This window comes from Geotrypetes seraphini, chromosome 6, assembly GCF_902459505.1.
Source record: "Geotrypetes seraphini chromosome 6, aGeoSer1.1, whole genome shotgun sequence".
NCBI lineage: Eukaryota > Metazoa > Chordata > Amphibia > Gymnophiona > Dermophiidae > Geotrypetes > Geotrypetes seraphini.
The window spans coordinates 49,523,463-49,667,641 of NC_047089.1; the positions used below are offsets into that span (position 1 = coordinate 49,523,463).

The following is a 144,179-nucleotide window of genomic DNA, read 5'->3' on the forward strand; positions in this document are numbered from 1 at the left end:
CGCCATAGAAACCGGAGCAAACAGGCTCCACCCGACACCATGAAAGCCTACACACCCCAACACGGTGCTGACCATAGCGTTCTGGTGGAACTCAGTTTGAATCTTTATTGATTTTCAAACTTTGATAGTGCAATACAATTGGTAAATCATAAATACTGCATAGAACGCACTAATAACTATACAATTATTACATTAAACAGTCATTTACTCCCATCCTCATCTTAATTATTAATACAATAATACATATGATATGATTTCAATATTATAATTTAATAATTTAACTCCATAAAGTACATTTACCTCCACCCACTCACCCTCCCTGGATGTATAAAGAAATCTAATGAAAAGGGAAGAAACATGACCCTTACTGTAATGCAACAAAAGTAGTCAATGGACTCCATACATCATTAAAGGTGGAACTCTTTTACTTGATATACAAAAGTATGAGGCAATAGCAGCAGAGTGTGTGGGCTGTTTTTAGAACTCCTGTGCTAGCAGAAGCATTATAGGGGAATTTTGGACTAGTTTGGGTCCACTTTTGCTATGCTGAGGGGTGGGGGGGGGAGGGTTGTGTCATCTAGCAATGTTATGTGAAGGTTTGCTGTGCAGTTGTGTGTATTAGTAAGTATAATAAAGTTGTGAACTTAAAAAAAGTACCCCTCTGTCCATTTACTGCTGATATACAGTAGGTGTTGCTCCCATAGCAAGGATTTTAAGTGACCCCACCCCAATTTAACCCCCCAAAAAGCTGAGTTACCAACTACCTGTGGTTATTCATTTTGCAGTCTGAATATCACTGTTAACTGCCGTCTCTGCCCTAGCACTATCCAGAAAATACCAAAAAGAAAAGTGCAGTGAGCCATAGATGGAAAACAAAGAATTTGAGGAAGCAAATATTATTGAAGGATCTGACATGGCCTGTGTGTCGGTGTGGTGCCTGCATCAGGTGTCACATCAGTCTCAAAGATGCAGAGCTTCCCATGGTAATTCCTCAATGAGACTATTGTAGGACAAAGTAGCTTCCAGTCACGTGCTGACTAGGGACCTTCAGAGCATCAGACTGCAGCAACAACAGTAAAGAAGAAGACCTCGAAGTCCCAATTCAGCATGTGACTGGAAGCTGTGGACTGTGAAAAACTGCAGGAAGACCTTAGGAAATTGGAAGCCTGGGCATCCAAATGGCAGATGAAATTTAATGTGGACAAATGCACGCACATTGGAAAGAATAAGCCAAATCGTAGTTACCGGATGCTAGGATCCACCTTGGGGGTCAGTGCTCAAGAAAAAGATCTGTGTGTCATCATCCTCTATAATAAAACCCTAAGCATGCATGCGCACTTAGGGTTTTGTGATCCATGCCTCCGTGCTGAATACGATTTCCGGAATGTGGGGCGGCTTGCGATGGCAGTGGCGGTTTGACTCCTGCGCTGCCGCTGCTGGGACACCTCTTTTCACCCCCGGACCAGCAAACGCAGCAGCCGTGGGGCATTTGCTAGGCCGGCCCACTTCGATAATGCAAGGTGGGCCGGCCTAGCAAAAGCCCCGAGGTTGCCCAAGCTAGCGGATGCTGGACAGGGTGAGCAGGGAAAGGAGAAGGCCTACTGCTGGACAGGGAGATCAGGTAAGAGGTGCTACTGGACAGGGGGGAGGTAAAAGGAAGGGAGAAGGCCTACTGCTGGACAGGGGGAGCAGTGAAGGTGCTGGACAGGGGGAGTTAAAACGAAGGGAGAAGGGCTGCTGCTGGACAGGGGGAGCAGGCAAGGGGTGGTGGTGGACAGCCGAGGAAAGAGAGAAACAGAAAGAAAGACAGAAAGCGGCGAGAGAGAGAGAAAGAGAGAGAGAGAGAGAGAGAGAGAAAGAGAGAAAGAAAGAGAGAGAGAAAGAAAGAGAGAAAGAAAGAGAGAGAGAAAGAGAGAAAGAAAGAGAAAAAGAAAGAAAGATAGAAAGAAAGAAAGAGAGAGAGAAAGAAAGAGAGAGAGAGAGAGAGAAAGAAAGAGAGAGAGAGAGAGAGAAAAAGAAAGAAAGAAAGAAAGAAAAAAACAAACAAACAAACATCTATTCTAGCACCCGTTAATGTAACGGGCTTAAAGACTAGTAGACAATATGCTGAAATCTTCCACCCAATGTGCAGTGTGGCCAAAAAAGCAAACAAGATGCTAGGAATTATTAGTAAAGGGATGGTAAACAAGACTATGAATGTTATAATGGCTTTGTATTGCTCAATGCTGCGACCTCACCTTGAGTATTGCGTTCAGTTCTGGTCTCAAAAAAGATATAGCAGCACTAGAAAAGGTTCAAAGAAGAGCGACCAAGATGATAAAGGGGATGGACCTCCTCTCGTATGAGGAAAGGCTAAAGAGGTTAGGGCTCTTCAGCTTGGAAAGAGACGGCTAAGGAGGGGTATGATTGAAGTCTACAAAATTTTGAGTGGTGTAGAACAGATGCAAATGGATTGATTTTTTACTGCATCAAGATTTACAAAGATTAGGGTACACTAGTTGAAGTTACAGAGTAATACTTTAAAACCAATAGGAGGAAATATTTTTTCATTCAGAGAATAGTTAAGCTCTGGAATTCGGTTAATGTAGCTGGTTTTAAAAAAAGGTTTGGACAAGTTCCTGGAGGAAAAGTCCATATAGTCTGCTGTTCAGACAGACATGAAGGAAGCCACTACTTGCCCTGGATCAGTGGCATGTAATGCTGCTACTCTTTGGGTTTTTTCCAGGTACTTGTGACTTGGATTGGCCTCTATGAAGACAGGATACTGGGCTAGATGGACAATTGGTCTGACCTAGTAAGGCTATTATGTCTTATGCCCTAAGGCAGGGGTAGGCAATTCTGGTCTCCGAGAGCCGGAGCCAGGTCAAGTTTTCAGGATATCCACAATGAATATGTATGAGATGGATTTGCATGCACTGCCTCCTTGAGATGCAAATCTATCTCATGCATATTTATTGTGGATATCCTGAAAACCTGACCTGGCTCTGGCTCTCAAGGACCGGAATTGCCTACCCCTGCCCTAGAATATGCTCAATGATGAATTACCACGGGAAGCTATGCATCTTTGAGACTATCATGTGACCCCAGAAGCAGGCATCACACCGAAACACAGGCTAATAAAATTTATAATAAAATTTGCTTCCTCCAATCCTAGGCTCCATCTGTGGCCCACTGCACTTTCAATTTTGTTTCCGTTTGATTTGTATTCTTGTTTCCCTCTACTCTCTGCTTGCTTCATTATCCAGAAAGTGCCAGGGTGCTTTGGTGACGCTTTTCAATAGAACTCTCTGGACAATGCTGCTGAAATTTATTGAATAGCCCCAGCCAGCAGCATTTCTCTGGATATCAGCTCCTACTATCCAGATTGCTATTTCTGAATATTGACCTGAGAGAGTTGATATGTCAGTGAGAGCTGGTGCAATTTTTCCTCATACAGTACTGGTTGGTGTAGTCTCTGCAAAGAATTTATTTTTCATATTTGAACAAGTTGATTGGTGGAGAACGTATCATTGTTCTTGCGCCACTTGAATTAATTGGTGTAAAGAATGTGTTGTTGTTGTTTTCACATTTGAACACATTAAGTTTCTGTTGCTTAGCAATTCTTTCTCCTAGCCTAGCTTGGTATACAACTAATAATTGGACAGGCTTATTCTATACAATGATTTTCACGAAACAAAGGTCAGTGGTATAGAGGGAGATGAAATGAAAAGTGTTGAATACCAATTGGACACAGTATAACCGAAACCATAGCAACTCTGGTGAGGATTTATAAATAAAACAAAGGTGATGAGAGGGTCCCTGACATAACCATCACCACCAACTTTGAGACAGACGTGAATGCTCCAGTTCAAATTAAAACAGCATCTGCAGAAGTCTATATTAAAGAAGGGTAACAGAGTATGTAAAAAAAAAAAGTGTACAAAGCAGGAATATGGAAATCTTCATTGGTTACCACAGAGTTGTAAATTACTCAATTTTTGGAGAAAGATCTTAAGTCCTTGCTTTTTGAAAAACCTCAAAATTCCTTCTGGTGGGGGGCGCTGCTGAGCCCGCGACAAATGGCAGCCTGATCTCAGAGCTCCTGCCCCAGCTTCCTGAATCATAGCCACCGCGTCTTTAATAGCGCTCGAATAGTCGCCAAATCGATCGCAGCCGACTTATTAAATATTCCTGATTCCATATATCAGGCGATTTAACCAATCTGACCACATGGCTGATAAAAAAAATTGGTAAGCGGCACAAGCCAGACCCGCCATCACCATTGAAGGTCCCACTTCCTGTTTCGGACGGAGATAACAACGCAAAAGAAATTCTGGCTGAATTAAAGGTACTAAAGGAAATAGTACCTGACACAAAAACCACTACGGATGAAATTAATGATAAACTCACAACTTTATCGGCTGATTTCTCCATACTGCAAACACGTGTTACCACGCTCGAGGAGAAAATGGCTACGACCTCCGTTTCAGTGTCTGAGCTGCGTAAACAAACGGCCAGAATCTCTGCTCTTGAGAAGGACCTGGAGGATAGTGGGAATCGCTCACGAAGATGTAACATACGCATTTTAGGCCTAATGGAAGGGCCACATGAACGTGACTTAGCCAAATACTTAGAAGATCTCATCCCTAAGTTACTGGACATCACGTTCACCCGCGACTTCGAAATTGAAAGGGCACATCGGGTACCCTCTTACCGCAATGCCAATGATCGCGTTCCCAGGCCTATAGTATTCAAATCCCTCCGGTACCAACATGTGCTAGAAATAATGCAACGTGCAAAAATTTGCTCTCCGGTGAAACATGAAGGCACTACCCTGCTGTTTGTTCCTGATCTGAACAAGTCTACTGCACTTCGCCGTAAGCAATTGCTCTCCTACAGGCCGCAGCTTAAACAACTATCAGCTAAGTTCGGCATGATGTATCCTGTCCGTATGAGAGTCACACTGCACAATCAAACTAAGGATTTCACCTTGCCTGAGGAGCTTGCAGCTTTCATTGAGCAGCAATCACCTACTCCAATCCACCAGGTCTGACTGAGTATCTTCTACTGATGTACCTCTATGAAAGTGGTGACCTGCTCTCATCTGCCTGGCTGGGCTCGAGGACTCTGGCTTGCCCTGACTGTGAGCTGTTGATTGATATTATATTAATGTTATGTTAGAATGGTGGCTAATTTCATGATTGGACTTTGTCCACATTTAGTCTTGTTTATTAAGGGGTCTCTGTTTTTTCTTTCCTGCTGTTTTAGCCTCTCTGCTGCTCTCATAGGTTTTCTATTGGCTTTCTTGCCTGATTCTTCTATGCTTGTTCATGAGTTCATGTATATCTCTTCCATCATGATGCTTTCTCACATGACATGTATTTGTTTAACTCTGAAAATCTACAGGAATGTACTTCTCTTCTCCTTAATAAGGTGCTGTACTACTTCCAGACATGCAATCACGGTATTTTCTCTCACTTACATAAATGTCATTTAACATCATATCGCTGAACGCAAAGGGCCTCAACAATCAGATTAAATTAAAAAAGATTTTGACACATCTCGATCATAACAACCCGGATGTCATAATGATACAAGAAACTCATTTAAACCAGTCTGCCTCCAGCAAAATACGTTTACCATGGTCTATGCCTGCTTACTTTTCAGCTGCCCCAGATAAAAAAGGTGGAGTACTTACCTTGATCAGAAAAAAAACAGGTCTGTTGATAACATCTTCCACTTCTGACCTCAATGGTAGGTGGGTTAAGGTTATATTGCAGTATGCGGGTCAAACTATTACCATACTCAACATATATGGCCCTAATTCTGACTGCCCTGACTTCTTTCGCTCCCTGGCTTCTACTGTGCTTTCAGATCCTAATTCCCAACTCATATTGGGAGGTGACTTCAACATGATACTAAACCCTACAATAGACAGGAAATCACAATGCACATACAAGAAATCCAGATCATGGTTTGCACTACAAGACCTCATTCGAATATTGCACCTCTCTGACATCTGGCGATGCATGCATAATACTGAAGAAGCATTCACTTTTTTCTCCAATCCCCACCTTACATACTCTCGCATAGACTTCTTTTTATTGAGTAATTCATTATGCACTTCGGTCATTGAGTCCACCATATCTCCAATCACGGTCTCTGATCATGCCTCGATAGCATTAAAACTCGCTTTTCCACAGCAGCCCCCTCAACAAAAATACTGGCGCTTTAACTCTAATTTACTTCAGGACTCTAAGTTTAAGGTCACCATCAGAGAAGCTATTAGAGAATACTTTGTACTTAATACTCCGGAGCAAACATCCTGGCCCAACTGCTGGGACGCATTTAAGGCATCAATAAGAGGCACAATAATATCTTATACAGCTCATCAACACAAGCTACAAAGAGAAAAATTACAACAATATGAGTCCGAAATTAGTGTTATGGAGTCTAAACATCAACAGGATCCAACCAACATCGATAATCTTCTCCAACTAAATAAACTTAGGTTTCTTTATAATTCAGTTCTCCGTAAGCAAGCTTCCCAAGCTGTGTTTAAACAATCTACTACCTACTTCTCGGAAAACAACAAAGGTGGACACCTTCTGGCTACTTACTTAAAAAAACGTGCTGACAAGTCCAATATCACTAATATCGTACTAGATGATGGTGCCTCAATAACTGACACTACAGAAATCGCTCAGGCCTTCAAAGACTTTTATGATTCCTTATACACCTCTGAGTTGCCTCCCTCTTGTTCTAGTTCTACATCTAAGTTCTTGGATGCACTCACACATCCCAGCCTGGGAGATGATGACAATTCATCCCTGGCCACACCTATCTCAACCTCTGAGATTTCCATGATCATCAACTCCATGTCGCTCCGCAAGGCTCCAGGTCCAGATGGCCTGACTGTAGAATTTTACAAGGAATTCCAAGATGTTCTCCTATCACCATATCTACAGTTCATTGAACATCTCATCTCTACGGGACGAGCCTCAGGCACCTTCACTGAAGCTCACATCATCGTCCTTCCTAATCCGGACAAAGACCCCAGACACATCTCTAATTATAGGCCTTTATCATTGATAAATGTTGATGCGAAAGTATACGCAAAACTTCTGGCTAATCGTTTACAATCTGTGATCACAAAACTAATCACTCCCGATCAATGTGGCTTCATCTCAGGTAGATACTCCAATGATAATACTCGTACCTTCTCGCATATCATCAATCAGGCTCAACACTGTAAACAAGACCTCTTAGCTGTGGGGCTAGATGCTGAGAAGGCTTTTGATCGAGTGGAGTGGCCTTTTATGTTTTCTGTTTTGCGTTGGTTTGGAATTTCTCAGGCCTTCATTGATAAAGTTCGTATTCTCTACTCCTCCCCTTCAACCAGGACACTCATAAACGGCTCATTTTCATCATCTTTCCAACCATCCAGGGGAACCAGACAGGGTTGCCCCCTGTCACCTTTGCTCTTTGATTTGGCCCTCGAACCATTGCTCATAGCCATCCGCTCGTCCCCTAATATTGATGGATTCAAGTATCGTGACTTAGAAATCAAAACATCTGCATATGCAGATGATATTTTACTATATATGACTCCTTCCTCATTACCCTCACTTTTTCAATTAATCAACGACTATTCTTTGGAATCTGGATACAAACTCAATACAAGCAAGACGGAGGTAATGCCACTCAATTGTCCTTCTATGGAATCAGAAGTGAAATCCCTAGGTGTCACCTGGTCGAGCTCAAAAATGAAATATCTGGGTGTTATGTTCGGTCCCTCGTTGGATGAGACGACTCAACTCAATATTGAATACCTACTCAATATTGCTAAATCTACCACGAGCAAATGGTCACCGTTGCACTTATCTTGGTGGGGCAGGTTAGAGACCATTCGTATGATGATCTCGCCTAAGCTTAATTACGTGCTGAGCATGCTTCCATTTTTTCTTCCATCTTCATTTTACAAAAGCATTGAATCCATTTTATCTAATTTTTTGTGGAACAAAAAACAACCACGGATAGCATTACTTAAACTAAAGGCGGACAGATCTTGTGGAGGGGTCAATTTCCCCGATTTTTTCCACTATCATTGTGCATTTCTGATCCGCCAATGGTCCCAACATTATCCGACACTACAATCATCTGAGATACCATCCTGGCTTCTCCTGGAAAACCTCAAATATGGCGAGACACGCATGATGATGCTGATGGGAACTCAGCTATCATGACTGGACAAAGCAGACCCAGTTCTCACTTCTTACTGGTCTGCCCTATGTAAGGTTGACTCGCACCTCGATGTTAGTTGGGACAAATCTAATCTCATCCCCATCTGGAACAACGCCAGATTTCAAATACAAGGCTCTCCAGTCTCCTGGCGGCAATGGCAACAATGTGGTATTCACACAATCCAGGACCTGATGCAGGGGGACAGTTGGATGTCTTTTCAAGACCTTTCTCGGAAGTGGAAACTACCCAATAGCCAACAATTTCAATGGATCCAATTAACACACTGTATCAGGAAAGTGATACCGGACCCCCATACTTTAATCTCTCGTCCAAGTCTGGAATCTCTACTATCCAAGTTCTCAGTATGGCACCATAAAGCATCTCTCTGGTACAAATGGCTGCAAAAAACTTACTTCAGCATTCCTAAGTACTCAGCTCTTAAATGGAATGAGGATTTGAACCTACCATCGGATGCTATAGATTGGTCTGTCATTTGGCAACAACTGTTTAAATCCATCAAATCAGCATCTCTATTACAATCAATGTATTATGTATTACATAGAGCACTATGGACCCCCATACTGGCCAATAAGATAGACTCGACAAAATCCACTGACTGTTGGACTTGTTTAGCCCATACTGGCTCTCTGAAGCACCTTCTATTTTCATGTAAACACCTGACACTGTATTGGGAGAAAGTATGGAACATTATATGTTCAGTGTTACATATACAAGAGCCACTCATTTTTAACATTGTCATTTTGAATTCAAATGGTATTTCCTCCTCCCTTGACTCATCTGAATGTAAATTATTGACCATAATGATGTCTCTAGCTATTCAAAATGTTCTTTGCTGCTGGAAAGATCTGTCAAAGATTGATTATCATACCTGGTGGAATAATCTTTGCCTGATTAGCAAATATGAAAAAGCTCTGGCGGAACGAACTACATCCCTTTGCAAATACATTAATACTTGGTCACCTTTAATTGCATATTGCTCTGAGTCTAATAATGCACCTTAAATGCAGGTGAATCGCTCCTTATCACCTTATCTTTTATGATATTGCATTCCTATTTATTTGATTATGTCTACCAACAATCATACATCAGTTGAAGCTGTATCATATCTATATTGTTTTTCTCATGAACAAACTGTCAAAATTGTTATCTTTTGTCTTCTGCTGTTATTTTCACTTCAACCTTAATAAAAATATTTGAACTAAAAAAAAAAAAAAATTCCTTCTGGTACAAAATAGGAGACTCCAGATACCACAGTGCCTCAGGATAGAAGTTCAGATACCAGAAATGACAAACATCTATCATCCCTGGGAACTTGGGACACTTGGAAATTCTGTCACCGACTGCAAAATCATACATAATCGCTAATCTACAGGTATTTCTCGGCACCTGAAGATTTTGTTCTATTGTTGATGTCATACTGGGTTTTGTTTCTGGTAGTAATTTCCATTCTACAGTACAGATATCTAGCAACTGTGTTGGTCCTAGAAAAGACCGGATTACTTGGCAGTAATAAGCAATATAGGAAAGCAACTAACTGGCTCTAAATGTTCACAGGGGCAATCAGAATTAAAATGAGAGAGCATTAATTTCTTGTTATTTGATATAGTTTCAAGTTTAATAAAAATTTGATATACCTGCTTGCTTTTTTCTTCTGCGATGCCGAAGCGATGGGGTAGGAGCTCTGCTTCAGCCTCGCAGCGCTCCGGGAACCCCCGCTCGCCACAATCGAGCACTTTTTGCAGCATTTGCAGAGGGAGCCAGCGATTTCGGGGAGTCGCCTGCAGGACCCGGCAGTGCGGAGTGACGCTGACCCAGAAGTCCAAGGGCTGGAAACTACACTGAGCCCCAATTGTAGGAATCCACCTCCCCTGCTGCTGAGTGCTAGCTCACCATGCGAAGGGAGTGAGCCAGGAGTGGCAGCACCCCCCACCCACCCCCACCCCCGACTGGGAGGCTGGAATATCTGGGAGCCAGCTAAGAGAGATCTCAATGGATTTTTCAAGTCCTGAGACAACACCAGCGGACAGAAGATCAATGGGAGAAGAAAACCAGGAGCAGCAGACAGAAGGCAGTCAAAGTGAGCTGACTTCAATTTTACATGAGCTTTCCTTTCAACCTGAAAAACTAGCTGAAGTGACTGTTGACTCAATATGGGTCTTGGTTTCCAAACTGGGAGACTCACTAACTAAACAGATTAAAGAAGGAGAAAAGAATTTAAGAACTCAAAAACAATCAATAGAAGAAAATAAACAAGAAATTTCCAACGTGAAAGTAAAAGTAGAGGAAATTGAAAAAGAAGTGATAACGATCAAGCAAGTTCAATCTACAATAATAAAAGATAATCAGAGTATTAGAAGAAAATTTGAGATAATGGAAAATAGTTATCAAGCCAATAACCTGTGCTTGCTGAATTTTCCAAATTTTAAATATTCCTGAGGATTCAATACCTCCCCTTATTCGGGCTTATTCGGGAACAGCAAGCGGAGGATCTGAAAGAGACTGAACAGGAACCTCAACTAGATTTAACAGCAATTTTGAAAATATCTGATAAAGATTTGGCTAAACCAACAACTCTTCTATTATCTGTGGCATTATTGCCAGATAAAGAATGGATACTAAAAATGTTTTTTAAAAAAATAAACATAAGGAGTTCCTAGGTTTGAAAATTCAAGTTTTCCCAGATGTTAGTAAAGAAACTCAAAATCGTAGAAGACAATTTCTTTTATTGAAACCAGGAGTTACACAGTTGGGTGGTATTTTCTTCTTGCGTTTTCCATGTAAATGCATAGTAAGGTATCGTGATAACAAATATTTGTTTTTTGAACCAGTTCAACTTACAATTTTCTTGACGCTGAAACGCCTGGAAAAGGAAAGAACAATGGACTAGAAATAAAGCTCCTTGATCCACTCACTCGATACCTTTACTTGGTATAGGACTTATTTTTTTGAATTTCCTAAATGTTCACTCATAAACTCTTGGATCTATTATGAGGACTTGAGATTGTTTGAATAGAGAACTTATTGAAGAATTTTTCTTTTATAAAAAAAAATATGCATAGTCAGACAATCTTTTTGTACAAAATGTTTGATTTTGTTAAAATGTAAAATTGATAAATAAAAAAAATAAAAAAAATTTGATATACCACCTATCAGTCTTCTAAGCGGTTTGTACATAATAAAAAGAGTAAAATAGGGTAACATACATTAAAATATACAGAACCTACTGGAACGATAGGATTAAGGTAAAGAATTACATTATAAAATAGGAAAGAGAGCCATATAGCGGAAATACAAAAGGAAGGTGGATCCCGTCTGATAACCAAAGCATAAATGAAGATAATGTTTCATAAGTTAAGTGCATTAGAGGTTAAACGCATCTATAAAAAGAAACATTTTTAGTTTTCCTTTGAAACGATCTAATCGTGGAAAATGACAGATGGTGCCACACTGAAACACAGAAGGGAAATTTTCAGACTCCATGTGAGGCTCCTTTTACAAAGGTGCGCTAGCGGTTTTAGCGCACGGTTAGCGCACACTAAAATGCCACACGCACTAGCTGCTACCGCCTCCTTTTAAGCAGGCGGTAATTTTTCAGCTAGCGCGCGCTATCGCACGCGCTAATCTTGTGCGTGCGCTAAAAACCCTAGCGCACCTTTGTAAGAGGAGCCCTTGGTGCTTGCAGGTCTGTGGGTTTTTTTGTACCAAAGGATCTGCACGGAGAGGTGAGGAGTAGCCTAGTGATGGAGCTGCTGCCTCAGGACCCCAAGGTTGCGGGATCAAATCCCAGTGCTTCTCCTTGTGACCCTGGGCAAGTCACTTAATCCTCCTTTGCCCCTGGTACAAAATAAGTACCTGCATATTTGTAAACCGCTTTGAATGTATAACCACAAAAAAAAATAAAAATAAAAAAAAAATGGTATACAGGTCCCATTCCCTTTCTCTAATTATTAAAGGGAAAATCCCCATAGATTTTCCTTTTGAAAAATAGGGCCAGTGGGGTCCCTGAGTATAAAAGTGTCTGTGGACTTTTGCACCTGCTTTAGAAAATGTGCAGAGTACATGCGTTAGAATAATGGTCAGGATTTCAAACTGAAAATCCCTTGTATTTTTTTTTCTCCTGGCTGTAACCCTGCCCTCACATATTAGCACTGAATATATGTAGCCCTTATATAGATATCTTATCTCTACAAATTTATATGGCTCTCTCCCTGACTGAAAAGAAACAAAGAGTACATGGCAACACTCTTAGTGACTGAAAATTTACCTCAGTCTAAGATCACCTTAATCTTGTCAAAGGAAAGAAAAATAATATAAGGAGAATAGGTTCTATGATCTGAAATTCTCATGAAAATTACTGAATATCTGCAGACAAAAAAAATTATACTGCTGTGACTTATTGGTGTATCAACCAGTTCCTAGGATAAATAATAAACCATGACTATGAGTGTGTTAAAATAAATTTTACTTTGTACTGATTGTACGTAAGATGTAAGGGCAAAGCCAAGCGTCTTAGATTTTCCTAGAACATGTTGTGAAATTAATTTTAGCCCAGATCTAGGAGTGTCTTTGCTATACAATACCTAAAACAAAAAAGTTCTGTAGAACAGCAATCTCCAAAGTACTATTTATAATTCACAAGTTTTCAAATTTATTTTAAATTTGATGGATCGCTTAAATCTTAATACAAAGCGATGAACAGAGAGCTAAAAGCAATAAAAATTGCAACATTTAGGGAAACAATACAAATGACGTGGACAAAACGCACAGTACGAACAGAGCCAGGAGGAAGGAAAGGGGAAGAAATACAATAGTTAATAGGAAATGAGATGGCTGTTCTGGGGGGGGGGGGGGTAGGGGGGTTGTGTCCAGCAGGAGGGATTTGGCACCCTCCTACCGGGGAAAATTTTGGGGATCGCAGCAGGAGAGATTAGGCATCTCTCCTGCTGGGGAAGATTCGGGAGGGGGGAGGTCGCAGGGGATCGCAGCAGGAGAGATCATTACAGGTGCGGGGGGACAGGTTGCCTGGGCCGCTGAGCTGATCGCAGCAGCCGCGATCAGTTCAGCGGCCTAATTCAGAACTTATATCTGTTTTGACTTGGTCTAAGTCAAAACGTTAAGTTCTGTCTGGCAACCTGTCATACTTTTTTGATTATGGCTTCCAGACGACTAAGTCTAGGTTGGCCCCCCCTCCCACCTTATCCACTCCGGGCGTACAGAGACAGTGAAAAGGCCTAAGCTGGTTTTAGATATGTGTAAAACCAGTTTTGATTATCGGTACTTGGATGATCTGTATTTTGGATCGTCCAAGTACCAACTTGGGCCGCTTTTTGGACATTTATTTTTTTAATTTTTATTATGACCCATCTCCAGCACTGATATCAGCCCATTGGCTGCCCATAACCAAACATATTTTCAAAGGCCTTGTGTCGGCATATCTACAACATAACATCCAAATGCTTCTCAAACTGCCTACAGGACGTGCCTCTCATGGCGAGAGGAAGTCAGCTGGCACAGATGATTCTCCTCCTGGCCAGCGTCTCTCCTCCTTTCCCCATACCTCCTGGATCCCTCCACCGAAGCGGGTCATGGCCAGATGGGCCTCCGCACATGCACGGGCGTCAATGCGATAATGTCACACATGCGTAAGACATCATTGCGTCGGTGTCCTTGCACTTCTGGGTGCCTTCAGGCTGGAGCACTGGATTTAGTGTGCCACTGGCTGGAAAGTTTGTGAGACACTGCTTTACCAGATGGGAACACCCAAAAGTAGTGATGGATATACAGCCTTATTCTCTGTTACATTATTTCAAACACACCTCACAAGTTAGGAGTAAACTCCAGAATTTTCCTCTTTGGAAAATATAGCAGGAAAATTTATGAGCCCTGCTACATAACTGGGGTGGGTTTTCATTTGAAATTAATGTCTGTGATAATTCCTATCTTGTTTCATTTTCTTTTTTTAATGAAATGATAGGACGGGTTTTCCCGTGTCCCTAATAGTGCACACTACCACTCTCTTTGTATGTAAAATCATATATAAAAATGCTCCACTGTAAACTCAAACTTTAATTGAAAAGACAAGAGTTTGAAACACAGAGCACGGTGTTTTTATTTTGTTTAATATTTTACTGGCTTTTAGTATGAATATATTTAGCTGTCTCTTTCAAACTTAAGTTGTGTTAGTGCTGTACATTAGCTGATGGTTTTTCAAGGTCTTGTCTTTATGCGCAGAGCCATTTAATCTGCAGATATATTGTACTCATAAAAATAAAAATTTAAAGTAAATACAGGGAGAAAGAAAAGGATGAAAGAGAAACTCACATTAAGGCAGTACTAGTGTATTAGCTGCCTTAAGAGAACTTTTAGCCTTGCACATCCTCAGTTGACTCTGGTCCTCTTCCCCTGAACTTATAATTCAATTCAACAATTACACTGGTCAACAAGCATTTTGCTACTGGAGTTTTGCCACCTGTACCTTAACAAGGGCCACATGCTGACTCTAAATCTGAAAACAGTTTTCATCTATCACATCCTGTTTTTAAGTTATGCGTCAGTTTGTGTTTATATCATTTTCATCGATAACGCTACCATGAAGTGTCGGTATTTTACTGTAACATAATATTGCATTTTAGGAATCACATATACCAGTAATTTGAAAGTTTATACTAAAAAGTGATTGTGCTGCTTTTTCTACATGTGAATTTTTATATTTTGTTTGTTTTTGTCTTAGATATTGTAATTATTAACAGACAAGGTTGTGTTAACCATCCTGAAAATTTCTGTTAATTTCTGTTATGTCTGCAGACAATTTACTGCACAAGATCAGGAAAAGAATCTGTCCAGCAGACTTCAAAGTGCAAAAAAAGCATTATTTTGGCGGGCCGCAAATCTAAATGCACTATTTGATTAATATGATCAAACAATAATGGACAAGCTATCATTAGCATGGTCAAACCAGTTAAATAACTTTATGCAAACTATTAATAGAACACTGTTGGATGAAGAGGACCCCATGTGGATTAAGGGTACTTACAGAATCAAAATGATACATTAAAAATCAAGAGGTTTCTATTACGACAGAACTCCACAGTTAATAAATCCTCATTGAATTTAATAATATAACCATTTACGATATACAAGTAGTGCTAATGCAATGGAGACTGAAGGTGATCAGAAAATATCTTTGATCAAGGAAAAAACAGCTTCAGATGTATTTGAGGTTGAAATGAATTATTCTTAAAAATATGGATAATTTCTGCAGTGAGATCAAACAAGTAAAACTAGATAAATTTAAGCAAAATAAAATGATGGCTTAAAATATTCTATGGGGATCATTAAAACAAAAAGTCCAAATAATGGGGAGATTGATGCACATGTGGCTGCAAAACATGCATAGCATCTAATCAAAATACAAAGAAAGCAACTCAGAGTACTGAAATCAAGATGTGTTCAAAGTGGGCGTTCTGTGGGCATGACATGGGCAGCACCAGGGTATGTGCATCCTGGTGCAATAATTGATAGCAAAAGGATTAATTTAGGTGTCCTGAAACATACCCAGATTTAGATCCGCTTTAAAAGTGGATAAGGTGAAGAACAAATTGTCTTTTGACCCAATAGCAATTTGGTTGTGTTGGAGACTGGAAAGCAAAATGCAAGTGTTTTTCTGAATTACTGGAGAGTTGCTGAGTGCTGTATTTCCTGTCTGTGTCTCTGTCTGAACCCTCACCAAACAAGCCCTACTCCTCTGCCTGCCACCTCCTTCAACCCATACCCAGACCCCAATCACTACTTATCTCCCTCCTACCTGCTTTTTGTCTCTCACCCATGGCTCCATTCTTTGTTCATGCCCAGTCAGTCACCGTACTTTGTGTTGCTGCCTTGTCTTTGTGTGTGTTTGCACTGTGTCCTGGGAGCTGGAGAGCGAGTGCTTTAGCTGTGTGTGGGGGAGAGGAGGGGGGAAAGAGACTGAATGAGTGCTGCTGATGGTGTGTATCAAAAGTACTGCGTGCCAGGAGTGGGAGAGTGATTACCTGGCTGTTGTCTGTCTGGGGAGGGGTTATTTGTTGCAAGTGTAGGTGGTGTTTGTGGAGATAGTGGGGCCAATCTGTGTTGCTGCATGTTGGATGTATTTAATGCACTGGTGGTGGAGGAAGCTATGCTGCAGGTTGAAGAGATTGCTGAGGGAGGGCAGCGCAGGAGATACTCCTAAGTGAGAGTGTTCAGGGCTCGCCAGTAATACATAGATATTGCTTCGACAGGACTGCCACACAGGACTGAGTAGCTCAAACCTCTCCTCCGAGCCCCTACCTACAGGAATCCCCATCCACCTCAAGGCTCACCGTCTCCCTTGCATTCCTGGTCACTAGGAACTTCCAGTTTGTCCTAGCAGCCAACACATGCATCACCCAGCCCACTATCTCCAACTGCCTCACCCAGTACAAAGCCTTCCTCATCCACACCCTAGACTACATCACCTTCCCCAACACCCCCACATAACATGGCACCATAGTCCGCCTTCCTCTCAGTCAAAGGCACACTGACTGCACATACACATATACATTCCTTTCAGACCCCTCCGACACCACCTCCCCCCCCCCCCCCCCCCCCGGCAGACGAGGTCACCTACCGCAACAGGAAAGCATATCATTCTCTGAACATACAGGTTGTGTGTGATGCCTAGGGAGAGATCATGAACATGTGAGCCCTATACCAAGGTTTCACTTATGATGCCTACATCTTCCAGCACTTCGGAATCTACAAGAGATTGGACCAAGGGGAGATCACCAGCGGTTGGCTGCTAGGTAAGCATCACAGGAATGCACAAATCCCAGACCCATGTACTCCCTACCACACTTCCTCCCTCCTTCCCCAAAGTAAGCAAACCTGACAACAATTCCCTATCTCCCATTCTGCTTCCCCCCACAGGTGTCAGAGGCTATCCCCAATGAACCTGGCTCACGATCCCTGTTGTGCACCCACCACCACCACAAAATGATGCAGGAAAGGACTACAACTGCAGACACAGGAGCACCAAAGCTATTATTAAGCACACTTTTGGTCAGCTCAAGAACAGATGTCGCTGTCTGGACCATTCCAGGGAGAGCTCCTCTACAGATCTGAGAAGGTGGCCAAGATCTTCATGATGTGCTGCATGCTACACAACCTGGCAGATTTCCAACATATTGTCTATAATGATACCTAGATCTTTTTCTTGATTGATGAATCCTAATGTGGAACCTATCATCAAGTAGCTATGATATGGCATTACTTTGCATTTGTCCACATTAAACTTATCTGCCATTTTGATGCACTTCCAATCTCCTAAGATCTCACAGTGCCCATAAAATTTAATTACTTTAAACAGTTTGTGTCATCTGCTAATTTAATTACCTTTCCGGTCTTTCCAATTTCCAAATCATTTATAAATATGTTAAAAAGCACCAGTCCCAATATAGATCCCTAGGGCACTGCATTATTCATCCATTGAAAAAATAGACCAAATTAGTCACTAAATCTACCAGGTCAGACATTTCAGCTCAGAAGAGATGAATAAGTCAAAGGAATCTTTCAGCTGCTGTGTTGGCCACTTTGAGGTCCCAAGATATAGCAAGAGGTTTAATGGGAAGAGAAGTAAGACCCACATGAATCAAACAATTAAACACTAGAAAGAGAGTTTACCTTCTATATGGTTTGCTGTTCAAACTATACAAATTAACCTTTTTACACAATAAGAGACTTTTCCCACAGCACAGTTTATTATAAAGTACAGAATATGTTTACAAAAAATTTGACATTTGAACAACTTGTTTAATTACATTTTTAACTCTTTCATTTCTCCACAATTGTTCAGAGGGGTATAAAAACTGGCAAAATCTTACATTTCAGAAAACTTTCAGTGCCTTTTACCAGGCAAAATAAATAATATTTTAACATCTTTTGATCTTTATAAGCTTGGCTTATCTGTCATCTCTTGATGTTAGAACTACTCAGCTTTGCCCTGAGATTCATACTTCAAGGGAGAGAAAAAATGAAACCACCTTTACAAAAAGGTTCTAATGGGAAAAGTATTGTTGAAGCCCAGTTCAAATGTAAACTGTTTAAAATAAGGAGAGAATTTTTTTTAAGCATAAGACTTTTTCACACAAAGTGAGAGGAGCTAAAATGTTTCCAAAGGCTGTGGTACTGTATAATTACTTGATTTTCTGAATATGATTTGCAAATTGATAATTCATTTTAATGAGAAATTTTTAATTAGATTTCTCTTGTCATTGTATTTCTTGTTAATATTCAAATATGTCTGATTCTGAACTATATCCAAATATATCCAAAGATTGCAAAGAAGGAGATATGCATACTTTGAAAGCTCCCAGCTGCCTTGACCTTTCGTCTTACAAGAACACACAATAGAAATGTTCTTATAAGCAAAGTATTCTTTCAAAAAGGAGATTTTGTGACTTGAATCCATTGTAATCTGGTTTTCTATGCTTTACAAATAAATATAATGGTAGAAACAATTATAAGAAAGAAAAAAGTCATGAAAAATTAGGCAGAGCCAAACTCAGTCATCCATTTTTCATACTTCTCTAAATCTGTAGCTGAAACAGACTTGGAGATTTTTTTTAATGCCAGCTCAAAGTCTATCATAGTAACAGGCATTTGTAGTTCTTCTTTAGACAAAGCACGAATTTCTTCCGGACTTAAACCCTGGATCCGCCGCCGCATTGCCATCATTGAGGCATCTCTGGAAACACACAATTGCATAAGTTCTAACAACAAGAGCATCCTGCTATATAAATTACACACTTCAGGGGTATTTCATTAAATTTCATGAGCAAATAATTATGGTTACCATATTTGTGGATATGTACAAATAAAAGACAGAAACAAGTTTTAGGCGATATCTTTTCATGGGTTTTCTTGAGCCTATGCAATAAACTCAAACTAAAAAGTTTTAGCACATATCTCAAATGTTTTTCCACATATGAAAATGGATAACATGCTGTGCAATAAATTTTAACCTAGAGTATGCTAAAACTTTCATAACAGCTGCTGTAAAACCCTTCATTTCTCCCAACCTGAAGTGAAAGGGCCAATAAGCAGAGAGGATTTCATTCTCCCAGCCCTACTCTATAAAGAATGTGCCAACTTCTCCCATCCCTGGCAACTCACAGTCCCTTCAAAGGCACTTTCCTCCCAATCCCCTCTTCCCCCCCAACAATAATGATGCAGCTTCCTCCTCAAGACTCTCCAGAGTTCACCCATGTCTCAAGTCTCAATTTAAGTCAGGAGGCTAAACATTCTGGTACAGCAACCACCAGAAGCTACTGTAATCTACTGTATATACCCTGAGTCATATGGATGCTTTGTGGGAGTGGAGGACTGATATGATGGAGCTGGAATACAGAGAACTGGGGCACAGGGAGAGCTCTTTTAATTCTGGGCATTTTTATCCTGAGTTAAGCAAACTCCATTCTAGATCCAGAGCACTGGAGGTAGACAAGGCAACACTGAAGTCTTAAAAGATTAAACCTCTACTTATTACACTGTACAATTCCCGTGATATTTATCCTACTATTTCTGTTTAGATTTAGATAAAGCAGAATTAGAAAAGGTAGAGAAGGCCGACAAAAAATGACAAAGGGGGTGGGACAACTTCTCTATGAAAGGCTAAACTGGCTAGGGCTCTTCAGCCTGGAGAAGACGGCCCAGGGAAGATATGATAGAGGAATATAAAATACTGAGTAGAACAGATGTGAATCATTTGTTTACTCTTTCCATAAATACTAGGACTAGGGGGCATGAAAATTGGAGAAAATATTTCTTCACTTAATGTGTAATTAAACTCTAGAATTTGTTGCCAAATTATGTGGTAAAATCAGTTAGTTTAGCAGGGTTTTAAAAAGGTTTGGACAATTTCCTAAAAGAGATGTCCATAGGCGATTATGGAAATGGCTTGGGGAAATTCACTATTTATTCCTAGGATAAGCAGCATATCTGTTTTACTGCTTGGGATCTAGCTTGCTACTTGTTATCTTGGTTGGCCACTGTTGGAAACAGGATACTGAGCTTGATGGACTTTCAGTCTGTCCCAGTATGGCAACTCTTATATTCTTATACCAAATCCCAACCCTTTTCTTTTTCTTTCTTTCTTACTTTGACGTGTCTAAGAAAAATTGCAACTAGGATGGGGAAACAGCAAGTTAAAAAGCATAAACATCAGAAACAAAATGAATATTTTTTATACTGTTATTACAGCTTAATATAGAATGTTTTTCTTTTCTAATAATCAGTCTGAGGTTAAGTTTTTCCTGGATAGCTTTTCACTGAAGACAATTTAAATCACATTAGTTCCTATAGAAAGCTATTTAAATTCAGCTATAAAATAAGTCTTGGTTAATTAGCAAATTTTCATCCAAATATGGTTTAAAATGAAAAGCAGCCTCACACTTTGAGGGTACCCTGCTTTGATTTACTCATCTTGAGAAGGAAAAAGAACCAGCAAACCAATTTCAGATTAAAAAGCAAAAGATGTTTTTCAAAAATACTTAGTTAAGATTAGATTCCAGTTCTCCTGGGGAATATAAGAGGCCAGTGATGCGTCAAGCAGAGCAGCGTTTGATATTCTGGAACTCTAAGCCTAGGAGCTTCTCTGGTGTCCATACACTAAAGCCTGGGACCCCTCACTGTAAAAAAACTTTTGCTTGGAAAATATAAGGGATTTTTCCTCATGGCAATATAGCTTACTTCATGTCATAGATGGTCTCAAACATTGATTATCTATAACTAAAAATTCACTGTTCTCATATTTACGAATGGAGGAGTAGCCTAACAGTTAATGCAGTGAGCTAGGAACCTGGGGAAATGGGTTTGATTCCCTCTGTCGCTTAACACTGTTGCCCCAAGTGCAAAAATCTTAACATCGTGAGCCCCTAGAGAAAGTACCTGCATATATGTAAATTAATATAGCATAATTAATGAAAATACCTGCAAACATTAGTGATGTCAGCACCAGAATAGCCATCAATTTTTTCAGCAATAACTTCCAGGTCAATATCAGGCTCCAAGTCAACTTCTCGAAGATTAATCTTTAGCAATTCTGCTCTGCCTTTAGCTACAACAAACACACAAACTTATAATGTAGTTCAACTAGAAATGTACCTTTGCAAAAAAATATAAAGCTTAGAAGAACCTCTCAGGAAAACTTAATAAAGCTCTTTCTAATATCATAGTTCAGTAAAATCTCTATTTATTTATTTATTTACTTAAGTGTCTTATATCTCGCTTAGAACCTAAGCGGGTTACAATAATACATACATAAAATCAATTTTAAAACAATCATAAACATAATATAAAATCAAACATCTTTCATCTGCTATTAATTATTAAATGGTACCTCATATCTATTTTAAAAGAAAGCTTCCGCAAATAGGGATGTTTTCAGAAGTTTTTTTAAAATACTGAACGTTATCCATCAACCTTAATTGTCCAATCAAGTTATTCCAGAGATTAGCCCAAGTTACTGAAATTTGCTTTTTTTCTGGTATCAGCATATTTTACCTGTTGTAATCCATCTATTGACAACTGCTTTTGTTTTTTGGATCTCAATGAACGCTGTGGGTGATGCTATGTAATAGACTGTGATAAATACCAAGGCATTCCATTATGAACCACATGAAAAATCAGAACTAATGTAGAATATTCTATCCAAATTACTATGAAGGAGGGCTAAGAGACCTTGATGTAGCATGGTCTGATGGGAACTGAAAACAGACTGTTTTGGAGGAGTGTCTGAAGGTGTTTGTTGGAGACCAATCGATTCTAAGCATAATAAGATGAGGTTTGAGTTTATAATGGACCAACATTGATAAAAATGAATGCGGCGACTGCCAATGGGTAGGGTATGAGGTAGAGATTGAATGGTAGCTAAGCTCTCTACCAGAAAGTCAAAAAGACTGCTGAGTCTTTTGCTGTGTCTGTGTTTGAGACTTTTGAGGTCTTTGAAGTTTAGATTGCCTCTGAGTAGATGGTCTAGAGCAGTGGTTGCCAACCCTGTCCCAGAGGACCACCAGCCAGTCAGGTTTTCAGGATAGCTCTAATGAATATGCATGGAGCAGATCTGCATGCTAAACGTTCTGCTAGCTAAACGTTCTTGCACATTAGCATCTAGATCGGATGTCTGTCTCCTCATAGCAACTGACAAAGCAGATGTTCTGGATTAACAATGAAAGCATCAAAAACAGATCTGGTCATGTCTCAAGAAGATTATGAGCAATATGTTGGTAACCATCCAATTTGGTTTGTGGAATATATTGGTCATAATGTGATAATTGCAGAGCTAGCTGTTTCATATAAAATGTCATATAAAAGGTATAACTCAGGTTTTCCCTTGAACATATACCTCCACTCAACAGAATTTACTATTTGCCGAAAAAGAAAATTGAAGGAACCGACCCAGGTGTAGAGGAACGTTTGACAATAGACGCTATAAATGTTACTGAATTATTAGAAACTACACTTTCCAAATCTACAGAGAGAGCCACAATGTTTGTATCTTTTGTTTTCGAACAAGATATGAATGCAATTATGCGTTTATATTTCCGAAATCCTCAACAAATGTTTCTAGGAAAGAAAGTATGGATTTTTCCAGACGTCACGAGAACAACGCAGGAGCGAAGAAAATTATTCTTAGCAATGAGAGTAGAGACTTTGACCCTTGGAGCGACATTCTTATTAGCATATCCATGCAAATGTTTAATTAAATACCAAGGTGTTAAATATGTCTACTATGCACCAGAACAGCTACGCACCTTTTTAGATTTAAAGAATCTTGCTGCCCGGAATGTTTAAGAGTAGGAAGAAAAGAGGGGGTTAAAGACTGTTAAGCCTTTCAAGAATACAATTATTACTTATGTTTGTTATCTCTTCAATATATTCATCTCCTCTCCTTCCAGAGTTAGTGGTCTAAGAAAGAATGAAATTTTCCTGATAGTAGAAATTGTGACTTTATTTAATTTGTTTCTTTTCTGTTTTACTTGTACAAGAGGAATATTCTTGTGAATTATGTAAAATTTCAATAAATAAATAATAATTAAAAAAAAAAAAAACAAAACTCAGAATTCCACTAGTTAGCAAAGACATTTTGGAAGAGCCTGCGGCTAAACTTGTTGAGAGTTCTCCCTTCTCTCCCTGAGGGTGTGCTGGCATACATTCTTGTGCTACTGGTTCTCTTTAATGCAGATTCTACCAGGAGGGACTGATGCTGAAGTTGTGGTTTATTAAAAAACAGGCAAGATTGTACATGGAGTCCAATTTATGAGGGGATACAAGTACTAATAGGGGAGCTTTCCAGTTTTTAAATATTGCTTCCTTCATGAGCTTGTGAAAAGGAAGCTTAAGACACTCTGGAGGAACTTGGTCAAAATCGAGAGCATCTAAGAGCTCTGCCTTAGGTTTGGTCTCTTTCTCCATCTTGATGGAGAGAGCCTGCCCCAATTGTCTGATGAATCTTGAGAATGAGAGACTCTCAGATGGCAATGCCTTGCAGTGTGGCAAAGGAGACCGGTCTGAGGAGATGCCTTATGATTCATCCACTGACAGATCTAGATACTCTTAAGAGGAATGTAAGGAAAGATCAGAATCATAGTCTTCGATGCCTGGCATGGGAGCATGATGGCATCAGAACCGGTGTTGAGATGAATTCTGAGTAGAAGAAGTGCATCAAGGAGAATATCAAGAAGTTTTAGAATCTCTGAGTCTTCGAGGTGCTGAGTACGAAGAAGGGCTTCAACGCCTCGATGATAGTGACTTCCTCCACATCGAGCGTCAATGCTAGGGCAGAGTCCAAGACCTGGGCTTAGATGGTCGCTTAGTGCTCAGATCGGACTGGGTTGGTATTAGTTGTGCTATTGGCAGGGTTTGTACTGCCTGAACTTGCAACATTTCAGCCAATTATTTTTGCATCACTTCTTGTATTTGGTCCTGAAGAGAAAGTACCACTACTATGGATGTCATCAGTTCAGAAGGTGCAGGTGGTATAGGGTGTTGAGATGTTGGTAACCTCGATGTCAAGGCATGCCTATGATAAGACACCAGCTGCAAGGATGGCGATCTAGCCTCCTGGGGTCGACAATTGCAGTGCATCGATGATGTAGATGCCTGGGAGGATGCCAATGCATGCCTAGGTATCGAGGCATGTTTCAGAGGGAACGTATGCCAATGTGTCTTAGCTTTCTTATTGTATATCCCCGATGTCTGGAATGATGGCAATTCTGATGCCATGAGAAGTCAATGTCGGTGCCGTCTTCGATAGTACTACAGATTCCTGTATATCAGCGTCAGAAGTGGCAGACATCCTCAATGCTCCAGACCCAAAATATTTTTCAGCTTGAAATTGCCTTTAGTGACTTCTTCTGAAGTTGAGAGCAGTGTTTGCAAAAAAACTCACCCAGTATCAAGACACTGAAGACACCAATTATGTGGATTAGTGACTGACATGGTCTTGTTGCACAGAGTACACCCCTTGAAGCCACTGAAAGCTCCGACATCAAGGAAAAAACAGCTGACATAAGATTGAAGAACTCTATTGTACGAGAAGGTCGAGTAACCCAGCACCCGAAAAAGAGTCAATGCCCCCAGTCTGAAAATAGGCTTCAAAGGGCGAAAAGACCCAAAAATGAAAAAAATCTTTAGGAAAAACAAAAAAGGAATGAAATAAATAGGAAAACTAAAAAAATTAAAAGTGGAAAGGTACAAAAAAACAAATTTGATGCGCTTTTGGAAAAGATTCAAAAGAATACAACTGCTCAGTTCCAAGGAAAACTGAGAAATAATGGTCCCACAAGCCACTCTCAAAAAACCCACCCTTGATCCTAATGAACCCGGCAACTATCGCCTAGTCTCTAACCTCCCATTTGTCTCCAAACTCCTTGAATGAATTGTGCTCCACCGACTACACCCTTTCATTGAAGAACAAGCTGCTCTATCCCCTGCCCAGTCCGGCTTCCGAAAAGGCCACAGCACAGAGTCAGTACTCCTTGATATCATTGATGACAGCTGGGCAATACTCGACAAAGGCAGTGATGTCCTACTTGACCTCAGCGCTGCCTTTAACACAGTCGACCACCACCTCCTCACATTCAGACTCTATGACTTCGGAATCAAGGACACAGCCCTCCAATGGATCACCTCCTTCCTCCATCAAAGGACCCAAACTGTCCTACTAGGGACACACAAATCTCACCCCAAGCCTATCAAATATGGTGTTCCTCAAGGCGCCCTTCTAGCCCCCCTCCTATTCAACCTCTACATCAGGCCTGTCATTGATATAGCACAGAAATATAGCATTAAAATCCACTCTTATGCAGATGACATCCAGCTGCTCCTCCCACTAGGCGAGAACCGGTCATCCCAAATTGCTAACCTACAACACTGCCTATCTGACATGAAAACTTGGATGTCAAACAACAAACTTCAACTTAACGCCTCTAAAACCGAACTCTTATGGATCAGGAAAAAAAGCCCCAAATACACACGTCCTACACTAGCATGGGACTCCACTCTACTAACGGCAACAGATCAGGTACGCAGCCTAGGAGTAACCTTAGACGGACACCTATCCCTATCTGCCCACATATCCCAAGTAATCTCCACCTCCTTCTACTACCTCCGCCAACTGAAAAGGATCAAACCCTACATCTCCACACCTGACCTCGCCCAAGTCCTCTACGCATATGTCCTCTCCAGAATGGATTACTGTAACTCCCTATTTAATGGACTAACCAAAAATAATCTCAAACGCCTCCAACGGGTCCAAAATGCAGCTATCCGCCTCCTACACAACCTCAACTACCATGATCCCGTCTCCCCAGCACTCCGCGCTGAACACTGGCTCCCAATTAGCCAGCGCTGTGCTTTCAAGGCACTAGCAATAGCCCACAAGAGAATTTATACCACCACCCCCTCCTACATAAAATCCAAGCTTCCCATCTATACCCCCACTCGCACCCTCCGCTCAAAATCGGAAATACGCCTATGCATTCCCCCTGGAAGGTCCCTCCTCTCAGAAACTGCCCGCAAACGATCCTACAGCCACTTCATTCCACATCTCTGGAACCAACTCCCCCCTCAACTCAGACAACAGAACTCATTATTGACATTCCGTAAAATGGTAAAGACCCTCCTCTTCAACTAAAGGTCACCCTCAGTCTACACCCCCTCTTAAACCTCTCTCTTCCCTCCCCTGTCTAACTTCTTCCTAAATTTCAGTATAGTCCTCTCTTAGTCTGTACTCGGATAAATTGTATCTAAACTCAAATAACTTGTACTAAACTAAAGTACTCATACTAAACTAAACGACTTATACTAAACTAAACTACTTATACTTAAACTCTACTCTTAATTTGCTGTATACTCCCTGTATTTAACTACTGCACAGTCCTGTATGTCCAAACATTTAACCTATTGTACATCTTATTTGTCTAATTACTCTCCATTGTGTATGTTTATTTGTAGACCGTTCTGAGCTACTGGGAGGACGGGATAAAAATCTAAATAAATAAATAAATTGGGCAGGAAGACACCAGTGCATGCATGGTACAAGCAATCTCAAGACTTTAAAATTTTTTAAAGTGACAGTATACTTTAACACTGTCCATACCGTACATGTGAGAATATGCTGCCTGCTTGTCCTGGGATGTGTAATTTTCCTTCTCCAACTTAAACACATCCTGGGAATGTTTCCTTTCAATGCAGCTACCTTTATCCATACTGAAGCTACACAACTTTCAAAAAGGTAAAGTCATGTAGAAGAAAATACCCTCTTAAATTTATTTGAAAACTGTCTTCACCATTGGCCTGCATTATATATGCCATAGGAACAATTTAATAGGTGCTCATTAAATGCTGATCAAACCAAAGCACTATAAATGAATGAATATAGGTGCTTACTTCATATATCAATGTAGTAGCTAGGAAATAATTTTTTCCTGCTAAACAAGCAACCATATTAGATTTTTACTGACCCTCAGTGGCACCACTCAGGACTCAAACCTTTCATTGTCCTGAGCTTTACGTGTCTGCTCGTCACTGGGTCTAATAATCTTTTTCTTAGAGCTAAATGTTTTTTAGACTTTTTAACTTTTTATATTTATATTTTTATACTTATCTTAAAGCTGTGGCTAAGTCCTCTTGGCTCGAGATGTCAGCGTTTATAAGGGATGTCAAAGCCGACATGTTTCGCCTAAATAGTTTTTTCAAGGCTTCATCCCTTACACCGTTTTACGGTGTAAAGAATTGGCGGTTACAGTGGTAGTTGGTGGTGAAGAGGGATGAAGCCTTGAAAAAGCTATTTAGGCGAAACATGTCGGCTTTGACATCCCTTATAAACGCTGACATCTCGAGCCAAGAGGACTTAGCCACAGCTTTAAGCTAAGTATAAAAATATAAATATAAATATAAAAAGTTAAAAAGTCTAAAAAACATTTAGCTCTAAGAAAAAGATTATTAGACCCAGTGACGAGCAGACACGTAAAGCTCAGGACAATGAAAGGTTTGAGTCCTGAGTGGTGCCACTGAGGGTCAGTAAAAATCTAATATGGTTGCTTGTTTAGCAGGAAAGAAATTATTTCCTAGCTACTTCATTAAATGCTGATAACATAATTCTAAATTAATTTATTGTAAAATTCTCAAATTACTACAACTGGATACCAGGAAATACTGTAATTATGAATAACTGCTTTAAAAAAATGTAAGGTAATTTGGTTTTCCTATTTCAATTGTTACTAAAAAGTTTTGGTGAATTTCATACAGGCATCAATAATGATATTACTGAAAAACTAAAGCCTGTATATTTATCTATTGAGCAGGTTTAACACCTCCACACATAGTCCTAATAACTCTGCTCTGAAAAAGCTACCGCATGGGTAAGAGGGCAGATTAGTTGCACACATAGTTGATTCTTGGCACCTTCTCAGATCCTGACTGCCAGAATGTACACTAATGGCATCAGACTACAAAACCAATTTCTAATATTAAATGCATAAAATAATGACCTTCACTCACCACTGGTTGAAGGCACATTATAACTGTAATGTAGATACGAGCTGATTTATATCCTGGAACTAAGCCTCTTGGCTAAAAAGCATAATTTGCATTATCCACACTTCGTTAGATATTGTATATCTTTCCCTGTATAAACTGAAACAATATTAAGCCTAATTTTTTATTTAAAGTCTTCTAGTGTTCCACACTTGTTAAAATCTATTTTGCTTCATTTAAGAGGAGGGAAATTGACAGTAATTTTAGAAATTATTTTCTATAAACATTTATTAAACTTTATTGTACAAATTACAGTAGGATAATACAGGCCATGTCTATAACTTTTAAAACTACCATTTCTATAGGTTTCATGGTAGCATAAGAGAACATAAGAACATAAGAAGTTGCCTCCGCTGAGGCAGACCAGAGGTCCATCTTGCCCAGCGGTCCGCTCCCGCGGCGGCCCATCAGGCCTAATTGCCTGAACAGTGTCCCTGACTAATTTTGTAACTGCCTCTAATCCTCTAATCTTATCCCTATAACCTACCTCTACTCCTATCTGTACCCCTCAATCCCTTTGTCTTCCAGGTACCTATCCAAACCTTCTTTGAAGCCCTGTAGCGTGCTCCTGCTTATTACATCCTCCGGTATCCACCACCCTCTGGGTGAAAAAGAACTTCCTGGCGTTTGTTCTAAACCTTCCCCCTTTCAATTTCTCTGAGTGCCCCCTTGTACTTGTGGTTCCCCATAATTTGAAAAATCTGTCCCTGTCTACTCTTTCTATGCCCTTCATGATCTTGAAGGTTTCTATCATGTCTCCTCTAAGTCTCCGCTTCTCCAGGGAGAAAAGTCCCAGCTTTTTCAGTCTATCAGTATATGAGAGGTCCTCCATACCCTTTATTAGCTTAGTTGTCTTTTTCCTCATAGTAACATAGTAGATGGCGGCAGATAAAGACCCGAATGGTCCATCCAGTCTGCCCAACCTGATTCAATCTAAAAATTTGTTGTTGGGGTTTTTTTTCTTCTTCTTCGCTATTTCTTGACACGAATCCAAAGCTCTGCCCGGTATTGTTCTTAGGTTCCATCTACTGAAGTCTCCGTCAAAGCTCACTGCAGCCCATCTACACCCTCCCAGCCATCGAAGCCCTCCCCAGCCCATCCTCAACCAAAAGGCTCTATACAGACACAGATCGTGCAAGTCTGCCTTGATACACTGGTGCTGTTGGTTGGAAAGGCAAACATACTGCATTACTGTCATGATTTTTTTACTACAGGTACAAGAACTTTTATCCCAAATTCTGAAAACTGAAAAACTCCAAAAAAACAAAATTTGTCACAAACTCAATTTCCCCAATGTGACACATGCAGAAACCAACACAGGTTTCAAGTTTCAAGTTTTATTAATTTTGATATACCAACCATCAAGTTAATATCTGGCAGGTTAACAATATGTTTAAAAGAAAGAGAAACTAATCAGAACTAAAAATAAAAAATAAAAAAAGAGGCATTGTGTATATACATATAACATCACAAGACGAACTAGACCGTGAGGATAAGAGGGAAGGAAGGGTGAAGTTACATATTTGAGAAGAAAATGGAGATAGTGGGGTAAGGATAAAACATAATGGAGAGGGGCGCTTTAAAGAAAGCGGTTATTGTTGGTAAATAGAGAAGATGGCTCTAAGTGAAAGCAAAGGCATCGCGAAATAAAAACGTTTTTAAATCTATCTTAAATTTATCAAGTCGTGATTCGTCACGAAGTTGCTGTGGCAAGGAATTCCAGAGGGTAGGGGCAGTTACTGCAAAATTTACTTTACGTGTATTGTAGAAGTCTTTGATAGTGGGGATAAATAGAAGTTTTTGATCGGTTGATCTTAGAGTGCGTGAAGAGCAGTAGGGAATGAGAAGTTTATCAAGGAATGAGGGCAAATGAGAGAGCTTTATTTTGAAGGATAGTAAGATAATTTTAAAGGTGATGCGGTGAGTAATAGGGAGCCAGTGTGCTTCTTTTAGAAGAGGGGTAACATGGTCGTATCTGCCTACTTTATGGATAAGTTTTATTGCAGTATTTTGTATTAGTTGTAAACGACGAATTTCTTTTTGGGGAAGGCCATTTAGAAGAGAGTTACAGTAATCGAGATGAGAAATTACTAATGAATGTATCAGGATAGTGATTGAATTAGTTTCAAGGATGGAAGAAAGGGATCGGATGATGCGTAATTTATAAAAACAGATTTTAACCACTGAACTTATATGATCATGAAAGGTAAGATCTCTATCAATGATTACCCCTAAAAGTTTTATCTTCGTGTCCATTTGGATTGGTGTAGATTTAATAGAGATGTTGTCCAGGTGCATGTGTTTCTCCTGTTCTCTGCGCAATTCAGGTTGGAGGGCTGCAAAATGACACCGAGAGATGCAGATTCCACTCAAGCAGAAAAGGTTGGAGGGCTGGAATATGGCACAGAAAGCTCCTTTTACAAAGGTGTGCTAGGGCCTAAACGTGCGCAATAGTGCGCATTAAATTCCCAAGGGCGCTAGTCACTACCGCCTCCTTTTTAGGAGGTGGTAGATTTTCGGCTACTGCACGCTAAAAACCCGGGTCACAATAAAATACATACACAAACAGAATCACATACAATACAACAAATAAACATCAATATAACTTGAACATAAGAACATAAGAATTGCCACTGCTGGGTCAGACTAGTGGTCCATCGTGCCCAGCCTCCTATAATTACAAAGAGGCTACCAGCGTCTCGCATCAAAAAACTATAAATCAAGTCCCATATTTCATCTTACAGAAGAGATATTTCTTCAACATTTTAAAACTACTCAAACTAGGATTGCTGTCGTAAATATCCCTGAAGTTTATTCCACTCGCGAGGACCCACACACGAAAATATGCTAGCTCTACACTGCTAGCTGCAGCTGTTTCACTATCGGAATATGTAGGTCATCGTGAGTCACCGAGCGCAACATATGGCAGAATGCTATCCATCAAATGTTTCAGAGCCTTATTGTGTATACAAAAATGCACCATGACCAGTAATTTATAAAGGATTTGATGTTCTAATTTTAACCAATACAAAGATATATGGCATTCTGTCATATGATCACTCTTTCTTAATCGAAACAAAGTTCGAACAATCGCATTCTTGACTATAGCGCACCCAGTACCGATGCAGGTAAACCCAGAAGCACCAAATTGCAGGATAAGCAGGATAATACCACACTCTGCAAGACAGTCCTAAACATAAAGGCAGACAAGTATGAGCGCAAACTGTTCAACAGACACAATTTAAAAAATACCTTTTTTTTTACTACTGCACATACATGCCCCCTGGACATCAGACAAGAATCTAGTAGAACCCCTAAATATTTTACCTCCGTGGATATTGCAACAGTAGTGTCTAATAAGTCAGGAAGAGCATATCCCAATGAACAAAGCATATAACCTTCATTTTCTGGACACTCAGTTTCAAACTGTTACAATTCATCCAACTATTAATCTTTGCCATCACCCTCTGCAGCTGTTGAACTGCCTTTCCAAAGTCCCCATCAATAGGGAGCATAAACTGAACATCATCCGCATAAAGCCGATATGAGACCTGTGCGGACCACAATAGGCTACAGGAGGGGGGAGGGTGAGATAGAGATTAAACCAAACAAATGACAGGACTGAGCTCTGCGGAACCCACTTTCCACCTGTGAGACAATATACCATCCACTAAGACTTCTTGCTGCCTATTCCGCAAGAAGGCAGCAAACCATTTTAAAACTACTCAGTCAATTCCACAACTTTTCAGTCTATCAAGTAAATTATCATCCTCCTTGGATTCCTCCTTGGTCCAGATTGTGCCTAAAGATTGCATGAATATGCTAAACAATGAAGGAGAGAGTGGGGAACATTGCGGTACTCCACTCAAACGACACCAACTATTTGAGAATTTGTCACTGTTTTTCACTGCATAATGCCGTTTAGTCAGAAAACCCTGGAACTGTGTAAAAATGGCATAGGGAAGTGCAGATTCTACTCAGAAAGATAAGTTGTTGAAGTTTTACAAGGAGAGTGATGACCAGAAATTAATGAAAACCAGAAAAATATTGCATAGGGCAAAAAATGAACATTTAGAATGATCTTATACTGATTGAGTGGGTTTGGCAAAGAAGGCGTGAAAGCATGCCATTGACTGGTTTGATGGTAATGAAGCAAGCCAAAAAATACCATCAAGAACTGAACACTGATGCTGTGTTAATATTCAGAAGGTTGGCTGCAGAAATTTAAGAAGCGCCATAATGTTAAATATCTCAGAATCTGTGGTGAAAAATCTGCTGATTATAAGCCAGATGACCGTAAGCATATGTACCCTGTTGATTTGAGTTCCTTTTGAGCTTTTTTACGAGCATCGCATATGCTTATAGTCTTTTTAAAGATTGTTTTACAGTTTTTTATTCCCAACATTGGAGCAACACCTAGTGGACCAATAGACACACCCCTGAGGCAGGCCTCCAACCTGGAGGCCGAAAAATGGATCGTGTCGGGCCATCAACTGGATCCTTTCAATATCAGAACATCACATTCATAGGACTTTTTGTACATGTGTTTTTATTTATGTGTTCCTGTATTTTTCTTGAATTTATAGAAATAAAAGATTGTTTATCTCAAGGTTGACGTGTTCTATCCCACTCCCCACTTGTTCTCTTTGTTGGATTTTATATAGGCTTTCTATTCCTTTTATTTTGTTCTATATTTGCTGTTCTGAATACAGGGCTCCAGGAAGGTCTGGACTGGACTCTGCCACATATGTATCATAGGACTTTATTTACATGCTAAAATTAAATGCTCTGTTTCTAGAGCAATTTTCATACTGCTTATGAAGGTGCAAAATTTCTGGATAACTTTTCTTTGAAAATTGCATAAAGAAAAGAACCTGCAGATATTTGTACCTTCTTTTTCTGTAGGTATTTTCCCAACTAAAAGAATGCACATATTTTTGAAACACAAAAATATATACATGGTTTCCATTCCTTGTGCAGGAATGCCCCCACCAAGGAAGAGATTCTATTACTAGGCACCTATATTTCAGTACCACTTGCCCATGTGAGGGTACAGAATACCAGAATGCTTGTGAATGAGTGTACACTTATGCATGTACTGTAAATGGCAGAATAACAGTTAAGTGCTATTCCGTAAGGTCATCCATAAAAGCAAGCTTCACGTGGGAGGGACATGGGTGATGCTGCCATTTACATGTGCTACTTTAAAAATACTGCATGTTACTCTCACCCTTGCCATCTTTAGGCACCTGCAGTTTGGTTAACATTTGAAGAAAAGATTACAGCACATTCAGTGTTGTTCCAATATGAGCATTCTGAAGAATTTGGAATTTTTTGCCTTATGAAACCTTGATATTTTTAATATACTGGATGTATTTAAGGGACACACTATTGTACAGATCCCTAACACAGGCTTTTGTTCGAAACATGAGCTGTGTTGAGTCATTCAAATAAAGAATACTTTGGTACCAGTTCTTCAGGCTATTGTGCTTTTTGTTTGTACGGCACCTACAGTTATACCAGGTCTATGGCTAGTGTAACTGTGGGTACCTGGATTTTAGGCATTCCAGTATCAGGTCACATTAGTAATCTGCAATGACAAAATGGCACCCAGGAGCCAATATAGAATAGGCTCTCACCACATGGCGTTGGGGTGCTTAAAAGGAGGTACCCACATATATAATTACCTCCTATATGCTTGGGAAGAGTAATTTTCAAAAAGCCCATTTCCATGGGTAAAACAATGTTTTTACCTGCAGAAATGGTGATGAAAATTGCCCTCCGCGTAATAATATTTTTAAAAGCGATACATTTGAATACATGACAGCTCTCTAGCAATAACAAACACTTTCAGCCTCAGACTCCACTATGCAGAATATTGCCCCTCCCCCACCTCACGCAATCCCCAAAAAATGTATATAACTATACATATAACAGCTGTACCTGTAGGTAGGGGGATATAGATTCTCTTTTCTAATCTTCTTCGTAAAGCTTCATCAATGTCCCAGGGGAAATTTGTGGCTGCCAACACCATGACCATTTTTGTGGGATCATCATTTTCTAAAGCACCTCCAACACCTGAAATATTTATGAATATATGTTATCAAGCCTAAAGTCAGGAAAATTGTTCTCAATAGGAGAACAGAAAAATAGGAAAAGACCTGCTTAAGATCTTAAAAGCCATTTTTCAAAACAGCCTGCTTAAGTGGTTAGCCTGTGGATACTTTGTACAAACTTCAAAAGGGACAGTCTAAATATACATTCCCTTTGAAAAATGTCTGTAGACTTTACATCTGGCATTTTTTTTCCCTGTGGGCTAAGCTTGGCTTGTGAAGTACAACTACCTTTGAAAATGCAACATACACATGCTATTCTTTAATCCTGCCCAAGGCGAGTCAAAGGGGAATGCCTCCACTTTAACCCAGTAAGGGTGCCTATCTTATAAATTACCGATCTTATAAAGTAGATTTTGAAATATTTTCCTAAGTATAATATTTTGGATTTTCATTCTTCATTTACATATCCTCTTTTTCTCCTGATAGCTTTTCTTCTGTCTCCTATTTTCTTCTCATACTACAGTCCTCATCCCCAGCCCTTTCAGATTTGCTCTATCCTTGTTCCCTTCCTTAGCATTTCCCTTCCAAATGTTTTTCCCTTCCTCCTCTCCCCCCAGCTTCATATCCTTTTCATTCACAGTTCCAAACCTTTTTTCCTTTTCTCTGCTCCCTACTGTTTCTGAAACACTGTGGGGCAGTGGCGTACTAAGGGGGGGGCGGGAGGGGCGGTCCGCCCCGGGTGCCAGCCATGAGGGGGTGTTCCCGGCCTTGCCGTTCATTCCCCCCCCCCACCACCCCCGAAGGACCGCTCGCCCCACTGACCTTCCTGCACCACCTGTGAAGCAGCCCGCAGCAGGATCGCGACTTCAGCGATACCTGAGCTGCTTGGGCGCTGCTTCCTGCGCCACGGTCCCGCCCCTCCTCTGACGTCACAGGAGGGGCGGGAACGCGGCGCAGGAAGCAGCGCAGAGATCGCTGACGTCGGGATCCTGCTGCGGCTGCTTCATAGGTGGTGCAGGAAGGTCAGTGGGGCGAGCGGTCCTTCGGGGGGGGTGGGGGACTGAACGGCAAGGCCGGGAGCATAGGTAGTGCTGCTTCATAGTGGTGCGGGGAGGCCAGGGGCGAGCGGTCCTTCGGGGTGGGGCGGGCGGGCAGGCAGGCAGGCTTTCAAGGAGGAGGGGGGTGACAGACAGGCAGGAAGGCCTTCAAGGGGGGACAGGCCTTCAAGGGGGGGGGACAGGCAGGCCTTCAAGGGGGGGGGACAGGCCTTTGGGGGTGTGTGCAGACCTTCAAGGGGGAGGGACAGGCCTTCAAGGGGGGGCAGGCAGGCCTTCAATGGGGGGACAGGTCTACAAGGGGGTGGGACAAGCCTACAAGGGGGGAACAGGCCTTGGGGGGGTGCAGGCCTTCGGGGGGGGGGTGCAGGCCTTCAAGGGTGGGACAGGCCTTCAAGGGGGGAACAGGCCTTGGGGGGGTGCAGGCCTTCGGGGGGGGGTGCAGGCCTTCAAGGGTGGGACAGGCCTTCAAGGGGGGGTGCAGACCTTCAAGGGGGTGCCGGCCTTCAAGGGGGGACAGGCCTTCAGGGGGGTGCAGGCCTTCGGGGGGGGTGCAGACCTTCAAGGGGGGGGACAGGCCTTCAAGGGGGGGACAGGAAGGCAGGCCTACAAGGGGGGACAGGCCTACAAGGGGGGGAGGACAGGCCTTCAGGGGGGTGCAGACCTTCAAGGGAGGGGACAGGCCTTCAAGGGGGGGACAGGCAGGCAGGCCTTCAAGGGGGGGACAGGCCTACAAGGGGGGGAGGACAGGCCTTCGGGGGGGGGGTGCAGGCCTTCAAGGGGGGGGCAGGCAGGCAGGCCTTCAAGGGGGGGGACAGGCCTTCAAGGAGGTGGGACAGGCCTTCAAGGGGTTGCAGGCCTTCAAGGGGGGACAGGCAGACCTTTAAGGGGGGACAGGCCTTTGGGGGGGACCCTGGTTTAGAAGTACACGGAGGGAAGGGGGTGTTCAAAGAGACGTGCATATGCCAAACTTTGGGGGGGAGGAAGAAATAATGGGTCTGAAAATAGAGGAGAGGGAGAGAGATGATGGACCATGGGATTTAGGGAGGGAAGGAACAGAAAGGGAGAGAAATTGGACACAAGGGATGGTGTGGAGGAGGGATAGAGATACTGGATAGGAGGGTAATTGGGAAAAGAAAGGGAGAGATGGTGGACTCGGGTGGTGGGAAGGAGGGAGAGATGCCGGATGAAAGGGTAGTTAAGAAAAGGTGGATCTGTGGAGGGAGATGAAAAAAAGGAAAGATATCAGACTTCCTGGGGAGGGAAGGGAAATGGAAAGGGAGGACAGAGTTGGCAGATGGATGGTTAGCATGCAGAAAGAAGAAAGAAGGAGACCCAAAGTTATCAGAAGAAAACCAGAGCCTTGGACCAACAAGATTTGAAATATAACCAGACAACAAAAGGTAGAAAAATTAATTTTATTTTCTGTTTTGTGATTATAATATGTCAGATTTGAAATGTGTATCCTGCCAGAGCTGGTGTTGGACTGCAAACATGAGCTAGGATTTAACAGAGAGAGGAAAAGTCCTTTTTGTTTCTTTATTTTATTTACACCACAGCGCCAGTGTGATTAGGAGAAGCCAAAGGGGGTGAAAAAGCTATAAAACCCACCAGGAGTTTTGAAAAAAATCACCCAACTGGGCAGGAAAATCGAATTGAAAAACCAATTCAATAGGCTGAATCGAATCAAAATTTTTTTTCCTGAATCTGGCAGCATTAGTTTGCGCTACTGTCTTAGACTTTAGGACCTGGGATTGGGGAGAGATGGCATCCTCAGTACTTTATAATGCAAGTGAAACGAGGATTTGGTCAGACTTTTGAAGGGTCTGCAGAAAAAAAATATTGTATAGGCCGGGGACATGAGACAGCAGGAAATGGGAACTTTTCTTCCTTCTATTTTTGTGAATGGAAAGGCTGAGGATGTCAGAGAGTTCAGTTAAAATATGTGCTTTATAAGAAAATATAATAATGTGTTTTATAAAGTTTATAGCATAGCTGGCCTACCCAGTGAGGTGTTTCTAGTGGTGGTGGTGGCAGCGTGTCAATGTGTTGAGAGGAAGAGGTGGTCTGGGAAATTCTGCTGAGCAAACTCTGGGCCCATTTCCACCCCCCAGTTAGTCCACTCCACTCAATTGGTTCACACACTGAGTGGGTCTTTGGGTGTTGTGTTGGGATCTCTTCCAGTGGTTTATCAGTATCTCCTTCTGGTCCAAGGAAGGAAACTTTGTTATCCTTAGCATTGACCTACAGAATATGTTTGTAACAGCGCTGCTTGTGTGGCATTAGGCTATGTAGTGATCGAAAGAAAAAAACAGACCTTTGCACATTTTTGCACTATATGGTGGGTGTATGAGGAGATTCACATTTCCTGCACAGCTAAGTCCATGTGAAGTTACCTTGTGCTGTATTTGACATCTAGCAAGGTCTCTGTTTGAAAGGAAAGATCTAAACTTAAAAATGAAGTGGCCAGAAGTTATGGTAAAAGCAGATAGTGTAGCTGGTTTTAAGAAAGATTTGGACAAATTCCTGGAGGAAAAGTCCATAATCTGTTATTAAGACATGGGGGAAGTGTCTGCTTGCCCTGGATCGGTAGCATGGAATGTTGCTACTCTTTGGGTTTTGACCAGGTATTAGTGTCCTGGATTGGCTACCATGAGAATGGGCTACTGGGCATGATGGACCATTGGTCTGACCCAGTTAGGCTATTCTTATGTTATGGTCTCATCTGTAGGGGCCTTTGTTTTCACTTCTTATTTTAATGTATTTTTTTTCTGGGAACTTATCAGTGTTTTTTATAATGGGAACAAAAATGGAAGAGAATTAATGTGTGTGGGATGAGGGGGTAACTAATTTCTTCAGCTAAATAATTCAATCCACTTCAAACAGACATAGGAGAACTCACGCACCATTCACACAACCTCCAACCAAAAACGTCAAAAGAAAAAAACTGTTCGACAACCTCCTAGCCATTCGAGCTGCAACACTCGACCCCCAACTCTACAACCAATTGACATCGACCACAGACTGCAAAACCTTCAAAAAGAAATAAAAACCCTTCTATTCAAAAAACACATAAAACCGAACTAACACAATCAGAACTGTCCCAAGCATCACCTGCAACTACTCCATATGTACTTCTGATGTCATGACAATTCAGACATAATTTATGTTATGTTATGTTTGGAATATAAGAAAATTTTCACTGCCTGATTCTATTCTGACCATTTATTCCGTTTCATGGTCATTACAAAAAAATATTTTTTTACATGGGGGGGGTGTCAAAAAATGATGGGCCCCGGGTGCCACATACCCTAGGTACGCCACTGCTTTGGGGTTCTGCTTAAGGAGAGCCATATGGCAGGAGAAAAGCAGTAAGTGCCAATGGATCCAGTCTAATCAACATCATAAAAAAGCACAGGACTAGGGAGGATCTGGTCAACTGAAGGAGCCCTAGTACCAATCACAAACAGCCCCAGCAGCTACAGAAGGAAAGTCATGATGCTGATGCTCTTGGGGAAAGTGGAAGGACAGCTTGCTATGCTTATACAATCAGCAGGAATCCCAAATTCTACAATAATTTTTGTAATTATACCATCACTGTGAACTAGGTGCTTTGGTGCCTTATAATCACAAATGATCCCTGCCATGAACATACTGAGCAGTCAGGTTTGCTCATGGGTGGGTAAAATGAATTGCACATGACGTAAAAGGTTCCAAAATATTATTTTTTATTAATTATTCATATTAATTCTCAAAAGGTTATTATGTCACCGGGAAATCTTTACAGATGCCAAAACGCTGGCCTTCCTCACAAAGATCTCAACTCGATAATTCATTGCTCCCTAATATGTACCTTTTGTCCTACATGACATCATTACTTGTCAGCCAATCCATTAACAGAGGCTGTCCTTAAATTTGGACAAAGAACTTCCTTTTAACATGAAATAAAAGTTTCAGAAATCATTTTCGTTTACATTAATTTCTGAATATGCAAAAACATTTTATAACATAGCCAAAGAAAACTTTACATCTAAACCTGCTTATCTGTTCAAAGAAAGCCTGCATTTGTTAAAAAGTGCTGAGAAGTTCTTGTCTCTCCCTGTCAGCACCATAGAAAGGAGGAGGGATATTCCCCCTCCTGCTCTGAGCTTTGCAAAAACTGACAGTTTCAAATTTCACTAACATATACTCAGAAAAAAGAGATCCCTTCCTATGCTAGAGACTAGTACAGTGTCTCTGATTCTAACTTAACTATTTCCAGATGTTGCCTCAGGATTTCTCCTTAGAGTTTCTTGCATCTTTAAAATATATAAAATATTGGAAATTAAGTACACACCATTCTTTCCCATACACTGACAAAATGCACCTTGATAGTAAACCACTTGTATTGTAACCCACTTGCATCCCATGTACTGACAAAATATATCTTTACTGTAACCCACTTGTATCCCATGTACTGACAAAATGAATCTTTAATGTAAACCACTTGCATCCCATGTACTGACTAAACGTATCTTTATTGTAAACCGTTTCTATCCCATGTACTGTCAAATGTATCTTTATTGTAAACCGCTTCGAACTTCACGGTAAAGCGGTATATAAGAAATAAATTATTATTATTATTATTATTATTATATCTTTCATATATCATTCATTCATTCGGGGCCCCTTTCACACACAACACAATATATTTCATTCATATTTAATACATGTTTCTAACCGGCCTAAGCACATCTGTTATCAATTAGACCCACGAGGGTCAAGGCGGGAAGCTGAACAAAGACACAGGAAGGACAAAGACAGACAGAAAGATAGAACACAAGATGGAGTTCTTAATCTCTTTCTATGCATCATGTATATCCTGATTTCCTTTATGGTCTGGCTTAATAGCAAAGTACATAAAAATAATATTTTTATGCTTTTCCTTAATATTAATCTGTAGTTTGTTTTTCTGGCCTTGGCTATATCCATATTCAGATTTTTATTCACCAACTTTTAATACGCTTCTATTGGGCGTGGCCTTAACTAACACATATGCTTGTATCTAACTAGAGTTACCCAGAACCATACGAAAAACAGGCGTTTTTGTAGAAAAACTCCACAAAATACTCCACAAACACATCTTATTCATTATCCATTCCATAGCACCCCCTAGAGTGCCACTTCAATACAGGAAACTCATACAATGTAAATAAAAACAGAGCTGGCCTAAGACTTAAAAATCTGAATTCCTGACTATAATGCTAAGTTGCTTATCTCTTATAGGTGTTCTTATAAGACAACACACAAGCGGCTCACATGACTACATTCAGTGCCAGAGAAACATGCATCTTTATTATATTTTCCAAAAAACACAAAAGTTTCACTGCATCTACTCATGGACAACAAAACAATGTGGGCCACAGCCTCAGCACCAGGGAGATGAGGGGGTAGGGACAAAGCTTGGTTTGCATGGCATACCCAAACACAAAGATGTCCTGCTGCCCCTCTATATTTGATAATTCATGCACTGCAGCAAACACATAAGGTTTCAGGTTTATTTAAAAATTTGATATACCATCTTATTAAAATTCAAAGCGGTTTTACATAATATAAAAACAAAGTATAATAAGAATGTACATTAGAAACAAATAACAAACAATGCTATAAACAATCAAACGCACTGACAAACATTAACTTATCGATACAGGATGGAAATGGGCAGAAATACAATTTATATAAAAAGAAAGAGAGGGGAAGAGGGACCAAAACAAAAGGAAGGGGAACAAAATATAAATAGTCAAGAATAATGTAAAATAAGCTAAAGTCATTAAAAAAGGCAAGGAACAGATTTCCTTAGAAGGACTATTATACAACATATGCGTCTTTAACCCCTATTTCTCCCATGACTGGGAGAAGAATAACTTCCAAGGAGCAATGGGTGGGTTTGTTTTATAAGTGAACTACTGCTTTTAAAGAATACCTGTTATAAGTAAGCAAGTTTACTTTATGTATCTAAAAATAGTCAGTTCAATGAGTTACAGAGTCAACTTCTTAACTAACAGTAGTCCACAATAAAAGAGAAAATAGCAACAAGAAAGGTCAAAGGATCAGATACTTTGTTGGTAAAAATTCCATTTTGGTTAAGCAAAGCAGGTAATGGTTCTGTACTAAATTATTGATCCAGAATCTTTCTTATTGTCAGTAGCCTACAGAGTGAGGCGGTGTCAACAGACTATGGAAGAAGGAATTAAGGTTAATGAATGCCTTTGAAAATTGCCTTCCTAGAGTATTACGTTTGTGGACAGAGGAATGCTGGGTATACACTAAGCAGGAAATCTTGCATGCTGAATGAATACAGAGGAAGAAAAAGGCAAAATAGTCCTGGAAAAGGTGTGATGTCATCAGCAATCCTGGTCTATGGCTGGAAGCTGGGATACGCCCTTAGCACTGTGAGCAGAAATAACTGGAAGAGACTGGTTGGTCTATTTTTTGCTGTCACATAGGAGGCAACTCCGACAAAGTGCATATGAGTCAAGTCTGCAGCTACTTTATACCCACAGACTTTCTACCAATGATCAAAGAGAGAAAGTTTCCTTTGAAAACTGGCAGATGTATGGTGCGCAAATCTGCAGCTACTAACTGTGCAGGTATTTTTTTGAGAAAACTTATAAAGGGATATTTCTGGAAATCTAAAAGCAGACATTATTAACTATGCTATTTGCTCCAACCCTGCACCTAGGAAAGCATGCCTGATCTATGCATATACACATGGCATATTCGCTACATGTATATTGAGCAATTTCCAAAAGCTTCAATTTTGCCATAAAACCTTGTTTTATGCTTGGAAATACCTTTGAAAACTATCCTCTATATTATTAATGTATGTTGTTGATTGTGTACCATGTATTTTCTTCCCCCTTCTCCCCAACAACCTATTATGAAACTATGCTCATTACTATTAACTCCCAAAACCCCAAGAAAAAGAACTAGATAAGGAGGAGAAACAACCCAAAATATATCTGCACTATCACACAAGCAACTTAATAAAGAAATTTAGAGGGATTGAGAGAGCCCTCAGTCACACAGCCACCACAGGGAAATCCCCCGAAGTATTGGCTGTCACTGGCTTACACCCAGAAAGGGTGTTAACTGTGAAACATCCCCGGGCTCTCTCAGTGAAAATTTTGTGATAAATCTACACACAAATAGTGCTGAAAGTTCAAAAAATAATCAAACACACACTCAACGGCTAATAGATGAAGTTGTCTCTACCCTTTATCCAGGGGGCCAAAAAAAGTGTAAACGTCCAAATCCAACTATGCAAAAGCCAACTGGAAGTACTTAGCTTCTCTATGGATAACACAGCCATCAGATAACAAGTTCATCCTACGGGACTCCGTTTCGGGGGTGAACACCCCCTTCTTCAGGAACCAGCTGGGCTGTGCTGTAACCCCCAAATCTTCGGGCTACAATGATTGGCAAAGGAGAAAATGGCGCTTGCCCGGGATGGACGCCTCCATTTAAAACTGCATACGCAAGAAACGTCACAAAATTGACGTATCACATGGCTGAATAAACTGCGGGGAAGAGAACTTGCCTCCCCATCCTTAATTCCGAGTAGAAGATAAAGCATTAGAACAGAAACAGGGCTGAGGACCCCTGCTGGTGAAAAAGAACAGTTAAATAGTATGCTGCCATTCAATATATTCATTATGTCCAGTTGGAAATAAAGACTGTAGTTCAAAAATCCAATATTGTTTACAACTCCTATAACAGCGTATTTCCATAACCAACATACATTTCACTGTAATCTGAGTATGATCTGACTGTATTATTCACCAATTAGCCATGCGCATGAAGGGAAATATACTCTCATCTAAAGAAATAAAATCTACATAATTAATTCTTGTATACCATATATACTTGAATATAAGCTGAGATTTTGGGGCCAAAAAAAATAGGGGTCTCAGCTTATATTCAGGCCATCGCCTACCTGCCCCCTTTCTGGACCTATTGCAGGCCTCCACAGGGCCTGCAGGACCCGTCTCCCATCCTGGCCGAATCTAAAAACCCCCGCCTCCTCCGTGCACCCCCGACTCCTCGGCGGCCTCCAATCAGCCAGCAGCCTCGAACGGAGTGGGCGAGCAGGAAGATCGCTCCTGCTCCATGCACCAGCTGACTACCAGGGACCCGAAAAGAACGCGGGAAAGGTGGAATCAGCCAGTGGCCTCAAATGGAACAGGAAGGCAGGAAGATCTCTCCTGCTCTGTACACTGGCTGGCCATATGGGACCTGAAAGGTACATGGGGGAGGTGGGAGGGAGGTATGGATGTCCAATTTCGGCAGGCACAGGAGACAGAAGGGATTCCTCCTTTTTTTAAATTCTTTATTCATTTTTACAACTTTCAATAAGTGCAACTTAAGATATAATCACTTTACACTTTAACAACACCTAATATTCCATCAAAAACTAATATACATCAAATATGACCCCCCTTGTACCATGAATTGACTTTCAGATAAGAAACATAACATATCCCTCCCCCCCACCCTGGATGTGTATAAATAAAGGGGGGGAAAAACCCCAAAAAACCCAATATTCATTCTGTACAATATTTTGTTAATGGATTCCAAACATCCTTAAACTTCTTAAAATGCCCCCGTTGTATGGCAATTACTCGTTCCATTTTAAAGATGTGGCACAACGAATTCCACCCAAAATTATAGCTCAACCTATCCCAGTTTTTCCAATTTGTCGTAATTTGTTGTATGGCAACCCCTGTCAAAATAAGCAAAAGTTTGTTATTATTAGAAGATATTTGGCTTTTAGCTCTCATTGATGTACCTTTTGGGGGGCAAAAATGGGGGTCTCAACTTATATTCGAGTATATACAGTATTATTATATATCTGTATTTATAATTATATCTATATATTCATTTTTTTACTTTTTATGCCACTATTAGATCAAGCTTAAAGATCTCCAATCTTACTGAACTAAAACTATACCCCAAAATGAAAGTGATAGAAATGATGAAATGAAAAAAATATTTGCAAAATCATTCTCTTGAAAATATATTTAAAATGATATAATAAAATGAAAGAGCTGCATAAACATAAAACAACGTTAGTACTAATTACCATCCATTTGAACGAGGAGCTCTGACTTTACTCTCCGACTTGCCTCATGTTCATCTGAAGTGCCCCGGCGGCTGCATATAGAGTCAATCTCATCCATAAAGATAGTAGTTGGTGCATAAAACCTAGCCTGGGTCAAAATGAACAGATTATTATTTCAGATGTAGACACAATAGTAACTGTATAAGCAATGAACTTGACTTCTATTAATTTTTCAGGCACTTAAGTTATAGAAAGAGTCCTAATAACTAAACAGTTTTCTTAGCAGGCTGTTACACTGAATCGGGAAGTTCAGTGATTACATGAAGATTACATAATACACAAAGATGTACGGTAAATGGGATTCCATGACACATCCATTCCTTCTTCAGATTTTTTTAAAAAATTTTTTTCATTAAATAATTTATTTAAATTAAAAAAGAAAATTTTTTATAAAAATACAACATATCAAATCAAATGAAAAATACAAACAGAAAACCATAAAACAGAAAAAATCATAGGGTACAATAACATAATATGAATCCAAATTAAGATTAATACATTAATCATTAAGTTCCAATAAACATTCCCATACATTTCTAAATTTCTCTGAATTACCACATTTAATTGCATAAATCTTCTCAGGCATACATAAAGGCATAACATATTCCACCACGTATTGTATTCTAATTTAGAAAAATCCTTCCAATTAACAAAAATAATTTTACAGACTTTTGTGCCCTCAAAAGCTTATTTGCATTATATCAGTCAACTAAAAAGGTATCAAAACTTGCAAATATTCTAGAATCATCAGAAATATACATAAAGATAAAGCAGAGTAGATTTTTGCTTTAATGCTTGGAAAATGTCATCATAAGAAATTTCCACTCACTGCTGTGCTGGCAGATTCCAGCTTTGGAAAAAAAATATACTAGAATAATCCTACTAGAATAATCCTATAATAAATAATCAATCATTATGAAAGATACAAAGGGGCTGACGCCGGTCTTGGTGGCTGCCTAAGAAGCGGCTGAGAATCGTGTACCAGCTTCCTAAACAGAATCACATCTACCCTGACAGACACTTCACCTCCCGATTCTCTAACTAGTGCTCATGTCACAGGTACTGGTTAGAGAATCGTGCCTTAGCCTGATCACAAAGATAGGCAGTTCAGCTGCCTATCTTTGCTGAGGGATCCCCTGCCATCAGCTGATCGCGGCAAGGGAATCCCCTATCAACTGAGCCAGCAGGACTTCTTGAAACTGTACTTCAGAAAGTTCTGTCAGTTCAGCTGATCGGGGGGAAAATACCCCTGCCATAATCAGCTGAGCCAGCTGCAGTAGAGGACCCCCCCACCCCGACACATGCCCTCAATGCTCACTCCCTCCTGCCTTTGACCCTCCCTGACCCTTCCCAAACGAAAACTGGCAGGAGGGATGCCCACTCCCTCCTGTCACCAGCCCCTTCAATCCCACGAACCCCCCACTGAAGACTGGCAGGAGGGATGCTCGCTCCCTCCTGCTGACACCCTCCCCAAACCCCTAACAACCCCCCCAACTGCCAACACTCCCTGAACCTCAACACTCCCCCCCCCCGACACCCTTAAGCCCCCCACCCCTGTACCTTTTTGAAGAAAGTCCAGCTAGAGGGATGCCTACTCCATCCAACCGGCAGGCCTGCCTCGTCAAAACGGCAGGCCTTTCCCTTCCCAGGGCATTCTGGGATGCACCAGGGAGAGGCCTAATGCCCTGATTGGATCAGATGCCTAAGGCCCTGGCCGCTTGCCAGTCTTCGTTTAGGGGAAGGTCGGGGGTCAGCAGCAGAGGGAGAGCTACAATTGGAGGTTGTCGGGGGATTAGGAGGGTCGGCAGCAGAATGGAGTGGCCATCCCTCCTACTGATTTTAGGGGTATGTGTCGGGTGTCCTCTGCTGTGGCCAGCTCAGCTGATCGCAGCAGGGGTATTTTCCCCCACAATAAGCTGAGTAGGCAGGACTCTCTGAAGCACGGCTTCAAGAAGTCCTGCCGGCTCAGCTGATCAGGGATTCACTTGTTGCGATCAGCTCAGCTGGCCGCTTCTACTTTTAACTTTTGAAATGTAGGCCAGCCTACATTTCAGGTGTCTGTTGCAGCCCTAGGGAGATGTCTAGGGCCACTTAAACTCACCCAAGGCCACTTCTGGGTGAAACCACACCCACACCCAGCTTGGGCAAGCTTAGGTGTCCCTACCGTCTCCTTAGATATACAACAAATACCTACAGTGTGGGCATTGTGCCTTGAGGAATTTTTCTAAAAACATGGGTCCCAATTGGCTCCCAGATGGTTGTAGAATGCCCACCGATACCTACATTCAGGACACCCGTTTATAGAATTAGCCCCAAAGGGAGTAATTTAAGAACTAAGCCAAAATACGACAAAACTGTACAATATACCAAGATGCGAGTGTTTGCACCAGTTTTCTTTTTAACTTTTTAAAATTTAGTGCCCCTGACAAGAATTACCTCTATAGGTGATATATAGAAATAAAACAAAGGAAATAAGGTAATACCTTTTTTATTAGATTAACTCAATGCATTTTATGATGAGCTTTCGAAGGTAACTCTTTTTCTTCAGATCAGAAATAAACAAATGTTGACAAATATCAGTACATATAAGGAAAACATGAATGTCAGAAAGAGATCAGGATCGAGACTAGAGTGGGCTTGGAGAACTGCTCCAGTAGTTGGGAAGTAGGACTAGTGCAGGGAAGACTTTTACGGTTTGTGCTCCAAAATTGGCAGGGAGAGACAGAGTTTACTGAGGAAGTGGAACCTGTGCAGAGTGCCAGATTCAACTCTGGTCACCTTGTAGGGCACACTGAATGGACCTTACAGGTCTTTTACCTGTCCATATTTATTATATTATTATACTGTATAGATGAGAGTGGCAAGCAAGGTTTCTGTATTGCACTGAGACCAGAAACCATATTGAACTTTCTCCAGCAGATCAAATTTTGCAATATGTTGTTGTAACAAGTGCCTCAGATATTTTTGATATGATTGGAATCTGAGCTACTGGCCGGTAATCCGAATAAGAATTAAAATCCCCATCCGGGGATTTCCTTAAAGATGTCACTAAAATTTTACCAAACGCTACCAAATAACATCCTTTTTTTAAGTTTACCAGGGCAGTAAACCAGAATAAGTTTCTCTGGGAGATTATTCTAGAAATTCCTGGACACCAGTTCAGTGTATACCGTAGTTTCCCTTTCCAAACTTTTAAGAAAATTTGGATACTTGTATAATCTGAAAGTATCCCATAAGCAATTAACCAGAATCGATTGTAATACTTGTTCCTCACATGCATGCAAGGCAGCTCATTCTCTATAATAAAACCCTAAGCATGCATGTGCACTTAGGAGGCCGTGATCCCTGCCGCCGTGATGTGTGCTTCCGTGGCCGCATTCCATTTGTGGCGCATGCACCAGTTTGGGGTGGCTTGTGGCACGTGCGCCGGTTTGGGGCATGTGCAGTGGATTGAGCGGAGGTTTGTCTCGGCAACGACTGCGAGGTGTCCCATGCTGGTAAGAAGTAGAAGGAGACAGGGGGCTGCTTTGGGGGGAGGGGTGTGCTGGAGGCTGCCCGGGCTAGCGGATGCTGGACAGAGGGAGCAGGGAAAGGAGAAGGGGTACTACTGGACAGGGGAAGCAGGGAAGGGGTGCTGCTGGACGGGGGAGGAGGTAAAAGGAAGGGAGAAGGGCTGCTGCTGGATAGAGGGAGTAGTGAAGGGGTGCTGCTGGACAGGAATTGATGGAAGGGGGGGCAGGGAAGAGGAGCTGCTGGACAAGGGGGAGATAAAACGAAGGGAGAAGGGCTGCTACTGGACAGGGGGGAGCAATGAAGGGGTGCTGCTGGACAGGTATTGATGGATAGGGGGAGCAGGGAAGAGGTGCTGCTGGACATGGGGGAGGTAAAACAAAGGGAGAAGGGCTACTGCTGGACAGGGGGAGCAGGCAAGGTATGGTGGTAGACAGCTGAGGAAAGAGAGAGACAGACAGACAGACAGAAAGAAAGACAGACAGCGGCCAAGGAGAAAGAGAGAAAGAAAGACAGACACACACATCTATTCTAGCACCCATTAATGTTTATTTATTTATTTATTTATTTATTTAGATTTTTATCGCGTCCTCCCAGTAGCTCAGAACAGTCTACAAGTGAACATACACAATGGAGAGTAATTAAACAAATAAGATGTACAATAGGTTTAAATGTTTGGACATACAAGACTGTGCAGTAGTTTAGTGTAACAGGCTTAAAGACTAGTTACTTTATAAATACTACACCTTGCGGTGTACACCAGGTGCCCATCTCAAATTAAGTTATAGCATGTAAAATAACTCCAGCTAAATGATGGGTTTCATTTATTGCCTGGGAGCACTGGGCCACCAAGTCACGATCCAATGCTTCTGGACCATCACTTAAAAAGGCCAGAAATTAGTAAACCTTTAGTTCCCCAAAAGAAAGCCCCCACTCAAAGAGACCCTCAAGCCAGAAGTCCTGCTCCTGTCAGTTATGCTACCCCCCATGATACCTGCTTCCCCATTGGTACCTTAACAAATCTCTGGATTCTCGAAGGCAGGCAGGCACAATCCCCAGTCACTTCTACCCTCTCTGGTGGTGGGATCCAAAATGTGGCTTGGTAAAGTGATTCACCTACACCAGTGGACTAATATTTCTTGCAAGGTGCCTCATAAGCATTGTTAGTCCTTTATCAGGACAGTTAGAAACCTGCAGCATTGATATACCACAAGTTGGCGATTCCTATGGTAGATCAAGGTGTGGTATTTATTTATTTAATTAATTATTTAGCCCGTCCTTCCAAAGAAGCCCAGAACTGGTTACAAGAGTAGACTCACAGTATAAGCGGAACAAACTTTTGTGAGAATACAGAGATTGGCAAACGTAGTTAGGGCACTGGTCTTTGACCGAAAGGACTGCTGGGCACGATGGACCATTGGTCTGACCCAGCAGCGGCAATTCTTATGTTCTTATGTTATGTAGGGGGTTTAGATTACAATATTTACAGTATAGATGCAACGTGCAGACTAAAAGTATAGACTTAGTGGACATAGGACACAATGTTTACAGTATAGACATAACATAGATTTAAATACAGACATAGTTAGAATTGCAGCATTTTCTGTATAGATAGGCATAACAGAGGTAAAAAGGTTTCTTTTCAGGTGGGTGTATGGTTGTTGTTGGAGGATGTGGTAAAAGCCTTGATAACTTCCCCCTAAGTCTAAAATATTAAGCTGACCAATTTTTTAAGAGGCCAGCAATACTCTTTGAACTTTTATTAGCCTGTAGGTGTTAAGGCTGTGCAATGGGCAGAAGCTGGGCCTGGGAACAAAACCCATAAATACTTCCTACACAGCACTGCTGCCTCTCAGCCACAAGGTTGATCTAGATTTTCCTTTTTACAGAAATCTAAGAACATTATTAATTTTCAAAGGCACTGAGGCCCTGATTCTATAAAGTCTGCCTAAAGTTAGACACTGATATTGGCACTGATTCTATAAAGCTTAAGCGTCCATTATGGAATCATGCTTGGCATCGCCTAAGCATGCTTAGGTGGTGTTCAGTGTCCTAACATTTAGTCATATTTATGCCAGGGTTTTCTTCAAATAAAGGCACCTAATTCACCAAGAGGCACCTAACTCAAAAACACGCCCATGATCTGCCCCTAACTGTGTTAGCTTTGGGTTAGGCGCCTTTGTATAGAATCAAGTTTTTGAGTTAGGTGCCTAACTTTCAATTAAGTACAATTAAAACTGATTGTGAGATGTTGAGTGTCAATATTGGCACCGACTAATCGATTAATTTAGGCGCCAATATCAGCACCTAACTTTAGGTGAACTTTATAGAATCAGGGACTAAGTTTATAAAATCATGAAATCTAAAAATACTGGTTGTTTTAAAAATTACTTACCATTTCAAACAATAGGCGAACTAACTTCTCAGATTCACCCCTGTATTTAGACGTCAGGGTAGAAGAAGAAACATTGAAGAATGTTGTTCCACATTCAGTGGCTACAGCCTTAGCTAGCATAGTTTTGCCAGTACCAGGAGGTCCAACCATCAGTACACCCTAAATTTAACAAAAATTATTAAACAAAGAGTTGAAATGTCATGGTTTTGCTTGTTCATGATCTGCACATTTGCCATGTACTCATGTTATAAAACTAAACTGGAGCTTTCCAAACTTTAGGTTCCGACACCAAATGGGAATGCAAAATCTGCATTTGGGATTGTGACCAGAGCAGACTGCCCATAGTATGGGCTGATGACATTTCTTCTGGGGATCGTGGACACAAAGTTTGGTAAACACTACCGTAAACTTTCTCTACTTATTTCTTTATTTCAAAGGCTTTCATATGCAGTCTTTCAAACTAAAATCAAAATGGCTTACATTGTTACACCAAATATAGAAAACTAGAAAGACAGTTCCTTACTCATATTCAAGTGAATGTTAACCCTTTCAGGACCAAGGGACATATTTGTCCCATAACTTTAAAATCCTATAAATTTTGATTGGGATAGTCTACAGTTCTAAATTTGATATGTACGGATTCCATATGATACTGCCTTTATGTAAACAAACTGGTTCCGACATTCATTCATTAGCGTCGTTGCCAGATTGACGAGAAGATTCACTTGCCACACTGTCCATAAGCCAGAAGTGTGATTTTTTTAAATAAAAATAATGATATTTCACCAAAAAAATCAATTTTTTGGCATCTGCAAGCCCTTTTTACCATAAAAATGTCATCAAAACCACAAAAATTGGCCTACGATCCTTATGGTCCTGAAAGGGTTAACAATTTTTTGTTGTTGTTTGAAAGAGAAGGTATCAGTGATTGAACATGCCAGCCAGGCACCAGAATGGAGACAAATACGAGTCTAAAAAGACTCTGTTATCATTCACAAGTCACATCATATCGCTCCTCCAAATAATAAGTGAAACAAAATACTAAGAAATACTCTAGTGAACTGTGCAAATAAAGAGAACTATGTCCCCTAGTGATAAACTGCTTCATACATGCCGGGACCCATTTAAAAATATCTTAATTGCTAATGAATGCCATGATTAATCTGCACAAAATATGAGAACTTATCTTAAACAAACTCCGGCGTAGATAAACACCTCCGACAAGGACCCCGTTTCACTTCTTACTTCAGGGAGCTATCGCGTCTGAATTCCGAAACATAATCTTGTTGCAAAAATTGAAGGCGTTGCAAGCAACTTTCAATTACTGATGCCTACTCTTTTAGACAAAATTTTTTTTTACCATTCACTTGATTGATTATATGAGTAAGGAACTGTCTCCCTAGTGATTCTCTGCAATTGGAAGTTTTCTATAATTGATGTTCATTTATCCTTCCCCGTTTCTCTTTTTTTGTGGATTGTTAACACAGCAACTTCTCTTTCCTGGAGATAAGACAGCTCATGCAACTTTATCACTTTGATATCACAATGCTGATACTACAGGCATTCTTAATAAAAGAAAAAGTTCAAAACAAAAAGACAAAGCCATAGGTTGTGTAGGGAAGCTGCTGCTGATTATCTGTTCCATGTTAGCAGGTCTCATATATGTTTTCAAAATTCAATGGCTAAATGGCATATTTTGTTAAACATTTGTGCAGTACAGCTGCAGCTTGATGGACAGGCCATCTCAGCAACACTTGTCAACAATTTGGTGAACTGAAATACAGTACAATCCCAGTTAACTGGCACTCTCAAACAACAGGCAAAAACAATTCCCCCCCCCCCCCGAAATCACCTTTGCTGCTACCTTCCATGCCAAACCCTCCCCCTGAGGCCACTGACGCTACTACCCTCCAATCCAAATCCCACCTCCCTGGGGCCACAAACTAATACAGTCGTAACTTCACCATTTGGGCTAAAGTAACATAGCCGGTTTGATCAATTTGTTCGTTCTTCTGGAAGTCCATGGCACGCAAAAAATCATTCTCCAACACCAAAGCTCAAATGAGTCAATCTTCTTTCTGGCATGTTTCCATAGTGTCCAGCTTTCGCATCCATACTTGACCACTGAGAAAATGAGTGCATGGACAAGTCTGATCTTCATTTGGAGAGTTATTTTCTTGCCTTTGAATTCTTTGTTGAGAGCCTTCATTGAAGAGCAACCAAGTGCTATTCTGCTCCTGCTAGTTGCTTCTTTGTTTACAAAACAGCCCAGGAGATAGAATAGAAGTTTTAAAGGATTTCAGTCACCTTCAAGATCAAATTCTTCATCATTTTCCATGTTCATGTTCTTTGTCTTGTTTATGTTCACTTCTAATCTCATGTTATAACTTTTGGCCTTGATTTTTCTCTTGCTGATGGTGATGAGCATTGTATCATCTGCATAGTGCACGTTGTTAATATTTCAGTTACCAACTTTGAAACCAACACTCTCTTCTTCCAAATTTGCTTTTCTGAAGATGGCTTTGCCATAAATGTTGAACAAATAAGGTGACAAGATGCATCCTTGCCTGATGCCATGCTTTATTGGAAACCAGGGATTCAAGACAAAGTTAGACAAGTTCCTGCTGAACCGGAACGTACGCAGGTAGGGCTGGTCTTAGTTAGGGTACTAGTCTTTGACCTAGGGGCCACTGCGGGAGCGGCCTACTGGGCACGATGGACCACTGGTCTGTCCCAGCAGTGGCAATTCTTATGTTCTTACTAGTCTTTAAGCCCGTTACATTAACGGGTGCTAGAATATATGTATGTCTGTCTTTCTTTCTTTCTGTCTCACTCCCTGCCCTTGTGTCTTTCTTCTTTTCTTTCTGTCTCCCTCCCTCCTATTATTTGTCTTTCTTTCTATTTGTCTCTCTTTCTGCCCCCTATGCAGCATTTATCTCCCCTTGTCTACTTTCCTGTACAGTAGCCATATCAGCATTCCCTCCTCCTCCATTTCCTTGTGCATAAGCATTTCCCCCCTCCCTACTTCCCTGTGCAGCATTTTCCTTCCTTGGGTGCTAGAATATATGTGTGTGTCTGTCTTTATTTCTTTCTCTCTCTGTCTCCTTAGCCACTTTTTCCTGTTCATTCTCCCTTCTTTTTACCTCCCCTGTGTCCACCACCACCCCTTCACTGCTCCCCTTATCCAGCAGCAGCCCTTCTCCCTTTGTTTTACCTCCCCCCTGTCCATCATCACCTCTTCCTGCTCCCTCTGTCCAGCAGTAGGTCTCCCTTCATTTCCACCACCACCCACCCACCCCACCCCCATCCATCAGCATCTCTTCCTGCTCCCCCTGTCCAGCAGTAGGCCTCCCTTCATTTTTTCCCCCTGTCCATCAGCACCTCTTCCTGCTCCCCCTGTCCAGCATTAGGCCTCCCTTTATTTCCCCCCCTGTCCACCACCACCCATTTAAGCTCCCCTTATCCAGCAGCAGTCCTTCTCCCTTTGTTTTACCTCCCCCCTGTCCATCAGCACCTCTTCCTGCTCCCTCTGTCCAGCAGTAGGCCTCCCTTCATTTCCCCCCCCCTGTCCATCAGCACCTCTTCCTGCTCCCCCTGTCCAACAGTAGGCCTCCCTTCCTTTTTCTCCCCCTGTCCATCATCACCTCTTCCTGCTCCCATTCAAGCAGCCTGTGCAGCAGTCTTCACACGCTGCTTCGGGTTCTTCTACTGCCCTGATTTACTCTGGCACGTCCCTGATGACATCATCAGAGACGCGGCAGAGCAAATCAGGGCAGTAGAAGTGCCTGAAGCAGCTTGTGAAGACTGCTGCTTAAATCGCCGGGTAGGTAGTCGGGTCAGCGGCAAGGGAAGGGTGGTGAGCGGCAAAGGACTCTCTGAGAGGGGGGGGGGCAAATGCGCTGTGTTGGGGGGAAGGGTAGGCAGACGCGGGGACCGGGTTGCGCGTTTTCACAGCTTCTGTGGTGCCTGAGCTGCAGGAGAGGGAGCGGGTTGTACGTGGCGGGGGAGGCCCCGACTTCTCGAGCTGCAGCTTCTTCGTCGTTGAAAGTCGCCGCCGCCGCAGCTCCTGTCTCGCAGCTGTGTAATTTTTTTTATTTTTATTTGAAAGCCGCCGCTGGGGCCGCGCGCGGTCCGGCCTGTGGAGGCGATTGGCTGGTGACGTGCAACCCGCGCATGCGCACTAAAAAAAACGGGACATCTCAGGGAACACGATTTTTTTAGTGCGCATGCGCGTCTACCATTTTATTATATTAGATGTTCAATCAGTGTTGCAATATTCTGTTCTTACTGCAGCTTCTTGATTTTTGTAGAGGCTCTTTATCAGCTGAGTTATGTGTTTGGGTATTTCCATTTTTGCTAGAGTTCTCCATAGTTTATCATGATCCATCCACATAGTCAAAAGCTTTGCTGTAGTCAATGAAGCCAAAGTATATGGGGCTTTTGGTATTCTTTGCTCTTCTCCAATATCCATCTAACATTGGCAATGATCCATCCACATATTCAAAAGCTTTGCTGTAGTCAATGAAGCCAAAGTATATGGGGCTTTTGGTATTCTTTGCTCTTCTCCAATATCCATTTAACATTGGCAATAATGTCTCTTGTTCCTTGACCTTTTCTGAAACCAACCTGAACTTTAGGTAGTTCTTGCTCAATGTATGATTGTAGCCTTTTGTTGTATTATTTTCAGCAACGTTTTGCTGGTGTGTGGAATTAATGCAATCATTCTATAGTTGTTAAAATCCTTGGCATCACCTTTCTTCGGTATAGGTATTAACAGTGATTTTCTCCAATCAGTTGACCATGTTTTTTCCTTCCAAATCTGTTGACACAGTAGAGTGAGGGCCATGATAGCACATTCTGAGCCTTTGATTAATTCAGTTGGAATACTGTTGATACCAGGTGACTTGTTTTTTGATAAAACTTTAATTGCTGACATGACTTCTTTTAAAATATCTGGTTCTTCTTCGGCGTCAGTTTCCTGTTCTGCTTATATACCGCAGGACCGTGAAGCTCTATGCGGTTTACAAAAGAGAAAGTTGTTACAATTGAATAGAATAACTTAGTTTCCTATATACTTGGTGAACAAATATATTTTCAAATGCCTCCTGAAATCTAAATAAGTGCTGGAAGTCATGATTAAGAAATTTAAGTTTTGTCCCAGGAAGCTGCCTGATAGGATAAGAGACATTGGTGGAATTTTTTTCTTTTTTATTTATTTATAACTTTTCATTATTACATACCAAGTAAAACACTTGTACAGAAAGTAAAGTAGTAAGAATACAACTTCATAAAGTGTAAAACACATTACACCTTAATACAGTTATATAAAAAGAGAAAAAAAAAATAAGAAAACCATTTTATTAACTAATTCACTCAAGTCCTCAACCTGTGATTCCAAGATTACACATAGGCGAAAAAAAAGGAACAATATAGCAAGATAAGCTACAGATAATACTGAGGTAGGAGCGGCTTTATTAACTATTGAGCACTTGATTTTCCTTCATCCAGTCGGGACATTGCCAAAAAAGCACTTAACGTTTGAGGTTCAAAGAAAACATATTTAACTGAGCGGTGCAAGGATGTCTTAAGTAAAATGTTGCCCCCAGTGAAGTGACCCCTGGTCTCAGAAGAAGAAATTCTCTATGACGCTTTTGAGTTTCTCTTGAAAGATCAGGAAACATTTGAATTTTACAACCAAGAAACTCTTTCTGCTTGTTTTTAAAGAAAAGCCTCAACAACCAGATTTTATCAATTGAAAGAGCTACTGTTATTATCATCATAGATGGTACAGCAATATCTCTATCTGACGTTTCCAAAATTTCTGATACCTTTAATGGTGCTTGATCAGTCATTTTTTTCTGTTGTTGACTCCCTTCTTTATTAGGCAAATAATACACTTGAGAGAAAGGTGGCAAATTTTCATCTGGAACTTACAGAATTTCAACCAGGTATCTCCTAAGCATTTCCCTAGGAGTTACCATTTCTAATCTTGGAAAATTAATTAATCTCAAGTTATTATTCCGTGCGTTATTCTCAAGTGATTCTAGCTTCTTCCTAAGACTCACATTATCCTTAACTAGGGAGGATTGCACTTGTTTGATGGATGATAAATCCTGATCAAGCTTTTGAACTAAAGATTTTGAAACAGTCAGGTCTTCTTTTAAAGCCTTAAGCTCCTTAGTATGTTGAATCAATTTAGCTTCAACATACTGGAAATTGGGGCTAATAGTTTTTGTAAAATTTGTAATTAAGTCCCATAGAGACTCCAGAGTCACTTGTGCTGGCTTATCCAAAATTAAAAGTTTTTGCTGAGTGTAGAAATGCTCACCCTCAGAGGAATCAAGATCTTGACTTTGCTCCAGCTAGATGTCTTCACTTCCCGTAGCTGAATCTATCCCGGTTACTTCTACAGAGACACCCTGAACCGGGGGCTCTGTCTCCAAGCTCTCCACTGGTGATCTTCTTGACTCAGGGAAAAGTTCCTCCCCCATCTCCGGGGTTTCTACTTCCCCTGGAGAACTGGTGACTCAGGGTTGCGGGGGTGGAGCTCTCACGTCGGGGCTGAGCGTAGTATCTGGCCCAGGAGAAGCGATTCTGGTCTCGCCATATCCAGGCGCTCTCAGCAGGCCATCCTCCGGTGTCACGACTGCAGCTCCCTGCATCCGCCACAACATCTCATCTATGCTGCCAAAGGTTGGCACTTCGGGGCGCCACGAGGCATTAGTGGCACTCCTGCCTCTCCTCTTAGTTGAGGTAAGGCTGGCGTTCAATAGTGGAGGAAAAGAATTCTGAGTGGAGCAGCTCAGATACATTCCTCTCAGCGTTTCTGTATCGCGGCCATCTTGGAATCGTGGAATTTTTTTAATTTACATCCTTTTATTGATGGAAAAATGAAATGGCATGTGAATGTCTAGTATGTTTACTAGTTGCAAGTGAAAATGAATTCATGATGGCAAAAATATTTTAAAAAATAAGAAAAAGAAAGCACAGCAGATCAGTACACACCTTCTGAGTTCGTTTGCAGAAGGAAAAACTGAAGAGAGAGCTGTTTTCCACTGCATAAGGGGAAGAATTTAGAGTTTTTGAGTGACACTTTTCTCCCGATTCATGAGCAACATCTGTAGTACAGAATCCTATGCCTTTGATACAGAATAAGCATTCTCTTTCATGTCTCTATTTTATATAACTACAGCAACAGTATTTGATAATTCACCTTACATCGAATATAGCAGCTCAAATCACAGCACTTTCAATTATATGCTTCTGACCAACTTTGAAGAGGATGTCATGGTAACTGATTTCACTGCTAGAAAACTGCACAACAGCATTTGACATAATGAGAAGAACATTATAAATTAGAGATTTCAAGCAGCAGAAATGTAGCAAAACCACACAGAGAATCAGAGGCAGAGCCCAAACTGCAAGAGGTAGTTCCCAAGAATTCTCCTGATTTAGACTCCTCTGCATGAACAACTAGGATGTCATTCTTGCAACTAATTCAAGGTCACTCCAGTATGCTTCTCACTCCTCTCAGGGTGGTTTAAAGGTACAACAGGGAGGTTATTTAATTTTAGCTGGATGAATCAATAATAAAACGCTAGAGCGCGCATGCACTCTCAAAAATTTGTGCGGTATGGCGCCGTGAGGTGTGCTTCTGTGGCAACATTCTAACCTCACGGTGCATGTGGGGGCAGAAGGCGCGCAACTGTGGAGCGTCATTTAGCGCGGTCGTCTTCGGCCGCATTTGGCGGTTTGTCGACCGGGAGGAGAGTGGCTGTGGCGGTTACAGAGTGGCAATGCCGGCATTTTCTCTCCTGTTAGTGGAGAGTGTCGGTTCCGTGTGCAGCCGCTGTTACAAGGTAAAAAAACCCCAACAACAAAAAAACACCAAACGGCTCAGGGAAGTGATGGGGAAGAGGGAAAGGGGCTACTTTGGAGGGAGGGGTGTGTTGGGAGGCCGACAGAAAGAAGGGGGCCAGAAGAGACAGAGAAATACAGGCAGGGGGCCAAGGACAGAGACAGGGGGCCAGGCAGAAAGAAAGACAGCCATCCATACAAGGAAAGAGAGAGAGACAGAAATAAAGGTAGGGGTCAGGCAGAAAGACAGAGAGAAAGAAAAACAGGGGGCCAAGCAGAGAGACAGAGAGAAAGAAAAACAGGGAGCCAGGCAGAAAGACAGAGAGACAGACAAACAAAAACTGGGGGCCAGGGAGAGAGACAGGGGGCCAGGCAGAGAGACAGCCAGAAAGATAAACAGGGGGCCAGGCAGAAAGACAGACAGACAGAAAGAAAGACAGCCATCCACACAGCGGCCAAGGAAAGAGAGAGAGAAAGAAAGAAAGAATGACAGACAATGGGCCAGAAAGACAGACAGACAGCCAGCAGCCAAGGACAGAGAGAGAAAGAAAAAAACCAGACAGATAGACAGCGGCCAAGGAGACAGAGAGAAAGAAAGAATGACAGACAGACAGAGGGCCAGAGAGACAGACAGAAAGGGAGAAAGACAGACAGAAGGAAAGACAAACAGACAAGGGGCCAGATAGACACATAGAAAGAAAGACAGACACATAGAAAGAAAGACAGACAGCCATCCAGACAGCGGCCATGGAGAAAGAGAGAATGAAACAATGCCAGACAGACAGGGTGCCAGAAAGACAGACAGACAGACAGACAGAAAACCAGACAGCCAGAAGCCAAGGAGAGAGAGAGAAAGAAAAAAAAAATACAGCGAGACAGACAGTGGCCAAAGAGAGAGAGAAAAAAAAATACATACAGACGGCCAGCGGCAAAGGAGAAAGAGAAAATGAAATAAAGACAGACAGATAGCCAGAAGCCAAGAAAAGAAACAAACAAACAAACAAAAAAAAAAAAAGACAGACAGTGGTCAAGGGAGAGAGATAGAAAGAAAAGGGCCAGGGAGAGAGAAAGAAAGACATACATCAATAATAATAAAACGCTAGAGCGCGCATGCGCTCTCGAAAATTTGTGAGGTGTGCTTCTGTGGCAACATTCTAACCTCACGGCGCATGCGGGGGCTGAAGGCGCGCGACTGTGCTCTCTCTCTGTCCTCGGCGCATCACCGCCCGCCCTCACTCGCCGCTGCCTCTCACTTGCTTCCTGCCCGCGTCCTCGCCGTGTCACCTCACTCGCCACCGCCGCCACTAATCCTCCTCTTCAGAGCAGCCTGCGATCATGGCCGGCTTTAAAGAACCTCGCAGGCCGCTCTCCAACCTCAGTAGCACGCTCCCTCTTGACGCACGGGATCGCATCAGAGGGAACGTGCTACCGAGTTGGAGAGCGGCCTGCTAGGTTTGCTAAAGCCGGCCACTAAGATCGCAGGCTGCTTTGAAGAGGAGCAGGCCAGAAGACGCCGGGATGGAGGAGAGGGTAAGAAGGAGATCAATACCGGGAGCCAGGGGGAGAGGGAAAAGGAAAGGGGGCTGCTTTGGGGGGGAGGAGTGTGCTGGGGGGAGACAGAAGGGACCATGGAGAGGGAGAGGGAAAGGGGGCTGCTTTGGGAGGGAGGTGTGCTGGGGCCAGCTTTGCTCTGGGATGAGACAAAAGGGGCCATGGAGAGATAGGGAGAGGGAAAGGGGGCTACTTTGGGGGGGAGGTATGCTGGGGAAAGACAGCTTTGCTCTGGGGGGGAAGACAGAAGGGGCCATGGAGAGACAGGGAGAGGGAAAGGGGGCTGCTTTGGGGGGAGGGGTGTGCTGGGGGGAGACAGAAGGGGCCATGGAGAGATAGGGAGAGGTGTGCTGGGGACAGACAGCTTTGCTCGGGGGGGGAAGACAGAAGAGGGCCATGGAGAGACAGTTAGGGAGAGGGAAAGGGGGCTGCTTTGGGGGGGAGGTGTGTCCTGGGGGCAGACAGCTGTGCTCGGGGGGGGGGGGAGACAGAAGGATACAGACAGCGGCCAAAGAGAGAAAGATAAAGAAACACAGACAGACAGACAGACACATCTATTCTAGCACCCGTTAATGTAACGGGCTTAAAGACTAGTTGTCTGAATAATATTAAAACAGAACCCAAGGAAATACATTCAAATTCAATGATTATCTGGTTGTCTCCTAAAGTTAACAGAAAAAAATCCTTTGGCTATCCACTCATTATGACATTGTGCAGATCTTAACACATGTAACATAACTTTAACCCTTTATTTAGCAATGTTACTCAGAAGCAACATTTGACTTCTACGGCTCTTAAGTGAGATCTGCATCTCAAAATGCCTGTTTACTTGGCACGGTTGCTCTCGTTCAACATCAAATTATGTAAAGCAGCCATTTCACCATCTGCCAATTAAAGGGTTAAAATCAACATACTTTAGTGCACAGGCCTGTGTGATGTCCAAAAAGGTGCTTATTTTATAAAGACAACATGGGCACCTATGTGTCTTATAAAATAGGCTTCCAGATCCATCCCTAATACTGCACAAATCTTGAAGGTTTAAGACGTAAAAGTGGGCGCATACATGTCTATTTTATAAAATATGATCATTCACTGTAACTCCCACTCTGCCTATACCTATACAGAGAAGGCTTAAAAGTTGATGCACACTTACCATGTGTGTACTTCTTATATACATCCAATTCTATGGCAGCTTTACATGCAGAAAAGTTTTATAAAATTACTTTGTGCGTTACGTTAGTGGCACTCGCAGCCCTAACTGCCCAACAATATGAACATTGATCATGAACAATACTAATATTACATTACATTAGAGATTTCTATTCCGCCATTGCCTTGCGGTTCAAGGCGGATTACAAAAGAATTACAAAAAACATATTACAAGAAGAAGATATCTGGTAATTTCTAGAGGAGATAAAAAGTGGATGAGGTTGCTTTGGGGAATTGGGAAGGTATTGGGAAGTGGGAAGGAGCTAGCGGTATTAAGTCGTTTGCAGGAATTTCTTGAAAAGTAGAGTCTTTATTTCTTTTCTGTATGTTTTGTAGTTCTGTATAAACATATAAATATCTACATTCTTATAGAGTTTTGAAAATGTTTGAGTCTCAATATCACACAGCATGCAGTTTTGAATTCTTACCTTCCATGGTCTCCGGATCCCTTTGAAGAAATCAGGCATCCACATTGGAAGAACAACAGCTTCTCTTAGCAACCTCTTTGCTTCCTCCAAGTCTGCTATGTCCACCCTGTACAAAAACAAAATTTTATAAAGCTAAATGCAGGTTGTCTTTTCTATGCAATTACTACCACAATAATCTCCTCCTGTTGAAGACATATAATAAAACAGCTTTTTAAAGTGGTTTCTCCCAGAGAAGAATTAATTGAAAATAAAATCATTCAATAAAAATAATTTAAAAAAAAAAGATTAAATCTAGAAAAGTGTGTATTCATTTTCAGTTAACAGGCAAATATACAGTAGTTCAAAAGGAGATACTAACCCCCTCTTTTACAAAGTGCGCTATGCTTTTTAGCGCGCGATAAATATTAGCGCACGCTAATCACACGCTAAACGCTAACGCATGCATGTTATAATATGGACATGTTAGCGCATGCGTTGATGTGCTAAAACGCTTAGCGCACCTTTGTAAAAGAGGGCCTATGTCTTAAAGAATTTGAAAAAGAAGTTTGTACCAAAACATATCACTAGGTTTTTGTGCATGGTTAAAATCTAAAAGATTTTCAATTTCCTTTTTTTTCCTCTTTGCTTTAGGATAGGAGTTCTCAGGACACACGGAGCCAGTCAGGTTTTCAGAAAATCCAGTGAATGAATTGTAAGCAAATCTATCTCATGCATATTTATTGCGAGTATCCTGAAAACTTCCCTGAGTAGATGTGTCCCAAAGATTGGGTTGAGAATCCCTGCTTTAGGGTAAAGATTGCAGTGAAGAGAAGTCTTCATACCAGTGAACACTGGGATTCCTGGATACTATGTCCCTCTCCAGCGCTTCAACCAGATCTTTGTCATATCCCACTCCATCAAACTTCTTTATCTCTCCATCACCAGCACCATCCTGTGCATTCTTCCTACCCTACACACATATAACAAAGCAAAAAAAAGTAAACACTGAAATATGTTTTCTTCATTAACACACACACAATAGGGATAATATCTGAACATAATTACTCCCTAAAAGGTACTTAACATAAAATTATGCAATTTTAAAAGAAAAAACTTTACACATCAATAATAATAAAACGCTAGAGCGCACATGCGCTCTCGAAAATTCGTGAGTCCTGGCGCCCTGAGGTGTGCTTCTGTGGCAACATTCTAACCTCACGGCGCATGCAGGGGCTGAAGGCGCGCGACTGTTCTCTCTCCCTGTCCTCGGCGCGTCACCACCCGCCCTCACTCGCCACTACGCCGTGAGGTAGCAACATTGTAATTGACACCTCACGGCGCTTGCAGGGGCTGGAGGCGCATGCCACGACTGTGCTCTCTATATACCTCCCGGCTCCAACGGACTAGGCAGCACCAGTGGCAGCAATGGTGGACAGCAGCCCCGCTCCGGCCGTTGACCCTCCACAGACCTCGGGGCTCCAGCGGCGTAGGCAGCACTATAAACACGCTGCTTCGCGCCCTTCTCTGCCGATTTCCTCTGCCGCATCTCTGATGACATCATCGGAGACAGATGCAGCAGAGGAAATCGGCAGTAGAAGGACACATAGCAGCTTGTTTAAAGTGCTGCCTACGCCGCTGAAGCCCCGAGGTTTGTCGGCAGTGAGAAGGTTAGGAGAAGGCCAGATCGAGCAGGACAATGGCAGTAAAAGAAGGGGGAGGGGCCGAACGGAGCAGGGAAGAGAAGATAAGAGAAGGGAAAAGGGGGTGGGGGAAAATGCTGCTACTGCTTCTGCAGAGGAAAGGGGGGGCTAGGAGGGAAATGCTGTTGCTGCTGCATAGGGAAGTGGGATGGAAATGCTGCTGCACAGGGAAATGGGGAAAAATGACAGACAGAGACAGCGGAGGGAGGGAGACAGAAAGAAAGAAAGGCACAGGGGCAGGGAGAGGGACAGAAAGACAGACAGAGAAAGGGGGCCAGAGAGAGAGTCAGCGGGAGAGGGAAAGGGGGCTGCTTTGGGGGGAGGGGTGTGCTTGGGGCAAACAGCTTTGCTCTGGGGGGAAGATAGAAGGGGCCATGGAGAGACAGGGAGAGGGAAAGGGGGCTGCTTTGGGGGGAGGGGTGTGCTGGGGAGACAGAAGGGGCCATGGAGAGATAGGGAAAGGGGGCTGCTTTGGGGGGAGGTGTGCTGGGGACAGACAGCTTTGCTCTGGGGAGGAAGACAGAAGAGGGCCATGGAGAGACATTTGGGGGGGAGGTGGGTGCTGGGGGCAGACAGCTTTGCTCGGGGGGGGGGGAGGGGAAGACAGAAGGATACAGACAGCGGCCAAGGAGAGAGAGATAAAGAAACACAGACAGACAGACACATCTATTCTAGCACCCGTTAATGTAACGGGCTTAAAGACTAGTTGTTACATATACTGTTGCAATCGCTTAAAAAAATACTTGTAAATGTGATTATTTTACAGATATAATTGTACTAAAGCCTGTAAAATATTTTATCTAATATCTCACTAAAAAAATACAGCTGGATAGAGATGACCTTTCCATGTTGTTTTTTAAGTTCCATCAAGTTAGTGTGGACTCATGGCAATCTTGTGGATAGTTGCCTTTAACTGTGTTGGGTCTTAGTCAGGAAGCTAATCACTGATAAGAGTTGTATCCAATCCACTGCCATTGCTAGTTTTCCTCATTTGGGCTGAAACTCAACAATGCCAAGCACAATATCTTTTTCTAAAGATCTTTCCCTTTTCATGATGTGTCCAAACCATTAAAGTTGAAATCTTGTCATTTGAGCTTCCAAAGGTTAGGTTTGATCTCTTCCAATACTGATTGAATTATTATGTGGATAGACCATAGTACATGCAACATTCTTCTCCAGCACCATAATTCAAAGGTATTGACTTTCTTTCTGTCTTGCTTCTTCATTGTGCAACTTTAGTATCCATATGACATTACTGAAAATACCAGACTTTGGATAAGTTGGATCTTTGTATACAAAGAATCAGTTCTGCATGTGAAGATAATAATAATAACTTTATTCTTGTATACCGCAATACCATGGAAGTTCAATGCGGTTAACAATAGAAGAGACTGTACATTTACAGCGAAGTTACATATTACAGCGTTGTTACATTTACAGCGATTTTACATATATGGCATATATGTCTAAGTCCTTCACAGCTATTCTATCAAGAGCAATACATTGCTAGACTATTTATTATTTCATTATTGACCCAAGCACTTTGTTTTTTTTTCCATTATTTTTTATTTTCAAATTTTACATAAAGTGTACATAATATTTAAAATACAATTGATAATTGCATAGTATCACTTTTATATCTAGTACATTATATATCTAAATTTGATTTTTCCCCTCACCCTCCCCCCACCCTTTTATTACTTAAATATAATATTTCAGAATTTTATCAAAATTATACAACATATTAGAATACAATTGATGAATATTCAATAACATTTTAAATATCTAATATAATATGTTCTACATCAATTTTATCTCTTTTCCCTCCCCCCACCCTTTTATTAGTTTTCATTCATATATTACATTTTATATAATATATTATAATATATTATGTATAAATTATTTTCCTTACCCCCCCTTTATGTGTGTCATAAAAAAAAAATAAAAAATCTTTAAAAGAAGAAAAGAAGAAGAAATATTCTATTTTTTTATTCATTACAGTATTTTGTCAATGGCCCCCATATTTTTGTAAATTTAGTATATGTCCCCCTTTGTATTGCTATTGTTCTTTCCATTTTAAATATGTGACATGTTGTATTCCACCAAAATGTATAATTTAGGTTTTTGTAATTCTTCCAGTTGTTAGTTATATGTTGAATGGCAACCCCTGTCATAATTAATAAAAGCTTGTTATTTTCTGGTGAAATTTGACTTTTTTTTCTCATCATTGTTCCAAATAAAATTGTATCATATGATATTGCAATACAATTTTCCATCAATTTATTAATTTGTGGCCAAATTGAATTCCAAAAAATTTTTATATAGGGACAATGATATAATAAATGATCTAATGTCCCTGGTTTTAGATTACAGTGCCAGCATTTATTGGATTTAGAACTGTCTAATTTTTGCAAACGTGTAGGGGTCCAAAATGCTCTATGCAATAAAAAAAACCAAGTTTGTCTCATAGATGCTGACACTGTACATCCCATTCTCCAAGACCAAATTAGTGGCCATTGAGATGCATTAATCTGATGTCCAATCTCAATGCTCCAAATGTCTCTTAGTCCATTTTTTGGTTTTTTATTCAAATATCCAGATATTAATTTATACCACAATGCGGCTTGATGTCCTAGGAAGTCTGCTTTAAAGCATAAGAACTTTAAACTATATTGATTGTTCAATGTTTTCCATTCAGGGAACCCAACCTGAATGGCCTGCTTCAATTGCAACCATTTAAAACTTTGTGTTTTATTAAGACCAAATCTATGTTGCAATTGTGAAAAATCCAGCAGTTTACCTTCTGAAATAACATCGTCTAGAGATCTAATGCCTGCAATAATCCAGTTCTTCCAAAGGATTTGAGTTCCGCCTATTTTGATCTTGGAGTTTATCCATATAGATTGATTAGTTGATTTGTATATTGGGATAGGTGTTAATTTATCTATAAATCTTAACGTTTTCCAAGTATCCATTATTATTTTATTTTCTCTGTATCTTCTGGGTATATTAGTACTTGGCAGATGAACTAAATTTAGGGGAAACATAAGGCGCCATTCCAAATATAACCAATCTGGTGCATTATCTATAAGTTCTGGGAGGATCCAATACATACCCTGACGTAGAATATAGGCTTGATGGTACCTATAGAAATTTGGAAAATTTACCCCTCCCTCTTTAATTGATTTTTGTAAAGTTACTAAAGCTATTCTAGGTATTTTACCAAGCCAAAGAAATTTTGTTAAAATTCTATTAAGTTTTTTATAAAAGGACCCCTGAAAATAAATAGGTATCATACTCATTTGGTAACAAACCACAGGCAATATCATCATTTTAATAGTTTGAACTCTTCCCCACCAAGAAATATGTAATGGGTTCCATTGTTCACATAACTCCGTAATTTTTTTTAATACATATTTTTCATTCTCTATTACAGTATCTTCAATTGTATTTTTAACTTGAATGCCAAGATATTTAAATCCTTCTTCTTTCCATATGAATGGAAAATTATCAAATAATCCTTTTACACAATGAACATTCAAGGGTATAATTTCTGATTTATTCCAATTAATTTTATAACCTGAAAATTTACCAAACTTATCAATTAATTCCAATAAAGAAGATAAGGTTGACTCTGGATTTCTCAAATAAAGCAAAATATCATCAGCATAAGCCGAAATTTTATATTCCATATCTGAATATGGAATACCTTGTATCTCTCTCGTTTGCTGTATTGCTAACAATAAGGGTTCTAATACAACATCAAATAACAAAGGAGATAACGGACAGCCTTGTCTAACTCCCCTCTGCAATTGAAAACCATCAGATATCTTATTATTAATATTTAATCTTGCAATTGGGAAGCTATACAAAGTTTTTACCATTTGTATAAATCCAGAACCTATACCAAACCATTCTAAAGCCTGATACATAAAATTCCATTCTACTCTATCAAATGCTTTTTCAGCATCTAATGAAACTGTAAAAGCCGGTTCATCCATTTTTTTTGATAAGTTTAGCATGTGAAATAATAGTCTAGAGTTATTGGAGGAATGTCTTTTAGCAACGAAACCCGTTTGATGCATATCTATAATATGTGGGAGAGCTTTGGCTAATCTCAAAGCCATAATTTTCGCCAAAAGTTTATTATCAACATTTATCAAAGATATAGGCCTGTAGTTTGAAACCAAAGTAGGATCTTTATTTGGCTTGGGCAAAACAATTATTATTGATTCAGCCATAGTACCTTTAATATTACCTTTTATAAGTTGTGTCTGATATAAATTTAGTAAATGTGGGGAAAGGATATTTTGAAATGTTTTATAAAATTCTACTGTGTAACCATCACCACCTGGAGCGGATCCAACTCTAAGAGACTTCAATGCTGTTTCTAATTCTTTTAATGATATAGGTTCTTCTAAACTTCGTTTTATATGATCAGGAACTTTAGGTCCATTAATTAAATCTAAAAAATTTTTTCCATCTTTTTGTTTCTCCAAATAAGGCTCAGAAGAATACAGGTTCTTATAAAATTTTAAAAATTGTTTTAATATTGTATTTGTTTGATTTGTTATTATACCATTATCATCTTTTATTCCATTAATATTAGTTCTCCTTTTTTTTGCTTTAAGATAATTTGCCAATAATCTCCCCGCCTTATTAGAATTTCCATAATACACTGCTTGCTTGGAAAACAGATCTTTTCTTATCATTTTTGAAGTTAATTCATTATATTTACCTTTTGTTTTCAAAAGAACTTGCAAAACTTCATTTTCCCATTTATTTACCAATTTAGCTTCTAATATTTTTATTTCTTTTTCTAATTCTATATATTGTTTTTTAATCTGTTTCTTAATAAAAGCTGAATATGATATAATATTTCCCCTCATAGTTGCTTTAAATGCATCCCATACATTTTCTATAGATGTATCTTCCACTAAATTTATTTGAAAGAATTCATTAATTTGTGTTTTAAAATTTTTCAAAAATTTATCATCCACAAGCAATGCATTATCGAATCTCCAAAGAGGTCTATCATTTTCTATTTGATCTAATTGTAATTCTATCCATACTCCCGCATGATCCGAAATAATAATAGGATCTATGGAGGCTTTAATCACCTGTTGCACTTTATTTGTTGAAACAAAAATATAATCTATTCTTGAAAATGATTTATGAACCTGTGAACAAAATGAATATTCCTGATCATTAAAATGAAGAATACGCCATATATCTTTCAAGTCACATGATTGAACCAAATTATCTAGACCTAAAGATTTAATACTTTTACCTGGTTTTTTATCCAATAATGGATCCATTACAGCATTAAAATCTCCAGCCACCACTAAATTAGAGGCAGCCAGTGGTAATAACATATTTTGTATCTTTTTAAAAAATTCTGATTGATTCGAATTAGGGGCATATATATTGAACAACGTCAGGGTATCATTTCCCATACCTATATCAATATGTATCCATCTTCCATGTGGATCTGAACTTTTTACCTTAGTCTTGGCCATACATTTTTTATTTATAAGAATTGCAACCCCTGCTTTTTTATCCACTGCTGGAGCATAAAAACATTCCTTTATCCATCCACCTGATAGTTTCTGTGATTCCTTCATATTAAGATGGGTCTCTTGCAGACAGTAAATATCCGCATTTTGCTTTTTTAAAAATGTTAATACTTTTTTTCTTTTAATTACATGGTTCAGGTCATTGACATTAATAGAATATATTTTAAAAGACATTATACATTTTAATACTTTTCATTATATTTTTCTTCCCCTCTTCTTTCATATTTAAAATCCAAAAAATTTCTTTCATGACACACATATTTACCCCTAAAGTATCTAATCCCTTATTTATTTTTTCTTTAATTATTCTAGTAAATACTCTCTTTTTCCCTCCCTTTCCCACCCAATACATTGGCTGCTTAAGGATACACATTGGAACTGTAATCCGAACATTCTCCCCCCCTCAGGCAAACATTATTAAATATTCAAACAAATTTCCCTTCTATCTATCTATATTAATCTTTAATATCTTTAATCATTTTTCCATAACATTTCATTAATGTATCAATTTCATATTTTTATAATTCTTCATAGAGTCATCAAAACCATCTTAATGTTCTATGTTAAAATATCATAGGTTCTGGTTTAGAAAGAAAATCTTTTAGTTTTTCTGGATCCTCAAAATATAAGGATTTGTCTCCCGATGATACTCTCATTTTCGCCGGATAATATAGACCATATTTCAATCCTTTTTCTTTTAGTTGAGGTCTCATATCTAATAGTCTCTTTCTTTTATTTGCTGTATTTTTGGCGAAGTCTGGTAAAAACCATATTCTAGATCCTTTATAATTTAGGTTTTTATCTTTTTTTGCAGCATTTAATATTTCTAATGCTTGTTGGTATCTAAGCATTTTGAAAATTATCGGTCTTGGCTTTCCTTTGTTTTCTAAATTTTTGGTTGGGATTCTATGTGCTCTTTCTATTTCAAGTGGTTGTTTCAAGTCTAGTTGTAATATTTTTGGAATTAAATTTTCAAGGAAAAGTATAGTATTTTTTCCTTCTAAATTTTCCTGTATTCCAAAAAGTTTAATGTTTTTCCTTCTTCCTCTATTCTCATAGTCCTCCAGTTGATCTTTCAATTTATTTAATTCCAGGCTGTCATTTTTACATCTTTTTGATTCACTTTCTATAATTTCCATTTTTGATTCTAATTCAGTTGTTCTTTTATTATTAACTTCCATTTGTCTATGAATGTTTAAAATTTCTTCTTTCATTTCAGACATATTAGTTATAGTTTCCTTAAGCATTTGTTTGATTTGTCTTAGTTCTTCCATAACTTCTGCTTTACTCAATATGTCTGGCTCTTCAATAGGAAGTGGTATCTTGCTAGGTGTTATTTGATCTTGTTTCTGTCTTTTTGCAGATGTACCAGCCTCATTTTTGTTTTGTCTGGTGCTTGCCATGTTGTTGTTTTCTTTTTCTTTATTATTCTTCTTTCTTAAATTTAATCTCTTAGGTTTAGGTTTGGTGTTCTTAAGTTTTTAATTCCTTTTCTTCCAGGATTTGGTTCTATCTTTTGAAGTAGAATTTTTTTTTTTTTTTGTCTTTTCCTTCTTTTTTCTTCCTTTTCCTTTTCTCAGTTATCTGTCCCAATCTTGAATATTTCTCTTTTAGGGACTTTATCACTTTAATATTGACAAGAAGGTTATTTTATAGCTATCATATTTCAAAGATTGATATTTTTCAACTTTTTACTTATATCAGTTTGAAACTCTTTTACTTTTCTCACTTTGGTCGTGTAAATCAATGTTAAACCATCTCAATCTTTGAACAGATTCAAATCTTCTATTACAATATTCTTTTGAGTAACTGTCAGTTATTTGTTTCCAGTTCTATTGCTTTGAAAAAAAACCGGTAATCCTTTTCTATGGTTCTTCTCCCTTAAGCCCCTTCACTGTCTCAATGAAGGAGGGGAACACTCAGTCTAACAATCTTTCCTTTTCTTAGATCTCTCTCAGACTAGTCAGGTCTTTCATAGATTTAATTCATTATATCCGGAAGTCACTCTCCCTTGATGACACACCGCTTCAGCGCTGATCAAATAAAATATTTTTGGTAGTCCTTTCTTCTAGCTCTCCTCTCACAAGCCCAATCGCAGCCCCGACTGAGGAGAGCAACACCTCTTCCAATTGTTTTCTTATTTTGGTAATCTTGAAGCAACTGTCTTCTATTTATTCACAGCGTCTCTCAACTGCCTCGATGTCTTGCTGCTTCAGTTTTAAAAAGTTCCGTTAATCCTTTCCTCTGTCTCTTCTCTCATAAGCCCAATCGCAGCTTTGTCAGAGGAAAGTAATATTCAATTCAGTATTTCTTTATTTTAGTAAGCTGATATTTATTTGTTTATTTATTTATTTGTTTATATCACTTCGGCACTTAATTACTGAGAGAAAATGCCGGTATTCTTCTTCCTCAGTTACTCAATCTCCCTTCCAGCAACGTCAAAAGGAGGATAATTTTCAATTCTATATTTTCTTTTCTTTTTGGGTTCAGTTATATCATGTCAGGAACACAAATTTCCTTCACCAACCTCGTTAGTCACTCATACACTCTCTTCACAGTCTCAGCGCTGCAATTCAAGTTTCATGAAACCGCCGAGAAATACAAACGGCTCTCTGCCTTTCCGATTCCTGTCACCACATACCTCACTTCAACTGCAGCAAATTAGGATTTTATCTTTTATCTTTTGTTCAGCTTCTTTATTATATATTTTCTATGAAGTTATTCTGAAGGAAAAAAATTTTTTTTATATTTCATTGCCTGTATGGTGAGGAGCTTCACGATCACACTTCCATCCGTGCTCGCGTTAAGCCACGCCCCCCCTAATGACCCAAGCACTTTGAAGTTGTCTATTTCTATTACTTCTCCATCAAGAATGAAATTATTGATTGTATCAGTTGTCAGGATCTGTTTTCTTCACATTGAGACTATGTTCCTTGATCTTGACAATCAGAAGTTTCAGATCATGGTCACACTCAGCCAGTAACATAATAGCCCACTGCAACTCTTTGTTTTCTTCGGCAAGTCACTGTTAACTAGAGCTAGAGGTAAAAATTCAGAAGAGTCCTCTAAATACAGAAAACTACCCACTGTATCCGAATGTAAACCTGTATACTGCTTTGACAGCTTTCAGGTAGTATATAAGAAATGAAATAAATAACTGTCTTCAGAATATCAAAGGCTACTGATGAGTCTTCCAGCAATTTTCACACCTCGGGTTTCTTCATACAGTCTGGCTTCTTATTTATTCTGCATATATATTGAAAAAGTATGGCGAAAGTATGCAGTCTTGTCATATACCTTTGTCAATGTTGAACCATTCTGTTTCTCCTTGTTCAATTCAAGCTGATGTTTCTTGATCAATGTAAAGAATGTATATGAGAACTATCAGGTGTTCTTAATGTGGCCTAGAGTTTTTCATGACTGACACAATTAAAAACCTTGTTATAGTCAATGAAACACATGTACTTACCTTGATAATCACAGATTAAGTACTTACCTTGATGCACAGATTAGGTACTTACCTCGATAATCTTCTTTCTAGTAAATAGGCACATCATTCTTGAACCCTCAGGTATTCAATCCCTTCCTGAAAGATTCTGTGTAGACAGCCTCATTAGCATTTTTCACTCCGCATCCCATCACTCTGGGCTGTCCTGTAATTCCTCAGTTTATCAATGCAGACGATCAGCCCTAGAAAAGAAATATAAAAAGGAAGGGGTATGGGGACTCTCTCTAACAAACAAGTCTGTTCTGCTCATATCATAACACATAGCACGAAATAAACATGAACATTTACACATTTAACTATATAACGAGGTGGAACAAACAAGCCAACTACCTGAGTGCAGGCTACACTAAAAGCCTTAGAGTTCTGAAAAAAAATATTCCATGGTCTCTTAGCAGCAGCAGCTGCTCCCCCTATCCCTGACTGTACCGGACAGGAGAGAGAGACAAGGAATCCGGTAATACGGACATGTGTGAGACCACAAGCAGGCTAATGAACATCTGACAGGGCGGGCTTCAAGAATGATTACCCTATTTACTAGAAAGAAGATTATCAAGGTAAGCACCTAATCTTCCCTTCTAATGCAATAGGCACACCATTATTGAACACTTTGGATGTAACAAAGCAGTCCCTGGAACCTAGGGCGGGACAGATGAGCCTACTGCAAGTACTGAAGATCCAAACTCGGTATCCAATTTGGCTGTGTGGCCGCCACTCTACATATTTCCTCAGTGAAAACTGATTCAGACTCTACTGATGGGGAAGCCATGATTATAACAGAATGTGACTTTAAGGATATAGGAAAATGCTTTCTGTTGAAGAAATGGCCATACGAATCCATCCTGAAATGGTCATTTTTTAAGCTGGTTGACCCCTGTGAGCTGCCCCGGCCAGCACAAAGAGACGATCCAACTGTCAGGAACTCATTCATCACTTCCAAAGAGCAAAGTAATATCCTGAGAGCGTCCCGCTATCTCAGGCCTTCGTCATTCTTCTTGGACCTCGAGGATGTAAATGCAGGCAACTGAACTTTCCGGTTGACTTGAAAATTGGATACTACCTTCAGCAAGAAGCTACAGTATGTAGTATTATTCCTGACTCCAAAATTCTGAGAAAGGGTTCTCTGCATGAAAACACTTGCAGTTTCGACACCTGTCGAGCTGAAGTGATTGCCACTACAAACGCCATTTAAACCATGAGGTCTGACATGGATGTCTGCTCCAGAGGCTCATACAGGGCTCTAGTAAGCGCTTGCAGACAAGATTAAGATTCCACATTGAAAAGGATTGAAGTACTGGAGGATGTAGGTATAAAGCCTCCCTCAGAAACCTGTCCACATCTAGGTGTGAGGCCAAGGTCCTCTTATTAATCTGAGGTCTGAAGCATGCAAAGACCCAGTAATTGAACTTTTGGGAAGTCAACAGCCAGGCCCATTTCCAGTCCCTCCAGCAGAAATGCCAGGATCAAAGAAATCGGAGCCATTCCTGGGTCCTCACTCTTGTGTAAGCACCACCTAGATACACATCCAGTCTTTTACTTAGGCAGCTAATGTGGACTGCTTCTTGGATCGGAGGTGGCAATCCTACCAGCTCTGGGTGCAACATTATTTTTTTGCAGGACTCTGCCTATCATGGGCCATGGAAGGAAGATATATAAAAGCTCTGCCTTTGGCCTTTGGCCCCAGTTGCACCAGGGAATCCAAGCAGTCACTTCCTGGTTTGTATCTTTGACTGAAGAACTGAGCCCCATCTTCTTGTTTGTCGCCGACTCCATCAAAATGAACTTCGGGTGCCCCCAACGACTCACAATGCTGTTGAAGGCTTCTTGAGAAAGCACCCATTTTCTGGGATCTAGAGTCTTCCAGCTGAGCAATTCTGCTTACACATTGTCCATTCCTGCTATATTGCGTCACCGAGAGAGCCAGGAGGTGGATCTCCACTCACCTAAACAACATTGGAGCTTTTAGGCATAGAGCAGTACTCTTGGTGCCCCCCCCCCCCCACCCCATCCCGGAATGCTGTAAATACTATTCTGTTCAATATGTTGTAAAAAAGGAAAGGAAAGCAGTTTATATATATACAGGTACTTATTTTGTACCCAGGGCAATGAAGAATTAAGTGACTTGGCCAGGGTCACAAGAACAGTGCTGGGATTTGATCCCACAACCTCAGGGTGCCGAGGCAGCAGATCTACCACTACTAAGCCATTCTTCACTTTCCAAGGTAGATGAAACATCCACAAGTTGCTGACTGGTATTATTTTTCCATTCATTTTTTTTCTTTGGTACATATTCCCTGGAGCATATACAGTGTGTATAATACCATCAGAAACAGAGGTACTAGGGTAGGCAGCTGGTAGACAGTGAAGGGGTTCTTCCCTGCTATATTCATAAGTGACCCTACTGCTTCCATCCCCTCCCCCACCATTTTTTAAGAGTAGTACTCAGTACAGAGTGAGCAGGGTTTCCTTTAAGCTGTGCTAAACATCCAGTACCTGAGTAACATTCAAAGTAGCTATAAAGTACAGGCAAACAAGTAAGGAAAGCATATGGAGTATGGCTCATTTCCAACCTCCCTGCGAGTGTTTATGTATATGTGCATGTGTCTGTGTAAGTATCTGTAAGAAGCATTCACAGGGTAACGTAATGGAAATATTTCACTCATGTCAACTCAGTCCTTTGTTCATGGAGAACAATTTTTGCTCACATTAACACAGTCCTTAGAAGGAACATTGGAGAAATATCCTGTCTGAACTTGAACAGGGTTTAAAGAAAGTCTTGGATTTAGATGCCCAAGATGGGTGTGGGCTAGTGATAGAAGGGCAAGAAGGGAGGGTAGACACAGGGGGAACTGGAGTATGATATTTTCTTGTTTAGAATGGTATTTTGGGTAGAGTGGTATTAGAGGTGCATAGTCAGGGTTGAATGGGAGGGGCTCCCCCCCCCTTTTTCCCATTTTATGAGCAGTGCTATACAAGCTGCCTTAGAAAGTCCAAAGGTGGAAATGGAAGCAACAGTAATGGGATCTCAGCAGTCTCTGGATATGAAGAGGAGGCCCCTTGACAATGAATCAAAGTGTGGCTTTTGTGGAAGAGGTTTCTGGAACTTCAGTTGTTACAGGTACTGTGACATCTTTGCCAAGAACTGAAATTTTGTTGAATACTTGGCAACATTTGGTCTAGAAGGAATCTACAATTGTAAAGTGTTCTATAGATGTTTCTTCTTTGGCTCAGTTCAGCAGGAAAGTCTTGCTCAAGAGTTTAAGGACGAGCTTAAAGATTCAGAAAAGAAAATAGCTGAGACTCAAACAATTGTGAATATATTGATTAACAATAAAATTATTATTTATAAAAAAGTGGAACAGAGGGAAAACTACATAAGACATTTAATACTGAGAGCTCTTACTTTCCTAAAAGGTTTTGGAAAAGATATATGATGGATATTTTAGGGATGTCAGAAGCTTCATTGTTTCCCTTTAATATTTTTTTACCATTGAAAAATGAACAAAAGGAAGTTACCAGTCAGCAACCCTTGGATGTTTCAGCTATCTTGGAAAGTTCTGTGAAAGAGATACAAGAATGAGTCAGCTTTCTATCTGAGCAAGTCTTGAAAATGCAAATGAGATTATACTTCAAGAAAGTGTCTCTTTCTTTTCTGAGTCAAAGGATATGGACATCTCCTGATGTAGCTCGTGACACCTCAGGATTTCTTTTAATGCATTGAGAGACTTTGTCCCTAGGGTCTACATTCCATCTTCAAAATCTTGTACAAATGTTTTGTACATTTTTTAAAAGTTATATATACTCGTATATTATTAGTTCCTGAACGCTACTTTTGGGATATGAAAAAGTTCTCCGAACAGTGCACTTCACCTAATGGTTGATAAGTGAGAATTTAAAATAAAGGAGCATGTTTCATTAATGCCTTTTCCTCTATTGTTAGATCTATTATAAATAATCTCCACTCTTCTTTTTTCTCTGCCCCTCCTATGTTCTGGTTTAATGAGATAATATGTAACTGTATTATATAACTGATATTATTTCCCCAATTTTATTTACTTTCCCACATAATTCTCAATTTTTCTGTAGCAAGTGGATGCTTATGATTATGCTTTGAATGCCAATAAATAAAATATACATATGTTATTTATTATTGGATTAAAATTTGATATAACTATGTGATTTTTACACCATAGCTATGATTTGTGCATATATTATTGAAAGGCAAGAGATAAATAAATGGCATGATTGACCAATGGACTGATGTTTCTTATTTGGTTGACTTTTCCTCCATTTGTATCAAGATAGTGAAATACTATTTAATAACAATTCAGTTGTTTCTAGAAGATAATCCTATGCATTGTTTAACAGAAATATATACACCACTCCTTTCAGGACAGAAAATATTAAAATTCCAAGCACAACAAGAGATAAATTACTTGAATTCTTGAAGTACTAAAAACGCTGAAAGGTTACAGGCCTGTTTTTATCAAATATTTTCCTTCCCCTGTGCCAATAGGAGGAAATCTTTCATAAATCAGGCCCAGCTTTCTTACAGCTCGAAATGTAATGCCCATAAACATTAAAAAAAAAAAAAAAAAAGACTTCTGTTAAAAAATTGCCATGCTTGCCTTGTCATCTTTTCCTCTTGCTTTCTCTTTATTACTTGTAAACTTCTCATTTTTTGCTATGAGGTGTGCTCTGCCCACTGGTCCACGGGGTTGCAACGCTGGTGATTCTTTCCTTAAAGGCTTTACTTCACGATTGGGTCGTCTTATCTGAGCAGGTGGCCTAACACATACAAGAATCTAAATTTACAAACTGAACTCACATGTCTTTCAATTAAAATACTTCCAACATAAGCAACTTTGTAAACATTTTGAGGTTCATCATATTATTCTCCAAACAAATAAACGGGCAGCAGGGGCCTTCTCCCAGTTTCCCACTTTGGCTACAAAAACCTGAGGGAGCAGTACCATTTAGGAAGAGAAGCATTTCTGTGCTCGTAAGAAGAGTGATTGATTCTGATGATCTTAAGATGGCCAAAAGATAGAAAGGACAACGGTCAAAGCCAGAAGGATACTTGGGTGAATAGGAAGAGGAATGGTCAGCAGGAAAAAGGAAGTGATAATCACTCTATATGTCTCTGGTGAGGCCCCAATTTGAATACTGTGTGCAATTCTGGAGACCGCACCTTCAAAAACATATAACCAGGATGGAGTAGGTCCAGAGGCAGCTACTTAAATGGTCAGGGATCTTCATCATACAACATATAGAGACAGACTCATAGACCTCAATGTGTGTATTTTCGAAGAAAAACAAGAGAAGAGATATGATTGAGGCATTTAATATCTCCACAGTGTAAATGTACAGGAGGCAGGTCTTTTGCAACTGAAAGGAAGCTCGGGAATAAGATGTATTTGAAGGGAGATCAACTCAACAGCAATCTAAGGAAATATTTCTTACTAAATGGTAGTGGATGCATGGAACAACTTCCCGGTGGAGGTGGTGGAGACAAAGACTATATTTGAATTTATGAAAGCATGGGATAGGCATGTGGGATCTCTTAGGGAGAGGAAGAGATCATGGATGGACACATTGGATGTGCTGTCATCTTCACTGTTTCTATATTTTTTTTCCTAAAGGAAATAATAAGCTGCAAAGGAGGCCACCTAGATTTACTTCAGTCAGTGCAGGAATAAATCTGTTTGGGGCAGTGACCTTAAAGAGAATAATAAAACTTACATAACCAGGTGGGTGAATAACCATTTATGGTTAGAGATAGAAAAGAGATTAGTACAACAAAGCTGCTTCTTTGTAAAATGTGCTTGAATGGATAATGGCATTAATTATTCAGAGAATTCTGGAAAAGTCTGGAATAGCTTTCCTGGGCATGCATGAGAATTGCCAAGCACCGTTTCAAAGATCCTCTTCAGACTTATAAAACAAAAAAAAAAATCTATAGGGAAAAGGAAGAAGAGTGTGCTGTGCAGCTCGTTATCCTGCTGTCCACCTCAATTTAAAATAACTCTAAAACTAAATTCAATCTAAATTGAATCTGAATGTCCCCTAGTCCTACAATCTTGGGAGTCACACTGCAAGATCACTCAATTTCAATAAATATGAGTAATCTCTGAAAAGAATAATCATTGCCAAATGCTTAACAGCATTTTTAAAGACAAGAAGTGTGTTTAGTTATTATTTTTGAGCTCCTTTTACTAAGCTACAATAGCGTTTTTAGCGTGCGCAAAATTTTCGTTTCGCGCTAAACCCGCGCTATGTGGCTAGAACTAATGCCAGCTCAATGCTGGCGTTAGCGTCTAGCGCGCGAGGCAATTTAGCGTGCGCTAAAACTGCTATCGCAGCTTAGTAAAAGGAGCCCTTTGTCTCCACCACCTCTACTGGGAGTTTATTCCATGCATCGGGCCTCATTTTTTGTGAAGAAATATTTTCTAGCGTTCTTTCTGATTTTGGGGGGCTGAAAAAAAAAAAAAAAAAAGACATTACTATTTTAAAAGCTTTTAAAAACAGCTTGCGACAACATACCTGTGCTCAGCGGGAACAGGTGGTGGCCAAACAGCAGGATCCCTAAATGGTTCATCTTGGTAAGATAGTGGGAAGTCCACTGGTTTGTCTATCTTAAAACTCTCCAAAGTATTTACGATACTCTTGACTTGATCATATTCATCTAGTAGTTCCTGTCTGATCTTCAACACAAACAAATCAGGAGTGACATCCTCACGATCAAATTAAATAAGGTTGAGTTTCTCTTATTTCCAAACAATAAAATTATTCTACAACACAAATTCTGTTGCTTGTTTTAATAAACAGGATCAGTCTGAAAATATTAGAGGTTTGGCTTCCTTAGTTTGCAACCTGCTTCTCTAATCACAAGACTGCTCCTCCATGTTGCTTCGCTTTGTAACACAGTTTAATAAAGTATTCATACACATATCAAAGCTATAGTCTCACAATTTGTTTTACTACGGTGTTTTGTTCAGTACCAGAAACAGAAGGGGGGGAATGAGGCATCTTCTGTGGGAGTCACACCTACGACATAGGTAACAGCAGAAGTGCTGAAATGCCAAGAAACTGAACGCAGAACCCTATGAAGCAGCATATATATATTGGCCCTGTATTATTCCTATCCTTGTACAGATTTCCTCAGAAATGAAGTCTTTGAGAAGAGAGGAAGCAGAGTCACACAGGACCTGTAAGCAAACACTGGCTCCCAGGCTATGGGATTAATTTCTTGGCTTGACTTTGCTGCAATCTAACAATTTTTTTAAAAATTCAGTTTTGTATACCATTCTCCCCAGGGAGCTCAGAACGGTTTACAAGAATTTATTCAGGTACTCAAGCATTTTTCTGTCTGTCCTGGGGGCTCACAATCTATCTAATGTACCTGGGGCAATGGGGGTTTATGTGATTTGCCCAGAGTCACAAGGAACAGCATGGGTTTGAACCCACAACCTCAGGGTGCTGAGGCTATAGCTTTAACCACTGCACCATACTCTCCCATTGGTCTTGAGGTATTAGAACAGCCAAAGGAGAAGGTGCTGGAGATGAGAGAGAACCGCCGAGTGGGAGGAGGAGAAAGAAGAGACTGCAGCTGGGACAGAGGGGCACAGATGCTGAGTTAGGGGAGGGATTATAAGAGAATGCTGCAGGACAAAGGGCATGGGAGAAAGAGATAGGGTGCTATTGGTTAAGATGTGGCTGGGGAGGGGAGAGAAAAAGGGAACACTGTGAGCACTAGAACTGAAGTTTCTGTAGGAAAAAGCACTAAGTTAATTTAGGGAGGAAGGGCAATATCTGCCCCAGGTTCAGGAAAAGCTCATCCTAATACAGTTTTTTTTGTACTCTGTAGAGACTGTTGGAATATGCCATACTCACATATGAGTTGTAAAATTTATGATCAATTTAAAACGTCAAGAGGTGACTTAAACACAAATCTGTCCACATGTCTAGAATTTCCCTTCCCCTACCTATCCATGCCATGTCCAGCATCAACCTTCCCCTCCATCTCCCTCCAGAGGTCCAGCATCTACCTTTCCATATATCTCGCATCATTTGGTGTTCCAAAGGGAAGTAATGATGACTGGTTGATATGTTTTGTTATACTGATTTGATTTTGTAGCTCACTGTGTTTGCCCAGTTTTTCTTATTTTGTTATCTGCATAGGACTGGAAGATTTTGCTGAACAAAAATAAAGTGTTATTTTATATATGATGGCACAGGGCCTTCTTGTACACACCTGTGTTTATGCGCTGCAGCATCCTGCCTCTCTCTGGCAAGAAATACATTATGGGAGTTCTTCTAAAACAGAGTGCATTTTTTTAGAAAAAGCTCCCCGGGTGCATTTGGTCTGTACAGGAAGGTCCAATGCCAACACATAACACCTTTGGAACACCAGAAGAGGTGAAATATACAGAAAGTGAGATGCTACACCCTGGAAGGGGAAGAGGAGGAGCATATACAGGGACCACCATGAGCGGGTGGGGAAGGAAAGTGCTGGATAGACAGGACTGGGGCAACCTTTATGAGAGTCGCCACATTTTCACAGCATTTAAGGGAGAAAATAGGGCAACCTATATATGCGTATCTATGATAGTACTGGATAAAGATGTACTATGTCAAAATCATGTAAAGAAACAAAACTATAGGCTTTGTGGATTTTTGCAGAAGGGTTTTATTGACTACACTGGTCATCCTTGACAGTGAAGAAGAGGTTAAAAGTTTGTCAACACACAGGTGGGAGTTAACCTGTTTCTCATATAGGTGCAAACCTAAAATAGCCAATATTAACTCTAGGGGAAGAAAAAGTAGAGACAAGCTTGGAGACAATATAATACACCGTTCATCTTCTGTATAGCCATGTCTCATTAAATCACAGCCCATTCCAAAAACTGATTCTAAAACATATTGGGCTCCTTTTACGAAGCCGCATTGGCGGCTTTATCGCACGCGGCTTTTTATCAAGCGCTAACCCCCGCGCTAGCCGAAAAACTACTGAAGGGACACGTATCAGAACTTTAGTAAGTGTCCTTAGGCATATGTTGTTTAAAGATGCAAAGGTAGGCCCTGTTTATCTTTCCCTTCTTTGAAGATGGTATAAGGACATCTATGTTTGTCTTTCTTTCTTTGACATGAATGTTTAAACAGAGTTGTAGTGAAGTGAATTCAATTGTTTTGTTAAGCCGTATTTACAGACAGCTTTAGTTAAGAAGCTCTGCTGGTCAAGGCTTTTTCTTACCTTTTGGACTTCAATCTCTAGATAGGAAAAATGCTGATGTGTTTAAAGTTTCATGTGACCTTACGTCACATGCCATCACATGCTGGCAAACCTGATTCGTATAAATATGTGAAACTCATAATAAAAGACGGACATATTTGAAAGATGGTTTCTGGTCTTTAAGATGTGTCCCCAGGTACCTGACTTGCAAATGACAGAGACAGAGAAAGTATGGGGCAGGAATTGGGACCTGAATCCTTTTCAGTTGGGGGCTTGTCCGCGATGGGCAGATGATATCACCGGTATTTTGTGAGTATTTCTGAATTTTTTCTGTTCTTTAATACTCACTGGGTAGTGGTGACCTGTACCCAACCCTTTATTTTAAGTTCAAGCTTTGGGTTCTATTATGGAGTTTTTTTGGGAAAAATCTCGGGGTACTTTCGGTAAGCGCCCCTCATATATATAAGCAGCTGCCATTCTTTCGGAAAGAATGAAATTATTTATAGAACCCCCCTGCCCACTCTGTCATTTGTAAGGTTAAAAAAACTTTTATAGAGTATAAGATTTTATTGTCTCTTATTACTGTACCTCGCTTATAAGGTAAGATAAGCGAATATTTTTGCATTGTTATATTGGCTTTTGTAATGAGTCATAAAGGCACTTACTCCTAGACAAATGAGACTTGTACGGATGTGTGTGTGTATGACATTTTTTCCTTTTGCTCCCATCTTTCTGTGTCACCAATGTTTAATACTGAGGTAGGACATGCTGTTATGTGGAATGAATTGAAAGCGCTGTTTGAATCAGTCTAAGATCTTTCCCTTGTAGTTTGTACACAAGCATTATTTCTTGTCTTCCTTTTGATCCTGCCTAATTTTGTGCGTTTCTTCTACCGGCTGCTTTCTTTGTGTTCTGTGCTGGATCATATAAAAAAAAAAAAAAAAGAAACAAGAAAAAGAAAAAATTCCGTTTTAAAGGTTTTCTTTCTTGTGCAGAGCAAAGCTAATCTGTTCTTTGCTTTCATTATCAGGGTCTGTGCATGAATGTTTTTGTCCCTTCCCCAGACTTCTCTGTTTGGGCTTCCACTGACCCCCTATAGTGCTTCTTTGAAGTTACTCATTCTTGGTTTTATAAAGCAGTAAGGTGAGATTCCACTGCTTGTCTCTTGACTTTTCTCCGGCATTATCAAAACCACCATCTCTTTTTATAATACGCCCATCGCTCTTGTTGCCAAAGCTGATGGCATTCCCTGTTTCGTCCTAGATTTAGGGCTGTTAATGTTTTGGTAATTCTCATTGCACTTATGTTTCTTCCACCATTCCATCGGCAGCCAATGATTTTTTTCTATCATTGTCCTAAAGAATGCTTTATTTTTAGTCCCTTTGGTGAGGTTGCCTTCACCTTTAAGCAACAGTATACCTAGTGTGGAATGTCCTTCGGGCTATTCTACAAGTCATGCACTGCCCCTCATGGTCCTATTCTTATTTTGTACAACTTTTTGTGTTCCATAATTCAGGAGACCTATCCGATTGATAGTTTGTACCTTTTATAATGGTTGTCTGTGTGTGGTCACAAGGTGTCATGAAATAAACTGCACTGGTGTACATCTGAAGTGAAATACCTGGGTTTTGTCCTGTCTCATGGTCAAAGGAAAATCTGCACTTTCTGCATTGCTGCTATTTTGGGTCGGCCCCGCCCAGCTACCAAGAAAGACATGCTTACTTTTCTTGCTATGATTGGTCACTGCCGCCAATGGATCTCTGCTTGTTCCTTCTATGACCAGATTTTGAGACAGACCCTGGTTTCTGAAATGACTGCTCTTATCAGATGGACTTATGAAATGTTGGACATTTAAGATGTGCTTTGGTTTCTAGCTCAAGTTTGGGTTTTCCTGCTTATGCCCACATGTTTTATCTCTTTGTTTGGGACTATTGTAACACCATGAAGGGAGAACATGGCGGTAAATTACGCTCTGTTGCCTTTTTTTATAGTCACTCCTGTTCAAGAAAGCCCTGGCTGCTTGTGCTATGGTGGTAGAGATGGTTACTTTTCTGATCCTAGGTCACCCCATTACCCTTCATACTCTTCACGATGTTCAAGCCCTTCTTTTAAATGGGTTTTTGGGTTTTACGGGTGAACAGGATTCTCTTCCTCTCTTTTTTCACAGCTCCCTCTGAATTTGATGCCTGGCGTTTGGCAGGTGCCCAAAGCCGCCCTTTTGGACGGACTTTGGTGCAAAGAGGGGAAACCCTGGATACCAGCTGCTAGCTCTCCCTTATTCATTGCTCAATATCATGGTATTGGTTATCGTAGTGCTCGCTCGACATTTTAACTTCTTGCTAGTGATATTTTCATTCTTGACCTTTTGCTCCTTGATACAGAGATATATAGCTCAATAATTACAGCTGGCACGGTTGTGAATTGAAAATAAATTGGAAAATACAATTCCTTTCTATTGTTTTAGCTGAAATTAGGATGTTGCTAATTTAAAATGTTTTTTCCGGATTTATACATAGCCATCCCAGATCCATTTTGGCACAGATATTTCTAATGTTTTCCACGGGTCCTCTTTATCACTGCAGAGATAGAGACGCTCCAAAGAGACATTAGCTTTATGCCTTTTTCCAAATATGAGATGGTTATGATATACATTATTTGTTGTTTTGGTTTTTTTTATATCAATGTGTTTATTTGCAGTTAAATTCAGCCCTGCACACTTGACAGATGGAGTAATAGCTCCACGCTTAAAAACTTTATGTTTTGTCTGTGTCATGTCTACTTGTTTTAGTTTAGTGGGTACCCCAGGATACATAATATTGGCCATTTCTAGAGCTCTTTTTCCACTTCTTACTAGCCTAACTGCGCAATGTTCTTTTACTTATAGCTTTTATATTCTGAATATAGTTTAGTTAGGGGTTATAAGAAAAAGCTTTATTTTATGCAGCGTTTATTTCGTGGTGTTCCCTACATATGATCCATTCAATATACATTTCTGAATACATTCAGTACATCAGTATGGTCTCTCTGAAGTGCATAATAGTTATATGCAGCACGATAAAAACATATCCTTTTGGATTGTTCAATTAAGAACCTTAAGTAAGTGAGTATTGTCGCTCTTTTGCCATGGCTATGCTAAGTGAATGAATTGGTATTGTTACATGTTGCCACATTCAGTACAGGCAACATGGTTTCTCTTGTTTTCTATCTCTTATTTGGATCACATTGGAGTACAGCTGCTGAATGATATTTGGAATGCTTTTCAAGCATTTCTTTTCAAGTATCTCTTTCTGTATGCACAGACATCTGGCTGCTCTCCCTTTGAGATTCTCACGAGATGACCTTTCCCCGCCCCATGGGTAGATTTTCCCTTGATACAGGAGGAATACGTCCAAAAGCTAATTGAAATATTAGGGCTTGTTCAAAGAAACGTGTCTTGCACTTCTCCTTTCTCTCCACAGATTCCTACCCATTTTTTCCAGCCTGGTGATTATCCAGCAGCTTTCCAAGGATCGGAAGCAGACGGATTTCCCCTTTGGCCTTCCCACTACTGTGATCGCTGTGACCAGGCCCGCTGCACTCACTGAGGAGTTTCCTGTTTGGATCCACGCAAGTCGCTTGAAGAGGGTTAACCTAAAACCCCAGAAGCAAGTCTTCCCTGCGCAGATTTCACCTCCTCCAGTGGAACAACATAATGATCTCATTGCAGCATTCTACCAACTTTATCATTCTCTTACTGGCACTGCTGCTGCTAGTTTTTCTCCCTGTATGAATCCTTTTCACTGGGTCTACAGGGATGATGTGTTCTGGGTCCACGACACTTTCTGCCCATACCCATCTGTAAATGACACTCCTGCTGTAAACAGCACCCCCGACACCTCTTTGCGAACGACGTCAAGCTGGACTACTCCCTCGCAAAGGCTGTCCTTCAATTGGAATCCAGAAAAGACCGATAGTATGCTACCCTTTGGTATAATTCCAGCAGTGTGCAAGTTGCCACCTTCTCCTTTGAGTATTGTGACATTGTGGACTGTTCATCAATTGATATCCCAAGGCTGTGCCATTGGTCCTCAGAGATTCCTAAAACTAAGGACATATATATATATGTTACTAACTTACGTTGGGGGGATAAGTGTGCATTCTGGGGAGTGGTAGGGTGGAATATTAATACTGACTGGGCTTATAAACTAGAAAATACCCTGAAAAACAGTGGACCAAAATGGTAAATCACTGCTTACTTGTATGACCCTTCATAAGGTTGGACACTGTTATAGGAAAAGTGTTCCTGCACAAATTATTAAGCTTTCTCTTACTATTGACAACCCTAGACCTACTGATGAAGGTATGTACATTATGGACATGTGGTTTAAGGGTGGGTCTAGCTATCATCAGTTTTCTTACGGGATCTATCTACCTCCACTCATCCTCTCCCGCCATTTTGTGGGGGCCCCAAAAAAATACTAACCCACTGGCCCCTACATTCAATAAACTTACTGACATGATGGCTATTGCCAATCCCACTTTTGAAGATACTGTGGCTGTTGAGGTAGGGTTTTCAGAACCTAACCTTTGGTTAGAATGGATGAAATTCACTGCTGATCAACATAATAAGAGTAATTGTTACATATGTGCTCAAGCTAGACCCCATCTAGGAACCGTACCTCTGGACCTCCCTCCTGGTATCCAACCATGCTTTTCTGGGTTATTTACCAATATCTCCTCTAATTTTACTTATCCCCTTTGTGCACTGTAGTGTTCTAAATACCCTTTGTTGCCAGGACAACAAAAGCTTGATATTGCCGTTACCATCTATAAGGGCAATTACACATGTCATGTTTCTAATCTGACACAGGGTAGTTTTGTAGGTAATTTACCCCCAGGTTATTGTTCTGTCTTGGCTCATAGGTATGCCCCATTGTTGCTGCATCAGATTTGATATTTACTGGCTTTATGGAGACTTTTGGCTCCCTGTTAAGCTACCCAGCCAGTGGATAGGCCAGTGCACTTTAGTTAAGGTTACCATGCTTCTGCATATTCTTTCTGAAAGGCATCCTTCCTATTCACATGGTTTTTCCTTTTATTTGTCTTGATATAAATCTGATCACATGTATACATAGATGCTATAGGGGTCCCAAGTGGGGTCCCAGATGAATTTAAGGCCCGAGCTCAGGTTAAGGCTGGGTTTGAGTTCCTTATTCCCTTTATTACTATTAATAAGAATGTTGATCGGATTAGTTAAAATTATTATAATCAGCAACGCTTTGTGAACTATTCTAGGAACGCCTTGCAAGGTATTACTGATCAATTAGGCTCCACTTCTCAGATGGTTCTCAAAATCATATGGCCCTAGATATGATTTTAGCTGAGAATTCTGTTAAATTCTCCTCAGTATTTTATGCTGTTGTACTTTTCTTTCTGACAATATAGGTCCTCCTATGGACATTCAGAAATTAGCAGACCTCTTTGCTGAGTTCAAATGTAACTCTGATTTATCTAATTTTTGGGATCAGCACTTTAGTTGAATGCATAATCTCTTATTATTTGCACTCTTGTCTTGACTGCTCATGTACTGTGTTATTCGTACTACAGCTCCTAAAAAGACCCCTCCTTGAGAGACATACCTAGAGTATCACTCCCTTCCAGCTCATGCTGTGTATTTGTGACGTCATTTACATGGCGTAAGAGGGGATTTGAAGGGACACGTATCAGAACTTTAGTAAGTGTCCTTAGGCATATGTTGTTTAAAGATGCAAAGGTAGGCCCTGTTTATCTTTCCCTTCTTTGAAGATGGTATAAGGACATCTATGTTTGTCTTTCTTTCTTTGACATGAATGTTTAAACAGAGTTGTAGTGAAGTGAATTCAATTGTTTTGTTAAGCCGTATTTACAGACAGCTTTAGTTAAGAAGCTCTGCTGGTCAAGGCTTTTTCTTACCTTTTGGACTTCAATCTCTAGATAGGAAAAATGCTGATGTGTTTAAAGTTTCATGTGACCTTACGTCACATGCCATCACATGCTGGCAAACCTGATTCGTATAAATATGTGAAACTCATAATAAAAGACGGACATATTTGAAAGATGGTTTCTGGTCTTTAAGATGTGTCCCCAGGTACCTGACTTGCAAATGACAGAGACAGAGAAAGTATGGGGCAGGAATTGGGACCTGAATCCTTTTCAACTACCACCTGCTCAAGAGGAGGTGGTAGCGGCTAGCGCGGCCGGCAAATTAGCGCTCACTATTACACGCGTTAAACCGCTAACGCGGCTTCGTAAAAGGAGCCCATAAATTGTGAGAATGTAATTCATTAAACAGTGAAGGGAATGCTAATTAAAGAACAATATATTTCATTAGAATATAAAAGAGCCCTACTCAAAAAATAACTTAATGTTCCTAATAAGTGCAGTTGATGTCAAACACTTTAGTTTTTTACATCTGAAATTACAATAAATTACGGACAAACAACTAAATAGATTTATACAAAATTATACATTTAGGGCTCCTTTTATCAAGCCGCGCTAGCGGTTTAACACGCGTAATAGCGAGCGCTAGCCACTACCGCCTCCTCTTGAGCAGGCGGTAGTTTTTGGCCAGCGCAGGAGTTAACGCGCGATGAAAAGTCGCACGCGTTAACCCCGCTAGCGCGGCTTGATAAAAGGAGCCCTTAGACCGCCTTTTATCAAGCTGCATTAGGGTTGGTTTTTTTTTTTTTAATCACCGGTGGAAAAACCCCCTAACACAGCTTGATAAAATAGGGCCTTAATTAACGAAGAGGAAAGCTCTAAAATCTCCAGCTACATATTATGTTATCATACCTGTTGCCATTTGCTCCTTACAACAAGATCTCGGACTGTCTGGCTGTGCCTTTGAATCTGTTGGATTACACCCTGATAATAAACCATAGATGAGTCATAGTTCCCAAGAAGAGCATATTCTCGCCCTTTTTTCGCATTATCACAAATCTCAGTCAAGTTCATGGTGGCCCCTCACAACGCTAGGAAAAAATATTTGCTCTTAAGTAAGACTGTAACAGAGAAACATTTTCAGAAATTTCAACAATACAGAAAACCTTCCAACTGTGGAAGAAACTATATACAGTAAAACCTTGGATTGCAAGTAACTTGGTTTACAAGTGTTTTGCAAGACAAGCAAAACATTTGGTTCAATTTGAACTTGATATACAAGCAATCTCTTGCAATACAAGTACCTACAGTATACACACATCACAACTGAGCCGATGGTTCTTCTCTCTCTGACACTGCAAGAGTGTAGCAACTATTCTAAACGAGCAAAGTCTTGCTATACAAGTACATATAGTATACACGTGTCACATCATCACAACTGAGCCAATGGCTCTTCTCTCTCTGACACTGCAAGAGTGTAGCGACTATTCTAAACGAGCAAAGTCTTAATATACAAGTACATATAGTAAACACGTGTCACATCATCACAACTAAGCCGATGGTTCTTCTCTCTCTGACACTGCAAGAGTATATAGTGACTGTTCTAAATTAGCGGTCTTGCAATACAAGTACGTAAAGTATTTTGTATTAAAGTTTTTGGGTTGTGGAACGAATCAGTCTGAGTTTCCATTATTTCCTATGGGGAAATTTGCTTTGATATACGAGTGCTTTGGATTACAAGCGTGCTGCTGGAACAAATTATGCTCACAAACCAAGGTTTTACTGTAACCCTTTTTGAAGCAGCATCCTGAGAAATCTTTCCCATGTAAATTTAACCCACTCTGTGTAATGAAAAATCACTCAATACTTTGGTGATGAGTACTATATAAAAGTACTTAACACTTCTCCCTCCCTATTCGCGGGGATTAGGGGCAGAGCCGGCCCGCGAATAGGGAAAATTCACGAATAACTTCTGGGCTGGCTCTGACCAACCCCCAGACTTACCTGGTGGTCTAACGGTGATGTGGGGCAGGAGCGATCTTCCTGCACTCCTGCCCCTTGCAGAGCCATGCTGCAATTTCCCTTGGTCTCACGAGACTACAACAGGGAGTTCCTGTTGTAGTCTCGTGAGACCAAGGGAACTCACAGCACGGCTCTGCACGGGGCAGGAATGTAGGAAGATCACTCCTGCCCCGCCACGTCACCTCTAGACCACCAGGTAAGGTCCGTGCTCCTGGGGCAGCTGCTCGCCTCCTTTGCCTCTGCTTCCGATGGCCACCCTCCGCCTCCCTCCTTGCCCCGATCCAAGTCCCGAGGCCTTTTTTTTAATGCGGGCTGACAACGAACATCTCTCCCGGGAGGGGGGGGGGGCCTGAGGAAAAAAACCGCGAATAATCGAAACTGCGAACAATGAAACCGCGAATAGGGAGGGGGAAGTGTACATCAAATTTTCCCTTGAAAAAGACATGAAACTCTGGTCCATGTTGCCCTTTTAAGTTATCCAACCGACTTAAACTTTTACCCATGGCCACTAAGGGACCCTTTTACAAAAGCTGTGGTAGCATTGCTGCCACGGTAAATTCACCAAAGCCCACTCAATTCCTATGGGCTTCAGGGCATGTACTGCAGCAACATCGCTACTGAGGCTTTGTAAAAGACTCCCTAAATTTACTACTCAAAAATAAATTATAAAAATATACTTTCAGGAAAGTGAATGAAAACTATACCCCCTTCCCCCTTCATGAAATTGCGTTAGGCTTTTTTAATCGCCAGCTGCGGTGGTAAAAGCACCGATGCTCATAGACTTCCTATGAGCACTGGAGCTAACATCGCCACGGCCAGTGATATAAAAAAGCCTAATGCGGCTTCATAAAAGGAGGTCATAATTTGTAATACAACAATCATGCATTCTGTAGAGGTTTTCTAGAGTACTAATGTTAACCTTAAGAGTCATCCATATTTCTTTACTTTTGTTCATGTGGAGGACCTTTTACTAAAGATTGGCATGCTAACACATATTAGAGCACTATAAATGCTGTGCATTTTATTTTTTACCTGTGGGCCATGTGGCACCTACAGCATGCTAATGTCTATTAGCATGTTAAGCTTTAGTACAAGAGCTCTTTGGTAACTTCAGTAATAAAGGGAAAAATTAAGAATTTACAAGCTCTGACAGCAGGAACAGCTGAGATATTCAAAATACAGCACATACTGTACATTAGCCTTGAGAAGACAAATTCAGAGTACTGACACCCTCCCTTGCACAAAGAAAATCATTAAATTTAACACCCCCTCCCCCCAAATTATCACACAGAAATAAGGTCATCATTGCTGTAAAGCTAGCAGCCAGGGCAAGAATTCAAGGATTGAAAACCAAGAAATCTTGTCTTCTTTTCTATGTCGCTCTTAATAAATCTGGAAAAATATATATCTGTGATTTCATAAACAATTTATTTGTTTAAAGTGTAACTGAAGAACAATATTATGGTTAGATTCCAGGGTAAACGTGACCAACAGAGGGTTTTTTTCTGTCACTACTTCCAATGACGACTCCGGAAGTCAGTCAAATCCAATGAGTCTTGTTCCCCAGTAGATGGCAAATCAAGGCAATTTCCTGATTCAATGACAATTAGCAACCAGGAATCTGATGTTACATTAGTCCAATAAAGTTAAAAAAAAAATAAATAAAAGCGGCCTGATTCTAACACAAGGGTAATGTTTTCGACACAGAACTTTATTTAAATGCAAAGCACCTGCCTCAGGAGACACAGTTGAAAGATAATACATATACATAACTAAACTAAACCTTAAGCTTATATACTGCATCATTTACATATCCAAACATAATAAATATGTAAATAAAAGTAAAAGTAATTAATAAAACACAAATCAATTACATGAATAAATAAGATAATACTACTTAGCAACATACCAGCAAACAAGTATAAATTCAAACCTAAGTTATGTGATAAATAATTAAAAATATATGGTACAAATTAACAGAATGTGCCACCTAGAGACATTTGATGGGACCATTCCCATTCACAAACTTATACAAGTTTTTTCAAGCACTGCCCACTAAAGATAACAAAACAAAGAATCCAGTAAATATGCATATATATGAATATGATTTAAAAAATCTTTGCAGGCAGTACATACATTAATTAAAATTAGTCTAATAGACCGGCATATATAGCAATATGAATATGGAGAAAGCATATGGAAATAAGAGCAAATGCAGAAGTGCTTCTTAAAATTCAAAACTTTAAATTTAAAATGCCATACCTCAAGGCACATATAGCATAGAAACATGTTGGCAAATAACAGCCAAATGGCCCATCCAGTCTGCCCATCCTCAGTAATCATGATCTTTTCCTCTCTCTAAGAGATCCCACATTCCTATTCATGCCTTCTTGAATTCAGACACAGTCTCCGTCTCCTACACTTCCTCCGGGAGACTGTTCCACATATCTACCCCATGAGCATTACAAAATGGCACATAGGAGAGTGAAATACCATATTTATAGGCAATGTGAATGGAAAATGTAGAAACAGAGAAACATGATGGCAGATAAAGGCCAAATGGCCCATCCAGTCTTCCTATCTACAGCATCCACTATTTCCTCCTCTCCCACGTGCCTGTTCCATGCTTTCTTGAATTCAGACACAGTCTTTGTCTCTACAGTAAGGCTATATTCCATGCAACTACCACACTTTCTGTAAAAGGGTTCCAAATCAAGGTGCACAAATTCAAGAGCTCCTAACATTTAAAATTACAATAAGGTAAACAAATTGAAAGAAAAAAAAAACTATGGCATAAGTGTAAAATGCTACCTATATATAGTAAAACTTTGGTTTGCGAGCATAATTCGTTCTGGAAGCATGCTTGTAATCCAAAGCACTCGTATATCAAAGCGAATTTCCCCATAGGAAATAATGGAAAATCAGGATTCGTCCCACAACCCAAAAACTTTAATACAAAATACTGTACTGTTATGCATGCTTGTGTCACGCTTATATTGTTCTCAGTTGCGATGCTTGTGCTGCGTTCAGCTGCACTCGGCGATGCGTTCAGCGATGCAACGCACGTATATTGTGCATGCTTATGTCGCACTTATATTGTGCTCAGTTGTGATATTTGTGGTGCGTTCAGCTGCGCTCAGCGATGCGACATGCATATGTTACGCATACTTGTACCGTGGCATGCATCGACGTGCTCGTATATTACAAGACAACACTCGTTGATGAAGTTAAAATTTTATTAAACGTTTTGCTTGTCTTGCAAAACACTCGCACACCAAGTTACTGACGATCCAAGGTTTTACTGTATGGCTTAAAAAAAAAAAAGGAAGGCGATGGAGAGAACATGCCAGCATTTTGGATAAATAGCAGAAATGGCAGCTGAACACAGGGAATAGAAAAACACATAAAATGCTAAGTATCCATCGCATTAAAATAGCCAATATTTACACAAGTTATATAACATATGGCAAAACTACAGATATACAGTACAAGATGAATAAAGTGAGTACTGTGGTGGTAAGAAATATAAGTATGCTAGCAGAAAAAGCAAAACAGTCAACAAAATGTGAAAGTGAACAACACAGACAAAGAGCATGATAAGTGTTAAAGACACAAACATATAAAATAGTTGCACTAATATTAATACAAAAACAATACTTGCAAACAGCAGGAACATAATCAGTGTAGAAAAAATCTCAGCGTCCGAAAGAAAGGTAACTATAACAACAAAACCAAGCTTCAATTGTAAAAAGGCACAGCCTCTCTCTGGCAAAGAACTTGAGCCAATCAAATGTGACAGACAATGTTCCCAAAGCTAAGCCTCATTTTGGTATAAAAGAGTCAAGCCTCATTCTGGCAGTAATGTTACCAAAACAAAACTATTTAAGTCAAGGAAAAGCCTTTTAATACAAAAAGGGATAAAATGAAAAATAAGGACATAAACTAATAATCTCTTATCTGAAGTTATGGAAATCTCAACATGCTAATGAAAAACTTCTATTGTCCATTTATAACATATGCTCAGAGACCCAGAGCTCGTCTGAGAATAAAATCCCCGTTGAAGGACTCACCACCCAATCATCGCATATGTGGAAAAAAGGTTTTGTTTTTTTGTTTTTTTACACAGTAAATTTGTCTTTCAATCATGAAATTAATCAAAATAATGAAGCACTTATCTTAAAGAGTCATTTTGAAAGGGTGATTCGTTTTTTTGATTAATTTCATGATTGAAAGACAAATTCACTGTTTAAAAAAAAGAAAAAAACAAAAACTTTCAGTACAGGGACCATCAGAATAGAATGACTTACTTCTACTATGTATAACATTCAAGATATATTAACATTTTGCAAATGCATCAAGACATTTTATCCATTAGCGTATCAATAGTGACCTGTTTTGTGTGTAAATTGTATTATCCTTTGCTGTTTTTATTAGTGTGTGTTTTAAAGTGTTTAAGCACTTAGAATTGTTTTTATAAGCGCATTACAAATAAAGCACAGTTACTTACCGTAACAGGTGTTATCCAGGGACAGCAGGCATATATTCTCACATGTGGGTGACGTCATCTACGGAGCCCCGGCGCGGACAGCTTTTCAAGCAAACTTGATTGAAGTTTCAAGTTTGCACACTGCACCACGCATGTGCATGCCTTCTCGCCCACTAGAGGGCGCATCCCACCTCGTGGTCCTCAGTTCCATAACTAGCAAGGAAGCCATCCCCGGGGAGGCGGGCGGGTTGTGAGAATATATGCCTGCTGTCCCTGGATAACACCTGTTACGGTAAGTAACTGTGCTTTATCCCAGGACAAGCAGGCATGATATTCTCACATGTGGGTGACCTCCAAGCCAACCAAAAAAGGGCAGGTGGGAGGATGGCAATTTAGGAAAACAGATTTTGCAAAACTGACTGGCCAAACCGGCCGTCACTCCTGGATAAAGTGTCCAGACAGTAATGAGAGGTGAATGTATGAACCGAAGACCAAGTGGCAGCCTTACATATGTCCTCCATCGGAGTGGATCGGAGGAAAGCTATCGAAGCTGCCATCGCTCGGACCTTGTGCCCCGTGACTCGACCCGGGGGAGGAAGGCCAGCCTGAGCATAGCAAAAGGAAATGCAAGCAGCCAACCAGTTAGACAGAGTGCGCTTGGAAACTGGGTGCCCTAATCGATTGGGATCGAAGGACAAAAACAATTGAGGGACCTTCCGATGAGACCTGGTGCGTTGAAGGTAATACGCCAACGCCCTCTTACAGTCAAGCGTGTGAAGCGCCGCCTCGCCAGGATGGGAGTGGGGCTTGGGGAAGAACACAGGAAGGACAATGGACTGATTGAGGTGGAAATCAGAAACAACCTTAGGGACAAACTTAGGATGGGTGCGGAGAACCACCTTGTCATGATGGAAGACGGTGAAAGGGGGATCCGCAACCAAGGCTTGCAACTCCCCAATCCGCCTAGCGGAGGTGAGGGCAATCAGAAACACCACCTTCCAAGTCAGAAATTTCAAGAGGGACTTGTTGAGTGGTTCAAAAGGGGGTTTCATCAGTTGAGCTAAAACCACATTCAAATTCCACACGACAGAGGGAGGCTTAAGAGGGGGACAAACCCTGAGTAACCCTTTCATGAAGCGTGTCACCAAGGGATGGAGTGACAGAGGGCGTCCATCCAGATGTTGGTGGAAAGCAGAAATCGCACTAAGATGAACACGCACCGAAGTGGTTTTCAAGCCAGAGCGCGACAAATGGAATAAATAGTCCAAAACCGAGGATACCGGAACCGATACCGGATCCAGGTGAAAAGACGAGCACCAGGTGGAAAACCTGGTCCATTTCTGCGAATAGCAAAGCCTCGTCGAGATCTTGCGGGAGGCTTCCAACACCTCCCTCACCGATTGAGACAGGTCCGGAGGAGTCAGGGAACAAGAAACCAAGCTGTCAGGTGCAATGACTGCAGATTGGGATGTAACATGGATCCTTGACTCTGAGACAGCAGAGAAGGAAAGACAGGCAGAGGAAGAGGCTCCCTGGCACTGAGCTGAAGTAGCAGGGAGAACCAGTGCTGACGCGGCCACCGAGGTGCTATGAGAATCATCGTGGCCGTGGACGATTTTAGATGTACTAACGTTCGCATGATCAGAGGGAAAGGAGGGAATGCATACAGGAACCTCCCTTCCCAATCGAGGAGGAAGGCATCCGCTTCCAGACGATCCCGCGAGTACATCCGAGAACAATACAGTGGTAGTTTGTGTGTCTCCGGAGAGGCAAACAGATCCACCTGTGGCGTTCCCCAGCGAGCGAAAACCTCGCGCAGAACTGCTGAGTGTAGAGTCCACTCGTGCGGTTGCAGAAGTCGACTGAGTTTGTCCGCCAGACAATTCAGTTCTCCTTGGATGTAGACCGCCCGGAGGAAGATGTTCCGGGAGACCGACCACTCCCAAAGGCGAAGAGCCTCGGAACAGAGGGGCCAAGACCCCGTTCCCCCCTGCTTGTTCACATAGTACATTGCCACCTGATTGTCCGTGCGGACGAGGACCACCTGGTCCTGCAATATGTGAACGAAGGCTCGAAGTGCTAGGAAGATGGCCCGCAGCTCTAGCACGTTGATATGACACCGACGGTCTTCTGCCGACCACAGGCCCTGCGTGCGAAGACCGTCGAGGTGGGCTCCCCACGCGTACTCCGAGGAGTCCGTGGTCAGGACCTTGCAAAAAGGAGGAGTGCGAAACAGTAGCCCCATGGACAGATTTGAAGAGTCTGTCCACCAACGCAGCGATTTCCGCAAAAGCGGAGTCACCGAAATGAGGCGAGACACCGGATCGCACTCCTGACGCCACTGGGACGCGAGGGTCCACTGAGGGATCCTCAGATGTAGCCTCGCAAACGGTGTGACGTGTACCGTCGAGGCCATATGGCCGAGCAGCATCATCATGCGCTTGGCCGACACCATCGATAGTTGAGAGACCTGGCGGCCCATCCGTACCAAGGCTTCCAACCGCTGGGTCGGAAGGTAGGAGCGCAGGCGCACCGTGTCCAGCACCGCACCTATGAATTGAAGAGACTGAGCCGGCCTCAACTGAGACTTTGGAAAGTTTATCTCGAACCCGAGAGTTTGCAGGAAGGCAATAGACTGTCGGGTCGCTGAGATAACCCCCCTCCCTGGTCGGGGCTTTGATGAGCCAATCGTCCAGGTAAGGGAACACATGGAGTCCACGAGACCTCAGGGCTGCCGCAACCACCACCATGCACTTCGTGAATACTCGTGGGGACGCGGCCAGGCCGAAGGGCAGTACCCTGTACTGGAGGTGGAGGTCCCCCACCTGGAATCGTAAAAATCTTCGGCAGGCGGGGTGCACCGGAACATGGGTATATGCTTCCTTCAAGTCGAGGGAGCACATCCAGTCCCCTTCCTCCAAGAGAGGATACAAAACCGGGAGAGATAGCATTCGAAACTTCTCCCGGACCAGGAATTTGTTGAGCTTCCTGAGGTCCAGTATGGGGCGCAGGTCCCCGGTCTTTTTTGGGACCAAAAAGTAACGGGAGTAAAACCCCGTACCCCACTGGTCCTTGGGGACCGGCTCGACCGCCCGAAGCTTCAAGAGGGCTTTGGCTTCGGTCAGAAGGGTCGGTAGCTGCGAACGGTTGCAAGGGACTAAACTTGGGGGACTGTCCGGCGGCGAGGACACAAAGTTGAGCGAGTAGCCCTCGGAGACGATCCGGAGCACCCAAGCGTCTGAGGTAATCCCGGTCCATGCCTCCCGGAAGGACCGAAGACGCCCCCCGATAGGAAGGGGTTCCTGTGAAAGTGCGGAGGGGAACCCGCCCCGTCCGCTCAGCCCGTCAAAAGGAAGGCGCGGGCTTAGAAGGGCCCTGCGCCGGGGCTTGGGTTTGTCCCCCTCTGCCTCGCTGAGACGGACGTCTCGGAGGCGGTCTCGAGAAAGCCGGGGTCGACTTCTGAGGGTATCGGCGCGGCGGAGGCCGGAAAGGTTTCTGCGACGGGGGCCTAGGTTTGGGGCGGACCAGGGATGCTAAAGAGCGCTCCTGCTCCAACAACCGCTTGGTCGCCGCATCCAATGACTCGTCAAATAACTCGGACCCCACACAAGGCAAGTCTGCAAGACGTTCCTGCAGGTTTGGGTCCATGTCGAGGGTGCGAAGCCAGGCCAAGCGGCGCATGGCCACTGCGAAGGCCGACACCCTCGAAACCAGCTCAAAGGCGTCGTACACTGCATGGAATAGGTACAACCGCAATTGAGACAGGTTGGACATAAACTTATCGAATCCTGCTCTTTGGGAGTCCGGTAACGAGTTTCGATATTGAGGAAGGTCCTTCACCATACCACGCAAATAGGAGGAAAAGGTGAAGGCGTAATTTAGAACCCTGGTGGCCATCAGGGAATTTGAATAGAGGCGACGGCCAAACTTGTCCAGGGTCAGCCCCTCCCTGCCGGGTGGAACCGCCGCAGAAACCCGTGAGGGCTGTGATTTTTTAAGAGCAGACTCCACCAGAAGAGACTGGTGGGAGAGCTGCGCCTTATCGAACCCTTTAGGGGGAATCGTCCTATACTTCGATTCCATTTTTGAAGGCACAGACGTGACTGTAAGAGGGTTTGACAAGTTCTTCAGCCAGGTCTGCAGAAGGACACTGTTGAGAGGGAGTCTAGGCACCTCTCTAGGAGGAGTGGGAAGGTCCTGTTCCTCCAAAAATTCTTTGGAATACCGAGAACCTACCATCAGGTCAATCCCCAGGGCTTGGGCCATGTCCTGAACAAAGGATGAAAATGAGGACGGCCTAGCCTGGGGAGACGGGGTTCTCGACCGCCCCACCGAGGAGAGGGGGGAGGCCTCATGAGAATAATGAGGATCCCTAACAGATCCCGAATCCCAGGATCCCCTCTCCAGGGCCCTCGAGGGGGAAGGGGAAATTATCCTCCTCGCAGAACCCTTGGGCGAGGACCCCGGGGTCCGTGGGACACTCTCCCATTTCCTCGGCGAGGCGGCACGGGAAGACTTCCCACGAGGTGAGCGGAGGAGCCTCGGGTTGTCGAGGCGCAACTCCGACACCTGCAGCGCCTCGCCCCCGAACGACGAGGAACGATCGCGCCGAGGCGAGCCTCGGGGCCGCTTATACTTCCTCGATCGGCGCCTCGTCCGAGGTCGCGTCGAGGGCGAGGCGTCCCGGGAAGACCCGGAGGAAGAGGAGGAAAGACGGCGCACTCTGCGCAACTTTTCTTTGGGCCTTACACTCCGCTCAGGAGGTTCCCCCGAGGTCGAGGTCAGGGGCGGGGCCGAGACCGAGGTGAACGGGGCCACAGCACCCGAGACCGAGGTCGCCGAGGCCGGGGCTCCCGAGGTCGAGGGAGCCGAGGCTGGGGCCTCCGAGACCGAAGGCGCCCCGGCCGAGGTCGAGGCCGCCGGAACCGCAGCACGTTGCAACACTTCCAGGGCTCCCGACAGCTCCGATGAGATCAGGGCTCGGAGGAGATCCTGGAAGGCCGGAATCCCCACGAAGGTGGGGAGTTCCGAGTCCGGGGCACACTCCCTGGAGGGCGACCTCGGTCTCGAGTATTCCCTCGGGGTGTGCGAAGTCGAGGTCCGTTGCGGGGCCGGGGTCGACCCACCCGCCTTGGCCTGACTCGAGGATGGCTTCTTTGCTGAAGGGGATGGAACAGAGGACTTACCCGAAGCTGGCTTCGCTGACGACGCCTTCGAAGACGAGGGCCGAGGCGAAGCCGAGGCCCCCGAGGACGCCGAGGCCGAGGTCAAGGCCGGGGCCGAAGCCGAGGCCGACGTCGAGGCCTTAGGCGGCGCGTCGACGGCGAACAATTCAGCTATTCTGGCCTTACGGCGACGGAGGGCCCTGTTTTGGAAAGTAGCACAGCGATCACACGACGCTGTCGGATGTTCGGGCCCAAGACAGACAATGCACCACCGGTGAGGGTCAGTGATGGAAAGTAACCTCTCACACCGGCTGCACTTTTTGAATCCCGTAACAGGACGGGACATCCACGAAGAAAAAGAAGAAGGCCGGGAACGACCGACGTCCCGCGGCCACGGCTTCCGGGAGCCCCCGGAGCCCAACGAAAAACAAAATAAATTTTTTTTTTTTTTTTTTTTTAAAGAAAAGAACAGAAAACAAAGCAGCACCGCGAACTAATTCGATGAAAGAACAAACTAAACGCGGCAGCTAGAAGGCAAAACACTGGAGTTCAGATCCACAGGGCTTTCTTGCTCCACGGAAAAAATTGAACTGAGGACCACGAGGTGGGATGCGCCCTCTAGTGGGCGAGAAGGCATGCACATGCGTGGTGCAGTGTGCAAACTTGAAACTTCAATCAAGTTTGCTTGAAAAGCTGTCCGCGCCGGGGCTCCGTAGATGACGTCACCCACATGTGAGAATATCATGCCTGCTTGTCCTGGGATAAATTAAATATATGCACAAATAAACAGTGGTGGTGTTTAAAAAAAAAGGAAGGGGAAGTATACACACACTATCCCTTTTAAAAAAGTGATGTAACATATGAGCAAGTTAGTGAAGGTAATTTTATAACAAGTTTCCTATCTGCTCCCACTTCATCAGGAGTAAAATATCAATTCTATGAAGACTTGAACAGCATTCTTATTACAGTACCTGCTACTGAACATCTATTGGTGTCTTTAAGGAATTCAACTACAAGAGTTGATATACTGTAGTTAGTGATGATAAATGATTATCTTGCTTAGTAAGGATAAGTCTTTTTGTATCATTTCATTTTGCTTTTAATAATGCATATTGTGACAGACAAGGGGCCTGTCATGTAAGGCAGAAGCCACAGGAGGGAGCTCAAGGACTAGAGATACCTGATACAGGAGTGGTATATGCCCAGAAGCCACTGTGGGGAGCTCTGTGGTGTTTCCAGGAATAGAACCAGCTAAGACCAGGCTTGTGTTCAGTGAGAACTACACTTCCCAGGAGGTGTTGGGGCAAAGTGTTAGTTCTTTATGATCTTGGGGAAGTAGGGTGAAAACCTAGACTGGAATCTTCTGGGGAAGAAAGGGGAAAGGAGATAAGAGCCTTCCAGAAAGGGAAGAGTTCAAAAGAACCCTGAGTCAGCCAGGGGTGGGTTCCTGGGTGGATCTATTCCAGAACCATCCAAAACCTTGGATGGTTGGATAAAAGCAGGTGGACTTGATGAGAGGGAGGGAGCCCATAGATCAGGGGTGTCAAAGTCCCTCCTCGAGGCCACAATCCAGTTGGGTTTTCAGGATTTCCCCAATGAATAAGCATGAGGTCTATTAGCATACAATGAAAACAGCGCATGTAAATAGATCTCATGCATATTCATTGGGGAAATCCTAAAAACCCGACTGGATTGTGGCCCTTGAGGAGGGACTTTGACACCCCTGCCATAGATGAAGAAAGAAGTAAAGCCTGCCTGGAATAGAGAAAGTAGTTCTATTGATATCTAGTTTGCAAGCAGCTTGTAAGTCTTGGCAGAAATGGGACCTAGATAATTTGGGTTAAAGGACTGCTTTGTTACAAAGAAGTACCTGCCAGCCAAGACAAATGCTAGCAGAGGAGGGCACTGGTGAAAGCAGCAGCCCTTTTTTTGTGACATGATTGATATAAAAGAGTAAAGGGCAGGAGTAAAAGCCCAGTAATGTTAGATTAAATGTTTCCCTTTGATTATCAGCCTGGGGAGGAGGATGACATGAGAAGTAAAATTGGTGAAAAGAGTTAGGACTAGATGAACTAAAGAGGATCGGAAAGATCATTTGGGTCTCTCCAATCTGATTTTTTGGCTGATTCAAAAAGAGCTATTGATGCACTAAATTTGACTAAAAGTTTTTTTCATGCAAATGATTCATGTGGAGGTTCGTCATAATCCTTGACTGATCGATATGATCCCTGACTGAACGATATGAGAGCGACTCTCACAAATGTGCAGAGCCAGTAGGGAAAGCCCAAACAGCTGAGAGGAAAGGGAAGCCCTGAAAGCAGCCTCCTGCCACTTAACTGTTCGGAGCAGGAAACCTTTTTTTTAATGGGCACAGATACTATGCATGTTACACACAAACAATATCTGCCCCATTTTATTTTTTAAAAAGCATCCATACCACCTCCAATGACTGCCCTCCCAACGAACCAGCACCGTGAACTGACCTCCCCCCGCATGGCAGTGAAAACGGAAGGAAAAATGCCCATTTCCTCCAGCCATGCCAAACCCATCCCCACGAACGAAAACTGGCAGGAGGGAAGCCCACTCCATGCTGCCAATTGAGGCCTCCCCAAACCCCAGACACCCCCCCCCAATACCTTTTCGTGTTGAAAGGAGAAGGAAGCATGGTCCCTCCACCTTCAAAGTCTGCCGATCCTAAGGCCTTCCCTCCTTGGTGCATCATTGATGCACAGGGAGGGGCCTAAGGCCCTGATTGGCTCAGATGCCTCAGGCTCCTCCATCCGTTTCCATGATGCATGGCTAAATTTGGCTTCCAGAACCTCTCTCCCACATTTTCCTATGTCATTGGTACCTACATGTACCAAAACAGCTGGCTCCTCTCCAGCACTATCTAAAATTCTATTAAGTGACACGTAAGGTCTGTCACCTTCGCACCAGCAGGCAAGTGACCAGACGATCCTCACGTCCAGCAACCACCCAGCTATCTACATGCCTAATGATCGAATCACCAACTACAACAGCTGTCCTACTCTTCCCTCCTGGGCAGAAGCCCCTGGAGATACATCCTCGGCGTGAGAGGATATTGCATTCCCTGGTGGGCAGGTCCTTGATACAGGATTATTTTCTTTTTCTTTTAAATAATTTTTATTAGAAAAGCAGCTAAAACCATAACAAGGAATCATAGGCTACAGCACAACAGTATGAGTGAACAAAGAACAACAAAACAAGCAGTCCCAGGAGGGCAGCAGTAAACAGGATTATTTTCTACTTCATCAGTGTGATGCTCTCCTTCTAGGAGACCTTTCTCCTCCAAGGCAGCATAGGGGCTACTAGACTGAAGGTGGGACTTCTCTACAACACCCCTGTAGGTCTCCTCCTGCCGATTTTCTTTTACAGGGGGGTTGTTTTCACATGGCAGAAGGGAGTGGGCATCCATCCTCACAATTTTCTTTTGCGGGGGGAGCTTTGGAATGGCAGAAAGAATTGGGCATCCCTCCAGGTAATTTTTTTTCACGGTGAGGGGAGAGGAGAGGGGGAGTTTGCATGTCAGGAGGAAATGGGCCTTCCTCCTGCCGTTTTCACTGTGGGGGGGAATCGGTTTGCTGTGCCGTTTCGTCAGGGGAGGGGCATCATCGGCGGGGGGTGCTTTTTTATTTCGCTCTTTCCAACCCCCTCCTCCCCTGTGGGTGCTTAGCTCTCTTTCCTTCTAACCCTCTATGGGTGCTTCTTTCTCTCTCTTTTTCCATCCCCCTTCCTCCCCTTAGGTGCTTCTCTCTTGGTCTCTCCTTCCAACAACACCACCAAGGAAAAATTATGTTCTTACCAGTTAATTTTCTTTCCTTTAGAACCAGCAGATGAATCCAGAGACCAATGGGATAACACACATCTACCAGCAGACGGAGATAGAGAAACTGATTAACAGGTGGTCCTATTGGCTGGCACTCCTCCTGTATCTTCAGTATAGTTCCTTGCCCAAGCATCCGTAACCATCAATAGGCATAGCATGTAAAAAACTTCTTTCCCATAACAAATCTCAAAAGGCAATAATACAGAATACAACCATCAATAATAACAAACTTTGAAAATTGCAAAAGAAAAAACCGACAGACAATATCCAGAAAGGGTGGGGCTCTGGATTCATCTGTGTCTAAAGGAAAGAAAATTAACTGGTAAGAACATAATTTTTCCTTCCTTAGCAACACCAGCAGATAAATCCAGAGACCAATGGGATGTAGCAAAGCAATCCTCAATCTGGGTGGGAAGCAAACGCCGCCTCCCCAACAACCGAAGCACTAAACGCATCCACTGCATGCGCCCCTACATCTAACCGGTAATGCTGAGATAAAGCACTCTTGGAAGACCAAGTAGCCGCGAGACAAAACTCCTCCAAGGAAAAAACCTCTGGACCGAGTCCAAGAAGTCATCACTCTGGCGGAATGGTCATGAAGTTCTTTCGCCAACCGCTTCCCTGCCATCAAGCAAGCGTAAATAATGTCCTCCTGGACCCATCGAGTGATGGAAGCTTTGGACGCCGCCATACGTTTGAGGCGTCCCTTGAAGAATACAAAAAGGTGATCTAAACAACTAAAAGTCGTTAGAAACCTAGCTCGCGGAGAACGCTACGCACTTTCAAAAAATGCAGTGAAGAAAAGCACGTCTCCCCATTTCTCCTCCCAGGAAGAAGGAAGGAAAAGTGAGAGTGTCATAAAAGAAAGGAAGACCCTCCTTAGAAAGAAATTGTGGTACCGTCCGAACTGACATCCCAGATTTTGTAAATCAGAAATAGGAATCCCCGCTGAACAAGGCCTGCAACTCAGAAAACCGCCGAGCTGAAGCCATGGCCACAAGAAACCCCATGTTCAACGGCACAGCCCTTTAGAGTCTCAAAAGACAAGGATGAAATGAAGCCTTCGGTAAACTGCGAAGAAGTACCTTAAGACTGTACTCCAGACAGGGCTTTCTAAGAGGCGTAAGAATATACCGTACTCCGTTTAGGAACTGAACTACATGAAGCTGAGAAGTAAGCGAAGAGCAATATACCTAGCCCTTGTAACAAGCTAAGAATGGCACAATGGCACTTGAAGCTGAAGGGAAATGAATGCTAAGCCCTTGGCAATATACTTGTGCCAAAAAAGAACTCTGGAAGGGTGCAAATGTTGAGAAGTATTCAAGAAAGGAAAAACCTCCAAAAGGAAGCAGAAGCCACAGGTGAAGACATCTGTATCGCCTGGATAAGAGAAGAAACAACCTGCTTCGCATAACCCTTACATGTCAGCCATGACTTTTCAAAAGCTAGGTCGTAATACCAAAGTAGTACGAATATCCATGTTGATCGGACCCTAGGTGAGCAAATCTGGAGACACCAAGAAACTTAACAGTCCGGCTGTCGAAAGACTCATTAGATCCGCATAGCAAGGATGGCGCAGCCAATCCAGAGATTCTACAAATACTGTGCCCTGAAAGCGAGGTTGAGATGGCAAATCCAAGCCATCATCAGCCATGGGAAAACACTGAAAAAAGAGAAACCAGAGGTAAGAAAGAAACCACGCTGCTACCCACTCTGACTCCCACTCCCTGTGCCCAAAGAAGCTAGGAAGCTTAGAATTTTGAGATAAGGCCATGAGGTCTAGTTCCAGGAGATCTCACTTCTATAAAAGAGATTTTGGCCTGAGCCAAAATTCTCAATATCCAAGATGTAGAAGATTTCACTATTACTAACATTTACACTTTCTAGAGCGTACATAGCGCTGTACACTGTAACATACAATAAATGGGCCATGCTCAGATTTCGGGGAGATAAAGTCTATCCAAACTTTTCCTGACCCATAAAATGACCTGCCAACAGAAGAGGAAGATGAGGGTCCACCCATTGAAGTGGAACCATAACTTTACCCGCCAACTGAGTACATCACCTACTGCCCAGGCTGCAGAGAAATACCCCTATCATAATACTAACTGAAAAGACCTTCAGCGTCATTCCGGAAGAATGGTCTGAAGCTCCAGAAAGGTAAACTGACCATGCTCCAGAGTAGAAGAATGAACAAGTACTGAGTCGCCTCTTAAGACCAGACTCCTAGAGCTGAGGATGGAAGGCACCGAGCCCCCCAACCCGACAGCCCAGGAGTTTGGTGACCATGAGCTAGTCCAGCAAAGACCGAGGCATGCCTTTGAAAAGAGAAATCTCGCTGAGCCATCAAATCATACAGAGCGATGCTTGAGGAGCCTACCAAATAATTGGAGCCCTGAGATACAGGAACAAAAGCGACTGCTGTAGCGTTATAATGGGAAAGCAAGACGAAGTTCCCAGTGAAGTCAGCAACATGGATCCTAGAACCTGTACAGAATCCCATACTCTTCGTCATGGTGACTGAATTAGAATGCAAATCTGAGACTGTGACCCATCACCCTAGTTTCTGGGAAGAAACACATTTCTCTCCTATATAAATAAAAATATCTCCCCGATATACCTATAAATAGTACAGGAGAAAACAGCGCCTTAATAAAATATCCATTCCTTAAATGTACGTTGACTGAACCCACAGTACTAAGATTCCCAAACAGAACCTGAAGTTCAGACAGTAAAAAACACATACATACTCACAAGCTTGTTGTTAGGGCCGGTTGAAGCCAGTAAGAGCTGGTTGTGCAGCACTAACGGGGCAGAATGTAGCAACTGTGGTCTCCCTTTTTTTTTTTTTAAACAGAGAAGGGAAAGAAGAAAAAATCGAGACCCAGTCAGACCCTCTAGCAATGGAGGGAGGGTGAGGCAGGGGCCCAGGTGTAACCCCTAAAGCTGGCATCATTCAGCCGGACACCCCTGTCTCACTGAAGAGAAACCTCAACAGAAGAATAAAATTGCCATCTCGCTGAAGAGAAACCTCAACAGGAGAAATAGAATGGCAGTCTTACTGAAGAGAAACCTCAACAGGAGAAAATAATTTTCCAGTCACAGCCAGAATTCAGGAGCTAGTTGAATAGCGACCATCACCTGCTGGGAGATAGAGCATACTGAAGTTACAGGAGGAGTACCAGCCAATAGGACCACCTGTTAATCAGTTTCTCTATCTCCGCCTGCTGGCAGATATGTGCTATCCCATTGGTCTCTGGATTCATCTGCTGCTGTTGCTAAGGAAAGTGTGCTTTCTCTCAACACCCCCCCCTCCTCTGTGTGGCCTCTCCCTCTTTCTCTCTATTCTCCCATGCTAGAGTCGAGTATGCCTCTCCTCTGTCCCCAACTTACCTCCTCTGGCGTAATTTCAATCTTCGGGCAGCTGGCAGATTAATCAATGTGAGCCTGTTGCCTTCGGCCTGTCCCGGAAGCCTATTCTCTTCAACGTGAGAACAGGAAGGTGCTACAGAGAAAGGCAGCAGTCTCATGTCACGTAAGCTGCTGGCTGTCCGAAGATTGAAATTACAGCTCCGGAGGAGACAAGTTGGGGACAGGGAAGAGGAATACAGACTCCATGTTGAAGGCTACAGGCTGGACTGTAAGGAGGGAGTCCAAAACCTGGACAAACTCCCTCCAGTTCAGAAAAACTTCCAGACATCCGGACAGTTCTCTAAAAATCCGGATATATGTTAGTGCTATCTGTACAACAAACAAATTTAACGCAACATCATATAAAGAGAAGGGGAAAGTGGCTGGAGTGGCTGCTGGTGTGAATGTTGTTTTGGGGTGGGTGGAGTAGAGGGTTTGTTTTTGTTAGGAGTTTGTTGTACAGTTGTTGTACAGGGGGAGGGGGGAGATATACTTTCCAACAATCCTGAAACCAAGACTAAGAAAACAGCTTTCTAACATCTGCATCGGCTTCGTATCTTGCTGGGAGGGGGGCAGGTGATTGGGGGGGAGGGGTGTAGGATGGTTCAGACTGTTTTTTGGGGGGAGAAAATTGAAAAATATTGTACTTGTTGAACCTTCTCATAAGATTTTGCTCTTTTTGTTCTGTGGTTTGTTATTTGATGTTCAACAATAAAAAAGATTTAAACTATAAAGAGACAGGGAAAATGCAGCTATTTATTGATTCCATCAAGCACGTGTTAAAACTGAGCAAAAATACAAATAAATAAAACTGCAAATGCTCAGTCTGAGAGCAAATGCCCTTTTCTATGATTCAGCACTAGACACTTTTCAGAAAGAAAGCTGCCAATAATAATGACAGGTTTCAAACATATGCTAGAGAACCAATTCCACTCACTGAAGCCAAACAGGCAGCATTTCAAGAACAAAAGAATAATAAATGCTAGTGAGAAATTCCTCTAGAAATTTTAATATGCTAGAAATATCGTACAGCAGTCTGCCAAATAATGTGCAAAAGAATACTGGCTTAATCTTTGTAGAGATTCAGCTGGCACAGGAAAAAAGGAAAATAATTGCTTAACATATAAAAGCATCAAATAGTAGTGAGACCTACTATAGACAATGCATTTAAGAGGCAATTTTCAAACCATTTGTATTGAAACAAAAACCACATGTACTTTTCACCTGTGGGCTTTGCAACAATTTCAAACACATTTACTTTTTCTTTGAAATTTGCTGCCAGTACAAAGAACACGAAGTCAGTTGCACCTGATTTTTCTATGGATACATTTTTGTTGTAAAGTACATAAAAGATCTGGAAAGACCATCTACATGTATACTTTTCCTCCTCAACCTAAACACATCTGCAACATCTCTCAAACTCAAGTACGCTTAACATGAACCATAAAAGATCTTGTGGAACACCCAAACTTTAAAGGTAGGAGTTGTATGTTTTATTTTGGGCTCCTTTTACGAATGTGCGCTAGCATTTTTAGCGCACGCACTGGATTAGCGCACGCTATATAGCACACGCTAGCCGAAAAACTAACGCCTACTCAAGAGGAGGAGGTAGCAGCTAGCGCACATTATTCTGCGCATTAGGGCCCTAACGCGCCTTAGTAAAAGGAGCCTTTTATGTTATTACTCTTCTGAATTTCCTTTCCAGTGGCATACCTAGTGTATGTGACACCCGGGGGCGGTCATTTTTTAACATCCTCTCCTGCAATATAAAGAAATATTTTTAGTAATGTTATTTATTTATTTATTTAAATAGTCTGGCCTTCCCAAAGAGCTCAGAACAGGTTACAGTTTTACATTCACAGTGTTACAATACAGCATTACATAGGGTTACACCTCTCCAACTCCATGGCAGTGCTGTGGTGTAAACCAATGTTTCTCAACTACTTCAAGCCAAGTACCCCCTAAGTCTAACAAATATCAACTGAGTACCCCCGCCCAGGCTCTGCCCCAGATCCCACCCCCATAATAATAATACTAATTGTAATGCAATTTCTTCCATCCAACATTTTTCATATACACACAACATAATCTTATTAATACACTAGTGTTTAAGCCCGATAGATTAACGGGTGCTAGATGTCTCCTGCTTTTGAACTTGGGCAGGGGCAGAGGCAGAGCCGGGGCGGGAGGGAGTGACGGTGGGAGAGCAATTTCAAAGCCTCAGCAGCGGCGGCTCCTTGACCAATCCGCGCTTACAACGTCCCCACACTTGCGGTCTGGCTGGCTCCCCCACCAAAGCCCTTCGCAGCGGCAGCCCCTCCCGCATCCGTCCCCGCGTTCCAAGCCTCTCCGAAGGCCGGCTCCCACGAAAATGGTACCCCTCTGTCCAAAGACGCCGCGGCAGCCTCCCTCAAGACACATTTCAAATCTGACATATTGTAATCACAAAACAGAAAATAAAATTATTTTTCTTACCTTTTGTTGTCTGGTCATTATTCATATTATGTAGGGGTCCCAGGCTATGGTTGGCTTTTGATAACTCGCTTGCCAGGGCCCCTTCTTTCTTCTTCCCTCCCTCCATCCCGGCAGCTGAAGACAGGCACCTCCCCCCAGTGGTCTGAGACAGGAGGGAGCAGTTAGGAGAGGCTCTAAGGGCAAAGAGGGGCTCAACAGCGCCCAACCACCTTTCCTTCCCTCCCTCCATCAAGTGCAGTGAATCCACCAATGTTAAAAGGAGCCGCGTCGAAATCGGAGGCCTGCTACTGCCGTAGCACGTTCCCTTCTGCCTTGGTCCCGCCCCTTCTCTGACCTATGGGACCGCGGCAGAAGGAATGTGTTACGGTGGAGGCAGGGCTCCAATTTCAAAGCAGCTCCTTTTAACATAGGCGGAGCTGAACTGAAGGGAAGGAACGGTGGGGCCGGGTGAGTAAGGCCGCCTGCTAGGTAGGGGGACAACAATGGCGCTTATGCTCAAGCCCCCGCCGCAGCTCCTCTCTCGATCCTGGTGCGGTTCGAGAGAGGAGTCATGGCGGCGGCTTGAACATAAGCGCGATTGTTGTCCCCCTACCTAGCCGCGAGGCTGCGGCGGGGTTTCCATGGCAACCCGATCGCGGATCTCAGTGTAGGGCCGGGTCTGGCGGCGCCGTGTAGGGCGAAGGCGGGACCTCAGCACTGCACCGCCGGGCGGCTTGCGCCGCCGGCCCCCAGGAGCTCGAGGCCAGTTGCGGACATGCCTGGCGTGGCATGGTGCAGGAGGAGTGATCGGTGGCGCGAGGTAGAGAGCAGGTGATGACAGTGATTGGTGGCGCAAGGTGGAGAGTAGGTGATGACGTAAAACGCGCGCATGCGCACTCGTGTTTTCGGGACGGATCAGGGAACACGTTTTTTTTTAGTGCGCATGCGCGGCCTAGCATTTTATTATATTAGATAATGGTAACCACAAAATTTTTTTAAAAAACAAAGTATACTGTACGCAGAGAAAATGTTAATTATCATTTATATTGGGGGGGGTCAAAGAAGTCAAAGAAGATGACTTTAAAATATGCAATGTCATCTCAGTAACAACTATAGAAAAACAGAAAAATATAGTGCAAAATATAGACAGCAGATATAAATTCTCAAAACGGATACATTTCGATCACTAATTAAAAATAAAATCATTTTTCCTACCTTTTGTTGGCTGATGATTTCATGAGTCTCTGGTTGCACTTCCTTCTGACTATGCATCTAGTATTTCTTTCTGCCTCCTGACGGCTTCCTCTCCTCAGGAGACAGGGAAGGGGTGTCGGAGGAGGAGGGGAGGTCACTTGGCAGAGGGCATCTCTCCCGCTGCAGACTGTGAGCACAGCTGAGTGGCGGCAGATATCTTGGCAGCGGGGAGAGGGACATCTCTCCTGCTGCGGGCAGTGAGCACAGCTGAGTGGCATCAGGTGTCTTTGCAGTGGAGAGAGTGGGCATCCCTCCCACTGCGGGCAGTGAGCGTGGCTGAGCAGCAGCGGGTATCTTGGCAGCGGGAAGAGTGAGCATCTCTCCCGCTGCGGACGGTGAGCGCGGCTGAGCAGCGGCAGGTGTCTTTGCAGCAGGGAGCATGGGCATCTCTCCCGCTGCGGGCAGTGAGCGCGGCAAGTGTCTTGGCAGCGGGGAGAGTGGGAATCTCACGCTGCAGGGGGAGTGTTGCCACCATTCTGGGGGGGATGTTTGCTGCCACTGCAGGGGAGAGGGTGTTGTGATACAGTGGGAAAGAGAATGCGCATCTCTCCCGCTGCATCACAATACAGGGTTTCTAGCAGTCTCTGACACTGACCGGCATCCCTGGACCAGTCACTTATTTTTGTCACAAAAAGCCAATGCCGCTTTTAGAAAATGGCTTGGCATTTTTTAAGAATCCAGCAGAGGGCTCATTTCATTGTTGATGAGCCCATTTGCATGTCACTGTCGGAGACTGCTAGAAAGCTCACTATTAACAGAGATAATCTGTTTTGATAATCTTCCGCTAAAATGCGTACAGGCTAAACCGTCGGTAAACAGTTTAACGACAGCGTTAAAATTTTGAGAATCTTCCCCTGACAGAATTCTGCACTGATAGGTGGGTCCTAACTAATTCATCATTAAATACCTGGCAATGGAAAATACCCATGTCAGGCTTCTCAGATCTATGTTAACAGTGCTAGCTTTGAGAACTATGGTGAAGGAGGGTTTGGGAGCATAGTATTCCAGGTCACAAAAGACAACAAACCTACTTTTCTATAGAAGACAGAGTTCCTGAAAATAAAGCATAAAGAAATGCTCAAAGATGAATCCAGTGGCGTACCAAGGAGGAGGGGGGGGAGGGAGATCTGCCCCGGGTGCAGCCTTAGTGGGGGGGGGGTGCACAGCCGGCCAGGTCTGGAAAATGGTCGATCGCCAAGGCAAAGTGAGTCAATTGCGGAGCCCATCCCGGGCTCCGTGATACTCACTTTGCCTTGGCAATCGACCATTTTCCGGACCTGGCCGGCTGTGCACCCCCCCCCTAAGGCTGCCGTCGGAGAGGAAGTTCTGGCCAGCCAATCGCTGCCTGGCTGGGCGGAACTTCCTCTCCAACGGCAGAATTGACGTCGGGGAGAGGAATGCTGGTCGGCCCGTCGCTGGGAAGCAGAGAGAGCTTGGGGCAGCCGTGGCGGCGGCTTTGGGGCCTGTTCACCGATAGTGGCAGCAGTGGCTTGGTGGAGGGCAGGGAGAAAGAAAGAAAGGGGGCAGGCAGGGAGACAGAAGGGAAACAGAAAAAAAGAAAGGGGGCATGAAGAGAGAAAAAAAAAAGGGAGGCAGGGAGAGAGGAAGAAAAAGTTGGGGGAGGGAATGAGGTGTGGAGGAGAGGAAGCATACAGGCTGAAAGAAAGATTGGATGCACAGTCAGAAGAAGAAAGTGCAACCAGAGACTCATGAAATCACCAGACAAGGTAGGAAAAATGATTTTATTTTCAATTTAGTGATCAAAATGTGTCTGAATTTATATCTGCTGTCTATATTTTGCACTATGGCCCCCTTTTACTAAACCACAATAGCATTTTTTAGCGCAGGGAGCCTATGAACGTCGAGAGCAGCCCTGGGCATTCAGCGCAGCCCCCTGTGCTAAAAACTGCTATTGTGGTTTAATAAAAAGGGAGGAGGTATATTTGTCTATTTTTGTATGGTTGTTACTGAGGTGACTGTGCATAGAGTCATCTGCCTTGACCTCTTTGAAAAAAACCCAGAATAGGAATGATAATTAACATTTTCTCAGCGAATAGTGTGCTTTGTGTTTTTTTAAAATTTTATTGTTGGTAGATCATTTTGACTTGGTCATTTTAAAAGTAGCTCGCAAGCCCAAAAAGTGTGGGCACCCCTGAGCTAGAGCATTGAAGCTGCGTGTGGCTGCTGTAAAGGTCATCTCTGACACAACCGGAAGTTGCATCAGAGACGACCTTTACGGCAGCCATATGCAACTACAACGCTCCGGCTGCTGTAAGAAGGCAGTTTTGATAGAGAGATTGAGAGAAGGGGGCAGATGATGGAAGTGGGTAGAAAGGGGAGAGAGAAGAGGTCAGATGATGGAAGTGGGGAGAAGGGAGAGCAAATGCTGAATGGAAATGGAGAAAGAGAACACATACTGGATGGAAGGAGGGATAAAGAAAAAGGACATATGCTGGATGGGGGAAGAAGATAGAGTTAGTGAGATAGTGGAGGGGTGAAGGAAAGGGGTGGCATGCTGTGGGTAGACATAGTGAAAAGAGGGAAACTGAGGACTGCATAGTAAGAAAGAATTTAATTTAAACGGAGACAGAAAATAAAGAAGGAAGACCAGAGAAGAAAAGGGAGGAGAGAGAGATGCCAGAGAATGGGGAAGGAGACAGAGATATCAGATCTGAGCGGAGGAAACGAGAAGAGAGAGAGATGCTAAAAACCACAGGGGGGAGGGAAAGAGAGATGAAAGGAGAAAGATGCCAAACCATGAGGGAACAGAGGGAAGATGATGGATACCAGACCAAAGGGGGGTGGTCTAGAGGAGAGATGGAAGGGGGAGGCATACAGTTTCTGGAAGGGGCATAGGAGAGAAGATGCCTTATAGGGAGGGGCAGAGAGATGGAAGACAGTGGATGGAAGAAAGACAGTAACAAGAAGATGAGGAAAGCAGAAACCAGAGAAGACTATGATAGAACAAACATTTTCTATTTATTTATTGCTTTAGGAGACATATGTCACTGTTTCTGTGGTGTTACATTTTATGCAGAATCCAGCTTCTTGCTGGTTCAATTTAACCTTTGTCTATATATTTCTATTTTATCCCCCCTTTTACAAAACTGTGGAGCGATTTTTTGTGCCAGCCATGGTGGTAGCAGCTCTGATGCTCAGAATTCTATGAGCGTCAGAGCAGTTACCACCGTGGCTAAAATCCACACTACAGTTTTGTAAAAGGGGGAGGGGTTAGTTTGTGATGACATATTCCATACTAGGCGAAGGTGTTTTCTGTGTTCTGTGTGTTCGAAAGACGTGGTTTTCTGTTAGGATTGACGGTGTAGGATTGATCTGTACTGGTCTGGCTTGTTTAGTTTTACAATGGGTGTATTGACGTAATACTCACTGCAATATGTAAGATCCAAGTTTATTCCAAGTTTATTAGGTATTTTTGATTTATCGCCTATTCAAAATTCAAGGCGATGTACAAATAAAATAGTTGGTAACACACTTGCAATTATTAAATTAAACAAACAATTATCTAAAATACAAATAACACATATTACATTACGTTTAAAGGTAATTTAAATAGTTTATAGTGAAACATAAGGAAAAATTATTTAATGGTTACATTCGATAATACAATCACTAATTCGAATTTAAAATATTTAATTAAATTCAGGGTAAAAACAATAGGAAGGGGGACAAATTGACCTTTTAAGTTATGGATGCGGAAAGAAAAAAGGAAGAATTAGTTATTAAAGGCGTCAATATATAGAAAACTTTTAAGTTTTAAGATGCTGCCTTTTCCTAGGTACTCATGTGTGACATGTGGCTTGTTACTAAAAATCATGTTTTTCGTACAGATGGGGGGGTACCAAAAAATGATGGGCCCCTGGTGTCACATATGCTAGGTACAGCACTGGATGAATCAAATAGTTAAGTGGCTCCATTATCAATGTACACACCTCGATTTGGTAGACCTTGGAAAAGAAGTCCATCAAATGTAATTTTGTGACTTTCTCTAAAACATTTGACAACAGTCATTCAATTCCAGTTCCACCAGTAAAAAAAAAAAAAAAAAGAATAAAAAATATGCTGGGCACAATGGCACCTTGCAACTGTTGGCTTACATCATCTACAAAAACTGTATTTGATTGAAGTACTGCATTTAGTCTCAGAGCGTTTCTCACTGAACCAGACTTTAAACGGCTTCTTAGGAGAAACAAGCCTGGTGTCACAATAGCTGACACACAATACACTTTCTACAGTTTGGATATTTGAGAAGACAGTAACAATCCCCGAGATCCTTGCGGTAGTTTAACAATAAGCATCATACAGTACAGAATAAGAGCATACCTGGCTAGCTGGCTGCCCAGGGCGGGGCACTCCCTCTCCTCCAGGCAACTGGGAGGTGCGTGGAGCCGCCGACGGCTCTGCCGGTTCCCCGCCCCGGAAGAGGAAGTTGACGTCAGAGGGGAGAGGGGCGTCGATTAGCGGCAGCGTACGCAGGACAGGTTGGCCGCAGCACCGCGATCCCTCCACGCTTCCTACGATTGGGCGGCTCGCTGCAGATAGCGGGAGAAGAAGGCGGCTTTCCGCTACCACTTGAACCAGAAATTTCTCTCTCCTCCACCTCAGCCGACTCGAGAAAACGCCCGGATAGCGAGTGAAACGGCTGCCGTGCAGAGAGGGCGTCTGTCTTGATTACGGTGCAAGCAAGCGCTGCCGACGCCGTTGCTCCGCCGGAGGCTCACGCCTGCGCTGGGTTGGGTCACGTCACCTCGCACTCTGTGACCTGCGCTTGTGGGGCATTTCGACCGGCAACTTTCATTGACTGAGCAAAATGCTACCCAAATGAAGCCCCCCCCCCCCTCCTCCCACCGTGGTAAGACCTTGAGACCTTTCATTCTGAAGCTCTTCTTTGGGATAACGTTTCCTCGCTTGAAAAGTCTCTGGCCACTCAGTATTGGATAAAATGTTTCAGTTCAAGAACAAGAAATTGTTTGTTTTTTTTAAGACAACGGGTTATAGCTATTGAGACCACAGTTAAATGCAAACTAAAGGGGAAATGTTTTTTGAGAGATCGTGGGATCTCAGTGCAAACTGGATGGGCCATTTGGCCTTTATCTGTCATGCTTCTATGACTAAGAATTGAGAAATTTTGAAAACGCAATAAGGGAAAAAAAATCTCTGTGTTCTAAATTGGCCACGTGTGCCTTCTATATCCCCTTTGGAACTGTTTACATTTTTTTGACCTTGGTACTGAAAAGCGAAAAGAAAGGAGTTTGGGACGCGAGTGCAGACCACTAGACTGCACAGATTGTCTAAAGAGGTTGGACTCAGCAGAGCAAGTTGCTGCAACAGTGTTGGTCACTTTTCCCTTGGAATTTGATGGGTGACTGGTTGATGAGGATGTTTTTCAGGATTAAGGAGTGTACATTTATGAACCCTCATATATGGATTTTTCCAAATGTTTGTAAAGTCACTTGAAAGAGAAGAAAGTAATTTCTTATATTGCGCCCTAAGGTTTTACAGTTGGTTGGAGGAGGGGGGGGAGGTTTCTCCTATTTCCTGTAAATATTTATTCAAGATGAATGGAATTAATATCTTGTTTGAACCTCAACAGTTAACATTATTTCTTACAAATAATCTATCTTGTGCAATAGGACTAATAGTCATGACCATCGTGTTAAACCCCCATCGGTTGTGAGAGTTGTTTTCATGCTACACCTCCCATCACTTGGATGAGCTCTACTCCTTCAGTCTTACTCTCTTCAGTCTGTTCTGCTTGAGCTTAATCTTTATTATTTATTGGGGGGGGGGGGGTAATATCCAGTCAGAGACTTTCAGTGCTACAGAGGATCCCGGTCACTCTGAGACATCTCTGACTGAGAAGATACTCTCAGGGCTGAGGTCTCTAACCTATGGACATATGCCTCATGATTCCTGTGTGGTCTGTAATCTCGCTCCAGATTCTGTCCTTAATTGGCTTGAGCAAAGACTGAGCAGATCCCATGGTAGTTTTCCAGGATCAGGGCCAACTGTGTTCCTCCCTTCACGATGTCACACAGCTCTGATGGGGGTCTGAGGTTCCAGTTCCCTGTCTGTTGGACTTCAGGCTTGTCTGGGGCAGAAATCTTTTCTTACATCTGATCTGAGATTTCCCTATGTAGCTCCAGCAGTCCATGGGAAAAATTGGGGGAGGAGGTCCTTAAGTCATTTTTTAAGGTTTCTCAGGTTAGGAATCAGGTCCCCATCTCCCAAAATTCCTTCCCTGCATTTTTTGAGTTGGCATTTTTTCTCCACGAGCCATTTTAGGCGCCATAATTGCTATTGTGGTGGCCATCTTGGATTTCCCAATTTTATTTTAAAAGCCTTCATCTGCCTCAATACCCCTTATTTTTGACAGAAAACAGTATAGATCAGGGGTCTCAAAGTCCCTCCTTTAGGGCCGCAATCCAGTCGGGTTTTCAGGATTTCTCCAATGAATAGGCATGAGATCTATGTGCATGCACTGCTTTCAATGCATATTCATTGGGGTAATCCTGAAAACCCGACTGGATTGCGGCCCTCAAGAAAGGACTTTGAGATCCCTGGTATAGATGGACTGCTCAGGTGGAGATACTTTGTATTCATGTCAGATTTGTGGCGGATGCCTATCTGAAGGGCAGCATTCTGGAATAAGAATTTGACCTCTTTAATTACGATCTATAGTACTTAACAATTTAGGAGACATGTAAAATCATATTTTTTCCCTAGATTTTTAGATAACTGAAGCATCTCATCTAACTTACTTATTTTTCTTTTGTAAACCGCATAGAACTCGATGGTACTGTGGTATAGAAGTACATTTTATAAATGTTTTTTAATGTTATATTTATCATTGTTCCACATGCGCAACGCATGAGGTGGGGGAGCTTCAGGCTTCACCTTCCTTCTGCTTCTTGTGGTTTGGGTGCTCAGTTGGAACGTTTTCTGGGCCAGAAATTCCAGCAGGAGCTGGCAAAATCCTGGCAAAACGCAGTCGCATGCCAGTGGACAGAAGCCAGTGTGGGAGACCCTGCCTGGACCATCTGGGCAACCAGGGTAGTATTTTGCTCCCAAATTCATACACATGCTGTATGAAGCTTTTTTAGATTTTAAAAGCCGACCTAACCTTGCAGGGGCCTCAGCAGAGATAGCGCCAGGATTTTTAGCAAAAGATGCAGGGTCTGTCCCCCCCAAGGAACCATGCAGATTTCATGGGGATCCAAGCTCTGGTGTACTAGAGGGCGAATGTTCAGAGTCTCATTCAGGATCCTTAGCTCTGGGCGGTTTAGCATCCCATCTGGGAAGGGCTAACCACAATCAGGTGGCAGCCTTGGATCTCGGAAGGGATCCGAGGGTGCGAATGTTATTCAGATCCTCTGACCTGCAAGGTTTGATTGTAGCAGCACTCCAGGAACTAACGCTGGCTTTACAAAGCTGTGGTAGAAGTTTCTACTGCGTGCCGGTAAGGTAAATGCTCTGACGCTCATAGAATTCTTATGAGCACTGGAGCATTTACCTCGCTAGCCCCCCTCCACCGCGGCTTTGTAAAAGGAGCCCTAAAGTTGGAGCAGCCTCAAGCCTTCACAGTTCATGAGCAGCACCAAAGAACAGTGCTTGTTTTACCCTCACATTCAGAGATTACTAAGATGTTAACAGATCACTGGAATGTTCCTGAGGGGCCCATAGGGGTAGTTAAGTCGATGGCGAAACTCTACCCAATGGATGCTGAGTTTCAGCACAGTTTGCTACGCCTAAAGTGGATTCGCTGATGGCACAGGTTACGAAGTGAACTTCACTACCTAGTGAAGTGGGTATAGCCTCAAGGACTTACAGGGCCGAAGGGTAGATTTTGTCCTCAAAAGACAATTCGAGGCTGCTTCACTGGGTCTGAAAGCAGCAGCAGTGACGTCTTTTATATTTCCCGGGCATGCCACTCTCGGCTAAGCTGGGCTCCGGATCCTTACAGCAACGCTATCCCCCAGTTCCTCTTGGGAGGGGGTTGATTATGTTGCAGATGCTTTGTATGACCTTTTCAGGGTCCTTGACAAGGTTTTATCTTACACCACCTCCACCCGCAGAATGCTGTGAGATCGGGCAATGGGCAGGAGACTTGACTTCCAAGGCGACCCTGAGAAAACTCCCCTTTCAAGAACAGGTACTCTTTGGCAAGGACCTGGACAATTTTATGGCTAGTGTGGTGAATTGTAAGCCTAAATTCTTATCAGATAGCAGGCACTGGAATGTGAGGGGTCTAGTAGGGGAAATTTTCATGGCTTCTGGCAGTTTCCAGCTCCTACAGACATTGGGCTGGGTAGTCAACTTCAGGAAGATCCCAACTCAGTCCCTGGAATACCCAGGAACCCGTTTCAAGATGGCACAGAACAGGGACTTCCTCTTACTAGCATGTAAAATGAAGCTTGTGAGGCAAATTCTGGGGATTTGAGGCCTGCTGGCTAGAACTGTTTGATTCAGGAAACTATTTTTCAATTCGATTTTGCCAATTGAATCGATTTTTCAATTCGCTTTCTATGATTTAGCTTTAAAATTAGCTGACGGGTTTATTTTTCAGCCTCTTCACCCACCCCACCCCCCTTTGCCCTCTCTAACCCCACGCTGTCGCTGTAATGTGTAAACAAAACAAACACTGTTAGATCCTAGCTCCCTTAACACCAGCTCTGGCAGGATACACATTTCAAATCTGATGTATTGTAATCACAAAATAGAAAATAAAATTATTTTTCTACCTTTTTGTTATCTGGTCATTTTATTATTCAAATCATGTTGGTCCCAAGCTCTGATTTCTGTTTGTCTTCTGTTAACTCGCTCACCAGGGTCTACTGCCCATTTGACATTTTCTTCTTTCTCCATGCTCAGTATCCATGTTCCATGTCTGTACCTTCCCTCTCCTCATCCAGCACCCCCTCCCCCCACCAAAGGTCTAGCATCCTTTCTCCCTTCTGCTCCAGCCATTAGTCCAGTTTCTCTCTCCCTTTTCTCTAGCACCCCTTCCATCCCATTTGGCCAGCACCCTCTCTCTCTTCCCTCCTCTCTAGCACCCACTCGCCCCATGTGGCTAGCATACTTTTTTTTCACTCTTCCTTTCTCCTCTCCCTTGCCTTCCAGCCCCCCTCACCCCATGTTACCAGCGCCCGCTCTCTCTCCAACCCTCCTCACCCCATATGGCCAGCTCTCGCTCTTTCTCCAACCCTCCTCACCCCGTGTGTCTCCCTCTTTTTTTTTTCTCTCTATCCCCCCTCTCCTCCAGTACCCTCTCACTCCATTTGGCCAGCTCTCTCTCCCTTTTCTCCAGCATCCTCTCACCCCATGTGACCTGCTCTCTCTACCTCTTCCCTCTTCTCCAGCACCCTCTCACCCCATGTGGCCTGCTCTCTCTCCCTCTCCTCCCTCTCTCTCTTCCAGCTCAATCGCTACCAGCAGGGCCTTAGTCTTCCCTGCGATTCATCCTGCCTCTTCTGATTCAGTGGGTAGGGGTGTCCCTGCCAAAGGCGATTCAGGCACTGTAGCACCATTGGATTGCAGGAACGAGAGCAAGAGAGAGGAAAGCTGCCAGCAAACCGTGAAAGTCAGGGAGATTGTGAGATGCAGCAGAGATTTGAAGAGCTGGCTTGCAGTGGGTTTTTGAACAGCTGACAGTGCCACGAGCGTATCCGAGGATTAGAGGTGCCGAGGAGGAATGGCACTGCCAGTGTTGGGCCTTTCTCTGCTGGTCCCACCTACTTCCTGTTTCTACAAAGGTAGGTCCCAGCAGAGAAGAAGGCCCAACGCCTGGTGAAGGCTGCTGCCATCAGAAGGAGACAGTTTGGATACTGACTCCGTCCCCAGGGGCACCCCCTTATGGTCTGTTGCCAGGCCGGACTGCCCACCCCCAGGAACCTGAATCGGTGAGTCCGATTATTATTTTTTTTTTTTTAACAAATTGATTCAGGCAAACAATCAGACAGCACTACTGTCAGCCCCCACAACTTGGCAGTATCTTCAACTGCTCAATTTCATGGTAGCCAAAATAGATGTGGTTCCCTGGGCGAGAGTGTGCTTGTGTCTGCTTCACCACCACAGGGTTCCAAACTCAACCCTGTGTTAGTTGATGATGAAGATTGAAATATAAATATATTGTTGGAAATGAGCCAGAGTGGATTTTTGTCATCAAATAAGTTCCTTGATTGTGCATATGGATGGCTTTGATTTATCATTCTGAGACTTAACAATTTCTTGTGAAGTTTTGTTTATGCTGATAAGAAGACAGCTTTGAAGAACTGTATGTATGGCGCTGTCAAAAAGGTTTTGAGACTTTTTTTCAACTTTATATGTATTACTGAGTCTGGAATGGGCTGACTTCCATTTGACACTATATAACAATAATAATAACTTTATTCTTCTATACCGCCATAGTCAGATGACTTCTAGGCGGTTCACATCGAAGAGGGCTGGACAATCTGCGAATTACAGAATGCAAGAAATGAGGGTACAACTTATTACACAAGAAATAGATAAAAGGAAAATATGAAACTTAAGTAAGAAATATGGATCTCATGTATGCAACCCAGGGAATAGAAGCTAAACAATCAACGAGTTGCAGAATGTGGAGGGAACAACATATTGCACAAGAAATAGAGGGAAAATAAAACTTAGGAAGTTTAGTGAGGCTTCTGTTTAGGAGATGAATCTATCAAACAGTACAGATTTATTTTGTGCAATTTTGTAACCCTTATGTTTGTAAGTGCAAAATTAACACATTTGGAGATGCCATATTTATCCGAAAATAAGCCCTAGCATGATTTTTAAAGATACTCCTAATATAAGTCTTAGTTAAGATTGACCTCCGAAGCCACCCCGACACTCCCTGACTAAATCTCTGACACTAGTGCTGCCCAATTTTCCAATCATCTCTCCCTCCCTCTCCTCCATTCCAATTCTACCTCTTTCCTTTCTCCCCCCCCCCCCCCCCCAATGTGCAGCATCTTTCCTCGCCTCTCACCCATCCCCTGGTGCGACACCTCCAAGGCCTTCAAAACAGCAGTGGTGGCAGTGCTCTGAACGGGCTGCTTTACTGCCTTCCCCCGCCACGTGACTGATGACATCACCAGTGAAGTGGCCAGGGGGAAGAAAGCAAAGCAGCCTATTCAGAGCACTGCCGCCACTGCTGTTTTTGGAGGCTTTGGAGTGGAGGTATGTGAGGCTCTTGGTGGTGGGGTTCTGCTGCACAGAAGGATGGGAGGGAGGAATACAAAGACGCTGCAGAGGGAAGGCTCGGCCCCGATAGGGAAGGCTCGAAGCAGCCTGTTCAGAGCGCAGCCACTGGTTTTGGAGGCCTCAGAGATGCTGCAGAAATGGATGGGTGAGGAAAAATGCAGCACTTGGAGAGAAAAGAAGAATTGGGGTGGAGGAGAGGAAGTGAGAGATGATTGTTGTACATAAAAAAAAATAAGGCATTCCCCAAAAATAAGCCCTATTGCGTTTTTTGGAGCACAAATTAATATAAGAACCTATCTTATTTTCAGGGAAACACGGTATTACCTGGAAGAAACAAGAATGGGCAGCACAGAAGGACTTTCTACAAGACTTGGAGCAATGCAGGATCCAAAATGTGTATACCCCTCTGCCTTACTGCATCTCAACACAAGCAAATCTGTATCTTTGCAAATGTCTCTGTAAGTGCTATAGCCACTTTGGTCTTTATAGGTAGCAGAGAACACTTGCTATATGTAGGTTTTATTCTTGGCAAAGTTAGAACTGCAGTCCAATCACACTCTTGTAAGACTTTGCAGAGTAGTGTCAACAGTAAAGATAGTGGAACTTATTCTAAATAAAACATATCCAACTGACTTGGTCAAGTTCAATAAAACAATATTAGATTACATGTACAACCAGTCTAGAAGGTTTTATATATATGTAACAAAATTGAATGCATTTGGAAGTCGATGACACTATGCGCTACCTGATCAAAATCTTGCAGAGTATGCTACAGGGCCTTTAGATATACACTTCTCCCTCCGTATTCACTGTGATAGGGCATTAACAGACCCACAAATAGCTTTTTCATATGTTATTCGCTGTTTTCTATTAAAAACCAATGTGAATATGGTGAAACTGCGAATAACATGGTGGGAGACCTGGCCTGTTCCTGAAGGAGAGGCAAAACACGGGGTCTGTCAAATATTGTCGTCTATTAGTATGCCATTTATTTGATGTTTTTTCTTAAATTCTTTTTAATTTCTCTGTTAATAGTGGTGCTTTTATCTTATTATAAATTTGTTTTTGTTTTCCCTATGTATTTTAAATTGGATAAGCGTCAGAATCAAATTTTAATAAAAACTTGAAAAAAGTGCTGGGAATCAGCGATTTTTCTCTGTAAACACTTGGAATCGGCAATATCTCTATGCGAGCTGATGTAATTTTGGGGATGGAGCCAGCAAGCTAAAAACTGCGAATACAGAGAAGTGTATTCTGAAAAGGCCATCCATTTGCAGCCTTTGAGGACTGGGAGTGAAGACTGAGGACATAAGCCATTCTAAATAACGACAGTATCTAATCTTATTTTACTCTCCCACTTTTCTGAGGCTACTACTACTAATCATTTTTGTAGCGCTACTAGAGATGCACGCTGTACATCAAAACATAGAAGAGACAATCCCCACTCAAAAGAGCTTACAATCTAATTAGTCAAAACAGGCAAACTGGACAAGAAGGGGCATCTACGAACAGTGCTCAGGTGGGGGAATTATAGAGGGAACGATACGACAGATATTGGTGCTTAGCAGGTGGGTGGGACTTTGGAATTGAAAGCAGGTTCAGAGAAGTGGGCTTTGAGTTTGCCTTTGAATACTGCCAGAGATGGAACCTGACACGTACAAAGTCAGCCAGTTTGTTCTAGGCATACGGTGCAGCAAAGTAGAAGGGACTGAGTCTGGAGTTGGCTATAGAGGAGAAGGGTACAGATAAGAGAGACTTACCTGATGAACAGAGTGCTGGGGATGGGGAGAGAGGAGAGCTACTGAGGAGCTGCAGAGTGAATACACTTGTAGGTTAGTAAGAGGAGTTTGAACTATGTGGAAATGAATAGGGAGCCAATGAAGTGACTTGAGAGGGGTAATTTGGGCATAGCAATATTAGCAGAATATGAGGTGTGCAGCAGAGTTCTGCTAAACCATCTCTCTCCTCTTCAATCTGTTCAGAAGACCAGTGAGATGCAGGTTGCAGTAGTCTAGGTGAGAGGTAATGAGGGTATGGATGAGGATCTTAGCTGAGTTTTAGTGATATTTTAGAGAAAGAAAAGCAGTCTGTTGGATATGGGAAGAGAAGGAGAGAAATGAGTCAAAGATTATCCCGATGTTGCAAGCAAACGAGACAGGGAGGATGTGGGCATGGCTCTGTTTTTTTCCTTTAAAATTAAGCTCTACGTTCGCCTAAATTTTTCTTCCTGGTGGGCAAATTTGTGCTCCAGTTAAAGATATGAAAAAATGAATGCCGATAGTTTGGGGCACAGTAATTTAAGCTGGTTTGGGGGCTGTTGACATCATATATTACTTCACTATAGTAGGTCTTTGATTATGAGTCAGTTTTTGTTTATTTTTGTACACATCCAGGAAAGGGTGGGTTGGTGGGGGGGGGGGCTATTTCTGTCCTAATTTGACTTTTGAGTATGAAAGGGGACAATTTTAGAACCAATTCTAGGAAGTTCTTCTTTACACAGAGGGTGGTGGACACCTGGAATGCGCTTCCGGAGGTTGTGATAGGACAGAGTACACTACGGGGGTTCAAGGAAGGTTTGGATAAATTCCTGAACGATAGGGTGATTGAAGGATACAAATAGGGGTAAAGATAGGTTTTAGACAGAGTTTAGATAGAAGGATAAAAGGGATTAGAGAAGGATCACATTACAGGTCATGGGCCTGATGGGCCGCCGCGGGTGCGGACTGCTGGGCACAATGGACCTCGTGTCTGACCCAGCGGAGGCAACTTCTTATGTTCTTATGTTCCACCTGGGGTGGGAGGATATTTTTAATCTGAATAGGGTAAGGTTATTAGGATAATCTATGGGCTTCTTTTACAAAGGTGCGCTAGCATTTTTAACGCATGCACCAGATTAGCACGCTAGCTGAAAATCTACCGCCTGCTCAGAAGGAGGCGGTAGTGGCTAGCGCACACTATTCCGTGTTAAGGCCCTAGCGCACCTTTGTAAAAGGAGCCCCATGTTTCTGTGTTTTATTGAATAATCATTGGGTGGGTGGGAGAAAATGTTTGGTTATGCATATTTGTAAGTTGAATATGCTTTTATTAACTTATTATATGATATATATTTGTGTATTGCACTTTTGAAGTTTATAAAATCAATAAAGAATTTTAAAAAATAAATAAATAAAATTAAGCTCTATGGATTTTATTTCCTTGGCTAAAATAAATGGGAAAGAGCTAGGGCAGGGTGAAAATACAAATGTGAAATTGACTTTGCTGTGTGGTATTTCATAACTACTTTGCAGATAAAGTTTTTAAAAAAGCACAAATTCGCTCCGTAGTAGGATATACTGCCCATACATGTTTACATGTATAAGGCTTACATTACCTAACTGAGGCCTATGAAACAAACTTTGACTAGGTTAGGAACCATCTTTTTAAGACTGTCATGGCTAATACCAGGCTTCCTGCGGCACCGGACACTGACATTCCAAGGAATATCTTTTTTGTCTTTCTAGTGCAGTGTCTCGCAAACTTTTTCGAGCCGGGGCACACTAAACCTAGTGTCCCCGGCTCGAGACACCTGGAAGTGCACTGGCATCAGCGTGATGTCACGCGCCAATATCGGTGCATGCACAAAGTTGTGCCGAGAGGAGAGAAGGGCTGGCCGAGCGAAGAGGTGCCGGAGTCGGGAGATTGCTTAGAGGATGTGCCTATCTTCTTGAGAGGCACGTCATGTAGACAGCTAGCACCAGCATCTCTCAGGGGAGCTCAGAACGGTTTACATGAATTTTATTCAGGTACTCAAGCGTTTTTCTGTATCTGTCCTGGCGGGCTTGTAATCTATCTAATGTACCTGGGGTAATGGGGGGATTAGATGACTTGTCCAGGGTCACAAGGAGCAGCGTGGGTTTGAATCTACAACCCCAAGGTGCTAAGGCTTTAGCTTTAACCACTGCACCACACTCTCACCCATTAACATGCACCCATTTTAAAAATGTAATGTAGGAACACTTACCACCTTCTATTTAAGAGGCACTAAGAGTTCGATTCTATAAAGTGCATCTAAAAATGATAAATAATAGTAGTTGGCAAACTTTAGCTTTGTTTCATTTTTAGTATAGAGAGAATACAGTCCAGTTTGGGCACAAACACTTTCACAACAAACTCTTGCTGAGGCCTAGAGCGGTGTAGTAGGCAGGTGCCATGGGCTGGTAAGGTATTTCAGCCCACAGCAAGGGAGTATCAGGAGATCATCACAGGACCCCAAAACCTAGTAGAGAAAGAGAGATTGTTTACCCTCTCCGAGGTGGCGAGAACAAGAGGGCACTCACTAAAGTTAAAAAGGGATAGATTCCGTACAAACGTAAGGAAGTTCTTCTTCACCCAGAGAGTGGTAGAAATCTGGAACGCTCTTCCGGAGGCTGTTATAGGGAAAATCACCCTCCAGGGATTTAAGACAAGGTTAGACAAGTTCCTGCTGAACCAGAACGTACGCAGGTAAGGCTAGACTCAAATAGGGCACTGGTCTTTGACCTAAGGGCCGCCGCGTGAATGGACTGCTGGGCGCGATGGACCACTGGTCTGATCCAGCAGCGGCAATTCTTATGTCTTACACTATGCCATATAGACATTTACGGGTGGGACCTAAGCCCTCCCACATTTGGACATTAATTGAAGTCAATTAACTTTTAGTAGGGGTTGCATATTTAACTGGGGAGCCTCAGTACGAATAGAAACACACTGACAAGGGAAAGAGATGTACAATAGAGAATGACATAGGGACGGGACAGAGCTAATGGCCACGGGAATAAACTATGTCCCCGTATCATTCTCTAAAAGCTTGAGACTAGATAGCAGTTATGCTAGTATCAATATGTAAAAATACATTTTCCAGTGCAATAGGTGTGTCATTCTGGACAAGCGGGTTATCTCTCCATGACCACAAGCTATATGCAGAAGGAATCCACTCTGGATTTTTTCTGTGATCCTCCTGTTTCACCAGATGCTCTACTGCCACTTGCAGTTTTTCCCTTCTGCACGCAAACCGGAAGGAGTGTTTCTGTTCTGCTCTCCTCTTTTTCTTATTTTATTTAGTGTTTTCGACTTTTATGCAGTGTTTTTAGTGCTTGGAGCTTTCAACTTGGTATAGGCTCTGCCTGCATAGAAAAGAAGCAGACTGGGGTCTGCAGCTGACAGGCCGTTGCCTGGTGGTACCTGTTAGCCAGTCTGCACAAGTCTTTTTGGAGCTCGGGGCTGATCCCATTCTCCGCTGTTGCCTAGCAGAGGTTCAAGCGCAGGTTGTTAGGCATCTGTAGGAGGCTCAGTGGTGTCTCGCAGGGTGCCAGCTGCATTTTGTTCGCCTCCGCCCTTCTGGTAGTGCATCCATCAGTCTGCGGGGGTGGGGGTCAGATGCTGTGTCTGATTGACAGCCCAAAGATCAGCATTGAAGAAGCATTTTCAGCATGAGACAATGATTCTTCTCCTTTCTAGTTACTGTACTGAGCTGAGGCAGGCTGTAGCACATTGCCAGCACAAGTCTGTGAGGTGAAGCGGGAGGGTGTGTGTCTGAAAATCTGTTTTTTTTAAGGTTCCTGCATGTTCCTCTTCCTTACTCCTTCTCAAAAATCCTAAATTCACCAGTTTTTTTTAACTTTAGTTATTGGGGTGTTTTGGTTTTTTTAATGTTTTTAAGTTTGAAAATCTTGATGGTGGCCATCTTGGATTTTAGTTATCTTTTTTTCAAAAGTTCCATGCACTTCCAAAACTTCAATTTCTGCCTCAAAATTTGTTAGGATGGAATCCTTGGGCTCTTTTATTCCAGATTCATGCCAGGATTGTGTAACTTCTGCGCCTCAGAAGTGTCCTTGCATCGCATGTCTTGTAGACTGGAGAGGCGGGAGTGGTCAACTTAACCTCTCCTCTGCATACTCAGATGACAAAAAGGGCAGCCTTTTCTGGTTTTGGGGCCTGGAAATAGTGACTGTTCATGCGTAAGGAAGCGGATGCTCCTCAGCCCAAGAAACGCAAAGTAGAGTCATCACAGGGTGACTCCTTGTCCCTGGTACAGATGTCTTAGACTTTTTGAAATTTTTGTGGAAAGCATTTCACGAGAACTGTGCTCCTCCTGCGCAGCCCCCTGTGTGCCAGATGTGCCTCGTCAAGGCATAGCCTCCCAAAGCAGTCTGCCACTGTTCAGTACCTGGGAGATCTCTCTCCAGGGGATACAGGTGATGAGGATAATCTTACTGATCCCTTATTTTCTGCAGATGCTCCTCTCATGGCATGGGACCCAGGAATGTACGCTGGCACTTTAAATCTTTATCTGGCTTTTGCGTTTATTTAAGTCTGCTGCTTTACCGGATCTTATTTTGGAGTCTCTGTCTGAATTGAATTTAGCTCCTTCTATCTCCTCCATCATGTGGAGTGCACCAGGAAGGGGCCTGAGGCTCTGATTAGCCCGGACACCCCATAGGTCTTAGGCGTCCGGGCCAATCAGAGCCTCAGGCCCCTCCCCATCCCAAAATGCACTGAGGAGGGGAAGGCCCATTTTGGACAACGCAGGCCAGCTGGGAGGAGGTCATCTACTTAGATGTAAGGGGGAGGGGTGTTGTATGGCAGGGCGCAGTGGGAGAGAATCGCCAGCTCTCCAGCTTCCGGGGGAGAGTGTTGGCTGGCAGCAGGAGAGACTTGGCATCTCTCCTGCTGCAGGGTGGTGTCACCGCTGCTGCAGGGGAGGCGTGTTGTGATGTAAGGGGGGAGAATGAGCATCTCTTCCCCCTGCATCACAACACGGCTTTCTAGCAGTCTCTGACACTGTCATGCCTTTACCGACACCCCTAGACCAATCGCTTATTTTTGTCGCAAAAAGCTGATGTCGTTTTTCGAAAATGGCTCAGCATTTTTTTAAGAATCCACTGGAGGGCTCATTTCAGTGTTGAAGAGCCCATTTGCACGTCATTGTTGGAAACTGCTAGAAAGCTCGCTATTGACAGCTAATCTGTTTTGATAATCCGCTGCTAAAATGCATACAGGCTAAACCATCGGTAAACAGTTTAGCAACGGCATTAAAGTTTTGAGAATCTGGGCCTCAGAGAGGTGAAAGTAAAACCAAACATTCAGAAAAATGTTAGTCTGTTCCCTTAATTGGTTTGATAAACTAAGAATTAAAGTTTCTTGGAATTGGATAAATCCTCCTGCAGCCAGTCTTAGTATGCACTAGTGTTTGTCTTCAAGGTTAACAAAAAACCAGGCTTGGCTCTAGGCCTGGCGTCAAGAGTTAATATTTCACAGAGTTCCAAGGTAAAATTTGGCCTACTTGAATTACGTTTCTGCAGTATGTGATGAAGAGGTGCGGGGAGGTTGCTCTTCCCTGCCTGTGTTCAGAGGTTTTTATCTATCAGCTTGAACCAAACTATGCCTTGATTAAGCCATATCTTTCTGTGGGCTTCAAGGTGCCTCTGTAAGGGAGTGTTAAGGGGAACCAGTAACTTCCTCTACACTCCATCACATTCAGTTTGATTCCTTCTTAACATATTTAAATCTGTAAAGGCATTCAAGTAACTTTCTGTAATATCCTTAATCTTGAGCGGCCACTTTCTCTGTTGAGATCATTATAGTTAAATTGGGGTGGTTTTTTTACACATCTCTGTTTGGCTGCTTTGTTTTTCAAATTAATTAGTTGTAACTAAGTTATTCTTTTCTCTGAGATACTGCCCCTGTGGCTTTCATATCTCCAACCTTTCTCTAGCAAAGGCCTGTTCATGCTGTTATGTACTTAAGAAAAGAGGCAATTTCCACCATTAAAAAAAGACCATCGTGATGTTTAAAACGTCTGAGGTTGCATTTCTTTAGAATTCCACCTTGACATCCTTCAGGACCAAGGAAGAAATTATGTCACCAAGGGTGGAGAGAGAAAATAAAAACCGCCAGATCCCAATCATGAATGCTGCCCTCCTCCCATGACAGTTTACATGAATACTAGTGAATACCTGATCATCATCTGTCCCCCTGTGGATTTACAAACAAGTAGTCCCATGATTTTTGGCCTAAAGAAATGGGACCACATAACCCCCTACTACCAAAAACTCCACTGGTTGCCCCTGGAGGCAAGAGTATTGTTCAAATTCGCATGCCTCTGTTTCAAATCCACACTCGGTCTGGCCCCTCTGTACCTGGTCTCCCATTTCAAACTAGACTGCTCCACCAGGCCTACACGCAGAATACGCATGTTCAGCCACCCTACAATAAAAACCTGCCGATACAAAAGAATCCTTGACAGAACGCTTGCCTTCCAAGCAAGTCTACAGAACGACTGGCTAAGCAGCACCATCATGCACTTCTCATCCTACCTCAACTTCAGAAAACTAATCAAAACCAAACTGTTCAACCTATTTATGACCAAGAATTCCTAAAGTCTTCGCTGCTTATCCCACACTGTATGACATTCCATTCCTTGCAAATCGCCTCGATCTACTTCCTATTGACCAAGAATTCCCAAAGCCTCCACTGCTTACCCCACACTGTACGACCTTCTCTTCCTTTTGACTTACTCTTATTGTAAACCTGTCCCTACAATGTTACCGTACTATGTACAAACAGTCATGTACTCAAAGACTTCGTGTCTTTTGTTTTTTCCTCGCTGTATGTCCAGCTCTTCTATATTACATTGTATTGTATTGTACTCAAAGACTTCATTGTTTTTATCGCTGGATGTCCAGCTCTTCTTTATTGTAAACCGCCTCGAACTACCTTGGCTTTGGCAGTATATAAACAATAAATTATTATTATTATTATTTACTGCCTCATCATCCTAACCACAGAAATCCAAGTTTTCTTGAGGAAACAGCAGATGTCCACATTTGTTAAAGCACCATTACTTTGCTAAGAGCCTCTAAAAATAATCACTTAACCCTCCATTGTCCCAGGTACCTCAGTCAGATTGTGAGCCTGCAAGAACAGCTAGGGAAAATACTTGAGCATTTGATTACTTTTCAATGTATTGTAAACCACTTTGATTGAATCTTCATGAAAAGGGTGCATTTGGTGAGTCTGCTGTAAACAGCAAAAAGATGATACACGTGGAGTTCAGTCCAAACTTTTGATTGAAATAAACACTTAGGGGACAAGTCTCTAACTTGGTACCTCCAATTAGGCATGCTGTTGCCACACAGTCAGTGCCAATCCTATAATAACATCTGTGTGCCAAGATGCTATTAAAGACTTGAAATGGTGTGCCCAAATTTGGGTGCAGACTTCCACGCCAGGTCAATAGTAGGCATAAATGGGTGTACCTAAGTGCACATACAAACCACTACATATTGTATAAGTGGTGTACATATGCTGAGATATACTCATTCTGTGCTTTGCCCCCCCTCCCCCCACACACACACGCTCATTCTGTGCTTTACTCCTCTCCCCCCACACACGTTCATTCTGTGCTTTGTCCCCCCACATACACACATACCCTATGCCGGAGACATGCTCATTTTGATTTTTGCCCCCCCCCCCCCCCCACACACACGCTCATTCTGTACTTTGCTCCTCTCCCCCCCACACACGTTCATTCTGTGCTTTGTCCCCCCACATACACACATACCCTATGCCGGAGACATGCTCATTTTGAGCTTTGCCCCTCCCCCCCACCCACACACACACTCATTCTGTGTTTTGCCCCCACACACACACTTTGCCCACATACACACATCCACCATGCTGGAGACATGTTCATTCTGTGCTTTGCCCCTCTCCCACCCCCACATACACACACACTTATGCACTATCATATAGAATAATGTACATCCATGGTGGTTTTCTTTGCACTTATGTGTGCAAGAGGCATATAACTCCATTGTTTATGGAGTTACATTGGCTCCCAGTAGAAAAGCAGGTCAAATTTAAGTTATACTGTGAGATCTTGTATGGAGAGGCTCCCAATAGTTTCCCTAGACAAAATCAATTACTAGGCAGATCTCTTGAACATCGTAACTCTGCTTGTTTGATATTATCCTTTGCATCTGAAAAAGGTGTAAAATATGACGAGTCACTATAATTCATTTACGTACCAAACTCTGGAATCTTCTACCTACAGAGATTCATACTACCACAATGTATGCTTTGTTTAAAAAAAAAAAACCCTGAAAATATGGCTTTTTCAGAAATCCTGTTTAGGAGTTTAATATGACCCTGATTTTGCACTGTATGATTCTCGCTGTGATGTGAAAATGCTATGTGTAACCCACTATGTTATAAGTTTAATCTGGTTTTAACTTTATATTTTACGTTTATTCTTATCTATCAACCCCTCCTCCCCCTTTACGAAGCTGCGTTAGGCTTTTTTTAATGGCTGGCCATGGCGGTATTAGCTCTGATGCTCATAGAATTCCGCTGCTGGTGATTTTTTTTTTTTTTTTAAAAGCCTAACATGACTTCATAAAAGGAGGGGAAAATGTTGAGGTAACCTGCCTCGAACTCCACTCCAGAGGATTTGGGATATAAGGCAGTTCTTGAACTGTCTTTGTAAGCTTTTGGCTGTATACTACTGAAGCTAGTTTTGATAACACATCTAATGGGTCGTCTCTTCAACTTACCCACATGGAGGGCCATTTTCAATAAAACTTCTAAGTCTGGCTTTGGAAGTCCAAAGTTGGAGATGGAAAAAGTCATTTTCAAAACCGCTAGAGAGCCAAATATTTTTTTCTTAATTGCCTACTTTAGGCGATTTTGCCGCCAAGCCATTCAACCTTAGGATGTTCAACTTTGTTCACCATTTTTGACCACAAAAATGTCAAAGTTCAAAACGTCCAAATGCAGAGCATTTGGACTTGAGAGGGGCCAACATTATAATGGACTGGCCACATAGATATACCAACAGCGTAGTGAGGCACCTTTGAGGGCATTGCTGTGAACTTCACATAAAGGGTGCCAGATGTACATCTCACCATATACCAGTGGTCTCAAACTCAAGGCCCGCCAGGTACTATTTTGAGGCCCTTGGTATGTTTATCATAATCACAAAAGTAAAATAAAACAGTTTCTTAATCATATGTCTCTTTAGCTATAAATGACAACATTATTAAGACTTAGCCAAAAGGAACAATTTATAAACTATAAAAAGTTTTACCTCATGCAAAATTGTCATTTCTTTAATAAGACATTAACAATTTTTTCTGAGGCCCTTCAAGTACCTACAAATACAACTTGTGGCCCTGCAAAAGGTTTAAGTTAGAGACTACTGCCTTATAATATATGCTGAGAATATAAGAATAGTCTTACTGGATCAGACCAATGGTCCATCTAGCCCCATATATGTCTGTCTGTCTCTGGTGGGGGATAGTATTAACTATGTAGTTTCCCTAGAGCAGGGGTGGGGAACGCCGGTCCTCAAGAACCGTATTCCAGTTGGGTTTCAGGATTTCCCCAATGACTATGCATGAGATCTATTTGCATGCACTGCTTTCAATGCATAGTCATTGGGGAAATCCTGAAAACCCGACTGAAATACGGCTCTGGAGGACCGGAGTTCCCTACCCCTGCCCTAGAGAAATTTGGGCTAGTGAAATCCATTGGTAGAGCATACTGATGCACATACTTTTAGCCACTAAGGGCCAGATTCTGTAAATGGCGCCTAACTCCTAGGCGCCACTGAGCACACTTGTCGGTCATCCGCTAGGCACCATTTATAGCAGGGATGTCAAAGTCCCTCCTCAAGGGCCGCAATCCAGTCGGGTTTTTGGGATTTCCCCAATGAATATGCATGAGATCTATTTGCATGCACTGCTTTCATTGTATGCTAATAGATCTCATGCATATTCATTGGGGAAATCCTGAAAACCCGACTGGATTGTGGCCCTCAAGGACCGACTTTGACACCTGTGATTTATAGTCTTAGGCATCAGTAGCTGTTGAATCCTTAGGTGCATTGCCATTTAGGCCAGGGTTTCCTTGGCCTAAATGAGTGTGCCTAAGTCAAACCAGGCCCAAAATCTACCCCAAATCCACCCCTAACCATACCTACTTACTGATAGGTACCTGGGTATAGATGTCTACCTTGAAGTGGTCGACGCCTACTGGCTAATTTTTTTTTTTTCTTTTAATTACGCTTTCAATTACACTTCCCCCTCCGTAGTCGCGAATTCCATATCTACGGATTCGCTTATTCGCGGTTTTAAATCAAAAAATACATTTTCATTTTCAGGCTATTTTAAGCCCTGTAAGCACCTCCTTAAGCCTTACCTGGTGGTCTAATGGGCTTTCGGAGCAGGAGCGATCTTCTCACGCTCCTGCCCCATGCAGATCGCTCACAGGAAATGGCTCGAGAGACTACAGGAGCTCAAGGCAGCCATTTCCTGTGAGCAATCTGCACGGGCAGGAGCGTAGGAAGATCGCTCCTGCCTGAAAACCCGCTAGACCACCAGGTAAGGCTTAAGGGGGGGCTTTCAGGGCTTAAAATATCCGGGAGAAGCAGGGGTTAGGGGCAGAACCCGCCCAAATATTATTTGTGTTTTTTTAATATTCGCGGGCTGGCTCTGCCCCTAACCCCTGCAAATATGGAGGGGGAAGTGTATCAGCGTTGATTAAGAAAATTAAGTTAAGCGCCTGGGTCAGCTAGGCACACTGATCTGATTGCCTAACTTTAGGTGTCATTTATAAAATCAGGGCTTAAATGTAGAAAAGTAACTGCCTAATACCTAGGCAAATTCCTTTGAAAAATGGTCACATATTTTGTCTCCTTCTGTGGCCATCCTTTCAGAGGCATCAAAGAAAGCTGGATATCATTTTATGCTGTTTCTTTCATTTTTTAAAGAAATATAGCACATTTTTACAAATTTATATCCGACACCCTGCCTGAAATAACTCATTCTTTGGCCTTCAGACTCATTCTGGGGCCGTAAATCTCACTTTGAGGTGGTTCACTCCTGGCACCTCTGTACAAATGTGTGGCATGTTGACTCTGTTCATATCAGAGCTGTTTCTCTCTAGGTCACACTCTTCCGCTTATCCAGCTTTTTTCTGCAGTTACTATAAATCAGCTGTGTGCCTGACCTGCAAAAATTGCTAGAAAACAACAACGTTCTTATAAGGAATGATCTTGCTATCATCCTGCCAGCAAAAAGATGTGTCATGATGTTGACAGCATTTGTTTTACCAGCATTTGTAGAAGCAAACGCCTACGAGTACAGTTTGAACAAATTAATAGCAAAAGTATCAGTTGTTTAAGGATATGAAACTTCTTGCAGTAAAAACAGAGAACTCCTTTTACAAAGCAGCGCTACCAATGAGCAGTGTGCTAAATAAGAACATAAGAGTAGCCTTACTGAGTCAATGGTCCATCAAGCCCAGTAGCCCGTTCTTATGGTGGCCAATCCCGGTCACTAGTGCCTGGCCAAAACCTAAAGAGTAGCAACATTCCAATGCTACCAATCCAGGGTAAGCAGTGGTTTCCCTCCTGTCTTTCTCAATAACAGACTATGAATTTTTCCTCCAGGAACTTTCTTAAAACCAGCCCATTCGATTCCCAGCACTGCTTTGTAAAAGGAGCCCATAGTGTATACAGCTCCCCCTCCCGATTAACGGTTTCCCCAATCACGAATTCGGTTATTCGCAATTTTTTTGCCCCTTGAATTTTTAATTCAGAAACGCTGCCCCGGACATCCCCCAGACTATACCTGGTGGTCTAGCGGCAATGCGGGGCAGGAGCAATCTTCCTACGCTCCTGCCCCGTGCAAAGCCATCATCAAAATGGCTGCCATGAGTTCCCGTTGTAGTCTCGAGAGGAAGATCGCTCCTGCCCTGCATCGCTGCTAAACCACCAGGTAAGGTCGGGGACACAGGAGGGAGGCGGGGGTGGGTCAGAGCCAGCCCCAAAAATTATTCACGATTTTCCCTATTCGCGGGTCGGCTCTGCCCCTAACCCCCACAAATATTGAGTGTCTGCTGTACTTCCGCTTATGCAAACACCCAGGCTCGTCTACCAGTACATCTGAAGGAAAAAAAAGGTTTTACACCTGACAAAATTACGAGCCTCAAACTTCCTTCTTCATTTGAGGCATTTGAGTAATGTAATTGAAAGACTGCTTTTCTCTAAGACTACGGTCCTTGGGGGCCACAAACCAGTCAGATTTTTAAGATTTCCACAATGAATATGCGTGAAATTTGTTTACGTACAATGGAAGCAGTACATGCAAATCTTGCACTGCTGGATAGCAACTAGTTACAGTAATGTTCGCTACTGTAATTACCAGTAGTTATATTTTTATAAAATCAACAAAATTAAGTAACTAAATTTACTAGTTACTTTTGCATTACTGTTTACAATTTCCATTGATGCTATTATACTCATTAAGCCTCCAATTCAACTCGTTTCCCTTACCTCACCACAAGCATTTCAGTAGACAGCCAGCCAAATGGGCTCTACTGAACTGAAAGAATTGCTTCATAAAGGGCTGGACTGTTTTTGAATATTTAAAGGGACTAATTTTCAAACTCATTTGCATGTACTCATACTAGACTCTGAAGTGAGTAAGAGGCCCTAAATACTGGGGAGAGAACCACCAGAAGGAGAGGGGGAGGCCCCCCCCCACACACACACTTCTTAAAGGAAGCCTCCAAGAAGGACTACTGTGGACATAAGATATTCTCACCCTGAGATTAAAAAGGAGGCAGTGACAAGACCTGTGGAATGGAAAAGCACCTTGTCAGAGTCTTAGGAAACTGGGACTCTCCATGCCACCCTTGAGGGGATGAATGCTGACTGTGTCCCAACTCTCAGAAAGCCCCACAGTGGAGAAAATTATAATCACAATGCAAGCTCATATGAAGTTCAGTCTACATGGTGCCCTTCGGAATAAGTGCTGTAAAAGTCTAAAGGCAGCTGAAATAGTGTATGAAACTTCAGAATCCATACTTACTGTACCAAATGTTACTAGATGAAATTCGTTCTATTATGCTGTTGGCAAAGTGTATTCTGTTGTGGAGAAGAAGTCTGAAACTGTGCTCAATGACATCTATGAGAAGCTTTCCACTCAAATGAAATTGCTTTCACAGCAGAGTATACTAAGGTGATCAAACTGATTGCTATGGCACTAGACATATTGCAGGCTGACGATCAGTGTTTCATGGGAGTTCTTCTGACAATGATTTCTTTCCTGCATGCACATCTTACCTCCATGAGGCCTTTGCTCAAATTCGCCAGCCCACTTGTTGAAGATCTAATGAATGGAATCATTAAGCTCTTTGGTCCACTTGAAGCTAAGGATGATTTTTGATGGTAGCGTTTCACATCCACAATTCAAGCTACACTGGATCCAGTCAGATGCTGCCAGAGCTTTTGCCAAATACTTGCTGATGCAAGCAATACAGGCGCAGGCAAAGCAATACAGGCGCAGGCTGACGATGCAAACAAAACTCCTAATGCAGCACTATCTTCCAGTGAAGACACAAGGGTCAACACTGTGCAGTCAGAACTAGGCCTCTTCTTGAATGATGCTGCATGTGATATATCCGGACTCTAGTGCTATTAAACTGTGAAGGAAGTGTTTATTCTGAAGAATACAAGCTTTCCATTCAGCGCAGCAGTGGAGAGACTCTTCAGCTTCGGTGGACAGATTCTTACACCACGCAGAGGTGTAATGCTCAGAGCCAATAAGAAACTCAGTTGAAAATAAAGTACTCGTTGCAATGTTCATATAGTTATAATTAATAAACAAAGTAACTATTAACTATCTACCATATATACTCAAATATAAACCGGTTGTGGGCCAAAAATTTGCCCAAAAATGGGGGTCCTGATTTATATTTTGGCCAATCCCCACCGACCCACCCCCTCCTCCCAGACTTATTGCAGGCCTCCACCGGGCCGCAAAGCTCTGCACCCTGTCTCCCCTCCCTGCCCTGTCCATCATACCTCTGCTGCTGGAATCCCTGGTGGTCCGTAGGTGTAGCGGGCAGGAATGAGCTTTCTGCCTCCTGCTCTGCTGCTAACCTAGTCAGTTGTTGCCGCAAGTTCCAGCTTCAGCCGCTGAGCGGTACTGAGCAGGAGCGCGCTTTGACACTGTTGCTCGGTGCTAAGCGGCTTACTGAATGGCTCCTGTGAATTCTCATGAGAATTTGCAGGAGCTATTCAGGAAGCCGCTTAGCGCCAAGCAGCAGCACCAAAGCATGCTTTTGCTCAGTACTGCTCAGTAGCTGAAGCCGGAACTCACGGCAGTGACCAACTGGGTTAGCAGTGAGGCCGGACACAGGGTTTTCCCCAATGAATATGCATGAGATCTATTTGCATGCACTGCTTTCAATGCATATTCATTGGGGAAATCCTGAAAACCTGATTGGATTCCGGCCCTCGAGGACCGGAGTTGCCCATGTCTGCTCTAGGAGATCCCACTTGCCTATCCCAGGCTTTCTTGAATTCAGACAAAAAGTCTTTGTCTCCACCACCTCTTCCGGGAGCTGTTCCATGCATCTGCCACCCTATCTGTAAAAAAGTAGTTCCTGTTCATGAAAAGGCAGTTAATAAATCCCAATAAATAAAATAAGGCAGGGTCTGTATCATCACTGACTTTCTCCCACCATGATGAGTCAAGCTCCATGTTTAATGAGTGAATCGTTCACTGACATCAATTAATGCATGCTTTTCATGCTGTTCAAGAATAGACCTTCTTTCATCTACCTTTGTTATTACTTGAATCACTGGAATGCTAACAGGAGAATGCAAACTGCTTTGGATCCCTGCCCTCCTAGGAAAGGGGACTGAAGATTAACGTGTCTGCAAGGCTCTGCTCTGGAATACTATAATATGACTGGAATGAGCCCTCTGAAGATTGAGCCATAACTCTGATCCACTGTCAGGAATTACAACTCTAGGCATTTGTTATCTTCCTGCTGGTCTGGAAATTTTGTAGCTGCCTTGTGAAATGCACTGTATGTGCATATCTCGTTTGTGTTATGGTTTTTCACAGCAAGACAGAAAATAATGATTATAGATCCATCTCTACCAACATTATGCTAGAAAATACACACTTTTTTTTCTTTATTTTTTTACTCATAGCTTATACCGTAACCAAATTACTGTATCTTTAAAATAAATGCATTAGGTAGATGCTTGTAAAAATCTGGGCAGTGATGGGCTTTACATTTGCAGCTAAATTTATACCTGTAAATCCTGATTAAAATCCTTACAGTTGGTTCATCAAATTACAAATCACAGTTATAAGGTCACTGAATTTCAGGGGGCAAACTGGAGTCCTTACTGCGGATAGCCATTGCAACTTGCATTAGGGCCGAATAGACGAAGGGACAGGATAGACAATGGGTCCAAAGACACTTTGATTCCTGTACTGGTGTCAGTGATCTTAGATGAGTCGGGAGTCCTAGTGCTAGATTCACAAGCAAGGAAGAAGGGCAGAATCCAGAAATCTCCTATAGAAGCTAGTAGACTTGGCACAGTGGTTCCCAAAATGGTCCTCTTGATTCTGTATCTAGCCAGTTTGGGGGATATCTACAATTAATATGTATGAGATGAGGTTGTATTTGCATGCTTTCTGCAATGCTCAGACTTCTAATTGTCTTCAGGGCATAGGTATGCACCCTAATCTTGGGCACTGAATTTCTGCAAGGAGTGGCGGTCCCCTACATCTTATCTCATGACTTTGTCCCCTCTTCCCAAGTTTTAGAGCGTGGCTCCTCAGGAAAAGGTGACGGTGATGAGATCACGTGATAACAGTGACCATAATGTAATTAAAATGGTCATAATCATCGGAAGGAGCACACATAGGAGATCTACTGTTATAAGATTTAATTTTAAAAAATGAAGAGGATGATAAAGGGTGAAAAAAAAGTGTGTGCGTTTATTTGTACACATATGTTTGGCTCGATATTACCTCTGAGGGGGCGTTTGTTTATCTGTGTGTATCTTTGTTCTGGTGGGGATAGGAAGGTCGCAATTCTAAATCAACATTCCAACATTCTGTTGATTTGGAATAAATTAAGCCATTTGCTCTGACAAAGGGCAGTCTATCAAACATCAAAAATAAATACACAAATAAAATATCAAACCATTAAATGTGACTTTCCAAGATTTCAAAGGATGGATTTTACAGTTTAACCATAGGGTGGCACTGTCCAAAGACAAAGAAAGGTACAGAATATGATGGCACATTGAACAGTGGTCTGAATCTGAAGCACTTGCACTTCAGCTGCCCTGCCTGCTAGATTTTTCCTCATTTTCTTTTTATGCTCAAATGGAAGGATGAGATGTGGATTTGCCACCCATCCAGCCCCCCCCCCCCCCCCCCCCCCACACACACACACACACACACTGCAAAGGCCACTGGGCATGACAGCTTTCTGTCCAGAGCTTTGCTCAGCTTCTTTCCCTCTGACTCACTTCCATGTTATAGATGCCGTTGAAGAAGATCTCCTGTATGAAAAGTGAGGTTTTTCTAGGCCCATAATTCCTGCACTCCACTGTGAGATCTTTTGCAATGATGGACTACTGCTGAGGTTAACAGCTGTGATACATTAGGGAGGGTGCCATTCCTTAATGCTCCCATGAATGCTATCATAGCAGCTATACCATACTGTAAGTCAGTGTCTCTCAAACTGTTTTTTATAGCTCTGGCTATAACAGTTGCACTAAAGGAAGCAAATGTTTTTCGCGGCACATTATAATTGAAATTCTAAAATTGCAAAACCAACAAAAAATTAAATTTGAGAATTATTTATTTAAAGTTCTTTAAGCTATGTATGGGTAGTTGTAACAATGGTGAAACTAAAGTAGATTGAATAGAATTGCTAATGCAATGGATGAGCTTGTTTATGAATGCAAATTAACTCAAAACGCAACTCGATAGACAACAAAGCACACATTTCATCATCCACCATTTCCAGTTCTCTTTTTTTTTTTTCAATTTTAATTTCTTGTCAGAGCTGAAAATCGATTCAATTTCTGTCAGAGCTGGAGATCCAAATTCTCAAAGATAAGATCCAAATGATAACAAAGCCTTGATTGTTTTGTTGCTCAAGTTAGGATAACTACTGCATAAAAAATAAAACTAAAATTACTTGCCATTAGTTTCCAAGGACCAATCACGACAAAGAACGATGATTGTCTGGGCAGTTGTATCCTTACACACATAGACACTCATAACATTGACACACTCTTGCGTACGCGATGTACATGTCATCTATTCTAGTGTATACTTATGAAGTGAATTTTTAAAAATAAAGTAAAATTCTGGAATCTCTCGTGGCACACCTGGAATCTCTTGGGCACACAGTTTGCAAGACACTGCTGTAAGTACCGTATTTTCACGCATATAACGTGCGCGTTATACGCATTTTTACCTACCGCGCATACCCCTCGCGCGTTATATGCGTGAGCGCGGTATACAAAAGTTTTAAAACATAGTTCCCACCCCGCCCGACGCCCGATTCACCCCCCCAGCAGGACCGCTCGCACCCCCACCCCGAACGACCGCTCGCACGCGCTCCCACCCGCACCCGCATCCACGATCGGAGCAAGAGGGAGCCCAAGCCCTCTTGCCCGGCCGACTCCCCGACGTCCGATACATCCCCCCCCCCCGGCAGGACCACTCGCACCCCCACCCCGAAGGACCGCCGACTTCCCGACAATATCGGGCCAGAAGGGAGCCCAAACCCTCCTGGCCACGGCGACCCCCTAACCCCACCCCGCACTACATTACGGGCAGGAGGGATCCCAGGCCCTCCTGCCCTCGACGCAAACCCCCCTCCCCCCCAACGACCGTCCCCCCCAAGAACCTCCGACCGCCCCCCAGCCGACCCGCGATCCCCCTGGCGACCCCCACGACCCCCCCCTCCCCCCTTCCCCGTGCCTTTGGTAGTTGGCCGGACAGACGGGAGCCAAACCCGCCTGTCCGGCAGGCAGCCAACGAAGGAATGAGGCCGGATTGGCCCATCCATCCTAAAGCTCCGCCTACTGGTGGGGCCTAAGGCGCTTGGGCCAATCAGAATAGGCCCTGGAGCCTTAGGTCCCACCTGGGGGCGCGGCCTGAGGCACATGGGCCCAACCCGACCATGTGCCTCAGGCCGCGCCCCCAGGTGGGACCTAAGGCTCCAGGGCCTATTCTGATTGGCCCAAGCGCCTTAGGCCCCACCAGTAGGCGGAGCTTTAGGATGGATGGGCCAATCCGGCCTCATTCCTTCGTTGGCTGCCTGCCGGACAGGCGGGTTTGGCTCCCGTCTGTCCGGCCAACTACCAAAGGTACGGGGAAGGGGGGTGGGGGGGTCGCCAGGGGGGTCGCGGGTCGGCTGGGGGGGCGGTCGGAGGTTCTTGGGGGGGGCGGTCGTTGGGGGGGAGGGGGGTTTGCGTCGAGGGCAGGAGGGCCTGGGATCCCTCCTGCCCGTAATGTAGTGCGGGGTGGGGTTAGGGGGTCGCCGTGGCCAGGAGGGTTTGGGCTCCCTTCTGGCCCAACTACCAAAGGTAAGGGGGGTGGGGGGGTCGTGGGGGTCGCCAGGGGGATCGCGGGTCGGCTGGGGGGGCGGTCGGAGGTTCTTGGGGGGGGCGGTAGTTGGGGGGAGGGGGGTTTGCGTCGAGGGCAGATGGGCCTGGGATCCCTCCTGCCCGTAATGTAGTGCGGGGTGGGGTTAGGGGGTCGCCGTGGCCAGGAGGATTTGGGCTCCCTCCTGGCCCGATATTGTTGGGGAGTCGGCGGTCCTTCGGGGGGAGGGATGTATCGGACGTCGGGGGGGGGGCATCAGGCTTTCAGGATGGGGACAGACCTTCAAGGGGGGACAGTGCATGGAAGTCAGGGGGGGGTGAACGGAGAGTCGGGACAGCGCACGGAAAGTCAGGGCGGGCGAAAGGAGCGTCGGGCAGCATGCGCGGTATACCCGTGAGCGCGGTATACCAAAGTTTTTGTACATATCATCGTGATTTCTGCGCGCTATACCCGTGTGCGCGTTTTATACGGGTGCGCGTTATTTGCGTGAAAATACGGTAGTAGTGGCCCCACAGGAAAAGCTCTGTTCACAGGAGATCTGAGGGTACATTTAGGAGGAAACCGGCGTCTGGTCTCTCCAGCTTTCAAAAATCCATGCAGTGGAGGGCTGACAGGAATTCTTTCAAATTTGGAGGTTTCTGACCTCTCCCTAGTCATTCTATCCCTGGTGAGGCCATCAAATATTATACTGGATTCCATCTGGACAGTCTTGGATTCTTTCTATCAGGTTTGTTCAAATCCTGTTAACTTTTCTGTTCAAAATATGGGGCAAATTCAGGCATATGAATCGCAGCTCGGTTTCAAGGCTCAAAATACTGAAAATCTGGCTAGACAAATGCTAGTTAGATGAAAGCAGTGCAGACTGCATTTATCCACTCCAGTTTATATCTAGTACACGTTAGTAGTAGTCCATACAAAGTTGATGAATTTGGAGAACATTTTAGATATTTAAATCTGGGTATCCTAAACCTCCCTCAGAATTGACATTTCCTCCTAAGGGATTTTTATAGGGATATTTGATAGAAATTTTAAAGGTCCTGGTGTCCATGCTTCCTGCTCTCAATATTATATGTCTGGGCCAATAGTGAGAATTAAAATGGGCATTTTGGAAGCATAAGATCATAGTGGAAAAGCTAAGGGGTCCTTTTACTAGCCAATTTATCCTATGGACACGTTAGCATTTAATGCGCGCTAAATCAACTAGTGCGCCTTAGTAAAAGACCCGCTTAATTAATTATTTTATTCAGTATGTACTGAGAAGGATGTTGAAGAGACACCCATGGCAGAAACAATGTTTGATGGTGATGATTTAGAGCAGGGGGTGTCAAAGTCCCTCCTCGAGGGCCGCAATCTAGTCGGGTTTTCAGGATTTCCCCAATGAATATGCATGAGATCTATTAGCATGCACTGCTTTCATTGTATGCTAATACATCTCATGCATATTCATTTGGGAAATCCTGAAAACCCGACTGGATTGTGGCCCTCGAGGAAGGACTTTGACCCCCCCTAATTTAGAGGAACTGAAGAAATTATAGTTAGGGTTACCATATGGCTCCATTGCTTTCAGTGGAAGTAAATCCTGACTCTCTCAATCTTTCTTCCTTTTTCTGGAGCCATATGGTAACCCTAATTAGTGAACCTTAAATATATATGGTAATAGAGCAAAGTGACAAACTAAAGTATAGCAAATCACCTGAACCAGAGAGTATACTCCCTATAAAGACTCAGAAATGAAATTGTGGACCTATTAATAACAATCTGTAATCTATTCTTACAATCAGCTCCAGGAGAGAGGGCCAGGAAACTATGGAATAGTGGAGGCTGACATTGGTGCCAAGAAAAATGGAAGAAGCCATTCTGATAAACAGACTTCATGACCATATGGATAGACTTGGTTTAATGAGGCAGAGCTAAAACAGATTTGCAAATAGTACACACTAAAAACAAAATCTGAAATAAGGAAGAAACAAAATGAAAAAAGTTGAAAAATGACATAAAATAAATTGCAAATGAAAATAAAACAAGGTCTGCTCTACATTGGTTCTGATGGCGTAATATGAGGGGCCGCTGAAAAGTTCTCAGCCCAACCAAGAAGTGAATGATGTGGATCTATTAAACTTACAAGTTATGCCACACTTTTCTGGACACTTTTGTTTCATTTCATATCATTGAAACGAAAAGCATCAAGAAAAGTGTGGCATGACTTGTAAGTTTCATGGCTACACATCATTCTCTTCATGGATAGGCTGAGAACTTTTCAGTGGCCCCTCGTATTGTGATGTCATAATGCCTCATTCCGCCTATGCCTAAGAGCCAACCTCATCAGCGATGTCACAATGGCTTAATTTCCCTATCCTTGTGCCCATTTGCTAGATGAATTTGCCTCATTGAAATGAAAAGTGTCAA

General features: G+C 42.4%; 1 protein-coding gene across 4 annotated transcripts; it reads right to left on the bottom strand.

The window, feature by feature from the left end:
* Positions 1-17,977: 17,977 nt before the first annotated feature.
* Positions 17,978-114,548, bottom strand: KATNAL1 (katanin catalytic subunit A1 like 1). Of its 4 annotated transcripts, XM_033948214.1 has the most exons (12): positions 114,430-114,545; positions 108,094-108,139; positions 88,362-88,539; positions 78,863-79,023; positions 76,948-77,107; positions 62,381-62,508; positions 61,560-61,665; positions 50,515-50,673; positions 44,571-44,697; positions 34,282-34,416; positions 21,229-21,355; positions 17,978-18,985 (listed from the first exon to the last, which is right to left on the bottom strand). In XM_033948214.1, exons 3-12 carry the CDS (start codon positions 88,521-88,523, stop codon positions 18,787-18,789), a joined length of 1,464 nt encoding a protein of 487 aa, XP_033804105.1. In that variant the 5' UTR covers positions 88,524-88,539; positions 108,094-108,139; positions 114,430-114,545; the 3' UTR covers positions 17,978-18,786. The 4 variants fall into 4 exon arrangements, with proteins under 4 accessions (XP_033804105.1, XP_033804104.1, XP_033804106.1 ...); XM_033948213.1 differs by lacking the exon at positions 108,094-108,139 and having other exon boundaries at positions 114,430-114,548; XM_033948215.1 differs by lacking the exons at positions 108,094-108,139; positions 114,430-114,545 and adding an exon at positions 93,129-93,158.
* Between the last annotated feature and the right edge of the window lie 29,631 nt (positions 114,549-144,179).

Coding starts and splice junctions, on each gene's coding strand:
- KATNAL1 (XM_033948213.1), bottom strand. CDS start 88,523: ATGAACTTGACTGAGATTTGTGATAATGCGAAAAAAGGGCGAGAATAT. Junction 79,024..88,361: donor TAAGGAGCAAATGGCAACAG/GTATGATAACAT, acceptor TTTGTGTTGAAG/ATCAGACAGGAACTACTAGA. Junction 62,509..76,947: donor CAAGAGGAAAAGATGACAAG/GCAAGCATGGCA, acceptor ATATGTGTGTAG/GGTAGGAAGAATGCACAGGA.